The sequence below is a fragment of the Eurosta solidaginis genome, chromosome 1, assembly GCF_040869045.1.
Source record: "Eurosta solidaginis isolate ZX-2024a chromosome 1, ASM4086904v1, whole genome shotgun sequence".
Classification (NCBI taxonomy): domain Eukaryota; kingdom Metazoa; phylum Arthropoda; class Insecta; order Diptera; family Tephritidae; genus Eurosta; species Eurosta solidaginis.
In genome coordinates this window covers 342,342,668-342,473,940 of record NC_090319.1, presented here as the reverse complement: position 1 = coordinate 342,473,940, position 131,273 = coordinate 342,342,668, and the positions used below count along the sequence as shown (strand labels likewise).

General features: G+C 36.1%; 1 protein-coding gene across 19 annotated transcripts; it reads left to right on the top strand.

Moving 5' to 3' along the window:
• Nucleotides 1-10,845: 10,845 nt before the first annotated feature.
• Nrx-1 (Neurexin 1) lies at nt 10,846-130,192 on the top strand. Of its 19 annotated transcripts, none has more exons than XM_067762394.1 (22): nt 10,846-10,943; nt 11,780-11,912; nt 23,516-24,139; nt 28,711-29,937; nt 30,045-30,178; nt 34,686-34,830; nt 38,264-38,317; nt 38,411-38,549; nt 38,621-38,770; nt 38,837-39,024; nt 41,163-41,321; nt 41,494-41,646; nt 42,180-42,296; nt 45,340-45,724; nt 48,433-48,803; nt 48,897-49,017; nt 78,835-78,982; nt 82,387-83,144; nt 97,394-97,744; nt 97,980-98,215; nt 110,100-110,400; nt 128,760-130,192. In XM_067762394.1, the coding sequence occupies exons 4-22, from the start codon at nt 29,227-29,229 to the stop codon at nt 129,845-129,847; spliced, it is 5,709 nt and encodes a 1,902-aa protein (XP_067618495.1). In that variant the 5' UTR covers nt 10,846-10,943; nt 11,780-11,912; nt 23,516-24,139; nt 28,711-29,226; the 3' UTR covers nt 129,848-130,192. The 19 variants fall into 19 exon arrangements, 18 of the variants coding, with proteins under 18 accessions (XP_067618495.1, XP_067618496.1, XP_067618497.1 ...); XR_010949063.1 differs by lacking the exons at nt 10,846-10,943; nt 11,780-11,912 and adding exons at nt 19,482-19,768; nt 115,469-116,554 and having other exon boundaries at nt 128,760-128,824; XM_067762395.1 differs by lacking the exon at nt 11,780-11,912.
• The last annotated feature ends 1,081 nt before the right edge of the window (nt 130,193-131,273 follow it).

The following is a 131,273-nucleotide window of genomic DNA, read 5'->3' as shown; positions in this document are numbered from 1 at the left end:
ATATAGAAAGTTATCATGCATAATATGCATATACACATCGTCCCGTTTATTCGTTAACCTCGTATCTACAAGTGAGACATTTTCCGTAAAGCGAACTCGGTTGCCACACCATGTTTTCATTTGGGACCAAAATTCTTCGAAAAAAAGGACCAAAATTTTTGTTTTATTTTATTAGTATAAAATACAAAATTTTAAGGTGTTTCCATATAAAATTTTACTAAAAATAGTGAAGAATTGCCTTTAATTCAAGCTGAACAAACAAATATGTATATGAGCAAGCAACCAAAAATGGTACTATATTTTGACATAGGATAAGTCTATGTCTTTCACCAACCAAACGTTGTGAACCCATTTTTGATCACAAAGCTCTTGGTTCTAGCATTAAGTTGTTGATCGCAATGAAATAAAATGTATAGTGCAGTTAGGTTTTAGCCGAACTAGGTATGTGGAAAACTCAGTACATCATAAATGAACCTAGGCAATTTTGTTAGTGCTATTTTAATAGATGTTTACTTTTTCCCTTAACGTTTAAACTTCATATAAGAGCCTAGATTCAGTAACGCCCGATTCTGGTGTGGTAACAACATTCTTCACCACTGTAACGAAATCATGTGGCAACTTTTACACCCTTTTGGTATTCTACCCGCGACAGTAGCTGGATAATTTTTTACCCAGAAAAGTAGGTGGTTACATCGAAATAACCACACAACAGCTGTTGTTTAGAAAAAAGCAAAACTGAAAATTAAAGAATTGTAAGCGCAAATAAGTAAAGGTAATAGTAAAAAAGTGTTGCCTTCTTGGTATACATATTTCTTTACATTATGTTGTTTCACACAATAAATTACAATATACCTATATAGAAACTTATCATGCATAATATGTATATACACATCGTTCCGTTTATTCGTTAACCTTGTATCTACAGGTGAGACATTTTCGGTAAAGCGAACACGGCTGCCACACCATGTTTTCATTTGGAACCAGAATTCATCGAAAAAGAGGTCCAAATTTTTGTTTTATTTTATTAGTATAAAATACAAAATTTTAGAATGTTTCCATATAAAATTTTACTAAAAATAGTGAAGAATTGCCTTTAATTCAAGTTGAACAAACAAATATATGTGCATGCAACCAAAAATGGTACTATATTTTGACATAGGATAACCCTGCAAAAATTGTTGGATTACGTGTTCCATTTTCTTCATGTTGGAGTACTCTAACAATACTCCTTTGCAATGCGTTTTCGGACCACAATCAGCCGATCATTGCTCGTTTTTTAACGACCGTGATCACGAAACGATGACGATCGAACAGAGTTGCCAAAAGTAAAATATTGCATACAAATAACTGATAATAGAATTTTACTATGGCAACTCTGATAAAATGCAACCGCGCACTGGTTTTATGTATACTTTCTATAGTATGTATAGAGAAATATTAATTTCTTTATTCACGCAAATGCTAAATAACATAAGTGAAAGTACTTTGGAAAGTACTCTCACGTATGTACTCTATGGAATACTCACAAACAAAGCGAGAGTGGGATCACCTACTCCTCTCCTATGGCATCGCAATGTTAATTGGAGCACATTTTTTGTATGAATACAGATTAGTTTTGGAATACTCCTATACTTCCAAAGGAGTATTCCTTACATTATTTATGGAGTACTCGCGTTTTTTGAAGGGAAGTCTATGTCTTTCACCAACCAAACGGTGTGAGCCTAGTTTTGGTCACAAAGCTCTTGGTTCTAGCATTATGTTTTTCATTGCAATGAAATAAAATGTATAGTGCAGTTAGGTTTTAGTAAGAAACGGTTCAAAATTTGCGTTCTGGTTTTGCCGGACTATGTATGTGGAAAACTCAGTAAATCATAAATGAAACTAGGCAATTTTGTTAGTGCTATTTTTATAGATGCTTACTTTTTCCCTTAACGTTTAAACTTAATATTAGAGTATAGATCCAGTAAGTGTGAGTTTTGATCCCAGCCTCAGGGGTTCTACTAGCACCTACGGGAACAATTTTATACAAAACATTTCTTCCGAAATCAAATCTCTTTTGCATTTGCTTCCTTCTGTCTTCCAGTTAAAATATTTCTTGTGCCAAGATACTTAATTTTCAATTATCTTGCGTGGCTTAACACCACAATAGTCCTGGAATTCATTAAACTCATTGAGCTGGGCGAGAAAGATTTAAATATGAACGTGCCAAACGAGAAGTAATGCATAGAATTTCTTTGCATAAGTTTTGAAAGTGTTAGGCTCACGGCAGAGAGCTCGCTATAAGCTATGTTAGACGAGAAGCTATTTTTATTTTCATATATTTTATATATTGTTGTATAACCGATCGAAATATATAGCCGTTATTAATATTATTAGTTGTATTTCGTTGCAAACTATTACAATTAAAACACTAGCTAGCTTACCGAATTGCATGGAAAGCAACAATAAAAAGTAATCGAGTTGAGTTGGCTAAGCGGTTTCAACTGAAACCACTTAGGTAATTGTCGACCTGATTGATAGTGTTGTTTAGTGTTGCATATTCAAAAATAGGGAACTATTGTGAACGAGCGAATGAAATGAACATACGAACGTGCAGATAAACAAAAATAACAAAATAACACCGTGGCGGCAGGGTGACATACATACAAACAAACACACGCATTTCATGTATTTTGTTTTTGTAATTCTCTGATTGAGTGGCAAAAACATACTGCGCTAGAAGTAGAAATGTCAAAGCAGCTAAAAAAAGTAACCATCTGTAGGTTTTGCCATAATGAAACTGTTTAGCTAGTTGAAGCATTTTTTTCAAGCTCGCTTGCAAAAAAAACACCTATTATAAAACAAGAGTTTTTTTGATTAGTCGGTTATTTCATGATCAATTAACGACAATGTGTTTGCCAACACTTTTCTTTTTAATACCTGGCATAAATTATATCCTAAGTGAAATGTTATTGTTCTGGTACATTTTATTGACTGAGCAATTTTTTATGTGGGCGAACGAAAGTGTGGCGAATTTTTGGGCAATATTGTGAATTTTTACCTGAGTGAAAAAGAAGGAAAAGTACCAATCGCGGCTACTGCCTAAACAGGACCAAAATTGAAGAAAAGGGAACAGCGGACCAAAGGGGATTGGAAGGAACCATTTTTGGTCCAAGTGTGGCAACCGTGAAAGCGAAGAAAACTACCTTTCAAATTTCTCCACAGACACTGGTGAGTTTTTCGGTGATGACAGCGTTACCACTTTGGCCGGAATCGCGGATAAAAGAACTGGTAACGATATTCGGTTACATAATGTTCTGGGTACTATTTTACCGGTAGTGCTCAGAATCGAGGTGTAAATATAAAGCTGCCGGGCAACGCAAAAATTTGCTTGATGGTTACCTAGCAACGTGTAGTTGTGTGCGTATCGGGCGATGTCGTGCTCACACGTAGTTGTTGTCGGCTTCGCGTTGATAAAAATCAAAATTTTTAAATTTTTTCGCTTGACAGCTGGTCTATTTGATCGTGGCCGACGTGGTTAACAAGCATTAATGTGTTAGTTTTGTGGGAACGCGCAATGAGCAACTTCGCGGAAGAAAAAGATTTTACGTTGCGGTTGATTGAGACCTACGAATGCTTACCAGTATTGTGGAATATAAAGTGTGAAGCATATTCCAACCGTGATGAAAAAATAAGCAATATGATATTTTTTCATCCACAATTTTTTATTTTCTATCTTTTTTCTTTTTTTCCGCCAAAACAACTGTAGTTACAAACAATAAAAAATGACATGTTTACGTCCGCATGCTACGAATTTTCAATACAAATGGCGCTTGATGCTTTCTGCTTGTGTGGTGGCCGGGCAAGCGACAATCACCCGAAACGCACACAACTACACGTTGCTATGTTAACGATCAAGCAAATTTGTGCGTTGCCCGGCAGCTTAAAGCTGGAGACATTGGTGCTTTATCGGTAACCGTATCGGTAACCTTATAACAGCTGATTCGACCAACCTTATGAGAATCAATGCATTCGATTATTGGTGCCGCTAAGGTCGTAACCGTATCGTAGCCAACCAATTGGGTTTTGGTTTACCGTCGTAACGATAAACAGCTGATTACGTTAGGGATACGGATACAGCGATACGACATACGGCACCAATGACTCCAGCTTTAAGCCTTTCAGCTGTTTATCGTTACGACGGTAAACAAAACCCAATTGGTTGGCCACGATACGGTTACGACCTTAGCGGCACCAATAATCGATTGCATTGATTCTCATAAGGTTGGTCGAATCAGCTGTTATAAGGTTACCGATACGGTTACCGATAAAGCACCAATGTCTCCAGCTTAAGTTTGTGTTTATTTTTACGCGCATATATATAAGCACTTAAACAGTGCATAACTTTATCTATCTGGTAATTCTATACGATATCACGACACTCTTAATACACGTCCAAAAACATCAAGAGAGGTATCAAAAGACCGTTTTACATCCAGGATCGTAAATCCGAGGATGTCAAAAATTTTGGGCAGTTCTTTACTTTAGCTTACAGGATCACGAATCCGTAAGCGAAAATTGATAATGGTATTTCTATTCGGAGATATTTGCAAACAAAACTTTAAATTTTCAAGTGGTCGTTGTAATTTTGATGATTTTGTGGTATCCACAAAAAAAAAAAAAAACATGTAAAGGCGTCTAAGTTGGGGTGTAACCGAACATTATATACTCAGCGTGAACTTCAATTGCACATTTCATTTCAGATAAATTACTTTTCTGCATAACACCGCCCGTTTAAAAAAAAATGTCCCCTTCCTCATACAATAAACTTGATAAGTGATATATCATTGATTCAAAACTATTTTTTGTTAAGTTATACCTTATTATTCTAGTCTACAACCCTTTTAAAAATAAAAATGGGAGTAGTCTTTAACCGATCTCGTCCATTTTTCCAGCTATGGGGAAAATTTGTGTACCCATTTTTATTACGATCCCTTAATTTTTCTTCGAGTTATGGCTCCCGAAACATAGAAAATTGCTTAGTCATAAAAGGGGCGGTGCCACACCCATTTTCAAAAATTTTAGTATTTTCTTATTTAATGTTATAATTCAATTTAGAAAGTAAAATTCTATTGATACAAAGTTCTTTTTCGCTAAGATATAGCTTATTTTATTCGTCCACTACCCTTTTAAAAATCTTTTATATAAAAGTGGGCGTGGTCTTTAATCGATCTCGTCCATTTTTTCTAGAAATATTTTCTGTTATAGGGAAAATTTGTGTATCCATTTTTATTACGATCCCTTAATTTTTCTTCGAGTTATGGCTCCCGAAACATAGAAAATTGCTTAGTCATAAAAGGGGCGGTGCCACACCCATTTTCAAAAATTTTAGTATTTTCTTATTTAATGTTATAATTCAATTTACAAAGAAAATTCTATTGATACAAAGTTCTTTTTCGCTAAGATATAGCTTATTTTATTCGCGCACTACCCTTTTAAAAATCTTTTATATTAAAGTGGGCGTGGTCTTTAATCGATCTCGTCCATTTTTTCTAGAAATATTTTCTGTTATAGGGAAAATTTGTGTACCCATTTTTATTACGATCCCTTAATTTTTCTTCGAGTTATGGCTCCCGAAACATAGAAAATTGCTTAGTCATAAAAGGGGCAGTGTCACCTCCCCCGATATTTTTGGATGAGTTTAAGCAGTTGTGAGCTAAAGTAAAGAATTACCGTCTCGCGTCCCATTCAGGCCACACAAGCTTGGAGTGGTAGCAGGATTCAAGATTGCTCCGTCTCACACCCGCTTCCCTAAGGAAAATCCCTTTCAAAATGAACTTACAGGTAGCGAGCGGCATGCTCAATCCCTTCCAGGACGACGAAAGTGGAAGGGATGTGCCCCCTCTTGCAAGTTCGTCAGCCATCTCATTGCCCGGTATATTCGAGTGTCCAGGCACCCATATCAGACTGAGGGAAGTTTGCTCAGCGATCTCGTTAAGATATTTGCGGCACTTCTCTACTGTCCTGGACTTACATGTGACCGATCCAAGTGCTTTTAGTGCAGCCTGGCTGTCAGAGTAAATACAAATTTGATTATATCAGCCACCTCCGCCTGAACGACGCTGGAATGATCGGGTAGTCTAAATGACAGATTCCACCCTAGTTGAGGTGCAAAGACACCACTACCCACCTTATAGTCCAGTTTGGAGCCGTCAGTATATATCTGCAGTCTATCGCTTAGGTCCGGCGGCTCCTTCAACCAATAATCCCTATCCGGGATAATAACCTTGTACTTCACATTGAAAAATACAGTCGGAGCGCAATAGTCCGACCTCGAATGATTATAGAATGGCTAAGAATAATCTTTGAGGGTTGCATAAAACTGAACAACGTCTCGCAATATTAGAGAACAGCTCCAGTAGTCTTCATATCGAAAGCGGGTCAGTCCGGAACGTAACGGATCTGCATCCGGCGAAGGCCCATCACATCGATAACACTCCCCAAAGCCTTCGGGGAGTGTAATTATCGCTGCAAAAACAATAACAACAACAACAACACCCAGTCATCTGCACCCGCACAGTTTGACATCTGATTTGACATCTTTTCTACTCAAAACCCTAGAGAGATTAGGAGATGTGTGTATAAAATCAAAAATTCAGCACAACATGCTTACGCCAAAGTCAAGTCAGTCGATACAGCACTGCATAGGGTGGTTATGAATATAGATAAGGCCTTAGAACACCAGGAATATGCCCTAGGTGTTTTTCTGGACAATGCCGCAACTTTCAACAATGTCTCGAAAAGAGCAATAATAGACAGTCTCAACTCGATTGAAGTTCATCCAGCTTTAGCATATTGGATCGGCCCCATGTTAAGCTGCAAAATGATCACATCGCAATGGGGTTTGTGCGAGACAACGAAATCTGCAAATAGAGGAACGCCGCAGGGTGGGGTTTTATCACCAATGCTGTGGACGCTGGTTATATATCAATTGCTTAGGTGATTTGACTAAGGACCAGAAAAACTTACGGCATATGCAGATGACGTTTCAGTCATCATAAGCGGCAGATGCCTAACAACAATTAGCTCTCTGATGGATCAGGCACTTCGGGATGTACATGCCTGGGCATTTGGAGTCGGGTTAACTGCCAACGCGGAAAAACCCATCTAGTATTATTTACTAGGAAGTATAAGGTCCCTAATTGGACTAAGCCTAAACTTGGAGGGGTAACCCTGCAAGAAAAATATAGTACAAATTTTCTAGGAGTTATACTAGATAGTAAGTTGTCGTGGAAACTCCATGTGGAAGAGAGAGCGAAGAAATCATCCGCGGAACTGTATGCATGCAAGAGGATGCTAGGATGCACGTGGGGCCTATCACCCAAACTCTCTCATTGGGTATGTACGGCAATTGTCAAACCCATACTTTACTAAGGGGGTCTTGTTTGGTGGACAGCCACACAAAAGAGTACGTATACCAAAAAACTTGAGAGGGTATGCAGAGTATCTATGATTAGCATAACGGGAGCCTTAAAAACTACCCCGAAAGCAGCATTGGATGCCATTCTACACATTCCGCCTGCAGACCTAACGGACAAAAACATCGCGTTAGCAACTGCAGCAAGGCTTAAGGCCTCGGGACAGCTTGAGTGCAGACCTTATGGCCACAGCAGTATAGCGCCATCTAATATCGTGCAAACGGAATATATGATCCCGTGGCTGAGCTTAAAAAGAGATATTGGGGCCACAATTGAGCCGGAGAGTCGATGGCGGGGTGCAGAAATGGCTGAACATACTATACACGTATATACGGACGGTTCCAAATTAATGGAAGGGGTTGGGTCTGCTGTTTACTGTGTCGACCCAGAATTAAGTAGATCATACAGGCTGCCAAATTACTGCAGAATTTTTCAGGCGGAAATTATAGCAGTGAAGAAAGCAGCAGAAATTCTGGAGGAAGCGTGCTTAAGCTGCAGTAGCGTTAATATATATGTATATTGATAGTCAGGCTGCGATATAGGCAATAATATCATGCAGTACTTTATCAAGAAGTGTTCTGGAATGCACAGAAGCATTTGAAAAACTTCGCTTAGGCGCGGGGCTGCAAAATTTCTAAGATCATGTGCAAAGCCTACGATATTAGACTCACAAAGTGGCTCATATCTCTGAAGAGAGAACACTTAAGACATACTGCCTGGACGCTGCCTTCTGGCGTCACATGCCTATAAGTTAGAATTCGTCAGTAACAGCAAGTGCAGGAAGTGTGAGCTACAGGAAGAAACGGTTGAGCACGTTCTGTGTTCGTATCCTGCGCTCGCCTGGTCAAGGCTCCAGCTATTAGGGCGGCAGAGTTGCCAAATCTCGAGGCAACAATGAAGCTGGGTCCTAGAAACTGCTAGTATTTGTCAAGAGGACGGAGTTATTCTATAACGTTTGTCCTGGCACCTGATTGGGGTTCTTCCGTTTGGTCGTCAAATTAATTCTGGTAACACTATCGACACATTCAATCTATGTGTGGTCTTTATTGACCGGCCTGTTCAACCTAACCTAACCTAAGCGTACAATGCTTTCGTATATAATTACCCTTTATCTGCAGAATTTAAATCGTTTTCCACCTGGCCATTCCGGCGGAGTGTTGGGGGCCCTCTTCCTCTGCCTCCATAAGAGGGTTCGGATAAGAATACTTTTTGACCGGAGCATCATCTTTCATCGCATAACATGACCTATCCAGCTTAGCCGCTGTCTTTTAATTCGCTGGACTATGTAGATGTCTGCAAAAAGCTCGTAAAGCTCATCATTAGAGGCCTATAAATATTTCGAAGCAGCTAACAGTGATGTCGTTCATCTTTTCTTCTTCGTTTTCCAATTTGGAGTAAGCAGAACTTACGGCGGCATACGCCAGTAATTTAGCGCTCTTATAGAATATTGTTACAGAGCGGTTAAGCTCTGTGGTTATTATACTTAGTTTACGCCAGCATCAAAATAAAAAATCGCACGATAGGAGGTCAACCTGTATGAAGCCTCGCTAAGTTTGGAATGGCGCGTAGAGGCCCTTCCCAAATCAGACTGAGGTGATGGTGTTACTCAACGTCACAACGTCATTTTGCACAGCCGTAAACGTTATACGGTTAAACCAAATTCAAACATGTCAGCACATAGGCAACTTCTTTGCGTACTGTCTAAGGCGGGTTTAATATCGACTAACAGGTGATTTGAGTCAATTGCAAAGAACAGTTGGATTATAATCGTTTCAATTCCTCGCCGCCGTTTTTGGAAAGCTTCGCAGGCAACGCATCAGCGCTAGTGGCTTTGTTGATTTTTAATATGATTATTGCTACTCTGACTTCATCGCAGTAGGATTGGTCAACATTAATTCCATCACCATGGTTTGGGAGCGCGGGCTCGGGCTTATAATCTTCCCTAGCTATTTCGTCGCTCTCACCAGCATAGGATATCTTCTTTAATTAATCCAAGCACCTTCTGGACATCAGTTACCAGGTAGTCGCTTGCGTTTTTTTAGGCGATTGCCATGGGATGAAACCCCTCTGTTTGTAACCGAATTTTTTTGGTAAAATTTGCAGGAGTTGTTCCTGGTGGCTAGAAGCTCAAGCTCCACTCACGTCTGTGCTTTTTTTTTACTCTTCAACTCGTTCTTGCATTCACAAACTCTACTTGTTGCGTTCGCTTTTAACGTAGTCTTGTAGGCAGCGTCTTTACTTTCGGTTATGGTCGCCGGCAAAAAATGTTTTCCTCAGCGGCCGTACGAAGTGCTTAAGAGATTTGTTCCCACTGCACCTGCTTTCTGTCTGATTAACTTGTGCTCTCAGAGAGCAGTTTGTGAGAGTCGAGTTTCATTATGAAGGCTGAACTCTCAGGTCGGCGAGACGTTCCTCCACACGGGGAAACTACAGCAATTGGCGACGAAGTCTGTCTCCCACCACGGCAACAAAACCTAAACAGTGCTTAGTTGCATAAACATACTGTAACTTATTTGAAAACTTCTGCTAACGTTCGAATACCTAAACTCTTGAGTAAATCACTCCAATATTCTGCATTGCAAAATGGTCTTTATTAGACTACTTTGGGAGTAGTACAATTATACTTCACAACAACACTTATACTTCACTTCGCAACTGATAGCATGTTTAAATCAAACTGATCCGTTATCAGCTGGCGATGCTTTTATACTCTCCGTTTCCTCGTTAATCCATTTCTCCTAAAGTCTAGTAATTTCCCGAACAGTTGTAGCTCATGCTTGGTTAGTTACCAGCTATATAAGTACACGTATATTTGTAGTTTATAGCCATATGAGTGTGTATGGCTGAGTAGCTACTTCGGCTGATGACTACATCTGTGTGTGTAAGATAGCTCTTCTACATAAGTGTTTCTAGCTTTATTGTGTCCACGTACATAAGAGTGGCTGGTTCATGTTTTTGTTGTTGCGTGATTATTTACTAACAGCTTAGTGATGAATACACTCCAGTAAATGCCACAACTTTTAGTAATATTTCTCATTTGCTTCATCCATGGCATCTCTTGGGTGGCGATGATGTTGTTGTTGTTGTTGTTGAAGCGAGAAAGACACTCCCCGTGTTAGGGAGTATTATCGATAGTGATGGTCCTTTTCCGGATGGGAAAATAGGTGAAAAGAGTGAAAACGGGAGGGGGGGGGGGAAATTGAAGCAATTGAAGAGGAAGAAGGGGAAAGTAAAAATGTAACAGGGTACATCTAGAAATATTTAAGTACAGGATGGTATTGATGAATTAAATTCTTCAGCTGTCAAATTCATTTAAAAGCTCAGTAATAATCGACATGCGCACTTAATGTTAAAAAAAAACAACTAATATGTACAGAGACAAGTGAATCTTTTTTTCGTATAAAATCGCTACAATTATTAAGGACCTCTCAATAATTAAATAAAATTAAAAATTGTGAAATCAAGCAAAAAATCGTTACAACAAACGTTAGTACTTTTGAAAAGCTAAAGTGATTCAAAATATTAAGTTCGAATTCCTTTCCCAATTTGTATAAAAAATTTATTTGGCAAAGGAGTAAAGGAAAAAGCTTTTGCTTTGCAAAATGCGAGTATGTGCTATGTGTGCTGATTTTTTCCTGTGTGGTTTTTGTTGAAATTCCAGATGCAAAGGAATTACAGAAATGCAGCGAAAGGATCTTAAGTAATTTAAACAGAACAACACCTGACAAAAAATTTGAAATACCTACCTTTGTATGTTGGTGTTAAAGTTATAGTGCATGTGAAAAAGCCATATTTTTCGACAAGTCTAACAGTTAGAAAAATTAATAATGTTATATATAACTTGTATTATGCATTATACTTAAATGTTGTATATACCTGTAGTAAAATTATGAACCATTTCCAAAAAATTATATTATTTTAGTTAGACATCTCGTATTTAATTTTGGATCGATTACAAAAGCAGTAGTTAAAGACATTTCAAAGAATCGGTAATCGATAATCGCTTGGGAAAAATTAGACCTATGCAGTTTGGAACCAGTTGCGAGCTAGCCAAAACGAAGTTACCTTATAATATATTCAAACAGAAAAATAAATTGAGGCAATTTTGATTTAAATTGAGTGGTGTTCATACAACTCAATTTAGCTTACACAATAGTAATTTGATAGCTGGTTGGCTCACACTACAGCAATAACATACCTTTGTTCAGATTGTCAAAATATGCGTCTTGGTATTAGACGAATGGAATGGAATGAAAACTTAAAACTTTGAAATTTTTGTGTGTTGTAAGAAAATGTGTTTAATATTTTGCTTTCATTTTTAGTTTACCATCTTCTTTTGACAATCCCTACTGCAGGGAAATGAAAAATATAAAATCAGCTGATGAGATGAGCGAACCATATAGTTGAGACATGCGTAACTGACGTTTAAATCTACTCAACAACACACCTTAAAAGGTTGTATTTGCAGTTTGAAACAATTTATTGCGCAATTTTTTTTTAAATTGGCAATTTATTGTTACAATTTATTATATGATAAATTGCGTAATAAATTGCCCAAATGGTATAAATTTCCTGTTTGGTGTGTGTTTGTACATAGTATAAGAACTGTCTGCCATTGAACCAGTTGACAATGAGTTGCGTAGTTATGCCATGTAAAAGTAGACAGTTGAACATATTGTTTGGGTATTGAGAGAGAACTAGTTGTGTCATAAAATGATACAGCACAACGATCTGAGCTAGTTAAATCTTCTGCATGGTACTTTCGTCCTTCGGCCATTTTTGGCCATTACGTCTGTAAGTGAGATGTGCAGAATCATCTTATGACTTGTCAATATTTTACCAGCCAGTAAGATTGTTTTTGCAGATTACAAGAGACTGCGAGCACCCTAAATATGTTTTGTTATTCGTTTAAATTTGTTAATGGGGATTTTGCTTAAGGGGACCAAATCACAGTGGTCGGTTTCTTAGGCCAAAAGTAAAAAAATCAAAGTGAAATGTTTGTGACCAAATGTGTATCTATTATTAGAACAGCCTTTTATAATGTATATTTTTTTGTTGTATTCGAACTGTACTTGTTGTTGTTGTTGTTGTTGTAGCGAAAGTTTTCTCCCCGAAGGCCTTGGGGAGTGTTATCGATGTGATGGTCCTTTGCCGGATACAGATCCGGTACGCTCCGGTAACACAGCTCGACCATCTCTTTAAGAATAGCTTCAAAATTGAGGTTATGGTATTAGTTGGTTTTTGCAGTGTGAGCAAGTTAAAAATAAAGTGCAAGTTTAAGCTATTTAAAAATACACAAAATATCATTGTATTGAAATAAATAGAAATGAATATTGAAATCAAAGGTATTTACTTCATTTTGAAATAATTTTAGTGTCTCTAGATTTTGTTTTTTTTTTGTTATTTAAAATTTCACCAGTGCCTTTATTAGTGTTTATTTGCACAAATATTTCAATTTCGGCTAAAGTTTTAATTGGGTTCCTCAACGATCCTCACGTTGGGACTTATATCTTATTATTAGTCAAAGTTTTAGGATTCTAAAGTGTTAATATCAGCTGTCACTTTCTGCCACTAACTATGTTTTGCATCAGTTTTCTGATAGCGTCACCCTGATAAATTGTGCTCACATGTAACATACGACATTATTTTATCCAGTCGAAGATATGCAAATGTAAACTTTGTTGTGTGTTTGTTGTTTTGTTATTGTCATGTATGCAAGATCTTTTAATTTCTTTATTTAATCCTATTAAACATTTTATTTGCGATATACACATCTTACCACTTTTCCCCACACATCTACTTAATTTTTGTATGCATGCGGTGAAAGTGGGTGGTTGTGGGTCGGCATAAAGGTATCACCCGCACCAATTTTATGAAAAAATAATTCCCGCATATTGTAAAGCCGTGACCAAAGTTTCACGTTGACATCTCTACTGGAAGTATTTTTGGCCACCAACTCCATATAAGACCGACCACTGTGCAACGCTGCGTATGAGCAACTTTTTTTTGTTTATTTCATGTTGACTAAGGACAAATCATAACTATACTCGCACCCATATCCCACTCAGCATTTAGATCATACAATTTTGAATTTCTCTACATATCAATACCATTTGATTACTCTTTCTGACTAAATAATGAGTTATCAGACAATTGCACAAAATAAATAATCAATTATGAATACTTTTGATGATGAAAAACTAAAAAGGATTTTTCGATCACTTTTTGGAATAATTTTTGAAATCCTTTAATGACTAAATTTTAATATTTCATAAAAACCAACAAAAAGAATAATCAAATATGCTTACCTTTGATGATCAAAAACTGAATATAGTTTTTCAATCATTTTTTGGAATCATATTTGAATCAAATGTGTTTACTTTAGGTGATCAAAAATTTATAATCATTTTTCATTCAGCTTTCTGAATATTTTATGAATATATTTGTTGACTGAATAATGAATTTTATACTTGTTGAAATTTTACTTTTCATTAAAAATTTGATTCTTTTCACATACACATATTTTTTCAATCATGAAGCTAGGTAGGTTGAACTGGCCGGTCCATGAGGACCTCACATAGACTGATTGAGTCCGTAGTGTTACCAGAAGTATGTTTTAACGACCAAACTGAAAAACCCTATCAAAAACCAGGACCTATGTTATAAAATAACTGCGTCCTCTTGGCAAATACTAGAAGCTTCCTAGGACTTAAGCCACTTGCTGCTTCTAGATCTGACAGCTGTATCACTCCTAATAGCTGGAGTCTTAGCCTGGCAAGTGCAGGGCACGAGCACAGAACGTGCTCGATCGTTTCCTCCTCCAACCCGCACTTCCTACACCTGCTATCACTGACCAAGCCTAATTTAAAGGCATGTGACGCCAGAAGGCAGTGTCCAGTCAGAATACCCGTCATGAGTCTATAGTCCTCTCTTTTTAATAATAGAAGCAACTGTGTTAGTCTAAGGTTGTAAGACCTACACATAATCTTCGACACTTTACAGCCCCGCGCTTGAACCCACGCCTTTTCTGCTTGGTCGATCATGTGCACCTCTCGCCTTCGCTTAATCTCGCCCAATCTAATTGGGACGTCTACGGAGCAAGCTTCAAGGGATGCGCCCTTTTTAGCTAATTCGTCCGGTTTTTAATTCCCATCTATTCCCATATGCCCTGGGACCCAATATAGATCATGAAGCTAAGAAAAATATATTATATTAAAAATTTTATTATTTATGCAAAAGATATTCTTCAAGACAAAAATAATGTAATGCTGCTCGTGAACGAAGATTTCCCCAAACATTTCTCCCCTTCAGCTTCCCAGAAAATACATAATGATTGGCAATACATAGGTTGTGAGCTGTTTGAACCCCAGGTAATTGAAACTATCTTGACATACCTGGATACGGCTTCAACATCCCGTATCGAATCCGTATTTTAAGATGCAGACGATAATGCTGATGTTGGATGTTGTAGTCGCAGATGCATATTGGTCAAGTTTGTTTGCGAGTTAGCTGTGGTTCGAATAGCTCACTTTCGCATGCTTTCTTCCCCTGATGAAATAAGATTATTATGTAGTATCCTATTTTGAATGAGATATGAAGAATAAATGCATTATAATGGCATACAAAAATGATTCAAAAATCTCAACCAAAACGATTGAAATATATTCACGAATATGATCAGAAAATGACTGTGAAAAGCAGTCAAATATTACTCTAAAACTATTAAAGCTCAATTTTACAATGATATCAAATATGAATAAAAAGCGTTTCGAAATAGGAATCATAAATGATTATTCAAGAATAATCACATTTATGGTACATTTTTCTCCCGACGATACGTTAATTTTCGAACAGAAAATGCTTTTAAATTTGAACGTTTTTAATCATTTTGGGGTATGATATTTAAATATTTTTGATCAAAATTTTCAAAAAATGCTGGCTGGGATGTACTAAAATATTAAAAATAACAATATAATTATGATGAAATTGTTTGTATGATTTCCTATAAAGAAAACTTGAAAATATGGTTATCTAATGCATTTTTAATGCATTTAACTACACTTCTGCTAATCTTATATCAAGGTGAGAAATTTGAACCAAAATTTTAACCATTCATGCAATTTTTCAATCTTATTATCTACCACACCGTATGCCCTGGGTTTATACCCCGGGCAAAGCAACATCAAAATTTTAGAAGGAAGGTTTTTCAATTAGAAGAAAATTTTTCTAAGCGGGGTCGCCCCTCGGCAGTGTTTGGCAAGCGCTCTGGGTGTATTTCTGCCATGGAAAGCTCTCAGTGAAAACTCATCTGCCATGCAGATGCCGTTCAGAGTCGGCATAAAACATATAGGTCCCGTCCAGCCAATTTGTAGGGTAAATCGAGAGAAGCACGACGCAAATTGGAAGAGAAGCTCGGCCTTAGATCGCTTCGGAAGTTATCGCGCCTTACATGTTTGGCTATAACCGTTTAGACGGTTAAGCGCCAATTAAGTAAGTAAGTAAGTTGGCTAATTTCATTGGGTTTAAATTTTAAGCTTAATTTAACAGTACGTGTAAAATCTCAAAATTGCTTTGCCAAAATATTAAAAAAAAAGAAATAATAATAGAAACATGTAAATATTTCAAGTTTTAAAACAAAACCAAAAAGATTCAAATATCTATTTTTATAGCTTTTTTGATTTCTGCTTTACTAACAAAACCCATAACTTTAAATGTATTGCTGAAAATCTTAAAGATATAAAATTTCATATAAGGTGCTCAAAGTCTCTTGTAATGTTCCGAGATAATTTTGCTGGCTGATGAAATACCATTTGTGTTTATGTTTATTTTGTTGGCTAACGTAAAGTTTATTTTTTAATTGAAAATTAATTAAATAGCAAAAAAGCTAAGTTTTTGTAAATTTTCCAATTTATCTCACATGACATTCACATTGCGCCATAAACTCGAGTTCATGGCCGATTTTAGAGTATACCATTACTGTTTAACGTCTTATAATCGACCGATAACTTTTCGATAACGAATCGATACATTTTTGTTAACATAAATGATCACTTTTCTATAACACGCCGATGGCAAATTGGTAAAACTCCGATAACAAATCTATATGTTTCCGAAAACATATTGCTATCTTTTGATAGCATATCGAGACTTATTCGGTAAGTAATCAGTAATATTTTGAAAAAAGATCGATAACTTTTCGATAATACTCCGATAAGGGATTAATAACAATTCGATTTAAAATCTATAGCATGTCGATAATATTTCGATGATAAATCCAAAACTTTTCAGTAACAAACGAATAACTCGTCGACGAAAAATCAATTTAGTTTAATAATATATATTAATAATTTAATTTAATTTAATTTAACTTTATTTTTTTATTTTGTTTTGTTTTATTTTATTTTGTTTTATCTTATTCAATTTAATTCAATTTTTTTTTTTTTTAATTTTAATTTAATTTTATTTTATTTAGGTTTATTTTTCTTACTTTTTTAGTTTATTTCACTTTATGTTATTTCGTTTTGCTTTATTTTATTTTGTTTTTATTTTTATTTTTATTTTTATTTTATTGTATTGTAGTTTGTTTTGTTTTTTTTTTTTTTTAATTTTATTTTATACTATTTAACTTAATTTTATTTTAATTTAACTTAAATTTATTTAATTTAAATTAATTTTATTTTATTGTATCTAATTTCATTTTGGTTTATATTATTTAGTTTTATTTTAATTTTAATAAATTTATTTTTATTTTTTTATTTTATTTATTCATTCTATACGAAATGAACCACCCTAATGTACTATTTAGCTCCATATGCAGGTTATGAACCTTTCTGAAAGTTAGCCATACACTGCACTCCTTTCATCCACGTTATTGGCATAAGTTATAAGAGGCCATAAGCAGCATACATTGGCACATACATATACATGTGCATGCGTGCATGTAAATGTCAACCGTTCAAAAAGTGCATATGTGTGAGTGCAAATCAAATTTATGTGGAATGTAGTCAAAATTTACTACGAGTTTCAATGACTATGAGTGTATGTAGTTGTATGGATGTGTGTGTCCCTGAATGTGGGTGTACTGCAAGCGCATATTTTACCCCACCAACATCAATGCCTCATATAGACGTCAAAGTAAAGCTCAATTGCCGAACATTTCAGTTCGCTCCCTAACAACTAGCGAATAAATACTAACACGAAGAAAAAATCTTTGCTCGTTTCTGTATTTATATATATATGTATGCATATAGCAGTGTTTGGCAAACTTTAAAGAGAACGACACTTATGGTAACAACCTTTTATTTAAGGAATCCCAAACTCCGAGGGGATTAAAGTGGAGCTTCTCTGCCAATTTGTGTCCTACGTGTCTTTGCCCATTTTTCATAGTTTGCAAAACAAGTGCCACCGGCTTTTTTCATGGTTACCAGCACATTACCTAAGTATTTACCACACTACTTCTTTTATTTCACACTGAAGGCAAACTGGACAAGCACAAGATATATCATATATCGATCCACGAGTGAGAATCTTCACTTCACTTCTAGGTTAGGTTAGGTTGAACTGGCCGGTCAGTAACGACCTCTCATAGACTGAATATGTCCACAGTGTTACTAGAATTTATTTAACGACGAAACGAAAACACCCCTCATTAGGTAATAGGACTTATGTCATAGGATAAATCCGTTCTCTTGGCAAATACTAAGTCTTTCTAGGTCCTAGCTTAATAGCTAAATCGATATCTGGTATCTTTACGGCCCCTAGTAGCTGTAACCTTGACCAGGTGAGCGCAGGACATGAACACAGAACGTGCTCAACCGTTTCTTCCTGCAATTCGCACTTCCTCCGTCTGCTGTTACTGACGAAGCCTAACTTATAAGCATGTGACGTTAAAAGACAGTGACAAGTTAAGTATTCATCGTAAGCCTTAGTCTTGTCTTTTTAGGGATATGAGCCACATTGTGAGTCTAGCGTTGCAGGATTTGCACATGATCTTAGAAAATTTCGCAGTGCCGCGCTTCTGTTCACATCTTTCCTGTTTGATGAATCATATAGAATTCCTGTATTCCTTTAACTTTATTTCCTTTCTCGAAGTCTCTCTTATGTTTCTTTGCATTCCAGGGCACCAGGCATAATTTAATTAGAGATCTCATTGAACTCGCGCAGAGCACGCGATATAGGAGCATTTCGCGCATAGTTGGTAGACGTAAGTTTAATGTAAAATGGATAATAAAAACGTAGAGACCTAGCTGGTATAAGAAAGTTAATAGAGCTCAGCAAGGATGCGCAGTCAATGTCACCATTAATAATGGTTGTAATGATTGTAAATTAATAAGAAGCAAGCGGGAGGTATAGTTAGGAATTGGGTCGAAGAATTGTAGAGATCTAAGACAAAATTAGAGAAAAACCTTGTGTACTCGTTCAATTCTGTCAAATTGTAAACTTATGGTATGGCCTCAAAATGAAGGCCGCATATTCAAGTTTGGAGCGTACAAACGATGAGTAAAGAAATTTCAAGGTATATGGATCTGAAAAATTTATGCTATTACGCCTTAGGAAACCGAGAGAGGCATACACACTACAGGTTATTGAAAGAGAACGAGGAGTCGAAGATGACCCCAAGGTCCTTGATCTCGAAAAAGTTGATCAGAAAGTTATTTTATGACATAAGTGCTGGTACCCAATTAGGGGTTTGCCATCAAACAAATTCCGGGGGCACTATGAACACATTCAATTTATTTAAGCTCTTTGTTGGCTGGCTATTAAAACCTCGACTAACTCGTGTGTGAAGTAACCTCTTTTAAGAAACTCTGCACATAATATTAGCTACACATGCGTATGTAGTTGTGAATAGAACCGATAGAGCTTTCTACGTACGTATGTAACGGTTTGATGTGAACAAAGAAGGGTATATTAGTGTGGATATGTGTGAGTGAGTATTCATATCCCGAACGAAGCAAACGTTCAAGAACTCTACGCAGGAATACTTACACAGGGCAGAAAATTGCAGTCTAGTTTCGTCGCGATTGCAGTGTGGATCGATAATTGAAGAAAATTGGCAAAAAATTAATGGTGTGTGAAAAGATATAATGGAAAAAAATTTAAATTTGATATAATTATAAAAAATCCTAGATAAATATTTAATACTTACGATAGTTGAATATTTAAACAAACAAGTTGAGGAAATATTATTTGTGCGAACTGAAAAATTTGGCAAGCAAAGTTAAATTATAGTATGTGAAAAGCCAATAAAAAATTCAATATACTAAAAAAAAAAATGTGTTCAACGGAGCACTTGAACCTTAGAAACAGCAGTAAGCACACTGGGGGATATAAAAAAATTTGATTCTAATGGGAGTTTGTGTGTGCGTGACATTGCGGAACATTTTTTTCCCTAATTACTAGAATATCGAATTTATCGATTTTTAATTTGCCTTCGTTTTCTTTCTTTTAGAGCAAAAAATAATAAATTTATATTAAGGACATTGAAATCATAAAAAAATTATTGCTAGAAAAAAATTGATACCTCACAAATTTTTTTCACAAAATTTTTAGTATGTACATGTTCATAGATTTAGGGACCGAAAAGATTGCGTAGCAAAATGTGACATTGAGCGGTAAGGGCAGGCAGTTGAGCTTTCTTCTACACACACAGATATACCTTCATCTCTGCGACCCTCAAAGCCTTTGCCTTCATTACATTACTCGCTAGCTACTGTCGTTTAACCTAAAAACAACAAACAGTAGTGGTACTTGAGTGGTCATAACCGTGGCCACTGTGTTTGTGGCAGCTGTGCATTAAAGTAATAGATGCAGTGGAAGTGGTAGATGAGAGAAAATATAATATGAAAATAATATGTAAAAGAGATATTTTAGCTAATGATATGGAAAAAACCAGGGGCGGAAACTATTGTTCCCTTTATAATATAATTCCTTGCAAAACTATTAATTGTGGACTTTTAATGTATTTGGATCACGATACAAATTATTTTCGGATTTTTATTACCTGAGTCCGATAGAACTAGTTAAACTCTTTTATTTTTAAAAGTCCGGAAATAAAAGTTAAACTTTTATTTAAAAAAAAAGTTTAATTCGGATAAGCCGTTTCTTTGTTATCAAGCTGGACTTTTATTTTGGTATTAAAGTCCGGATTTAACTTTTATTTCTGGACTTTTATTTTTAAAAGTCTGAGTTTAGCTAGTTCTATCGGACTCAAAAAATAAATATACAGATTCTACTTTTATATGTGGACTTTTATGGAAAAGTTCGAAAAATAAAAAGGATGCATGATTCGACATATTGCTATATATTACCTGAGAACTCAAACCTTTTTCACCTAGGACAATTTTTTGACCCGGACTTTTTCGACTCCGAAAAAAACATAAAATTATTTTCCGTCCCTGGAAAAACAGTTTTTAAAGTGATTTATGAGGTTTTACTTTTTTTTTTGTTTTTTTTTTTTTTTATTTAAATGAAAAAATGAATGAAAGCTAATTAAGTCGCAAATCCCAAAACGTCAAAGGGACTTATTGAGGGCTTGGCGTTTAGTTGTGTACTTAAATTTTGATTGATCTCTACATAAATTTATCAACTAATAGATTAATGTCTAGTTTTGATTACTTAAAAACAGGAAGACTACAGATATACACTTGAGCCAAAACAAAGTTTTGGTTTCTGTTTGTCAAAATTATTATTTAAAAAGTTTTCCGTTTCGCTTTTCCAAGATACGTTGGTTTCGTTATTAAAAATGATATCGATATAGTTCCTATATCAGCTTCCTTTTGAAATCAGTGCTATTTTTAGTTCAATCCTTCAAAGTTATTTTGGTTCCGTTCAGGTTGTATTTTTTTTTTGGTTCTTAGTAACGATTTAGCTTTCGTTCAGTTTTTTTTACGTTTTTTGAATTTATTTCGGTTTCGGCCATTGTAAAGGTTTACAAGTAGGATATGTAGCGGCACGCACATACACAGCCACGCTCACCTGATAAAATGCTTGTTCTTGTTGGTTTTTTTTTTTGTGGATGCTATTTGGCACTGTTGTACTTCTTAGGTCCAAGAAAAGTGTAGTAGCTGCTAACGAAAATTTCGTCAAATGTTTATTGTAAAATTACAAAGAAATAGCCTTATTTACTTTCGAACGAGCCCTTAGTTACATCTCTCTTTAAAATCCATGTGTTTTGGACAATTTTAATTAACAAATTGTGATACTTTACTACCGGGGACGAATGCTAAAACACGACCAACACGTTTTTGCCTCGCTTCCAATAATTCGAATACTTTTTCGTATTTGGACTATTGATAACAGGACAAAACGCGTGTTTTCATTTCTCTTTCCACATTTTTGGACGGGTTATTGTAGTCGACCTTGGATTCAAACCGTTTTTCGTGAAGAACTCTTCAACGAGTAGAAAAACTTAGCACCCGTGTTTTTATTCTTAATACAGGAGTAACTACGCGTCCTCAGATACCCCAATTCAAGACTTTTGTATAATTTTCTGTAGGACTCATATAGGTGCACTATATTTTCATACTAAATTCGTTCAAAAAAATTTACCATCACAGCAACCCGTATCTGATATTCCGCTCCTTTTTTTGTTTTCCTGCGTCGCTTTCCACGATAGCAACCCCGGTAATTTTGACATTTCGTTCAGTGTCAAAGGCACGTTCCACGCAGATTCCACAGTGTTTAAGAAAGAGAAAATAATTGTTTCCTTCTCACACATATCATACTTGTAAACCTGTACTATGGTTTCGGCTTTCAAAATGACAATATTTATTCATTATGATTACAGAATGGGTAAAATCGGATGGCTGTGGGGCGCACTTAAAATTGCCTTATTATATACGGGGTTCATTACCTTGGGATATTGTTTTATGAGTAGCTATTCTGTAACTTATATGGTGAATGGAGCTAATGGTTATTTTAAACTTGAAAAATTTTGCTGAGTTAATTTTGGAATGAAATTTCAGGAGCCCTATTCTATTTAAAAACAATTTTTTAATCATCCATTTTTCTAGCAAATGTGTAATAATGGGCGCATTTGGAAAACACAACTGTTGATTAGCCTTCAAACGCACCTTGTAGTATTTTTTAACCATTCAACGATTGGGATTTCACGTCAAATTAATGAGTATACAATCTTTTTGGTACATTCACTCAGCGTGTTCAATTGGCTGTCTGACAATTCTTTGAAATTTTTATGTTTATGAAAACTATTTTTCCACATAACCTTATAGTAAAGTGTGAAAAATAATTTAAGAACTCCTTTTTCTTAAAATTAAAGGATAACTTGTTCATAAGACAATATTTCTTTCACTCAGCTGACGTAAAATTGTGTGGTAGACAGACACGCGAAGCAATAGTTTAGCACTACAGATTTAATGACTACTTTCGAGCTGGTGCTGGAATTCTTAATGCGATATTTATGTCTGCACTAATTCGGAAATAATGCGATTCGCAGCAGGACATACACCAAACTAACATACGAGCAATGGTCGTCTGTACAGAAAATGCAAAATAAATAACGAATACAAAATTGTTGCATACTTCAAGGCGGAAATTTATCTTTTTCTTCTCTGGGATCTTCCACGTTCTTTGTACAGATTCAATCCTAGTAAAATTTTTGCGCAAATAATTTCCTATAGCATTTTAACTATCTAGCTATCTCTAAGTTCCTATTTTATGCGAACTTTCCAAAAAGGAATTTGTAAAATTTTGTTGTATAAACCTTTTTCACTTACTCTTAAACCACTAGGGCAAAATATTGTAAATTTCAAATGATCAAAGCAATGAATTTCGACCGCAGAACTCAAAACATTCATTGCGAGTTGGAGTTATTGCTGCCCTAAAATGGCTGTTGCATGATTTTAAATAAAGGGAAAGACATTTTTTTTTTAATTTTAATAAAAACGTTTTAAGTGTTCTTAGAGTTCTATCAAATACGTACAAACCCTTTCATAAGTAAAACCATCATTAATTATATATAAAAATGTCTGCGCCTAAATGTATGCATTTAAAATTTTTTTGTACAACACATATTCTCTCTTGCTTTCTGTTTACAGAAAATATTGGAAAATATAATAAGATTTGCTTTTTGGCTCAACACAAAAAACAAAACTTTGTGCGGCAGTGCTGTGAAAGGGGAATAACAGAAAATAAAAAATAATAAAAAATGCTTCAAAGTATTAAAAAAGACAGTGAATAAATAAAAAAAAACTACTTGTAAGCCAACTTAACCAAAAAGTAATACTAGACTAACCAAATAACTCCGTAACACCGACCAACCGTCCGCTTCTATTTCGAAAATTAGTTGAAAAGCAAAAAGTGCAATAAAAACTTAGCATACTTAATGGCGCAGCTGTCCGCTTCAATTCACCTTCGCTTTAACACACACAAATAACTTATTAAGAAAAAAAGGAAATCGGTAAAAAAAGTGAGTTAGATGTAGCGAATAGAAAAATGAGATGAGTAGAGCGGGAGTGAGAGCTTTTTTTTGCTCTCAATCAGAATATTAAACAGTTGTGAAAGCTTGAAGAAAGCTTTTTTTGTGAACAATAAACAAAAAATAAACACTCGTCGGCAACTCAAACAAACGGCATAGTAAAAAAAAAAAAAACAACAACAAAACAACGAACAACACACAGTGAAGGAATTCGTGTACAATGGAGAGTTGAGAAAAGCAGAGCGTAAATAAAATTCAATGAAAAGCTATACAAACAAACATATACGATTATATGCACATGTATATAAGTGACAGTTATAGTAATACGCGACATTCAATATCTACATATAAACATACTTACAAAGAAATGGCTTTACACAAAAATACACGTGCACAAATCGACGTCAGCACGAGTAAATGCATATGATGAATTTCATATCAAAATCGATATGCATTGAACCCGACCACCTCAGATTTTTATGAAATTTTGCATACAGGTACACTTTACCTATACAAACACAACCTCATTTTCAGAAATTGCATTTTTGAAAATTGTGGCCGTGGCAAGGTTCAAAGTTGTGAAAAATGCGATCGGTTCAGCCATTCCGTAGTTATCACAGCTCAAAAATACCTATTACCATCATTTTTCACTCATTTTTCACAAATTTGGCACCTTGCCACGCCCACAATTTTTCAAAAATGCAATTTCTAAAAAAGAGGGGGCGTTTGTTAGGGAAAGTGTACCTCTATGCAAAATTTCATCAAAATCTGAGGGGTCGGGATGAAAATGTACCTTTTTTATAGGTTTTGATATGAAATTCATCATATTAGGGTGGCGCAGTAGTAATTTTTGGCATAGTAAAGAATGACAGCAAAAGCAGACAAAACAAAATTAAAAAATATTTTATTTTAAACCTTAAATTTGTATGCAATTTTTTTACGTCGACGGCGTTTTCGTTCTGCCTTTACTATTTAACATATCCCAATCTGTTCGACTTTGCCGACACTCAAAATATGGTTATTTTTAGAACAATGCACTAAAAGATCCTTGAAGCTCTTTGGCTACTTCTTGATCAAAGAATAGACGGCAGGCATCGCTGTACCCGAATTTGGTAGCTAAAGATTGGGAAGGCCCAAATGCATAGGGGGAGAAAAGGTTTGTAGTAACTAGGTATCTTCTGGAATTTCCAATAGACATCAGTTTTCACGAAGAAGGAATGTATGTCATGCGTTATTATGAGAAGCCAAAAATATCCCAAGAGTTCAATAAAAAATAAATGCAAGTCACGATATACAGTGGCTCATTTCTTATTTCGTGTAGCTACAGAACAAAATTGTTAAGCTATATAGAAAGGAAACTAATGACGGTGTCAAAAAAATTCAAATGCACAATTTTAATAAAAATATGCTTTTATTTGAACAAATACTTAATTTTCATGTGTTTACATGTTTGTGCTAATTATTTAATTAAAACTGAAGTTATCTCAAAAACACCGTGCACCGTCCCTTGCCTTAGAAAACATTACTTTGTTATTTAGTTTATTACCTTGTACGACCTCCGTAAATAACACCTTCAAGATAATTTCCCATAGATGCAATTAATTTTTGAGCGGCTTCGCGTGGTATCTTATCCCATTCTTCGACAATACGAGTTTTTAAATCCCTAAACTTGCTAATCTGCCTTTGCCGTGTAGCCGAGTACAAAATGGACTACAAACTTTCAATCACATTTAAGGCGAGAGATTGTGGAAGTGAATTCATTAGGTGTGGTATCTTCAACGGCGTTTAATTTACGGCTTGAAAAGCTTTTAAATTTTCTTCTTCTAAATATGGGCGGAGCAACGCTGATTTGACAAAATTTTTATTAAATGAAGCATAATTGCGAAAAAAGTTTCAAGCGCCAACTACTGCAAGTGATGAATTCTTGTAGATATTCGTTATGTTTGCTCTTATTACGTTTTTCGCGATTACCCTTAAAACTTTTATTTTGCTTCAACCCACTCACTAAGTTTCATCACTTTGTCAGTCTTTCGATGTGATTTATCGATATTCGATTTTCGATATCGAAAATGTAGGTATGCTTATTGTTTAATTTCGCTCAATACAAATCTATTTTGGATACCAAATTTTGTAAATTTATCTCAATTCTCGCTTAAGTTATGATTTTAAATGGCGGTGGCACATACTCAGTCAAAATATTTTTTATGATAATACTCTACTTATCTAGATTCCTTTTAACCATTGCAAACTACCACTTTGGGTAAGCGGCTTCTTTCAAGATTCCCGCATCTCGAAATACTCGTAACGCTCTTGAGCTTCTCGAAATTCAATTTATTCGCTGCATTGGCACTGTTATATGTAGAGCTTACGATTTCCTCTCTAATGCTTTGAATGCAGCGATTAAATTCGATTTCTTCGCAAATATTTCGCTTGTGTTCGTGAAAAAATCGTTAGATCTTTGTAATACTGCCAAGCATCATCGTCATTAATGAATTGGCGCTAAACCGCCTAAGAGATTTTGGCAGTTGCGTAACTTGTCACGCCAGTTATCTCTTTCTTCCGTTAACAGATGCCAATTCGGAGCACCAAGGGATGACAAGTCTTCCTTCACCTGCCTCTCCCAACTCAGTGGACGTCTCCTACTGTCTCTGTTTCCAAACTGCGGGGTCACCTCAAATACTTTTTTGACCGGAGCCTCTTCTACCACTCGTTTAACATGACCTAGCCAGCAAAGCCTTTGGGTTTTTATTCGCTGCACTATCGTCATATCTGCGTAAATCTCGTACAGCCCATCATCATACTACCTTCAATACTCGCCGTCAGCATCACGGTCAGGACCATACATTTTCCAGTGAATTTATCTCATCTCATCTTCTCTCGACACCGCCCATTATTCCGAGGCATACATCAGAACAGCTATGATGAGCGATTTGTGGATCGTGATTTTTATTGATCGAGGGAGACTACTCAGTTCAAAGTAGCACTTTTTGGTAAGAGTTATTTTCCGTTTGATTTCTAAGCTGACATTTTTTTTGCTGCTAATGCTGGTTCCCAAATAGACGAAATCATTTTCAGTCTCGAATTTATATACGTCAACAGTGACGTGGCTGCCAAGGAGCGAATGCGCCGATTCTTTCTTGGAGGACAAGCAAGTACTACTTTTTCAGAATTACCAGCTTACGCCAGTAGTTATACGCCCATATAACAGATTCTACCATCGCGGTTTAGATCTGCTGCTAGAATTATATTCTATGGCATTATGTTGAAGAAATCGCACGAAAAGGTGTCGCCTTACCTGGAGCCTCGTTTAGTTTCTAAGGCAATTTTGTAGACGACGAAAAGATGGTTATCATGATTTTTCTCCAGGATCTGGCACATCGTGATGATCAGGTCGATAGTAAATTCAGCAGTTCTGAAACCGCATTGATAAGGTCCAATCAGTTTGTTTTAATAGGGGCCTCAGTTTTTCGCACAGTACGCTATCGAGATTCCGATTCTTTCCGAATAATTACTAAAAAACCTCTTTAAATTATACAATGCCCTCGTCTACATGCACCGGTAGCCTATCTCTGGGGTGAATTAAAATACCAAAGGCCGACAGCATCTCAGACCCAGAAACCGGACTATATATTTTCGAAGGATTTTGATGCGATGAATAGAAATCTGCCCTCAAAATTGCTCTATCAGCTCGAGATATCCTAACTCAAAAGTACAAATAACACCGTTTTTACCCATATTTGAGGTTATGTAGCCTTGCAGATGTTTTCTTTCACCAAAATAATAGCTTGGCATCTTTAAGTACAATTCTTCTTCTTTCAAATGGCGTTAATTTTGCTCAAATATCATTTTTTTCGCTGAGATATCGCTTTTAAAATTTTCATGTTTCTAAAATTTCCTACACCTGAAAATCGATTAAGATAACATAGACATGATATATTCGGTTCTAATTTTCTTGAAGTGAGTCTTATTTTTCTTAAAATTTTGTCTCGCATCATAGTGTCCCCAGGGTTAAGTGGGTTAGCCTGCTTGCGGTATGATAGACTACCCCTAGGGGTTAGGGCTGTGTGTGACTTGGTACCCGAGGGTTAGATAGTGTAGGGGTGTGGTGAATTAGCACACTTATGGTGTGAGACAAAATTTTAAGAAAAACAAGACTCAATTTAAGAAAATTAGTAATCGACTATATCATGTCTATGTTATCTTAATCGATTTTCAGATGTATGGAAATTTAGAAACATGCAAATTTCAAGATGCGATATCTCAGCGAAAAAAATGATGTTTGAGCAAACTCAACGCCATTTGAAAGAAGAGGACTTGTACATAAAGATGCCAGCATTTTTTGGTAAAAAAAAAACATCTGCAAGGCTACATAACCTCAAATATGGGTAAAAACGGTGTTCTTTGCACTTTCAGGTTAAGATATCTCGAAAATCAGAGCTGTCAGAGCAATTTTGAGGCCAGATTTCGATTCAGCGCATCATAAACCTTCGGAAATATATAGATTGGTTTCTGGGTCTGGCCTGTGTAATTTAAGCGATTCAAAATGCATTTTTACCGTGCACCCAAATACATATTCATTTATAAAATACTTATACAACCAGATGTACGTGCTAGATTGTAGGATGTAGAAGGGCCTCAAGGTTTTTATACACACACGCACTCATACATTAATACGAATAAACACATAACGTAAACGATAATAGTATATATGAGCTGAGTAGCCGAAATGTAAAAATTTTCACACTCAAAAACCACCAAAAACTTAATACTTGTGTATGAATATATATGTACATATATAAACTTGTGTGTCTGTAGATATATATACAAACTGAACAGTAATACAATCTATCAAGGACGCCAACAGCTAATGCAAATATTATAAATAATGCATAGAAAGCTAAATGCGTTCAACATATGAACTACCACAACCAGATGAGCTAACATATGTGCATTAAGTAAAATTACAAAAAAAGGCATAACTTTCAACAAACAAAAATAAAAAGCGTTGTGTGCTTTTCGGCGTAGTAGCAGATGATGTCTTTTTAATGCCATGCACTTAACGACGTTTAAATCACCAAATAACGTTCTATAGGCACATCATTTTTTGGAACATATCAAAAATTTATATTTTATGTATACACGCATACATTCATAATTATCTACATACATTCACGCACACACACGCATTCAAGTAATGGCTATAGTCTATAGTCTCTACAGTGCAAACGCCTAAAAATATGCAACACCAATCAAGTCAACTCAAGTAGTCAGCATGTCCTGTGCAGCGAACACCATAACGAGTCTTTTCTAAAAAGTAGCAAAGTCAAAAGTATGGCATGCAATTTTAGTGCATATGCAATGAATGCTGTTAGTTATATCACTAACGGTACATCAGTACAATGGAGTTATAGCTGCAAAAGCACCAGCAACAACACCAGCAGCCATATTAGTTGTAATAGTATAAGTATGAATAACAGCAAACGAAGGAATCTGAATAGCAACAACCTAAGCGGCTGCTGCAATAATAGTAGCCAAGAACAACAACAACAAACACTATTAGCTAAACAACAACAACAACAACAACAAAAATTGCCATTACGGCCGTCAACGCCATATACATCCTATTGCGGTGCACGCCTGAAAACGAGTCGAAAGTCAATGCGCTCCACCTCATCCTTGTTGTTGCTATTCTTTCCAACAACATCAACAAATTTACCCGCCTCAGCGTATGCTTTCACCGGTTTGTTGTTGCTTTGTTCAACATTATTATCGCCATGCAACGCTTTCCAATTGGATGGTTCACAAAATTCATTCGCCCAATTTCGTAAATGGTATACGGGTCTCAATGGTTCGTTGGAGTTAGAATTTAAGACTGAACAACCGAATGGTCTGGTGCTGTACACCGATGATGGCGGTACTTATGATTTCTTTGAATTGAAATTGGTTGAAGGTGCATTGCGTTTGCGTTATAATTTGGGTGGTGGTGCGCATATCATAACTGTGGGACGTGAATTACATGATGGACATTGGCATAGAGTGCAGGTGAGTTAACACTGAAACTGAGTGGAGATGTGTCGTTCTTCTTCTATTTTTTATTGGTACATAGGTTTTATACTTACTTTTTGCATTGACATTTTTATTGTTTATAGGTATTACGCAATGATGAACAAACATCGCTGATTGTGGATGGCGTGTCGCAGAGCAGTACAACTAAGGGCAAGGAATTTCAATTTGGAAAATTTGCCACCAACTCTGATGTCTATGTAGGCGGCATGCCAAATTGGTTGGTTATCTACCGAGAAATGCAAAAAAAAAAAAATCTTATATGTTTTCACCAAACAATGTCAGTGCGTACATATTGTATGTGACAATTGGGAAAAAGACACGATTGAAATCGTGCATTACATTTGGTTTGAACAGAGATACTTAGGACTTTATCACAAAAATACTGCTATTATTATTATTATTGTTATTGTCGAGCTGAATGTTGATCAAAACCTTTTCGAGCAAATTAAGAAGGCTAGCTGTTTTAACAGGGTTGCACCATCGAAGTTGTTCTTAGAGGCATTTGCCTAACGCCAGACACATAACATAAGATATCCTTCGATAGGGGTATGAGAGGGGGGCCTTGGAAGTGGTAGAAACATTAATATCTGAACACAGAAGGCTTAAAAATGAAAAAGTTACTCGAAGCATCTGTTGATCGGTCAGACTTATCTACTTTCCGATTCTTGCAATGTCTTAAGCGCAGACGTCTAGGCCACATAGAGTAAATAAAATAAATAAATGTAAGGCGCGATAAACTCCGAAGAGATCTAAGGCCGAGCTTCTCTTCCAATTTGTGTCGTGTACCTATTTCTTTTTTCCTACAAATTGGCGGGATGGCACCTACTTGTTTATGCTGACTCCGAGCGGAATTTGCAAGGCAGATGAGTTTTCACTCAGAGCCTTTCATGGCAGAAATACACTCGAGTTGCTTGCCAAACACTGCCGAGGGGCGACCCCGATTAGAAAAATTTTCTTCTAATTGAAAAAACTTGTTTTTAAAGTCTCTGTTGTTGCTTTTTCCGGGGCGTGAACCCAGGATCTTCGGTGTGGTAGGCGGAGCACGCTAACATCACACCAAAGCCATCATCAAAAAGCCAGTTAATGGTCTTTGTTGATAGTCATGCTGCCTTTAAAGCATGAGAATCGAACTTGAGACAGTCATGCTGCCTTTAAGGCATGATAATCGAACTGGAGAAATTCGGATATCATGCGAAGTTGTAGAGCCTTGCTAATTTTCAAAGGGCAACTCAACGTATCCCTCTCAGTGGGTCGCAAGGCACATCGATTTTGAAAGTGATCATCTCTGGTTTAAATGAGCTTAGACTGAAATGTTGGTCGCTTGGTCTTGAAAACGCATACTGGCAAAGTCTACAGGCCTGCCAAAATAGTACACTCAGAATTGCCACGCAATGACTTCTTGGGACCCTGACCAAAACGAAATGCTGAGCAGACAGTTATTGTTAAATTGTCACAAAAAAAGAAAACTCAAGCAATTAGCTGCTTTATATATTCCCCCTGCTCGAAGGATAAACAAATATCTCCGAAAGCATTATGACCAGACAACTGCTTACGCAGCTATTTGATCCAGACAATAATAAGGATGCCTTAGGCAAAATCTACACAGAATCGGTAAACGCCTTTGCAATGATGCGCCTGGTGAACCCCGTTATTTATATACTCAATCCTACTCTTGCAAAAGAAGAAGAAACACTAACAATGAAGACACGATTCACCCTTGCCCAACTTCGTTCTGGATACTGTAACAGGCTAAACTACTACTTGTCCAGAATCAGCGCAGACATACGTAATGTATGTCCTGCGCGGGATTTGACACAAGCATCCATCTTTTCAATTGTATTGTGGAACCTGCGCCTCTAACAGCAACTTCCCTATGGCCCACCCCTGTTAAAACACTAATTCCTTGGACTGCCGCTAGAGGGCTGAGGTGGCAATTTGTGAGTGATCGCACCCAAATAATGACTGTTAATACAACAACAACCATCACTGGGTTATCTACGGGAATCACGCACTTGATGGGAACAACCGGCATGACAAGATACTGATGGCCATGATTGGATAAAAAGGAACAAGCTTTCATCTCAAACCAAAGAAATCTGCAGTTAGAGTGCTTACGGGTACCGTAACAGGTCACTGTGCTATTGAAGAAGCTGCCAGCATGAGGGAGAAGACGAGTCGCAATATTATTCGGCAAGAAGATCTTTCGCTCCTACTTAGCTTCATAATAGAAATCAATTTCTTTATTAAGGATTAAGTAGAAAGAGTCTGGTTGGGCAAATGCTCCTCCAATCGCCACTCACCGATAGCATTTTTAGTGAACAAAATGGTGCGGACCTCCACATATTTGCCTAAGACATGGAAGCGCATCTGCAGGTGTCAGAAATTTATTATTGTTCAGCATTTTATTTTGCTGTTATATATTGAATCTATAAGTGATAAAGGGGTTCCCGACCAAGGACTGCAATTTAACTGCAACGCTATTTGTCATTTATCATCCAATAGTGGTTATCTCTAGAGCAGAACCTTTCAGCTGGGGTTTTTCGTATTTTCTTACATTCGGAAAGATGTCGAACCTATACCCGGGCATAGAGATTCCTTTCAGATTATTTCGTGCAAAGTATAGTCGCATCAAATGGGGTATTCTGGGCTAGTTAGAAATACGAGAAAAATTCATATCTTTATACCCTGCTGTGCTTGTACACAGGGTATTATAACTTTGATTGGATAACGGTTGGTTGTACAGGTATAAAGGAATCGAGATAGATATAGAATTCCATACATCAAAATCATCAGTATCGAAAAAAAATGTTGATTAAGCCATGTCCGCCCATTCGTTTGTCCGTCCGCTAACACGATAACTTGAGAAAATATAGAGATATCTTCACCAAATTCGGTATACGGGCTTATATCGACCCAGAATAGATTGGTATTGAAAATGAGAGAAATAGGATGAAAGCCACGCCCACTTTTTCGATATCGAAAATTTAGAAAAATGGAAAGTTATATTTGACTGACATTCTACCTCGCAGTGATATGATTGAGCTTAGAACAAAGCTTAAACTAATTCTGAAAATGGGCGTGACCAGCGACACTACAGCGTAGCCTTATAACACTATTAACCACACAACGCAAACAAAAACAGCGTTTCAAGTGCACAGCTGGGTATGTAATGTTCGGTTTCACCCGAACTTAGACTTTCTTACTTGTTATACCTTTCATGAACATGAAATGGTATATTAATTTTGGTCCGATGTTTGTGACGTTGAGAAATATAGAAGATAGACTCACCATTAAGTATACCGAATTGATCAGGGCGACGAACTGAGTTGATATAGCCATGTCCGTCTGTCCGTCCATCTGTCTGTTTGAACGCAAACTAGTCCCTCAAATTTTGAGATATCTCAATGAAATTTGGCATGTATTTTTGTATTATATTAGACATTTGTCGGATCCGGTAGGACGGCACCACTATAACATATATCTCCCATACAACCGATCGTTCAGATAAGACGATTTTGGTCATTCCTGTCGCAATTTAGAAAGTATAATCGTGGAACTCGGTGATATATATTTTAATATATCATAGATGATTTTCTGAAAAAATCACTTTGATCGGAGCTATATATAGTATATATCCCATACAACCGATCGTTCAGATAGAAAGAGTTTTAGCCATTTCTCCCTTAATTTCCAATATAAAAGCATTAAACTTGGTGATATTTATTCTAATATATCATAGAAGATTTCATGAAAAAATCATTTCGATCGGAGCTATATATAATATATATCACATACAACCGATCGTTCAGATAGAAAGATTTTTAGCCATTTCTCCCTTAATTTCCAATATAAAAGCATTAAACTTGGTGATATTTATTCTAATATATCATATAATATAAATCCCATACAACCGATCGTTCAGATAAGAGGGTTTTTTGCCATTTTTTATTTTATATTTATCTTAAAAATCGTTTAGGTATGTACATCTGTTCACTATATATTTCTTATCTTATGCATCCGATTATTTGGAGATTACAAACGGGATAAGATTATTGTTCAGCCCCATTCATGAAAGGTATGAAGGCACAGCCGAAGACAGTCCCGTCCTTACTTGTTTTTTTTAAGTTTGCCCTTTGCTGTTCACGCCCGATTTGCTGTAATCGGCTCATCCTGCAATCACCAACTTCAACTTCCCTATATACTAAAATGCAAACTTATTTCGCAGATAAAAAAGTACGAATTTCTTAAAATATTTTTGGCGGATCAACAGCTAATATTTGAGGTCATTTCTTGGAGTCGAATGTAACTCAGCTAATATTTAGGACCATTTTTTGGAAATGAATTGAAGTTTGGAAGTAATGCCTTTTCCGAAAGTTGCCAAAGTCCGTGTGGGTAAAACTACCAACTGTACCCATATTATCTACCGCGCCTGTTGGTGGCAGTTAAGGGAGCAAAGTGATAGCGATTATAAATATAATCGATTGCCTCTAGAATTATGATTACAAAAATCGTAAGTTCAGTTTTTTATGCAAAGGATTCTATAATCATAAATTTTCAGCTTAAGATTCGCCATGCCCTAAAGCTTTGTACCATATATACTCATGTTTAAATTGTTTGGTGAAAATCATATAGTTATATAGATTTCAATTGACACACATCATTCTTATACTAATGCGTGTGTATGTATTTGTGCATATCAACACATTTTTTATGGGGGTGTGTAGGTACAGCACAAAATTGGCATTATTGGCTTTGCCAAGTGTAATCTTCGAACCGAGATTCCGGGGTGCCATACGCAATTTGGTATACGCCGATCAGCCAGGTGGGCCGACACGCCGTCAAGAAATGAAGCAACCACGTGATATAAAGGTAAATTTGTAAAAAAAATTTATTTAACAAATTTTTTAACCATTTCTAAAAAGGGTTTACTTTGGTTTCAATTTAATATACATACGTTTTAAAGGATATCTAAATCTGTAAATACTCGCATCCGCATTCAAAATTTATGTTGGAATTATTTGCGGGTTAAAAAAAATCGCTTAGCTTAGACCTCAGAGCAACTTAATAATTAATTTTGTATGGAAAGCTATATAGGGTCATTAGGCTAAAAGCAGTTTTGGAAAACTGAGCGATGCCATGCCAAGTAATGTAAAATTTAAATTTGTTATAACCATGGTATAAAAATGATGGTTATTCCATTGTCATTATGAGGTTGTAATATTTGATAAAAAAAACAGGGCTGTGATGTTTTGAGCGGATGGTGCCAAAGGAACTGTGGGGTTGCGCCATTTCACATATGAGAGATACTCGGCCATTGAATATAAAAGTCTATACTATAATATATATATATATATATATATGAATATATATGTATATTGTAACGAATTTTGGGAAATTCCGCTTATTTGAAACCTTCTGCAAACGTTCGAATAAATAACTCCAATATTCAGTAATGCAAAATGGTCTTTATTAGACTACTTTGGGAGTACATCACAATAACTCTTACTTCACAACTAAATGCGAGTTTAAATCAAATTGCTTCGTCATGCCTCAGCTTGCGATGCTTTTATACTCTCAGTTTCCTCATTCACCCATTTATCCTAAGGTCTAGTAATTTCGTGAACTTCATTCTTGGTTACCAGCCATTCCATGTATATTTGTAGTTTGTAGCCATATGCGTGTGTATATGTGAGTACTACTTCTGCTGATGTTTACATGTGTTTATGAGTATCTCTCCGTTGCCTTGTATGTATGTGTGTACATGATGATTGATTTGTTTACGTGTGGCTGCTTAGTATCGGCTTAGTAATGCCAGTATCGCTTAGTGATGCTAGTATTCGTCACAATATATATAATGCTGCTAGTAGGCAATTTTATATGCTTCCGGATCTCATGAGTCTGCCCATATAGCTAGCCCTTTATGTGTTTGGGTGGCAGTTCTCTGGAATTCGAGTCTGTGTTTGAACTTGTATATTTGTATGAAATGGGTCGACCGGTTGTCCCATATATTACTAGAATTGGCCTTTGACGGTTCCGCGTTATTGCTACCACAGCAATCGCGATTCAATGCGCATATTAAAAGAAAAAATTATCAAATGCGAACCCCAAACTCAGCTTCCACCATAGCCGAAGTGAATATGTCTTAAATAGTTTTGAATCGTTTTGCGCTTTCGTTCCTCAACTCTAGTGATACACAATAAATAGGTCAGCTTCGACAAATTCAAAGTACTAATCGGGAATAATACGGACTCTTTTGTGTTCACTACTAGGACGAGATATCTTCTGCTATGATAACCTTGTTTAGCGAGCTGTTCTACTTACGGTAGGAGACCATTGTTGTCTTTATCAAGGTCAGAGCCTGCAATAGGAAGTTTTACACTATCAGAGATATTTTAGTATCAACAAAGGTTTATTGCCAAGGCCAATTGATTTAAAGGCATTTAAATTAATATAGAATTTATTTCACACTTAATAAGCAAGCTCGAAGAGAAGTGACAAGGTCTTAGCTGCTATCGATGGCATTTAGTTAATTTTAATTGGTCTCCAAACTCAGAGATCTGAGCAAGCGCGCTTGATCTCCAGATAACGAGCTCCGGCCAATACTGCCGCCTTGGAAAAATGCCGACATTATGGTTTTCTGTTGATAAACAGTGAATAGGGGTGGTCAGCATATAGAACGGCAGAACTGGAGGAGACTGGTGAAATATGAACCGATGGAGGGTTGATGGTGATTGGAGGAGCGTTGGCCAACATTTCCCCTCGAGGCCGATCAGTAACTGTTGAACCGGTGTATAAATATCCGGTAGAGCAATGACTGATGAGTTCAACAACCGGTGTCTTGGACAATAAGTCGTAAGTTCGTGCTCGATAGCAATGGGGAAAGTGATCTGCTCACTTAAGCTGTTGATGTACAGACCTATGCACTTTATCAAAGAGCTCTAAAGACCTTTTGTAAAATGCTTATCGTTTTACTTCAATGTAAATAGTTGTGTGACCAATTGGCGGAGCGAAGGAGCGACTGGCGCGCCTTGTTGGACAGCCATAACGGTTTAGACGGTTAAGCGCCAATTAAGTAAGTAAGTAAGTAGCTAGCTGCGCGCAGCGAGTTAAACATTTAAATTTTGGTTAAAGGTTGCGTATTGCTCACTTTTCCAATTGCTTGGACCTATATCTTAGCCTTATGCCAAATATTATTGGCCTTGGTCAGAGTGGTAACGATTTTGAAAAAATGTTCCCAGCGGGGGGAGTATGAACTCTATACAAAACTCCAGTAATAATCCGGAAACAGTTCCGGAACTATTCTGAATTCTTATCCGAAATCTTATCCCAATAGTCCCGTAATGATACCTTAAAAAGTCTCATATCAATCTGGAAATTTTACCAAAGTAATTAAAAAGGAATACCACTCTCCGAAAATAGTTCTAAAATGATGCGAAGGTAGTCCCGAAATTATCTCAAAATGTTCCTGAAATGATTGCAAATACAATCCGATACTTGGATGTGTGGATGTCCAGATGCTGCTATTTGTAATCAAATTTTGATGAAATTTGACACACAGACAGAAACTAATCTACAACAATTTGCTGAGTATTTTGCTTTGAAATGGGGCGAGGTTCCCTCGTTCTTGGAAAAGTTGTTTATAAACTCCACGGAAAACTATTTCAAATGATCTTGAAAAAAAGTGTCCGATATCGTCCATAAAATAGTTTCAACATCGTCTTGAAATATTCTCGAAAACAAATCCGATGAGATCCATTGATAAAAACGAAATTGTTCCGAAATAGGCTCGCATCGATTTCAAAAATAGTCTCAAAATGATACCAAAACATTCCCTAAATTATATCCAAAAAAATTTCCAAATGGCCAAGAAATAGTCACGAAATAATCAGGAAATGATGCCATACTAATCCCGAAAACAACCCAGAAACGTTCCTCAAATTATGACAAAGCTAGCAAAAATAGCATCGAAACGAAGAAGATAGCACTAAAATTATTCAGGAAATAAAATCGAAATGATCAGGATGTATTCCCAAAATCTTCCGAGGTCATCCAGAAGTCAATACCAAAGCGTACCCGATGTGGTGCGCATATAAAACCACCATCTAGCCATTTTGTCGTGATCGACTCACAAACAATTATGATGTAACTGTTTCCATGAGGTATGGGATCCGCCAATTCATAATTGCATAACTACCCAGAAGTTATCATTAATTTGAAGTACTGTATGATTATGCATTAAATATATATATTTTTTGTATTAGTTGAGTATATCTAAAATAAACAAATTTTGCCTTTTTTCTAGTGTGGAGATGGCCCGTGTGATAATGGTGAAATGCCCAAAGAAAAAGTACCCAGGGTATGTTATTTAAAAAGAGTAAACTTTTATTTTGGGCTGATTTGAACATTTAGATGCTTACTAAACTTTTTGTGCATACAATTTTTCACGCAGGGTGTACGTGGTGGTAATGCTACGGATGCTTGCGAACGTAGTGATCCTTGTCAACATGGCGGCATTTGTATCTCAACTGATGCAGGACCAATATGCGAGTGTCGCAATCTGGAATACGATGGACAATATTGTGAAAAAGGTAAATACTTCCATCCAAGTTTATATGGCACATATCTATGCTGCATATATGACATTCTGATTACATTTTAGAAAAAGCGCCTTCTGAAGCAACATTTCGCGGTCAACAGTTCCTGTCATATGATCTCGGCCAAACTAGCGCCGAGCCGATTGTGAGCGCTCAGGATGCTATTACGTTATATTTTCGCACGCGTCAACCCAATGGTTTACTATTTTATACAGGTTCGTATACAAATTGCTAAGTAATAAAAAAATTCGCAATGCAAATGATTTTGTTTATTTTATTAGGGCACGGTACCGATTACTTGAACTTGGCGCTACGCGATGGTGGTGTTTCACTTACAATGGGACTGGCTAATGGTAAACAAGAAATGCATATCAAACCATCTAAAGTACGTTTCGATGATCATCAATGGCATAAAGTAACAGTACATCGACGAATTCAGGAAATATCTTCGATAACCAGTTTTTGTAGAGTAAGTTGAAAATAATGTCGTGGAAGTTGTAAATAAGAGGAAACCAGGCATTCCTGAGGGAAATAGTTCTGAGGATATGACATTAACAAAACATTGGCTGAACTTCATTCGTCTTACAAAGATTACTCTCTCTTTACGCTAATGAACTTAGTCTTTCTGATAATGCAAATTACCTAAGAGCCCTAAGAATAAAGGGCTAGCAAAAACATGCAGGAAAAATGTTGAACAAGCCAACTAGTGTGAGGGAGTTCAGACGAAGTGGACTACATCAATAACATGCTTGGTAACTGGAGACATTGCTGGCCACGACATTGGTCAACAAAACAATCAACAAAAGGGCTCAACAACTGCCTGACGTTGAGTTTGGATATAGTTTATATAACGGACTACATCTGCCAGATACAACATATCAGAAAAGTTTAGGAAAATGGTAAACTCGCTCTGGGAGTAGAGATTGGCATTTTAACGGACGAATCTGAAAAGAGCTAACTGGCTCACTGATGGTTCGAAGTTGATGAAGAACGTCTCAGTATATTGGAAAATCCTTCCTGTTGCAGTTGCAAGGAGGATGGTGAGGCGGATTTAGTAAGTTACTTTGTGCTTCATTGTCAGAACTGGGCGAATGTAATATTATCATGTGTTTTCGGAGGATTTATCTAGGGCACATAGATAGCTAGATTGATAAATTTTAGTGGCTGTATCTTGCGTCACCATTATTACATGTGGTACCACAAGTGAGCTTAATGCTGCCTTAGTGAGGTTTCCCCTACCGGGGAAGCTACTCAACCTAACCTAAGATCTACAAGAACAACAAGACGTGACTTGTAAATATTCATCATGGTTTTGCAATGTTTTTAATTACTTCATTCATGAGCCTTAGCATTAAAGTAGAACATCAGCTACTATTTTACTCCGGTAAAATGGAACTAGCCTTAAAATATAAACCTTTTTGAAACTGAAGAAACCCATAAGGCATAACAAAAAGACACAGGAAGAAAAGCAGTGTGGAGGATTCCTGTATCTTATGTCATGCTTTTGGATTGGTTTGACCAAAAGCAACATTGAGACTTCTCTATTACCCTCTTCAACTTTATACAATAGAGGATCCCCTAATATATCATGTCAACTGTTACTTAAATATTATCTTAAAGAAACCTGGCCCATATCCCGATAATCCTACCAGTGAGATAATGACGACAAGACCTCTGCAACCACCTCAAAGGGTAATACTGGAAGTATCCAACGATATTCAACTACTGCGTTTTTGAGTTTCCTGAAAGTATAGAGAGCCGGCGCAAAATAATTCGCAGCACTGCACTCCAAAGCGCTTTGTCGGCTCTTGGTAAATTCTAGTAGTCGCCACTTTAACGCCTTTGTCACACCAAACACCAGTGGTTCCATCTCACACCCCGTAAAAGTAGCTTATTGCGGCCCGAGGTACCGAGGAATTTTTCCAGCCAGAAAGCAACACTAATAAATTGTTTTAATTAACAAAATATTCACGTCATCAGTGGAATACCTAACTGCTGACATAACACGCTGCGCCGTCTCTATAGAAACAATCGAATCAAACCGGTGCAATACGTTTTGGCGAGTTGTTAGATACTTGTAGCAGCATTGCTTTTGTAAGGTTTTTTTGTATGAGTTACAACAAGAACAACACTACATCAAGAGCGATGTAAGAAAAAGACTTAAAGTCGGCTAAGCTTATAGTATGGTCTAGATGTTTTATTTTATTAGAATTGTGTAAGGCATTTCCAAAGCCTCATCCGCTGTTATTGCTATTTAACGTTGAAGCGTGGAGGTTGCGCTTAACCAAAACCTGTGCCTCAAATGAGCTACCAAACTGAGGATCCATCGTCTCTAGCCGACCGCACTAAAGGGAGGGGGGGGGGGGGGGGGAAGGGTCGCTTTACAAAAGGGTTTCTAAAGTTCCTAAGAACAGACCAACGGACAACTGCTAGGAGGCGTCTGCAAGGCGCTTAAAAATGTGCATCTATTGGCAAAACTATGTGGTTATGCAATACATTTACCTCTACCGCACCCTCAACTTCCTTCCGTCTCCGAAAATGGAACGTCTGGTTTTCACTTATTTTAACAAAAAATTTTATTTAACTATACATTTTATGTAATTACAGTTAGTAACTGTTGTGGATGATGTTTACACCGATCACTCACATATAGCTGGCAAATTCACAATGCTCTCATCATCGCGTGTTTACGTAGGTGGCGCTGTTAATCCACGCGCTTTACTTGGTGCACGAGTTCATAATAATTTCGTTGGCTGTTTGCGTAAGGTTGGTAAAGTCTGAAGATATTTAAAGTACTTTATTAGAAATAATTTGATGGATAACCGCATGTTTCTGTCAATTCCGTTCTTGTTAGCCAAATATTGAGAAACTGGCACTTATCTCATTTAAGATTACTTTGAACAATAATATTCTATAAACTCATCTTTTTTTTTTCAAGGTTGAATTCTCGGCTGACACACTGTTACTGAACCTAATCGATTTAGCCAAAAGTGGCTCAAAATTAATTCAAGTTGCTGGTAATGTGGATTATCAATGTCCACTCGGGGATCCACAAGATCCGGTTACATTTACTACACGCGAATCACATTTGGTATATATCGAGTTTTATACATCAGCCATAGCAGGATTGTTGAGTGTAGACCAAAATGTATGTCGGCCCCTGTGTAATATGGTGTTTCAAGAGCAAAACGTCAAATAAAAAAGCGCAACCCTTTCAAGGGATTGCGAGCGCGACTTTAAGCTTATTTAACCCAATTGTCAAACTCATCTACCCATGGCGAAACTTATTTCTTTAGCATGCTATGGGGACCCTAAGTTCTTCATCGAGCTAGGAGGTGGGTGCGGTATGACCTAGAAAGTTCAATGTTATCATTGAAAATTGTTCCCGAGTTGGTCAAGCTTGTACTTTAATGCTTGTTACCGGTATGTAACGGATCTATATTTGGCGAAAGACTATCAATATCGATAGTACTCCCCATAATCTTCGAGAAGTGTCTTTATCGCTACAACAACAGTGCAAAGGGGGTCTACAGTTATGTTGGTCAACACTTACATCTTTGGCGTGAATATTAAATGCTTACACGATTATATTAAATATTTTATTTTCTTGCTTTCATGTTGAAGATCCTACCACCATGGGAAACTGGCAAACAAAGTTCTATTTCGTTTAAATTCCGCACCAAGGAACCCAATGGATTGATAATTATGGCTACTGGTTCGAAACAGCCACGTTCAAAAAATGTAAGTAAATGTAGGAGACGAAGATATATGTAGTCTGAGATTGTTATTCATGACCGTTAATGAATTATGAATGCACCAATAGGAGTTGAAGGGTTATGTTCCTCAGTGTGAAAAAAAAACTTACCGGATCTATATCTAGCAAGGGCAGTTCATATTGTAACGAATTTCGGGGAATTCCGACTATTATGCACCTTCTGCTAACGTCCGAATCGCTAAACTGTTGAATAAATCGCTCCAATGTTCAGCATTGCAAACTGGTATTTATTTAGATTACTTTGGGGTACTTCACAATTATATTTCGCTTCACAATTAATAAATAAAAATAAATGTAAGGCGCGATAACCTCCGAAGAGATCTAAGGCCGAGCTTCTCTTCCAATTTGCGTCGTGCTCCTCTTAATTTTCCCTACAAATTGGCCGGGCGGGACCTACATGTTTTATGCCGACTCCGAACGGCATCTGCAATGCAGATAAGTTTTCACTGAGAGCTTTTTCATGGCAGAAATACACCCGGAGCGCTTGCCAAACACTGCCGAGGGGCGATCCCGCTTAGAAAAAATTTCTTCTAATTTAAAAACCTTATTTCTAAAATTTTGATGTTGCTTTGCCCGGGGTGCGAACCCAGGGCATACGGTGTGGTAGGCGGACCACGCTACCATCACACCACGGTGTTTAAATTAAACTGATTGCTCAGCTTGCGCTGCTTTTATACTCGCTATTGCTTCGTTCGCGTATTTCTCCTAAGGTCTAGAGTTTCACCTTCTAGAACTTTTGTATCTCCTGCTTGGTTACCATCTATATGCATGTATATTCCCCTGCAAAAACGCTCCACGTCATCTGACTAGTAATTTACGGTCATTGTGCTCGGTCACTGTAGTAGTCATATTCATAGTCACATTTGCATGGGCGAGAGGAGATTTTTGACCAAATTTTCCGTTTCGATCCTATTAATGTGATCGTGCCGTGTGGCTGTGTGCGTTTTTGGTCACACGATTTTTGCAGGGTCGTAGTTTAAGCTGGAGACATTGGTGCTTTATCGGTAACCGTATCGGTAACCTTTTAACAGCTGATTCGACCAACCTTATGAGAATCAATGCAATCGATTATTGGTGCCGCTAAGGTCGTAACCGTATCGTAGCCAACCAATTGGGTTTTGGTTTCCGTCGTAACGATAAATAGCTGATTACGTTAGGGATACGGATACAGCGATACGACATACGGCACCAATGACTCCGGCTTTAAGTTTTCTACTGCCATATCCGTGTGCATATGTGAGTAACTGCTTCGGCTGATGACTACATGTGTGTGTGTGGGATGAGATATCTCTTCGTCGCCTTCTACATTAGAGTGGCTGCTTTATTGTTGTTGTGCATTTATTTAGTAGCAGATTAGTGATGCTAATATTCGTCACAATATATTACAATCACGCGAATAGGGAATGGCGATCATAAGTTTCTCACAGCAGAGCAGGTGTGTTGGGGGGAGGGCCTAGAAGTCTCGTTGTAGACATATCAAAACGTTCGCGTGATAGTTGGGCTATACATCAAAGGTCCTAGTTACCCAACTGGATATATGTTCGGCAAAGAAGCAACTTCAATTACCTCCATAAAATATGCGCGAAGTTTCTTTATAGCTAATACAACAACAACAGCATACATCGTACGAGCCAGCTCGTATAAAAAATACACCAACGGGTTCAGTACAAGCGTACTAGGAACTATGACATTAGCACAAGTTCCTAGAATATCTAGACTCAGAGTAGGCAAGATGCAGCTGTCCCTCACTTTTTATTATACTCTTGTAAATAAAAGGTAAAATGCAAAGCGTTTAGTGCTTCTGTGTTAAGAGAAGAAGTACAATTGAGGTATTGGAATTTCGCCCAGAGCAAGATGCATGCTCCAAGTACTAAGATATAGCGTCCCAAAGCTCCCTAATCCTGCGTCACTTGGAACACTATTGGGGACTGCTTTATTAAAACAAAAATGAACAACATCTGTTCTGCGACAGTATTCGATATAAACTAACAGAGTTTGATTTGATTAGGCCTCTAGTAATCTGTAGTCTGCTTGGGCGAAAAAAAAGAAGTCTGTACTGCACAACTATTTAGCGCATTGCGAAATTTAATTAAAAAACCTATTTTCCGGAACCTCTCAAAATGGAAGGATATGAAGCCCGGATAAAAGATCATATACGCATATTGTTCCAACATTACACTACAGTGTAGTGACTACACTCACGCTCTCAATCGGTGTTACTCCATACAGTACAATTATTATATGGTAACGAATTTAGGGAAATGCGCTTATTCCAAACCTTCTGCTAATGTTGGAATCGCTAAACTGTTGAATAAATAATTCCAATATTCAATAATGCAAAATGGTCTTTATTAGACTACTTTAAGAGTAATTCACAATAACACTTATATTTCACAACCAGTAGCGTGCTTAAATCAAAACTGATTACAGATTACTCAGCTTGCGCTGCCTTTATACTCTCCGTTGCTTCATTCGCATATTTCAATTAAAGTCTAGACACTTCGCCTTATAGAACTGCTGTATCTGCTTGGTAATTGAGCTATATATCCATGTGTATGTGTGAGCAACTAACTTCGGCTGATGACAACATGTGTGTGCGTGAGTTATTCTTCGTCACCTTTTATGTACGTTGGTAAATGGATTATATTCATGTACATGAGAGTGGCAGCTTGCTTTGTTGTTGTGCCTTTATTTACTAACAGCTTAGTGGTGCTAAAATTCTCCACAATATGACGGATTATACCATTTAGAAATACTAGTCTTACGCTTACACCTTCAGGATCCTTCCATACCATGAGCAAGAATGTTTACACATCAAACAATATCAATCTGTCTGTTATGGACCGCAGTATCATATCTCTGACGCCAGCATACAACAAGAAATTTACTTGAATTAATTCCCGGACTTCTTATATCTTGACTACAATAATGTTCACTCATCAATCCCAACATTGTATTGCACAATAACTAAAATATTCTATTCAATTGTTTTATTCACTCCTTTTACAGGCCGTTCTATTTGCCATTGAACTATTGAACGGGCATATTTATATACATTTAGATTTGGGTTCGGGTGCGGCTAAGGTGCGAGCCTCACGGCGTCGTGTGGATGATGGTGATTGGCATGATTTAATATTGCGGCGTAACGGACGTGATACAAAGGTAAGCGTCGATGGCGTGTGGAATGAGTTTCGTACACCGGGCGATGGTACAATATTGGAATTAGATGGACATATGTATGTGGGTGGCACAGGTCCAGCGTATAATAATATTGCTTGGCCACCTGCAATTTGGACGGCAACTTTGCGTCAAGGTTTTGTCGGTTGTTTTCGTGACTTGGTACTTAGTGGTAAAGCGATTGATATTGCAGCATTCGCACGTTTGCAGGACTCAGGTAACTTTTTGTTATTGTTGTATTTATTAAGTCGGATCTGTATGTACTATATTAGGGTGGGTCGATATATTAACCGATATCGCGCCATCGATTATTCGATAGGATTTGGACTCAGGAAAAAAGTTCCACTATGCATAACCAAAAAAATAATTTTCGAGTCTGCGAAATTTCATTTTTTTGACTTTTTTCCTAAAAAAATTTTCATTTGATTGTAAAATTTTCATGTAGGGTATACGACCCAAAAATGTCAGCTAAAAACGTTGGCGGTAACAGTTTTTTTTGGACATTTTTGGGTCGGACAGGGTATACATGACAATTTTACAATCAAATGAAGATTTGTTTAGTAGGTCATGAAAAAAACCTTAAAAATCAAACTCGAAAAAAGGCAAAATAATGAAATTTCGCAGGCTCGAAAATTATTTTTTGGGTATGCGTAGTGGAACTTTATTTCCTGAGCCCAAATCACATCGAAAAATCGAAGGCGCGATATCGGTTAACTTTCGTCCATACAAATCGACCCACCCTAATGTACATACATACATATATAAATGTTTGTGCCATATAAATTAATTGGTCCCCAATTATTTATGCTAATATGTGAAAGTGATTTACTTACTTACTTAATTGGCGCTTAACCGTCTAAACGGTTATGGCCGTCCAAAAGTGAAAGTGATTTAGCTATGGTTATAACACGCAAATGAAAAGGGTCCATGACCACGAACTGAACTCATAAAATTTATGCCATTTTCTGTTCTGAAAATTTGTTTGACCCCAATTTCTTTTATAAATTTTTTATTTTTACATTTTATTAGCCTCACGTGGAATATTCATGGAAACTCGATTTATGTAAAAATAGGCAAATGATTAAGCCAGATATTTCCTTACTCCATTAAACCACTTACCAATTTAAACTCAAATATATTTGGAAGATCAGCTTTACTTACGTCCGACCGATAGACAAAGGAAACCCTTGAAATGTGAACTGATTTTTCTGCAGTCTTTAATTTGGACATAGGAAATGATAAAATGATTTGCCTGTTCTACATATATATGTCATATACATATGTACGTGTATTTTAGGCTGAGTTTCCCTTCCAATTTACATCGTGTTCCTTTTAATTTTATCTACAAATTGGCAAGACGGGACGTACATCTTTTACGCCGAATTTGACGTCATCTGCGAAGCCGATGAGTTTTTACTGGGAAGCTTGCCATAGCGGAAATACACTCGGAGTACTTGCCAAATCACTGCCGAGGACGATCCCGCTTAGAAAAGCTTTTTTCTTATTCAAAAAACATGTTTCCTTACCCGGGTATTGAACCCAGGGTCTGCGGTTTTTGGTAGGCGGAGGACGCTACCACCATACCACGGTAAGTTTGAACTGGCCGCTCCGTAAGGACGTCACATAGACTGAATGAGTCCATAGTGTTACCAGCAGTTTGCTTAACGACCAAACTAATAAAACCTATCAGGAACCAGTACCTATATTATAAAATAACTCCGTTATTTAGGCAAATACTAGAAGCTTTCTAGGACCTATGCTACCTGCTGCTTCTAGATCTGATAGCTTTGCAGCTCCTGATAGCTGGAGTCGTAGCCTAATCCAACTCGCACTTGCTACATTTGCTATCACTGACAAGGCCTAATTTAAAAGCATATGACGACAGAAGGCAGTGTTCCGTCAGAATACCCATCATGAGCCAACAGTTCCCTCTTTTCAATGATAAGAGTTCGTGTAAGGACCTGCATATGATCTTCGGCACTTTTCCACACCGCACATGGTCTATAATGTACAGCTCTTACCTTCTTTTAATCATACCCAATCTGATTAGGATATCTACGGCGCAAGCTTTGAGAGATAAGCAATGTTTAGTTGGCTCGTCCGCTTTTTCATTTCTTTCTATCCCCCTATGCTCAGCGACCCAATATCGATGTTTGCTTCTACCTATCCCGATTCTTTCCAGGTATTTACACTCTAACACATTTGCCTTTTTGTCTGCTGGCCTGTCAATGTAAAAGTTGACGCGAAGTAGTCACGGCTATTGCTTCCGCCTGAAAAACACTACCGTGAACTGGCTGCTTGTAGGGTTTGTTGATTTCTGGATCAACGCAGTATACCATAGACACTATTCCTTACATTATTTTGGAGCCATCAGTGTACACGTATCACCTCGTCTGCCATTTGGGCACCCTTGCGCCAACCATCCACCTCCATTGTGGCTCTAAGAGATCCATCGAAGCGCAGGTAGGGAGTTAGGTATTCTATTCGCCAAATATTTGATGACTCTGTACTGTTATACCCGCATGGTCTGCACTCATGCTGCCCCGAGGCATTGAGTCACGTTGCAGTTGTTAAGGCTGTATTCTTCACCACCAGGTGGAATAAGCGGAATGGCATGCAAGGCGTGGGAGTTGCGTTCAGGGCTCTCGTTGAGCTAAGCATTAATAATTTGCATTCCCCCTCTATCTTTTGAGGAAGGTACTTTTTTGTATGGCCGCCTACGATACTTTAATTATCTGCTGTACACAAAAGTATGTTTGCATCTAAACTTGAGTATATGGAACATTGTTGTGCTTAATGTCCACGTTAAACTACGAAATGTTCCAACAACTCGAGTCAACGGCGAAAAATGAAAATATATAATACAATTGAAGCATTTGAAAATTCTGAAATATAACGACACTTATATAACTCAATCTCCTTTAGCATCGGTGAAACCTTCCTGTCATGTACAAGCCAACGTATGCGCTGGAAATCCATGTTTAAATGGTGGCACCTGCATTGAGGGTTGGAATCGACCGATTTGTGATTGCACAGCAACACTTTATGCGGGACCAACATGTGGACGAGAGCTGGCAACTTTGGCATTCAATGGTACACAACATATGACCGTTTGGTTGGGCAATGGACAAGGCACAAAAACACAAACTGAAGAATTGATTATACGTTTCAAGACGTCACGTCCAACTGGCCTCATACTATTGACAAGTGCCGAATCGAATTCACCAGATCGTTTGGAAATTGCTTTGGTGGCAGGACGAGTGCGTGCCAGTGTACGATTGAGTGATCGTGAGAAGGTGAGCTATTGATTTTTGAGTGGTATTTCTTACAAAAAAAACCTAAAATTTATGGAATGTTTTTATTTGCATGTTTTTTTTTTCTTGTTTTAGAATTTACTCGCGGGCCAATCGGTTTTGAACGATAATAATTGGCATACAATACGCTTCTCACGACGTGCCTCCAATTTACGGCTACAAGTTGACGGGGTTCCTCCCGTCAGGGGTATGTTATGTATGTATCACCAGCACTTCTATTTGCCCTACTACGTGTCGTGCCGTGTCGTTTTTTTCATTCTAAAAATAATTGAAAAAAAAAAAACAATACAAATTAGATTTATTGAAAATAGTTAGCATTTAGTTAATAATTCAAGCAAACAGATTAAGGGACAGATATTGGAAATACTTTTGCAAGAAATAGAGAAAAAATAACATTTTTATATTTTTGTTTTTTCTCAGTTTTTGTTTTCAACAATTTTTAATTTTCTTAATATTAATCGCCAATTTTGTCTTTTGTTAATCGAGTGCGTTAGTGGGTCACAGAACAACATACACATCAATACATACATATTTCTATGTTAAAGCGTACATATTTTTATACAAAATTTCAATGAACATATATACATATGTGTAAGCAAATTAATACGGTGGCCATTATACTGCTAAACATACTCGGCATTCCATTTACTTAAATGAATTAATACGAACATAGAGTTTGGTCGTTTTGTCCTGAACTTGTTCAACCAACCGAGTTTCCAAATGAATAAGTGAATGAGTTTTTGATTTTGGTGCGTTTTGTTCTTTTGATTCTTTGTGCTTTCGAAAAAAAAAATTTATGAATAACAAGTAAGAAAGTCTAAGTTCGGGTGAAACCGAGCATTACATACCCAGCTGTACACTTGAAATGTTGTTGTTGTTTGTTTTGTGTGCTTAATAGTGTTACAAGGCTGCGCAATAATACATATACATATGGTTCTAATTTTCATTTAAAAGAAGCAAAAAGGATACAGAGGCTAACACCAATGAGCTTGAGCGGGTAATAATGCCGTTTTCCTTCAGATATGGGAATTTCCCTACTGTTTATTTTAAAATAAAGATATAACAGAACAATAAACATAAACTCACAATGGCCATTGTACTAAAAAGCGTTATTACAAAAAAACAACTTTAACTAGAAATAGCTTATTACCTGCATCTACGCACTTTTACAAATTCTTCTAAATAAAAGAAGACGATTTAACCGATTTAGTCCATTTTTTCCGAAAATATTTCCTGTTAAGAGGCTTACATGTGCACCAAATTTTTCGTCGAGTTATGGCTCTAGAAACGTTGGGAAATGCATTGTAAGAAAGGGGCAGTGCCACGCCCATTTTTCAAGATTTTAATTTTTTTCCAATTTCTTGTTATAACGGCACAAAATACGATTGGTACAAAACTATTTTTCGCTAAGATTTAACTTATTATTTTTGCCTACGACCCTTTTAAAAATCTTTTATATAAAAGTGGGTGTGGTATTTAACCGATCTCGTCTATTTTTTCTAGAAATATTTCCTGCTATAAGGAGAATTTGTGTACCCAATTTTATTACGATCCGTTAATTTTTCTTTGAGTTGTGGCTCCCGAAACACAGAAATTTGCTTAGTCATAAAAGGGGCGGTGCCACGCCCATTTTTTAAATTTGAAGTTTTTCCTATTTACTGTTATAAATGCACTTTGAAAATTAAATACCTTTGATATAAAGCTCTTCCACGACCCTTTTAAAAATCTTTTATATAAAAGTGGGCGTGGTCCTTAACAGATTTCATTAATTTTTCTTAAAAGCTTTCCTTGTAGTAAAGGCAACCTTTCTGCCGAATTTTGTTACGATAGGTTTAACGATTTTTCATTTATGATTAATAATATTTGTAAAATTGATTTTATCACAAGTGGGCGGTGCCACGCACATTTTAAAATTTTTTTTCAAATTTTTATCAAGAGTCTCAATATCAGTCCACACGTCAAATTTCAACATTCTAGATGTATAATTTACTAAATAATCAGGTTTTTTGTGTCTTCCAAAATGTTATATATATAAAAAGTAGGCGTGGTTATCATCCGATTTCGTCATCCGTTGTCAATACCAATCTATTCTGGGTCTAGATAAGCTCGTGTACGAAATTTGGTGAAGATATCTCAATATTTACTCAAGTTATCGTGTTAACGGACAGACGGACGGACGGACATGGCTCAATCAAATTTTTGTTCGATACTGATGATTTTGATATATAGAAGTATATATCTATCTCGATTCCTTTATACCTGTACAACAAACCGTTATCCAGTCAAAGTTATAATACCCGGTGTACAAGTCCAGCTGGGTATAAAAAGAACATTAGATGAAGAACCGAGAAAGTAAATTAAATCACTTTAGGAAACTAAGAATCCTAACTCTATGCAAACGTACGAATATTTGTATATATTTTTTTTGTTCAAAAGTACATACATACATACATACTTATGTATCAATCCATCACCTCAATCACAATGAACTAAGTAGTTGGTGTTGCAAACTATCGATGGAAGAACATGGCTACAATAATAGCGAATGCCAATATTTTAATTATTTATAACAAAAGTGAACTTAATTAAGCTTACTTACAATATTACACTCCCGGAAGGTTTTGGGGAGTGTTATCGATGTTGATGGTCCTTTTTCGGATATTGATCCGGTTCGTTATGTTAACAAACACCATTAAGTTAGAAGCCTGATCATCTCGAGAACGTTGTAATATGATCACATTGAACCTTCAAGCCGTCCCGCCCCACCCGCCCTACTTCCATGAGGATCTTGAGTTCGCCAGAGCCTCGGCTGCTAAAGAAACAGTATTCGACACGGGTAGATGAGGTTGACAAATCGATCGGGTTCATCATCCCTGAGCGCTTTTTTTCATTTTCTCCATTTAGAGGAGCAAAGAAATGTTGCCTTAATAATCTTAGTTATTGGGACATCGGTTACAAAGTTGTCGTTTTCTTTCTTACAGGAGTTTTCTCCGGACTAAAAACCTTATGTCTGCACTCACGCATTTCTGTCTCTGCCTTCCAGTAAAGGCGTCTCACTTCCCTTTTCAACTCGCCGTAGCGTTCACACATTCTTCTTGTTGCACTCGCTTTTAACGTAGCCTTGCAGGCAGCGTATTTTCCTTCGGTTGCTACGCGGCATTCTTCATTGTACGAGTTGTTTTTGCATAGTCGCCGGTAACCAATTTTTTCCTCGGCAACGGTACGAAGTGCTTTAGAAATATGCTGCCACTGCTCCTGTATTCAGCCGCATTGACTTGTGTGACAATCGAGTTGCAAAGTCATTGGCAGTCTATTACGATTGTAGGCTTTCGACGTCTAGCTTTCCTAGTCTTTTTTGTTCTTTGCGCAATTCATTGCATTAAATTTCTATATAATGTATCTTTATGTTGAACAATAATATGGTGGATATTTTGAAAAGTGTGATGGTGCTATTCTTTCAAAATTAATCTTTGTTCGGACAATTTAGATTGTTATCAATATTATCATCCAATGTGCACAATCGCCATCATCGATAGAGCCTAAAATACTATCTGCTGTGAAGGTAATTTAAGTTTATCGATAAAAAACTATATTGTAACGAATTTGCTGCAAATCCTCTTATTTGCAATCCTCTGCTAAGTTCGAATCACTAAACTGTTGAATAAATAACTCCAAGTTGTAATAATGCAAAATGGCCTTTATTAAAGTACTTCACAATAACACTCAAACTGTGCAACGAATAGCTTAATAACCAAACTGATAGCTTAAATAAAACTGATTTTCAATATAATACTGCTATTGCTCGCTAGATATCGTCTTAGTCGTAACTGCTTGACAACTCAAATCAAACTGAATTCCAGCGCCTCTACATCTGCGGCCTCTGGTTTCCTCGTTCGCATCTTCTAGAATCTACTAGCATTGTCCATGAGCTCCCAAACTTCTCAGCTATAACTAAAATTGCACGATTTTATAGCTTCTCTCATACCCCATGTGTGAGCGACACTTCCACAATTATAATTGCCTACATTTAGGAGCATCTCAAATGAGATGTCTGCATATGGTTGTGCCTTGCTTCTCAGCTGCGTGGACCTACATATGAGTAGACGTAATGATTGAATTATTGATGTGAATGTTTGTAGTTTACAGTCTCTCGCGCACACATAGGCGTATAAGTAAATGCATCTGTGTGTGACATCTCTCGGCTGCCTTATATATGTGTATACATGATTTGATTATTGACGTAAATATCGCTTAGCATGGCCTTAGCATCGCCTTAGTGATGGTATAGCTTAGTGATGCTAATATGCGTGACAATATCTGGCGCGATTCACCTCGATGATATTTAGGTCGAGCTTATCTTCCAATTTGCGTTCTGCTCCTTTTTTTAAGTTTTCCTACAAATTAGCGGGACGGGACTTACATGTTTTTGCCGACTCTTGCAAGGCAGATGGATTTTCACTGTGAGGCTTTTCATGGCAAAAATACCATGGTATAAAAAAGGAAGTTCCACTAAAAATTTTTTGACGTATTTGGGGAATTTTGAAGTTTTATAGTCTTTGTTGTTTTGCTAGAAGCGTTGCCATACCATTACTGTTTAAGGCGAAATTGTGGTTTTTCGGGATGGAAATTTCCTTCAGGATGAAAAAACAATGATAATCTGAGACAATAATAATATGCTTTAGCACGATTTATGTGCTTACATATCAATTGAGAATACAGCAAAACATGCAATTGTATTGAAAAATAGTGAATAATTACTCATATATTTATGGGAGCCTGACCCCTAGACAGAAAAAATACACGAAAAATCCTGCTGTTATAGCATGGCCCTATTATCATGCCTCTACAGTGCATATTTCTCGAGGTATGTTGAGAAAAAGTGTACCTCAAAAGTCTGCAGTGAGTGGTAGGTTTTTAATTTGTTACGTTTGTGGGACGTCAATGCTAAAAGGGTACATAATATGTATAGGCGAGGCTTGCCTCCAGGTGACCCCTGTTACAGCGGGCAAAAGAACTCTCCTAACTAGTGGCTAACCTGCAGAGCTTCAGGGCAATCTTCTCCCTAAAAAATGATTTTACAATTCCCTCCTCTAGCGCTACTCTTGAATTATACAATAAATAAAAAAGGGGACTTGTAGCCAATTTATCACCATTCAATTTCATAAAAATTGCGTTCAAGTATGCTAAACTCTTTGGAAATTGCGGTGTCGGTTTATAAGGACCTCGTTTGGGTAATCAATTGACGAACGTGTATATTTTGTCAACATGTTCTGAGGAAACGTAGGGACACTTAAGAAGGCTATATTCCCTTTGTTTAAGTGACTTAAACTATGCACATTTTTCGTTCGTTTGTTTCATTAGCCATTGGGTGTGCTTGTAATTCTCAACTGGTTAGTGAAATATTCTAAAGATATAGTTTAAATTTTTTATCCCAAAGCGGGGTTTTTCGAAGCAAAACAAGGTGGCTCAACCCGCAGCCAATACCTTGGAGCCCCCAGTGCTCACCCCAAAAGAATACATACAGGCGCATAGCGACCTCTCTCTAAACAATAAAACAATATATAGTCCAACTAAATAACAAATAATGTAATAACAAAAAAAAAAAACCGATTCGCCCGCCGAATCACCAAAGCTTAGACACCCTTGCTTTGTATACTTCGATCCATGTTTCTTCCGACAAAGCAATTTTCGGGAGTTCGAAAAACTGATTACAAACCTTTTCTAGGTTGATATTTCGTATTAAAATATTTCCAACGCATGCGGCTCATTTTTTTCTTTTTTATTTGAAATAACTATGGAAATAAATTAGTCGTACCCGTTGATATGAAATCAATCAAAATTAGAAAAATTCTTAACATTTTTCAGTCTGGTAGCTTGTTTTTGGTGAAACTGTCATTGTGCCCGCAAAAGTAAAGTGGCTAACGTCGCACTAAATGGAACTACCTCCATTTTTCGTATCATGAGAAATACACTCGGAGTGGTTGTCAAATTAATTCCGAAGGCCAACTTCGATTAGAAAATTTTCTAATTGAAAAAACTTGTTTATAAATTTTGACGTTATTATGACCGGAAGATGAACCCAGGATCCTCAGTGTGGTAGGCGGATAAAGCTACCACCACACCACGGCGGCCCGCCATCGATAATTATAGAAAAATTTGCGCAAATTATCGTTAGTGTGAATTATCGATATTTTGCAACCACTACAAAAAAAAAAAAAAAAAAAAACACGTATAGCATCACCAAAACACAAAAGTAAAGAAAACCAAAACAAAACTTTATTAAAAGTCAAATATAAATATTGTATTAGTAATGAACAATTAAAAGTTCACCCATCCATTCAAGGTTTTGAGAAGCAAAAAGAGTTAAAATGTGGTATTAAGTCAAAATTAAATGCTCAATAAAAATGTTTAACTCCGTTAAGGTGCTGAGTGCTTATTAAGGGCAGAATATTAAACAACAAACACTCCTTTTGTTGCCTTAGGGTCACACTTAGTTTGCAAATAAAAAATTTTTTTTTTTTTTAATCATAAATAGATATTTTTTAAAAATCAGCTAGAACAAAATTTGACGTCAACCGGATATGTATGGGAGCGTACCCGTCAAGCCACAAAATTTTAATTATATGAAAAGTTGAAAAGAAAAAATCGATTCATTCAGTGGTTGATCAAAAAATATTGCAAAAGCGCGGTATCAACATCATGAGAAAACGCCCAAGAAAATTTTCGTATACAAATTTAACATTTCCTTTATCTCTCTGTTCTCTATGAAGCGGCGTCACTTCCCTGCAAAAGACGAAATTCAGATTAAGCAATGACTTAAATGAAACAGAATACACATAACATGAGAAAAAGGACACTTTTGTTCAAAAATAATTTCAAAATATAATTCCTGGTATTTTACCGACCAGTAGCGCTATTACTAGTTTAGGAACAATTGACAGCGCTAAATTAGCTTAGCAATAAATGCTTCTTTTAATGTTTTCTATAAATTTCTAGGACTCCGAACGGCATATGCAAGGCGAGTGAATTTTCACTGAGTATCTTTTCATGACAGAAATACTTTCGGAATGTTTGCCAAATCACTGCTGAGGGGCGACCCCGCTTAAAAAACTCTTTTACTAATTAAAACAACTTTTTTCTATATTTTTGATCTTGCTTTGACAGGGCGTTGAACCTAAAATCTTCGGTGTGGTAGACGGAACGCGCGACCACCACACTACGGCGGCCGTTTAGGTTAACAATAATTTTAGCAATTCTGTTATTCGCTTATTATTTATTTTTGTCAACCACAAAACTCAACAAAATAAACCCATCTGTTATTGTTGTCGATTTTGACAATTGACAATTTATCGTGTTCTTTATTGATGTGGTACCCATATAATTAAGTATCCATATAATTATTATTTTGAACTTTAATTTGTAATTTTTTTTGTTTGGAAAACGGCATTTGAGTTCGCGGTGTATAATTTGTCGCTGAACGCAACTGCAAATAAAATAATAAAAAAAAAATGTTTAAGTTAAACGGTTTTGTTGAAAACAATACTTACATGAAGTAATAATAATACTAAAAGCTAGAAAATAATTAGGTAGGGCTCAGGTACTAGTCATCGCACTCCTCATCACTCCAGGGCGTTGATCAGACAATTAAATAAAATCGTTGGGCGCGTGAAATTTCTAAAAATGTGAGGAGTAGCATAACCTTATTAGGGTTCAGTTGCTCTTATATATGACTATCAATAGAAATTCTACGCGTTCAACGCTTTTATTTATTTGTCTGATCAACGCCCTAGCCTTTAGTATTATTATTACTTCATGTAAGTATTATTTTCAATAAAACGGTTTAACTTAAAACTATTTTTTTATTATTTTATTTTCAATTTTTTAGTCTTTATTTAATTGCTTATTATTTCTATTCTATTCATTCTATTTAGTTCATTTAGTGACTCATTATTACAAGAACTCTTTCCTGACAAATTGTTACAATCTAAGTCCTCAATACATAATCCTTCCAAAGACTTTCCTCGGCTCTGCGCCACGTATAATTGTCCCTCCTCCAGCTCCAAAATATTTTGATGTCACTTCCACCGGACTGTATGTAATATTTGTTCCAAATATGAGCCAAATCGAACATCATAGGTCGCTTTCTATTCATGTATGTATTATGTGTTCCAAATATGGACCAAATCGGATCACAACTACGATTTTTTTAATATCTCGATCCTTGCGCCACCTATCGGCGATTTTTTTCTTATTTTTGCATTGTCATCGGGTTCTGAACTATACTCCAAGTTCGAAGCTGGTAGCTTATCGGGAAGTTACTTAAGTTTCAATTACAAAAAATGGTGTGGACCTATATTTTTAAAAAATATAAAAAAGGGTAGAAAATGTTCAAATAATATCAAAAATACTTACTTTGCGGAATCCTACACAAAATTTGTAGCGCGTACAAATGATTAGTTGTTTTTTCTCAATTCCTCTTTAACTTTTTCGTAAATTTTGACATTTCATTACCAAAGATATCACGCGTGAAATTTTTCTTGAGCGTTTTTTATGGAATTTTTAATTTCTTGTGATGTGTATACCGCGCTAAAAGCTTCGATATTTTTACAGCTCGGAGACAAAGCAAATATTTGCTAAATTTATAACGCTATTACTGATATTTATATATTTTTTTATTACATGCAAATTTTATCCTTCGTACTATTCAAAAACTAATTTTTTCTTTTAAATAGTATTGGCCTGATTAATTAACATTTTTTCTCCTGAATTTACTTTTCTAAATTTTAAATTATATATTCATTTCTTTGAAGCATACTCGTCTTTATAAATTACACATATTACATCAATACATGCATAAATATTTATATACATATTCACCTACATATTTAATATTTCATTAAGCTAATTATTATTGGAAAGTTTGTTTGTTAAAATTTTCTATTTATACATACATCCTACATTTACGATTGTACCATTTTACAAATATGTTACTTGTATCTAACTTTGTTTGATTTCATTCAATACCATTGGGCATCATAACCAGAGTATGCAAAACTACAACTCATTTGTGCAATGTGTTTAGTACACTTCATGGTACGAAACAAAATAATAAAATCCACTTTGGGATCTTGTTTTGTATCTATGTATAGTGATTGTATATATTGTTTAGTAAATTGCACAAAAACGCATAAAACTTGAAATATACATCGAAATCTGCGAAATAGGCAACGAAATGTAGGGAATAATATATATTAATATATATGGGAATATATAGGGAATAATATATTTCAACAATTCGGAAACGTTTCGATAGCGTTTTGTACATTCGTTGCGCAAGCACTCAGGGCAAATATGTTAACTGACTTGGAACAAAATTTGAGAACTTTTTCGTGATTTCATGAGTTAGCGAAGATTGCTTGGATATTTACAGAAGGTTTTCGGCATTTTTTATGGGTCTTCTTCGGGATTCGTTGAGGATAGTTTCAAAATGATGTCTGTACACTAAAGGGATCAGTAGAGAGTTTTGTAGAAATAATTGCGTACTGTTGAGTCTTTTTGAAAAGACTCTCTCGAACAAATTCAGTAATGAGTCAATGATGTAATTAATACTTTGAGATCAGCTCGGCAATCAGCGTGGTCATCTTGGGGCCATTTCGAAACCACTTTGTTACTTTTTCAGAACAATTTCGGGATAATTTTGGGGTCATTTCGGTATAGTTTTATTGGCTTGTTACCGGTAACAACTGTTTTAGACGAGTTTTCGGTTTCTCATTTGTTTTTAATCGAGTTTTTTGGATTTGCTGTAGAAAATAACCGTTATCAACGAGTTATTTGCAAGTTTCGTGCATGATAGTTACTTGTTATCGAATAGTTAACGATTTATTAAGGATAGCAACTAGTGTCGACGAACTATAATGGAAATAGTTTGTTATCGATAACAAATATAATACATTTTGTTATCGAAGTTTTTTCCGTTTGATATCAGCCTTTTATTGATTTGTTCGATAGATGAGTTATCGCTTTGTTACCTGATGTTTGTATTTGATGAGGGAATGCCATGTTGCTCTACAAAATTGGACATTTCACTTTGATCTTTTAACCCACCTGAAGATTGACTATACTCTTTAGAGACCGCCTGTGTCTATTGAGCCCATGATTGACTCACTTATCTAATAAGTTACAAGTGTTGCGTTCTTTGATCGGATGTATCTCCCTCCCCTCTATATCAAAAACTGTTACTAAATGCTTGGGGAGGGATTTGGCTTATGATGTTTTGTGATGCTATTAAAATGTACAAGATGTTTGTTAAAAAATGGAAATTGATAATTTTACGCCAAACCCTCGGCTAGAGTTTCATATAATTTTTAAACAGGAAAGCTCACTTAATATTTTCCGGTAATTTTAAGCTGATATCTTATATACGGTGCAGAAGCATGGACCATGACAACATCAGATGAGTCGGCTCGGGGAGTGTTCGCGAGAAAAGTGCTTCGACGGCGTCGGCAACGGCGTGTACCTAATAACAGAAAGTTCAACCTTAGTATATTCTAAATAATAGTTCAACTTTAGTGTTATGTTATGGTGACCCTAATGTACGTACTTTAACCCTCATAAGTTCTTTGGGTCAAATTTGTCCCCTTTAGTGGAAAGTATGATAAAACAAAATTTTTAAAAACGCCTATAACCAAAAAAAAAGGACAGAGTCACAAAATATAAAAAATATTGACCCCAAACTTGTAAAGGAAACAAATATTTTCTTCATAAAAAGGGTAAAATTTGACCCGAAGACCTTGTGGGGGTTGAAACTAATATAATAATTACAACTACGCATGTTGCCCAATGGTGTTGATAATCCTTTGTTCTTGTAAATTTTTTAAAATCTTGATGTTGTGTTTTTATTTGCCTCAATAATAAATTAACTTTTTTTACCTGTGATATCAAAATTGATAGTTTGGTTAAAAATTAACTGAAATCATAGAAGTTTTCTGCGATATTAAACAAAAATTAGGAAAAACAAAAATAACTGTGCAATCGCAAAAATTTAACAAAAAATTAATAGTACAATGCAGCAAAATATTTGGGGTGGATAATTCCAACTCAGGCTGAAACATCACTAAATATTTTTGCATACTTAGATCCAATGTTTTGTGGTTGATTTCTACCACATGGGATGTGGATCTAACTTCATGTTGCTCAACTATGACTAAGTGTGTTTAGGGGAGTGGACTTTTCAAGAATCAGTAGTGACTTTGAAACATGTTAGTATATTTGGAAGCTGAAAGCAGAGAGGCAGGAAAGCAAGCTACATGGAAAAAGGCTTGTAAAAAGGAAACAAAAAAAAGAGAGGAAAAACGACAAAGGAATGGGCACGGTAAAAATAGAGAAGGAGGCGCAGAAAGAGATATTAACACACCACACCGAAAGGTAGAGAAAGAATCAGAAAAAAGAAGAGTTAGAGAGAATAACCCTGGTGAAAGGGAAAAAATTATCACCTTTTGAAGATCGAAGATGTGTTGACATTTGAGAGCTACAATAAAAGAAACGGAGTCAAGGTAAGAGTGACAAACAGAGACGGATGCAGACGAGATGGGAGTGAGGAAGGAAGAGGGGAGAGCTGAGGATTGACATGGAGGCAAACTCTGCAAATTATTAAAAAGTGTTTCTACGCCGGAATCCTCTTTCAATTTTTTCGTACACAATGACCGAACTAAATTATGGTGACTCCTAGCGGCATCTGCAAGATGGTGACTTTTCGCTGCGTAGTTTCGCATAGTAGAACACTGAAAGAAAAAAGCTGGTAAAATCAACGGATATTTCTGTCAATTTTTATCTATCGCGAATAGCTGTTGAATCAACTTCGCACATATTTTTGATTCTAGATTGAGTGTTTCAACAGGCAAATTAACAAAAACAGTTATTAATATCAAATTACAAGGCGACCACGCTCAAACCTTTTTTTTTTTTAAATCAAAAAACTGTTCTCTAAAGATTTTGAAGTTACTTTTTCCAGGCTTTTAACCCAGGATTTTTTGTATGGTAGATGTAGCACACTCTCCGGTGGTCGCCTAGCTCTGCTCTGTTAGCTAACAATTAATAATTTCAGCCTATGAATACCATGAAAACTGTTAAAATAACAACTTCCGTCACCACTGTTGTTCCAAAGTGGCTTTGATATGACAGAGATTTCTGTGGCGCGATAGTCATAAGCGCAAAATAGTGAGCGCCGTGAGCGTAAGTTTCCCTCTAAAATTAGTTGATGCATTTGCATTATAACAACAGTTGTTCGCTGTTGTAATGATCAATGGAATCAGTTCTTTTAACAGAAAAATCAATTAGAATGATTGAGAATCTGTAATTTTTACTGAATACTTTTAACTTGAGATCAGTTGTTTTTCTTCTATTGAAATAACTAACAAAATTCGTTTTCTTGACAAAAAGTTCTGTTAAATTAACCATAATGCGATCCATTTTACTGAGTGTCTGGTAACTCAGTAACAACAAACCTTATATGTTGATTTTACTAGCTTCATTTCTTCGGTGAAATACACTCGGGACGCTTGCCAAACCACGGCGGAAAAACTTTTTCGAAAATATTTCTGATATTGCTTTTCTCAGGCCTCGAACTTAGGGCATTGTGTGTGGCAGGGCAGCATACAACCTTCCTATAACATGACAGTAGTTCCAATATGCCAGTGAACAGAAAAATAGCAATGGCAATTTTTTTCAAATTTCGGTATTTTAATTCTGTTTTTTTTAATGATATTTTAAAGAATTAGAGTTCTCTGATTTTTTGTATAGCCCAATAAATTTTAATCTAACAAAGTACAAGTTATAGGTCTCTCAAAATCCGCATTAATGTTTGAGAATTTTTTTACCGATGGGTGTGTAAAATTTTCCTCTATACAAAGTGTGATATTTTTTTTATCGAAAAAAAAAAAATATCAAAAATCAATTCCAATTTTGAGAGATATATAACTTGAACTTTGTTAGACTAATTGATCGGGCTAGAAAACTGCATGCTCAAAATAAATCAATCAAAAAAAATGTCCAATCATTCGTAAAACCTCTAAACGCTTTTGAGAATGGTTTGCACAGATTTAGTCGCAAAATTTATATACGTGTTTTCTAAAAATATCGAAAATAAAAATAAGAAGAATTTGTTCATTTCTGTAGGTATACTAAGGTCCAGTTTTTCAATACGAGTTTAAACTCCAATTAAAGTGTAACTTTGCCTCCTCGCCCGATCAATCTGAGGTGAGAAGCAAAACTTTGTTATCGAAGAAAGTGTCAAGGTTAAATTCTAATCAACTTTACCTGGAGTTTAATAGCCGCTGAAAAACCGGGCCTAAATGTTATACAAAATGGATCGCTTAATTCAAAATATTTATTTGATGTATCGTTCACCTCGAGCTGGAACCATTTTGCCCCACACAATTTAACTGAACTATGTACAGTGCAATTTGAGTGTGTTCAAGAGCATGCTTTCGAAAATCTGAGCATTTGAGGATCGAAAATATGACAATTGTTTGAATCAACAAAAAAATCTATTTATTGCGTTATTTTAATAATTTCTTTGATTTATTGCAATGAGCTTTTTACAAAAATGTACATACCACATTATTTGTTTAAAAACACTACAAGTGAATAAAAATTAAAAATACATTGATGACAAACATTTAGCGAAACATACAAACATACATATATTCCGAATTGCGTGAATTTCTTTGCAGGCTTTTTACCAATTTTTTTTTTTTGTAGGAGTTTTTCGAACACCTTGTTTCAGCTAGGGCTGCACAATCCTGTTAAGTGTTAGGAATTAAAAAATATAAATATTATTTTTGTATGTCGACTGCTGAGTGGAATATCGCCCTATCTGGCTGCTGTTTTGAAAACGCCCTATCCGAGAAAAAGTTTGAATAACGCCCTATTCAGAATTCGTTTCAAAAATGCCCTATTTAAAAATTCAATTTAAGAACGCCCTATCTGATAAATTTTTCAATAACACCCCAGCTTATATCAAAATTTATTGAATTTCAGCTCATATAGGGCGATTTTGAAACAAAATCTGAGATATGGCGTACTTCAACCGATTACTGAGATTAGGCGTTATTTAAAAGTTTTGCGAGATAGGATGTTTTCGAAATTGCAGCCGAGATAGGGTGGTATTCCACTCATCCGTCGAAGTGCTGCTTCACTCCCATGTCCAGCCCCACTTCCGCTCTAACTCCTACTTCCACTTTCTTTCGTGCGATCTTCTGCGAGGCTCAAAATTAATATTAAAGACACATACACATACCCACTTATGCGGGCGTGGCACCGCTCACCTTTCGAAAATTTTATACAGTTGGGATATATAGGGTACATATACCCAATTAACAATGGTTTGATGCAAACATACTTGGGGTTGTGACAAAATGAAATCTATATTGACTGGGGGAATGGCACAAAATTTCCAAAACTTTATAGAGCCAGAAAAATATCGGATGATCACTTGAATCTACCCTGTAAATTTTGTGGGAATCGGTTGAGTACTTTTAATGAACACACACACATCCATTTTGTTTTATAATATGAGAAGGTTTTAAAAAGCCGTCAACGACGTGGTAGTCAAGTGTTTCACCCATTTTGTTGTTGAAATCGTAAGTAGCTGAACTAGAGAGAGCAGCGAAAAGAGCTTTATAACGAAACTCACTGCTACTACCACGAAATGGACAAGCAACATAACATCAAAGCAATTCACGATTAATTGCATATGGGATGAAAAAGTTAAGCATTTGCATGAAAATGCACCAGAGCGTGAGCGATCTTAGAAAATCACATAACAAAATCACCATAACTACAAGACACGACTTAAATAAAAATCACTTAGGCAAAAAAAAAATGTTCAAAAACAATTCGTGAATAGCGAATTAACTGAAACAAATTTGTGCGCAAAGTTAGAAAATGGAAGAAGATTTTACGCATATGGGTCATTATTTTACAAATGGAACAACTTTTGAGATTTCATAATTTTGATTCGGCTCAAACTTTTTTTTATAAGTTGCTCGCACGAAATAAGCAAATACATACCTGTATCAGGATTTCCTCCAAACATTTTTTTTCAGAGATCTGCATGTGCTCAGATTCGATGGATAAGCAAACTTTCCCTTATTAAACATAGTATATCTTTGGTTCCACTCGTCGTATCTTAATAATTTTTGTTTTATTTTGAAGGTACCATATTTACTTTATAACTGCGAATCTGAGCACTTGCAAAAATTTTTTCGAGGAAATCGTGATATATGTGTCGACTTAAATTGCGAAAAAATTCCAACAAAAAAATTTGGTGTCTTTTAAAAAAGTGAAAATTTTTTTTCTACAAATCTGTACGATTTGTAAAATAATGACCCATATATCTATAAATTTCCTTTTATAAACTCGTAAGTACTTCCATTGATACCATTGTTAGATCGGTTAGATCCGAAAATGTTCTTGCAGGGAATATTAGGTGTTCGAAATTGTGCTTTGTGGATTGCATTCCAAAGGCAATATATTTATTAGGTGAGGGACTATTCAAACTGAGATAATTAAATAATAAACGCTTTATTTCGACATGTATGCGTAATTCGAATAGGATTTATTCTAACTTTTTATAAGGCTAATCGGATAATACTATTCGAAAAACTGGCCTAGCTATTCGAATACCTTACGATACTACTCGAATAATGAATTTGCAAAAATCACTATTTAATACCACGATCATCGCTTACATACATATTATTATATACACATACACACATGTATGCATATACATACATACACACTTTCATCGTGGAGTCAGCAGATATATCTTTGCAAAACATTATTCGCATAGCGGTATTGAAATTATAAGAGCGGTATTCGAGTAATAAATATTCGAATATTAAGCGATAATATTTGAATAATGGGCTTGATTCGATTAGAAAGTTACTCTTCGAATTATTTGAAAATAATGGTATTATCCGTTTGTTCGAATAATTTTTATTCGAAAATAGTTTCACTACTAATATTTAGCATTGCATTCTGCAAAATGTTTGACAGGTGTATTTGCAGATGGTATGCAATGTACCCGATCGCGAACTGTCCTAAAAGAATAGATGTTACGGGCGTATTATTTGTATCTTGTTAAACACAAAAAAACTTTTTTATTCAACGAAAAAAAAAAGAAACTATTTTTTGTGTTATTTAGAAATGCTAGTATTTTAAGCCAATTTTCGTGGATTGTGCAGCCCTGGTTTCGGTAAAACTTTAAAAGTTTAAAAATTAAATTAATACATAGTTATTTTCTGTGAAAACCATGGCTGACTAGGAAAAAAAAAAAAAAACACAAGAACGCTGACATGAAATTTATAAAATCTTTAAAAGGTTTGTTGTATTTATAATAAAAAATATTAGGTTGGAGAAAAATAAAAAATCGACACGCAAGATCAGGTGCACATTTTGGTTGTTGCTACTGTTGTGGTAAGCGTTGTTACTAATTCGTATTTTGATATCAACAACAATAGCAATGAAAAAATGTTTTAAAGGCGCCGGGGCTGTAATTTGCACCATTATTTTACTCTATACATAGTAAATATATTCGTGTAATGCGATACTCGTTTAAAGAACACTAAACTGTAATACTAACTTAGTTTCTGTTAATTAAAAAAAAAAAAAAAAATTAAAACTAATCTCACAAGTTGTAGCAATCGCAAACAAACATACAAATATTCGATAATCGCACAAACAGCACCGGAAATGTTCGAATCGTGTGTAGTGAACTTCTCTACTTAAATATTAGTAAAATATTTAATATTTGCAAATATTGTAAATCCTTGGCACCTTTATCACGCAACCAGCGAACACACACATACGAGCAAGTACATTTGCTCACTCACACTAATACCATTACTTTAGCTGAAATTGCACCTGGTTGTGTGTGCATGACGTCACTCTGTCATATTAACGGCACTCTAAAGGCATCACGCATACATAAATATTTCGCATGTTTCATAACCAAAAAAATAGGATTTTGATTAATGTATGTATGTATATTTCATTTGTTTTTATTTTTTGTCAAAATGTTCTAATTTGCATGCGTGATTTTTCACAATTGCAACTCCACACGCAAATCCCAGTTTAATGCATTTGCTCCCAATCTTTCTTTTTTTCTTTTACATTCATCATTTGTTCCTTTTTACTCGACAACTTCATAATTAATATAATTTCCCATCATAATGCATAAAATTATTAAATACGATCGGCTTTAAAAAATATGTTTTATTAATTTTTATAATAAAGGGGTATTCACACTAAAAAGGATGTATGTGAATTTATTAAAAGCATACAATTTCTAATACATGAGGCATTTTGAAGAAATTTGTCTCACAATTTTATAAACCGGCCACTACTCAAGCTAGAAAAAGTAGTCAAAAAACTCAAAAAAATTGGAATTTGTTGCAGTGTACTACTATGGGTGGTATTTAAAAAAGAGCCGACAGAAATGTTTGTTACCTTTTGTTGTTGTTGTTGTTGTAGCGATAAAGTTACTCCCCGAAGGCTTTGGGGAGTATTATCGATGTGATGGTCCTTTGCCGGATACAGATCCGCTACGCACAACACCATTAAGGTGCTAGCCCCACCATCTCGGGAACGATTTATATGGCCACATTAAACCTTCAGGCCGTCCCTCCCTCCCCGCCCTAAGTTTCATGAGGAGCTTGGGTTCGCCAGAGCCTGTTAGTGAAACAGGATTCGCCACGGATAGCTGAGTTTGACAATTGGGTTTGGAGAAGCTGTATATTGCGCTGGCTACCTGAAAGGGTTGCGCTACACAGATCCTTGAATCTGGTATTTTAGTCGCCTCTTACGACAGGCGTACCTACCGCGGGTATATTCTGACCCGCTAACCCGCTGGGGGAGTTTGTCGTATCCAGTTATATGACTGCTTGAATTTCTTATAACTGTGATTAGAAAATATAAGGCGCTTGATTTGAGCGCAATGCTTAGTCGGGTTGTTGTTTGCTGTTGTTGAAGCACTGCTTCTCCCCATTTAATAGGCGCGACCATTCAGAAGTGGTCATCAATATCCTCTAACAGGAGTCCAAAGAAACTTGCAGTTTCAACAGGTGTGGAGCAGAGTGAGATCGGTGAGGCGTTTTTACACATTGCAATTAAAGAGATCGTTGGTGTCATGTGGGGACAATTTGCAAGCTGGACATACATTATGTATGTCGGGATTGATTCTGGATAGGTAAGAGTTTAACCTGTTATAGTATTCAGATCGAAGCTGAGCTAGAGTGATGCTCGTCTCTCTAGGGAGAGTGCGTTCATCTTCTGCAAGTTCTGGATATTTTTCTTTAATAACTGTGTTTGCCGGACAACTCCTGGCATAGAGGTCCGACGCCTGTTTGTGGATATCACTGAGGACCTGTTTGTATTATTTATTTCACACGGCTGTGTTCTCAGGTGCCGTATTTCCTCACAATGCTTGCGGAGATTACTTCTTAAGCTTCTGGGTGGTGTGGCCTTTTAAATAAAATGTCTGCTGGGATGGATGCTCAACTTTCTGCGTATTCAACAGAAACTGTTTATTCAGCTGGGAGATTTCTCTCCCTAATGGGGAGTACTCTCGCCTCATTGTGTAGGTGGTGTTCTGGGGACATAAGAAGACAGTCCGTAGCGGTTCCGAGAGCGGTGCTTGGGCGGAATTGTATTTTCTTCCAGTGAGTAATCTTTAGGCTCGGAAATCATATCGGGGACGCGTAGCATGCATTTGGCCGGTCATTTCCTTTGTAAGTGGTAATGAGCGTTTCTTTGTCTTTACCCCAAGTGCTGCCGGCAAGAGATTTTTTGAGGATTTTACTACGGCACTAGATTTTAGTTATATTTGAGGTTGCATGCCCGCGAAAACCGAACATAATGCCAGCGACGTAGATGTCCAATATGGTCGACATTAGCGGTTTCCATGTCGTAAATAAGGTCGCCGATGATGGTCGGTGGGGAAAAACTGGAGAGCAGAGAGATTTTATTTAGATGCTTATTTATTTATAACAAAGCTTATCAATGTGTGAGCCTGCACCTGTGGCCATTATTCTGCAGTCATCGGCGTAATATACCATGGTGACACCTTCTGGTGGCGAAGGTAACTTTGATATGTATAAGTAAAACAAACTTTGATATGTATAAGTGAAACGTTCATAGAAATGAGATGGTAAAGTTTGAATATCATAACGTGGTTTAACTTTAAATCCTATTGTTTTATATAGCATTTCTCATACCTTCCATACAAATTACGTCGATTGTAAGAATGATACCTAAATTATTATGGTCCTACCGCTTTGTTTTGCCATTTTAAAAGTGTTCTAAAGAAAGATTTCGACGTTGAACGATATTCGCTTGAATTTCGTCTCATAAAAAATTGACTTCTCACCTGATTACTGGGCCTAATTGATTGCTCAAAACTGTAACCTTTCATTCACATGTGCTATTCCTCTTATGCCGAATGCTTCTGCGGAGCAGAATATACCGCTACGCTAGCCATCCAAACAGGATAAAGAATCAAAGCTTACGGGCTGGGTAATGATCCCATAACACATTATGGACATTTTTAGTTGGCTGTCCCAATTTTTGGACGGAAATTCCATAAAAACTTTACGACTGGAGGGTAAAGTGGTTTTCACGGTCAGGTATGCAACCAATTTAAGGTAACTTGAGACCCAAAAAAACGACACATCCCTGCCAAAATCTAACCAAAAATTAGTGGACTCGACGTTCAGGTATTGCCCAGAAGTTAGCGAAAATAATGGATAATATATCATATATTCAGTCTAAATTAATTAGGTATTTTTTAGTCCATTTTAATTAACCTTTTCATGAAAACTCAGAGCACTATGTCACAGGACACCGCTTGAACTAAAAATTACACCTGCCTCTATTTTTTGTCCCAGCGACAATACGATACTTTAAAAAATCTTCAATGTACCTTACCTACCTAATAAAACTTAAAACATTTAAATCCACATGTTGCTGAAATTTTTGCGTTTAAATGATTTTGAAAGTGCCTGGCTCTATTTTATAGAACATCCCTGTATTTCCAATGTTAGATAAATCGATTTGGAAAAAAAATATCTTGCTCTATAGTCAGTTATCTGCTATACCTGGAAAAATTACCTTGCCCAAAAAAGTCTCTGTTTTTGGTGCCTTTTTTTTTTTTAAATGGTAGTATATTACTTGCAAACTTCTTCGCTCAATTCTTTCACTCTAATTACTCTGCTGTGGTTGATTCATCATCTACAAATTATCCGTATGTGCTCCATTCTGGTAACTCAATATATGCTTCACATTTGTTTGATTGTTTTTTACATCTAAAGACCCTAAAAGAATCCTTCAAGTAGGGTCCCAATTTGATCCCAACATGTTTTCTTAAAAAATGTGCGAAATACAATTACCAGCCCCTTACTGATCTATTTAACCTCTCTTTAAAAAATGGCATTTTCCCGTCGGCTTGGAAGGAATCTTTTCTTATCTCACTCCATAGAAAAGGAAGCAAGACGTCTATTGAAAACTATCGTGGAATAGCAAGACTCTCCGCTATCCCTAAGCTTTTCGAAGCAATCGTTACTAATCACCCCACATTTTCTATTTCTACATCAATATATAGTTCTCAGCATGACTTTTGTAGAAGCAAATCAACCACAACCAATTTGCTTGAATTTACAACTCGCGTCTTTAATGGGTTTCATCATACCGACGTTATATACACTGATTTCAGCAAAGCATTGGAAAAAATATGCGACTCATTACTTGTCTATAAACACTAATTGCTTGGCTTTCAACCTGGCCTAACTCGCTGGATCTCTTCCTATCTTTGCGGCAGAACTCAAAGAGTAATTTTTAAAAACATTTGTTCGAATGTCATCGATGTTCTCTCCGGTGTGCCTCAGGGCAGCCATCTCGGTCCGATTTTGTTTTTGCTCTTTACAAATGATATTTCCACAACTATAAAATATTCTAAAATTTTAATGTATGCCGACGACGTAAAACTTTTTAAGTCATACGCGTCGGTTGAAGAACGTTCTGTACTCCAGTCTGATTTAAATTGTTTAGTTACTTGGTGTAATGCGAATTTTATGCCGCTCAACATACAAAAATGTAAATTCATGTGTTTTTTACGTGGGAACGTACAGCCAGCTTCTTACACAATTAATGGCCAAACTCTGGAAAGCGTTGATGTTTTTGTCGACTTGGGAGTTACAATGACTTAAAAACTTAGTTTCAACCCTCATATCAATAAAGCGAGAGGAGTTTTAGCATTTGTGAAAAGATGGGCAAAAGAGTTTAGTGATCCTTACGTTACGAAAACCCTTTTTACATCATTGGTGAGGCCGATATTAGAATATGGATCGATAATTTGGAATCCGCGTTATCAAGTTCGTGTGGATAGGCTAGAGTCAATTCAAAAACAGTTTTTACTTTTCGCCTTGAGAAATCTTCAATGGGACTGCTTGTAAAATCTTCCTCCTTACACTAATCGGTTAAAACTAACAAATCTTCCTACTCTTGCAAGTCCTAGAGAAATGCTAGGTATACTATTTATGGCTAAACTATTAAATGGAACGATTTCAAGCCCATTTCTTTTGAACGAAGTAAACGTGAATGTTCCATGCCGAGTTTCAAGGCATTATAAACCTATAATTCTCAAACAATGCAGAAGCAATTTCCAACTAAACGAACCTTTTCTATGTTTGTGTGAAGATTATAACTCTCACTCGAGAATAATTGATGTTTCGGGCTCGCTATTTGCATTGAAAAAACGGTTCTATATTCTCTTAATAATTAAAAAGTTATATGTATACTTTTAATCTATTGCAGTTATTTGTGAATTTATATTCCTCAGCTGATGAGTTTCTCTATAGCTGAGCAGTTTTAGATCACGGCGTTTAAGAAGCCACTGCCTCTCAAAGACTGGGTAACAATAAAAATTATAAATTATAAATAAAACATGAAAAAGAATTAGAATTAGATTTATGACATAGTGAAAAAGGTTCTAAATTTTTTTAAAATCACAATTTATGAAATAATTTATTTGTAAAATTCTTATAAAATTTGGGCATATGTATATTAAAAATATCAACATTAACTCACGTATGCACTGTAGTCATATAAAGATAAAAAGAGATACAAAATTTGTGAATACCCCTATAATGCTGAAAGAATACACACATCACATCATATCATATTCAAATCATCGCATACAAGTAATTTCGCTTTCGATCCCTCATCACAAAATTTCTTTACAAATCGCTTTAGCTGTTTTTCATACTTCATAAATTAATAACTAATAAATCGCCTTATTTCCAGAAAGAAGATTTCGAAGACTATAGAATAATCTCGTAAAATCTGCACATACATATGTATATTTATATTATGATTATTTCAGTTTTTTTTATTGTAGAACTTCATATCGTCGGCTTAGAGTGCAAACCTGCTAACTGACAAATACAATTTTATATAGCACGCAAAAAAAAAAACTATTTGAATTTTCATTGAAAGCATAGCAAGTGAACTCTTCATAAAGTTGATTTACTTTGTGTGTGATCAATATTTGATTTTACGGTTATGCTAGATTTGTGCATTAGCTCTTGCTCTATCAAACTGCATCAAAAAGTCAAATTTGAAAAAGATGGTACTTAACAGGTTTGTACTCTAAGTCGACGATATATGGCAAACGCTCTGTTTACAAATATACGAAAGCAACTGAAACAAGCACGCAATTGCCTCTCCACGATGGAAACCATGCAAATCAAACGATTTTTTATATATCCTTAAGAAGTGTAGCTCACATTTGTAGCACTGCTATACTTCATGTCAAGGCCTACAGTACGTTAAGCTCTACAAGTAGGATTGTAGTTCTCCTCGCTTTCCACGAAGTGTCCTCGATCCTCTCAAAGGCTAAAAAGTTATTCGCGAAATTAAAACACTCCTATTTTTTTGGTTGGCAGCTTCTAAAACTACTGCGCACTGAAAGAAAAAAGCTGATAAAACTAACCGGATTACGAGTCAATTCAACCGACATTTCTATAAATTTTTAACCATCGCCAATAGCTATTGAATCAATTTCGCAAGAGTTGTTGATTCTGAATTAAGTGTTTAAACCGTTAGATTAACAAAAGTAAGTTAATCAAATGTAAGCCACAGCTCTGTTAAATAAACCCGTTTAAAAATAACAATTAGGTCCAAATAAAAAACTTCATTCTAAAGACTTTGATGTTTTTCCAAGCCAGAATTTTCGGTGTGGGCGTAGCATGCTCTCATCAAACCACGCCACCAATAAAAACTCTTAAAATAATATAGTGCTGTTGATATGACAGAGATTTCTGTGGCACAATAGTCATCAGAACAAAGTAGTAAGCGCCTTGAGCGTACGTTTATCTTTAAAATTAGCTGACACATTTGCATAATATTGACAGTTGTTCGCTGTTGTAATGACCAAAGTAATTAGTTCTTTTAACAGAAAATTCAGTTAGATTGATTTAGAATCTGTAATTTTTACAGAATATTGTTAACTGGAGAAAACTGAAAAATGAGTAAAAATCAGTTCTTTTTTCTGCTGACATAACTAAAAAAAATTGTTTTTTCACAAAAAACTAAAATTAACCATAATGCTGCCAATTTTACTGAATTTTTGTTAAACACAACAAGCCTGATTTGTTGATTTTACTAGGAAAAGAATTTCATAGTTCTGCTCGCTTAATTTGTTTTTGCTTCCCAATTGAAAGTTTTTTCTAGGCGTGCATAAAAAATTTAGAAGCGAAAGAAAAAAGGCACTAATGTTTTCATGATTTCCAAATATATTATGTGTTCAAAAAATATGGAGGACCGAATAAGAGACTATTAGAATTCCATAATATTTATTTATTCGGCAGCTTATGAATTGCATAATATTTTCCAATATTAAGGTGGTTTTGTTTTGAAAAATCAATACATACATGAAAAAAATGTATGAGGAATTGAATTGTTTTCAAAATTCAAATTAAATGATTATTCGAATTGTGTTCTGTTTTACCACAAATAACTACCGTATACTTAAAAAAAACTTACTAACTAATATATTTTCTGTTAGTGCTGTGGTGATAAAGTCTACAAATACAATCCAAATTATAAATTTATAAATGATTAATAACAATATGATTGTAAATAGATGAGCTTTATTTAAAACTTCTAGAAAAAGTCATAGCTCGTCATTCAAAATAAATTTTAAATTTTGATTGGTTAAATATTGTTCAATATTCGAGTGCGTGTGTTGATCAAAAAACAGTATTTAGTTTATTTCATTTAATTTATTTCTTTACCTTTTTCTCAAAGAATATTTTATTTAAGACAATTTGTTTTTTTTTTTTTTTTTTTTAATGCACCTTTAGCCCATATGCAGAAATAATATATTTGTACGTCCCCAACTTGGCGCACTCTTTATGTAATACCAAATATATTTTTTAAGCCTACTTTTTTGGTTTGACTTTATTTTATTTCTTCTTCTTAATCTTACTTTATTTCCTCTTTTTCAATTGACTTTATTTGACATTTTGTTTCGTATTTTTTGGTTTAATTATCTTATGCTTATCATATAATCTCATGCCATGCGCATATTAAAAAGAAATACGTTTTTGTCATAGATATACTTTGTAATATTATTTGAGGCTAACTGAACAATTTGAACGCAATTTGGCAGCTATGCGTTGGACTTCATTTGAGGACTCCATGCTTTGCACGAAATTCTGGCTTAGGTCTACTTAGCTGAAGCATACGAAAACTGAAACCAAATAGGATATCTGTTGCGCCTTGAATTCGAGGATACGATTAAAGCCCATTCATCAAAACACGCATTTTTACTTAATCCATATTGAACGGAGCATGCGTACTACAGCACAGCACCTAATGAAAATTTCGAAACTTCCAACATTAAGTTTATACTGTGGCGCATATTGGCAGTTTCGAAACGTCACTGCGCCGCTAGTAAATAAATGCTGCACAACCACAACAGCGATGCAAGCAGAAGAGACAACAAATAGCTACGCATAAATGAACACAGCAGCTATGAGTAATATTGCCTAACTCACACATAGTATAGACAGTAATAAAGTTCGCAGATGATATTACTTACATCTATACATAGAAAACAAAAGCGAATATGAAATGCAGTTTTTGTGAGAAGTAAATAAGCAACTATTCAAGAAGGCTGTACGTTAGAAGGCGAGACCCTAAGAGAAATATGAGAAGCTATATGAGCTAAGGAATAGTCAATCAGTTTGATTTTAACACGCTATACGTGAAGTACGTGAATACATAAATTTGTGAAGATCTACTGCCATAGTAGTGCTGTAGAAAAAGAGAATTTTTTATACAGAATATTTCAGTGTATTCATTCAACAGTTCAATGATTCGAACGATAACAGAAGGCGCAGAGTAATCGAGAATTTTAGAGACTCGCAAACAATATATAATTAAAAATGCTCCTGTTTATCCCCGCTAGGTTCTTGGTTTAACTGAAAGAGCTTGAACGCAATTTTGGAGTCCAAATGAACTTTTACAACACTGACACTCGAATACCAAATTTCGAACTCTAACCAAGCTTGTGCTAAAATATGTGATACAATGGGCTTTTTCAGCGAACACCATTTTTGTTAATACGTTGCAAACATGTTTCCGTCAGTTGAGTGATAGAAAATTTGTTCTAAGACGGCGTGTTGAGGCAACTACCAAATGAAACAATTTGCTTTAAATTTTAAAGAAAAGGACATTTTAAATTGTTTCATACTTCGCCGTGATACTATGAGGAAACATTTTATTCAACAACAATTTAAAATTTCAAAGAACTGTCAGACAGCCGACTAAATACGTTGTGCAAATGTAGCGAAACAACTTTATGCTCAGTAATTTGACATAAAATCCCAACCGTTGGTTTAAAAATAGCAAACGGTGGGTTAAAAATAGCAAACGCACGGTGGGGTATTTGAAAAAACTAGCTGGCCAAAACTAAAAAAGGGAGTTATTTCTGTTAAAAAAATAGATGCCTCACTTCATTGTTATGAAGGGAAATATTTGACAGTAAATTCACGGTGTTCCGCGCATAATTACTATGGATCGAGCCCCGGTTTCGGGGGGACCCCGGGTCTTTTTTTTGGCATTACATGAGATATGTATGTCAATATGGGTATAAAACGAAGGTATTTTACTCCGCATTTCTATTGATACTTTTAAGTAGGGTTGCCACTTAGAGTTGCCACCTCACCTTCTTTTTTATATTTCTATGTATATCCACTACCATCTCGGAAACGGCTTAACCGATTTGAGTCAAATTTGGTACATCGATATAGTATTACATTTTAAGACTTTTCAACTGTGTTGCCACTGAGGATGTTTTCACAATTTTGCCACCTTTTGCCTTAGGGGTATCAGTCTCTTAAAAATGTATCACCACTAAAAAATCACGGGTACGCGCAGCCGTTTTTGCTACTAAACTTTGAAACAAACACAAGCTTATATATTGCCAAAAAATTACTGATATGATATGCCATCAAAAAAAATATATATGTATCTTTTTGTTTGCAAGGTTTTTAAAAAATATAATATTGAAAAGTAGTAGGATTACATGTAGAATAAATCAGTTAAAACATGCGGAATAAAAAATCTAACATATGGATTAAAAACACATTTACACATTGTTCTAAAAGAAAATGTAACTAGATTTGATTAGGGCTAAACAACTGAACAAGTGTTTAGGTTAGGTTATATTGATTTTTAATCAAAAACTACATCGAACTGCGCACAATTTTTATATGACTCTAGATGCGCGCAGTTAGCTCCGTTGACGTTGCAGATGGGTTTTGGGGTATGTATACTATTCAGTGGGCAGCTAGGAACGCCAGGGAGTATATTTAAAAATATTTGGAATATTTTGAAAAATCGACTTTGGCCAGCTATATTGATGAAATACCCCACCGTGCAACGGTGCGTTCAGATAGTTATCACTTAACACTCAACGGTTGTTTTGTTGAAAGCGCCCAATGACTTTCCTAATTCTAAACCTTCCTTCAAGCTTGATATTAGTAAAAGGCAAAATGAGTGACCAGTCTTGAAATTGAAAATAAATTGTTTGCTGTGTGCATGCGTACCGGCAAGTGATTTTTATGAAAGGACGTATTTTCTTTCTTTCATTTTTATTTTACTGAAATATATCAATTTTATTTAAAAAGAAAATTTAAACTGCACAATTTTAGTGACCGAAATAAACAAAAAATTATGACTCACCAGAATTGCTTGAAATTTTTTTTATATATATTAAATATTTATACATACTTATACCATGGTTCAACTATATGGTTGGCTCATCTTTACAATAACAAAATTTGTCTGTTCAAATTATCAAAATCTGTTTATTGGTGTTGGTGCAAATGATATGGAATGGAAACATAAAATTTAGCAGTTTTTGTATGTTTAAGAAAATGTTGCCAATGTTTTGGTTTCATTTTGAGTTTGCCATCTCCTTTTGACAATCCCATCGACCATGCAATGAAATAAATAAAATCAGCTGATGAGATGAGCCAACCATATAATTGAGCCATGTACTTATACATTACGTGAAGTTTTTATAGACACAAATACGGCCATATATATTTATAATATATATCAATTGTATATGTATGTCTTAGGGTGGGCCGATTTGCATGGACGAAAGTTAACCGATATAGCGGCATTGATTTTTCGATAGGATTTGGGCTCAGGAAAAACAGTTCCCTTACGCATACCCAAAAAAATAATTCTCGAGCCCGCGAAATTTCATTTTTTTTACTTTTTTTCGACTTTGATTTTTAAGATTTTTTTCATGACCTACTAAAAAAATTTCATTTGATTGTAAAATTTTCATGTATAAAAAAATTTTTTCAAAATTTTTTTCAAAAAACTGGTATCGCCAACGTTTTTAGCTGACATTTTTTGGTCGGACAGGGTAGATATCAGAGTACATACTTTTACTAGTACCAAATAAGTACAAGTACTCAAGTACTTCAAATCTAAGTACAAAGTATAAGTACTACAGTACTTGTACTTCGAATTCGAATGTACAAGTAGTTATACTTACGAAATACTTGCAAGTACACGAAAGTACTTTTTCTGGTAAAATATGTCAGTTTGATTCATAAATGGAAAATCAAAATATGAGTAAAATTCATATTAGAAAGCAACAAGAAGTAAAACAACATATTAAATAAGTATAAATTGTACAACAGCTAACAATATTAACCCTAGAAAGATAACGTTATTTTTTTACCCTAAAGGACCCTATAGATATAAAGAAAACTTACATTTTTTTTTTTAGATCATTTTTTTGATATATATTCACTTATTTTAAATGTTTTATAAAGAAAAATATTGTTTTTTTAATATATTAAAAATTAAGTTTGACTTGTCTTCGACTTGCCCTTACAAAAATCAGTGTTTTTCGAAGGATTGCGGTTTATAGCAAAAAAATTAAAATAAAATACATCTTTTTGTACTTCAATTGAATGAATTAACTGTTTTAAACTATACTGAAAAAAATATTAGCTAAAATTACCATTTTAGTAAAAATTACATATAAAATTTGTAGTCACGTAAAAGATAACGACATGTCTTTTAGACGTATTTTTAAAAAACAATCTTATATATTTCAGCAAACAAAAAAGTTACTACTCAAAAACTCCCCCCCACAGACAAGCTGTTATGGCAGCTGAGAAAACTGAGAATAAGAATGTTCTCTCTTTACGATTGTGGGAGACTGAGAGTAAAATTCAAACGACGTACGCCTCAGGGTTAAAGTAGTTTTGAGTTTGCCTTCATTAGTACTAGCTTTTCAAACGAAAAGTCCGTAATTGATTGCCTTCTAGGACTATAAACAATGCCTGCTACGGAAAATAGATGGTCGGAGGAAGATGAGGGTGTATTCATTTTGAGTGATATGTCCTTCAAAAGAGGATAACTCTGAAGTATATTGAAATCTGTTGATGTATCATTAAAATACCTGTAAAATTCTTCTTCAACAATTTTGTCAAAGTTAGGTGATCGAAGGGTGCTGGTTACCGTTCAATACTTATCAAAGTACTTACAAGTACTTTACTTGTACTTCAACAATTCAAGTACAAGTACTTCGATATTTATACTTGTACTCATTTTTCGATGTACTGAGGTACTGATACTTGTACTTGTACTGGTACCTTTTCTTTACAGGTATGGTAGATATACATATGAACATTTTTTTAGTAGGTCATGAAAAAAACCTTAAAAATAAGAGTCGACAAAAATTAAAAAAAAAAATGAAATTTTGCAGGCTCGAAAAATATCGTTTTGGGTATGCGTAGTGGAACTTTTTTTCCCGAGCCCAAATCCTATCGAGAAATCGATGGCGCCATAACGGTTAATAAATCGACCCAGTCTAGTATGTATGTATATCTGCAGCTATACTTTTATACGTAATTATTTATGAGACTATCATCTACTCTATACTACTATGCAACTAACTTGTATGCCTCTCACAAAATCAAAGCAAAAAAAAATCAAAATATACATTAAAGCAATAATTAATCGTAAAATATTACATATATACTACATATTTACTTACTTCCATACATACATACATATACACGCTTCTCGTAATTCAAAATTATTGTAATGTGTTGTAATTTTAAGAAGACAATTTATTAGTAGATCGTAAAATCCTAACTGCCTTGAAACACACATACATATGTATATACAATTTATATATTGTATGTATATATAACAAATGTATATATGTACTATGTTGTAATTGCTTATTATAACATAATAGCAGGCATATACATACATACACATAACTAACCAACTAACAAGTAAATTACATAAGTATGCTGTAGCTGAAATTAATTATGTATGTACCTTAGGTGTACAATGTGCATGTGTGTTTTAGTATTTTTTTTATCTAGCTTAATTTGATATATTCTGACAGCGGAGACTATACTTGGTCGTCATAGCACCATAGAAATACGTTCCATTCATTTGGGTGGAATGTTTCATGCTGAAGAGGAAATACAGATGACATCGACAATGCCTAATTTCATCGGACAATTACAGGGATTCATTTTTAATGGACAAAGGTAATATTTAATTTTGGGTATATTTCATTTCATATTTATTTAGCATCAATTTCCTTACGTACCTGATTTTTACTTGAGGACTTCTAAATTCAAATTAGATTTTTTGTAAACTCAAATACGACATGGATATTGGGCGCACGGATAATGTTTAAGAAGTTATTAATAGTGCAACGAATTTTGGGCAATTCCGCTTAATCCAAACCTACTGCTAACGTTCGAATCGCTACAACTACTACTGAACTATTGAATTAATAACTCCAATATTCAATAATGCAAAATAGTCTTTTTAGACTACTTTGAGAGTACTTCACAATAACACTTATACTTCACAACCAATAGCGTGCTTAAATCAAAACTGATGCCTCAGCTTGGGCTGCTTTTATACTCTCGGTTTCCTTGTTCACCCATTTCTCCTAAGGTCTAGTAATCTCGCTAACTTCATGCTTGGTTACCAGCCATATACATGTATATTTGTAGTTTGTAGCCATATGCGTGTGTATATGTGAGTACTACTTCCCCTGATGATTACATGTGTTTATGAGTATCTCTCCGTTGCCTTGTAGGTTAGGTTAGGAAAATGATGATTGATTTGTTTACGTACACAAGTGTGGCAGCTTGCTTTATTGTTGTTGTGCCTTTATTTAATACCCGCTTAGTGATGTTAGCATCACTTAGTGATGCTGATATTCATCACAACAGTCCTTCAGCCAAGCAGTATAATCTCAAGATTGCTCCTGCTTATGTGTCACATCTCCACGTCCTGAATGGTATTCCGAGCTATTAGTAAATTCAAGAAAAACGACCGGCATAGGTATGTACAAGCTTTGTAAGAGCCCCTAAAACTTCATCATGTCACATTTCTTCTAATTGTAATCAACCAGGAGTAGTTATATCTTCAAATGTTTCCCACGCAAACCCGTAGTTTATTCCCAATGCTTACTTTGCATTAACCATAATGGCGTCCTGTAGCCCTTCTTCATCCGATGCGGATACACCTCAGAACATACCAAAACCTTTGTTGATTTGGTGTATTTCGTGCGTTCGAAACTTGTAGCGACTGCAGAAGTAAAATATCTAAGGGAACGTACCCAAATTACGTGACCCCTTTAGGCGGGAGGGGGGTTTCTTTAGTTATTACACCTGGTCACAGAGAGGAGGGGAGGGATTGAGACTTTGTCACGTAGTCAATAATCTCTAGAAAATCTTGCAATTTTTTTGTGGAATTTATTCCGCGTCACAAATTTCCATGAAAAAATCATCAGAAAAACGTGCACGGTAATGCAGTGGACGACGGGTCTCTCGTGCGACCTCTGCAGGTCCTCTCCAGGAGACCAAAAGAGATCTTACGTATCGTGGAGCAAAGCGCGCAGTGGATACATCGAGGCTGTCGACTAGGAAAAAATAATTACGTCTGAGGAAAATCTTGATGCCACTGCTCCCATAATCTGCAATGTATCCCAGTGGCTTGATGCTGGAAGCGTTATCGTTAAAGTTGAATTATATGAAAAGAAATAAAAAATAAAAATATATATATATAGTACCGGTGGTCACCGAGGAGGGGGAGAGGAATAAAAAGTTGTAGAAAATGGGTCACGTAGTTTGGGTACGTTCCCTAAAGTTATCCCCTTAACTCTTAGAGTGCGCCAAAGCCTACGGCATAACTTGTCCATTTTTCCTGGGAGGCCTGCCTCTATGCTCAAAACGGCAACCAAAATACCACCGCCTCCATAGCTCATCTTCTTTTTCACTTTGTGGTGGGTGCTTTGTACCAGCGATTTGTTTGGGTCTATCAACATCCACTCAGCTCCTGTTTCCATTTGCTACCTCCGCCACCCCTTTACAATTTGTGTTAGTGGTAGTCTTTGTTTTCGTCGTCTTCTTTGCCTCCGTCTCCAATTTATTATTTTCTTTATTTTTGTACTCGATATAGTTTGTATATACGTCTTAATATCAGTCTTATCCAAGAATTCGTCTCCTCCTTTGTTGTATATTTGACGAAAGAAAGACGATACTCTTGGCCTTCATCTTCACCATGTATTATATTGCTCTTGGTCTAGCTTTTAGTCTTAGTATTGGCCTTGGCCTTGCTCTTAGTCTTGGTCGTGGTGTTGGTAGTGGCCTTGGCTTTATAATTGTCTTTGGTTTGGTCTAGGTCTTGGTCTTGGTTTTGCTCTAGGTCTTGGCCGTGGTATTGGTCATGGTCTTGGTCTAGGTCTAGGTATTTGTCTTGGTCTGGGCGTTGGTCTTGGTCTTGGTCATGGACTTGGTCTTGGTCTTGGTATTTGTCTTGGTATCGGCGTCGGCCTTGGTCTTGGTTTTGGTATCTGTCGTGATCTTGGCCTTGGTCTTGGTATTTGTCTTGGTCTTGGCCTTGTTCTTGGTGTTGGTATTGATTCTTAATCTTAGGCATATTTTATTTGTCTATATGTATAGCTCCTGAAGTGCCAGGGAATTTCAAATTGTTTGACACTTGGTATACCCTAAAATGGGGAGAATCTCTCTCTTTGCACTTTCGAGCTGAAGTCACTTCATTCATTAGCAAAACGTGGTCAGGCAGACGAAGTAGCTGGATTTTAACTCCCTAAAATATGTAGATGTCTGTGAAAACAACACGCTGTCCGTCACTTGAGCTCTGCGGTGCTAATTAGCTGGTGGAAGTTGTTGCAAAGCCACATCATTCAATATTGTTATTATTAAGGCTTTTGCGGCATTAAGCAGCTCGGTTACCATTAGTGGCTTGTAGAGCTTGGCTCTTGTTGGTCGAGAGAGGACTTTATTTCTCATCGGCCAACTCAATAAAAAGTAGCAATCGTAGCGTTTAGCACAGTCTTCTCGTTGTGTTCGATCTCAATTTGGCTCTGTCGGTAGGTCTCTTCCCTTCTGGTGGTTTTTCATAGTCGTCGGAAACTATTTATTCATTGGTGATACGGAGTGGCGTAAAGATATGCATACTTTATATACATATTAATTGGCATTCTCAAATAGCAGATGTGAAAGCTGAAATTATTGGTTTACTGTCCCGATTGCCGCATTTAAACACCTACATTTCCTTTTATTTAAAGAAGATATACAGCTCTTAGGCTGGCGCTGATCTTGGCTGTAAGGGATAGTGATTCGTCCTTGTATTAGGCCCTTAAATTGTAATACTTCTAAAATAAAGGGAAGCATGTAGTTCGTATAGTGAGTTGCGCGTTTTTCGTTCGTGAGATACCTAAAGGATCTTTCTATGCCAGGACCTTGCTCTGAATTTGACTTTGAGAAGTCCTTTTTTAAACCATAATCGATGTAATTTCTAAGCCGATGGTATACCAGATAATTCTATTTATAGAATAAGGTCATAAGTTTAACAGTTCAAATAATCTTTCACACATACACACGCAAATACTTTCCCGTATAAATTTTAGATACATCGATATTGTAAAAAATTTGGGACCCGAATTATCGGCTTTGCCAAGCGCTACATTTAAGTTGACAGCTCGCTTTGTAAATTCACCACCCGGCAATCCCTACCATGCAGCTACCTTTCGCTCCAAACACTCGTACGTCGGCCTACCAATGCTCAAAGCATACTCAAGCGTTTCAGTTGATTTCCGTTTTAAAACTGTCGAGCCGAATGGCCTACTACTCTACAATGGTGGACGTCGTAATGATTTCATTGCTTTGGAATTGGTTAATGGTCATATACATTACACTTTCGATATTGGTGATGGACCGGTGACAATGCGTGATAAATCACGTATACATATGAATGATAATCGATGGCATCAAGTGAGCATTCGGCGGCCGGGTCCCAAAACGCATACACTCACTGTGGATGATTCATTTGAAATTGTGACATTAACTGGCAATAGCATGCATTTGGAACTTGCGGGCATACTTTATATTGGTGGCGTTTTCAAGGATATGTATGCAAAATTACCAGCATCTATTTCATCACGTTCCGGTTTTGAGGGTTGTCTTGCATCTCTGGATTTGGGAGATACATCACCTACGCTGACTAGTGATGCTGTAGTGCCGAGTTCTTTGGTGGTGTCGGGTTGTGAAGGTCCAACTAAATGTAGTCAGAATGCATGCGCCAATCGTGGTCTTTGTGTACAACAATGGAACGCTTATGTTTGTGAATGTGATATGACGTCGTATACCGGTCCGACTTGTTACGATGGTGAGTAGATTATCAACAATTACATATTAGCTTATGATATAAGGAATCTATAAATATTTTTGTTAGTCCGAAGGGGCATTTAATATTATACTGGGCGGGGCTATTGAGAGTCGTCAAGGGAGGTAGGAGTTCATTAACCAACTTCTGTGCAACATAAATCTCGCAGCAAGGCGAGGTTGGACCCCAATTGGGAGAGGAGTGTACAGATGCATGTCACAAGGGCTTCTATGTGTCTCAGAGTTGTGACAGTAAACGAGCTTATGGTGGCCATCGAAGCCAGTGGTTGCCCATTTTTAACTATACAGATGACCTGGGAATCCTGGTCAGCTGTGAACTTCTGGTTAACGGGCGCGATATTCTGCATTTGTATCAGGACACGATGAATATGCGAATCGTGGCATGAGGACTGACTGGTAAATCTTAGGAAAACTGGAGTAGTTCTTTTTGCGAGGGGATATTGAATGCCGAAATATCACCATATCCCGTTTCGAAAACGTTTTATCTCAGAAAACTTTCGAATAACGATCTATTTCTGAATTTGTTTCAAACTGCCATATATCAGAACTCGGTTGAAGAGTGGCCGATCTCAGAACTTTTTTGAAAAACTATCTCAGCTTGAATTCAATATATTTTGACATCAGCTGAGGCGTTTATGAGGTATGGCGTTCTTCAGCCGAGTTCTGAGATTTTTGAAAAATATTCTCAGGTAGGACGTTTTGTTGTTTTTGTTGTTGTTGCAGCATTTTAAATGTGGTGACACTAAAATTACAGCCCTTGGTTGAGAAAAAGCCCGAGCCGATCCAGTACATAGAGACGGCTGCCGTTGAAAGCGTATAGGGAGATAGGGCGCTTTCGAACTGACAACCGAGATAGATAAGGTCGCAGCTTTTAGCCCTACTTAGATTGTCAGAATAACGCTGGTGATATTTGATACGGCTAAAAATATAGGCATTGTACTGGAGAGGGGCTGCATTTCAAACTTAATAGTAAGGATAGTTCTAGGAAAGCCTTGGTTCCCTAGCACTGCTATAAGGAAGCCATTGGCAAGTTTTGAGGTGTTGTGTACTCGCTGTCTTTATTTTTCGAACTTTTTCCGTAAAGTCCACATATAACAGTAAAATCTGTATTTTTATTTTTTGAGTCCGATAAAACTAGTTAAAATCGGACTTTTAAAAATAAAAGTCCGGAAATAAAAGTTAAACCCGGCCTTTTATTTTTAAGGCCAAAATTAAAGTCCGGCTTGATAACAAAGAAACGGCTTATCCGAATTTAAAAAAAAAATGTATTTAAAACGAAACCGCTTATCTGAATTAAAAAAAAAACTTTATTTAAAAAAAGTTTTTTATTTCGGATAAGCCGTTTCTTTGTAATCAAGTCCGGCTTTAACTTTATTTCCGGACTTTTATTTTTAAAAGTCAGAGTTTAACTAGTTTTATCGGACTCAGGTATTAAAAATCCGAAAAAAATTTTTATCTTGATCCAAATATAGTAAAAGTCCAAAATTAATAGTTTTGCAAGGAATTATATTATAAAAGGAATAACAGTTTCTGCCCCTGGTTAAAAGCGATCCCCATTCTTTCAGCGTTCAGGCCAAGCAATGAGTGACCTGTGATTGAGGTTGTGATCATAAAGATTTCTTCCCTTGATCTATTAAGTAGCTCCTCTGTTCTTTTATTATCGTAATTTGGCCAAGTGTTCTTGGTTACCTTGCAGGTGTCTCAGGAGTACGAGTCGGAGATCGCTAGGTTATTGAATCTGCTTTGTATGTTTCTTTTTATTGATATAAGTGGACGATGCATCTATGTATATCACCTCGACAGCCTCGATCACTCTAGTGTTCGAAGCGGGAGCTGCCGCGATTGAGAATGCGATGGAAGGGATAATATCCAGCGCTACTACAAACATAACTAACATACTTGGCGCGATTTACCTCAAAGAAGATTTAGGCCCAGCTTCTCGTTCAATTTGCTTTCCATGGCAGAAATGAACTCGGAGTATTTGCCCAACCACTGCCGAGGTTCGGGTCTAATTGAAAAAAACTAATTTTTTAAATTTTTGATGCACCTTCGGCGTGGTAGACGGAGCACGTTACCACCACTATCACTCGAACAGACAAGCGCCAGGCTCTGAGCCGTTATGTGATACAAAGTGGCCTGGAAGTGTAACGGATATTGGCAGTAATTTTTATACTCAGTTGAGCAGAGCTCACAGAGTATATTAAGTTTGATTGGATAACGGTTGGTTGTATATATATAAAGGAATCGAGATAGATATAGACTTCCATATATCAAAATAATCAGGATCGAAAAAAAATTTGATTGAGCCATGTCCGTCCGTCCGTCCGTCCGTCCGTTAACACGATAACTTGAGTAAATTTTGAGGTATCTTGATGAAATTTGGTATGTAGGTTCCTGAGCACTCATCTCAGATCGCTATTTAAAATGAACGATATCGGACTATAACCACGCCCACTTTTTCGATATCGAAAATTTCGAAAAACCGAAAAAGTGCGATAACTCATTACAAAAGACAGATAAAGCGACGAAACTTGGTAGATGGGTTGACGTTATGACGCAGAATAGAAAATTAGTAAGATTTTGGACAATGGGCGTGGCACCGCCCACTTTTACAAGAAGGTAATTTAAAAGTTTTGCAAGCTGTAATTTGGCAGTCGTTGAAGATATCATGATGAAATTTGGCAGGAACGTTACTACTATTACTCTATATGTGCTAAATAAAAATTAGCAAAATTGGATGAAGAACACGCCCACTTTTTAAAAAAAAATTTTTTTAAATTCAAATTTTAACAAAAAATTTAATATCTTTACTGTATATAAGTAAATTAAGTCAAAATTCAACTCCAGTAATGATATGATGCAACAAAATACAAAAATAAAAGAAAATTTCAAAATGGGCGTGGCTCCGCCCATTTTCATTTAGTTTGTCTAGAATACTTTTATTGCCATAAGTTGAACAAAAATTTACCAATCCTTCTCAAATTTGGTAGGAGCATAGATTCTATGACGGTAACTGTTCTCTGTGAAAATGGGCGAAATCGGTGGAAGCCACGCCCAGTTTTTATACACAGTCCACCGTCTGTCCTTCCGCTCGGCCATTAACACAATAACTTGAGCAAAATCCGATATATCTTTACTAAACTTAGCCCACGTACTTACCTGAGCTCACTTTTTCTTGGTATAAAAAATGGGAGAAATCTGACCATAACCACGACCACTTTATCGATATCGAAAATTACGAAAAATGAAAAAAATGCCATAATTCTATACCAAATACGAAAAAAGGGATGAAACATGGTAACTGGATTGGTTTATTGACGCAAAATATAACTTTGGAAAAAACTTTGTAAAATGGGTGTGACACCTACCATATTAAGTAGAAGAAAATGAAAAAGTTCTACAAGGCGAAATCAACAGCCCTTGGAATCTTGGCAGGAATACTGTTAGTGGTATTGCATATATAAATAAATTAGCAGTACCCGACAGATGATTTTCTGGATCACCTGGTCCACATTTTGGTCGATATCGCGAGAACGCCTTCACATATACATCTAAGGGCCACTCGCTTTTAAAACCCTCATTAATACCTTTAATTTGATATCCATATCGTACAAAAACATACCAGAGTCACCCCTGTCCCACCCTAATGGCGATATCTCGAAAAGGCGTCCACCTATAGACCTAATGCCCCCTCCCTCTTAAAATGCTCAGTAACACCTTTCGTTTGATACCCATATCGTACAAACATTTGTCATGTAGTAGTTTTCGCACTTACCTTACCACATACCTATTCACGTATAAAATAAAGTAACACTGAATTCATGGATGGCTACGCATGTAAGCGTGGATAATATTAGTTTGCGTTTTTAATTAACGTTTAAAAGAATTCACAGAGTTTAATGAATAATATTTTAATCAAATATATGTTTATTGAAAATGTATGATCGTTGATTGCTGAAAGTTCAACTGTTCTTCACGGCGGCTACTACACGACTCTCCTTTCGTTTTTGTACATCAACGACAGTTGTAGCGTATGTAGGGTTGTCTTAAGTTTAGATCAGGTTCGTATTGCAATGGCATTTTTAGTGTTGGATAGAGGTTACGTGACAGCTCGGCCTTTCCTGACTAGATATCGGCCTCGATGTCTTCGTCGCTTGAATCGTCGATATCTAATTCTGGGCAAGTGCTACACCACGGTTTGATTTTATCGACGGTGTATACTGAACAGAATTTCTTTGACGTGACTTGATAACCAGGTATATCTTCGATGAGGTATCTATCGTTGCCCAAAACTTTTCGAATAATATAGGGGCCACGATACTTCGGCTCCAGTTTTCGTGATTCGCCTACAGACGATGGTTCGTTCTCAATGACGACGAGATCGTTTTCGACGTATATTTTCGGTGTTGCATGTTTTCGATCAAATCTCTGCTTCCACTTTTCATGTTCGTTGTTTATATTAATTGCGGCTTGTTCGTGCTTATCGGTGATTGTCGTTGTTGGTTTTGTTTCTATATCATCCTGAATTGCGGCTATAATTTGATTCTGGATAACATCTCGAAGGTTGAAGTCAAATACAAGTTGATTCGGGGTAAAACCCGTTGTTGAATTTTTCTGGGAATTTACGGACCATTGCAGGTTTCGGAGCGTTAAATCCCAGTCTTTAGGCTCTTCTGTTGTTGTTCGTATAAATGAAAGTATAAGCTGGTTGGCGCGCTCCACCTGACCGTTTGCTCTTGGAGTGCGCACTGCGGTTTTTATATGTTGTATGTTGTTATTGTCGCAATAAGACTCAAATGCTTTGGACGTGAACGCCGTACCCCTATCAGATACGATCTGCGATGGAAGTCCAAAGTAACTAGTCATTTCGTTGAGTGTTTTAAGTACGTGAATCGTTTTTGTATCTCGAACAGCTTTAACTATGAGAAATTTACTAAATGAATCGGAAATCGCGAGTACGTAGCAATTTCCACGTTTACTTTTCACAAATGGACCCATGTGGTCGATATGTATTCGATAAAAAGGAATAGGTTTAACTTCGCTGTAATGGAGACTACCTTCGGTTTTTCCTGAGCGTTGTTTCTTATAGCAGCAATCGACACATGCGGAAATATATTGCTTTACATATTTTCGCATTTGCGGAAACCAATACGCCTGCTTAAGGCGCTCTAACGTTTTTCTACTGCTTGGTGCCCTACTTTGTCATGACAGTATTGTAATATAAGCCACCGTACAGCTTTTGGCACTACAAACTTAAGTCCGTCTGGCTGTTTTCGGTAAAGTCGATGATTTTGAAGTTGATATTCTAGTTTAATTTGATTCGCTTCAGCAGCTTTATTTGTACCGTTCAACACAGATATAATGTTGTGCAATTTTTCATCCTGTAATTGCATCGTTAGCAACCAATCCTCCACGTTTGCGGTTACTTTCAGTACTAACCCGGCTGGTTCAATTTCCCTACTGGGTTCGTTTGGCATGCGGCTAAGCGCATCAACATGTTGAAGTCGAGAACCCTGACGATGAACACATTCGAAATCGTATTCAAGTAGCTTAAGCCACCATCGAGCAATTTTTGGCTTAAGCTCCTTGTTTTCTTTAACGTGTGCAATAGCAGAGCAATCTGTTACTACACGGAAACGCTTACCTAATAGGTATATTCGGAATCGCTCTAAAGTTTCTACAACAGCTAGAACTTCGAGTTCATAGCTGTGACATTTACTTTCGCTAGCGGTACAATGACGACTATAATAAAAAACTGGTTTCCAATTTTTCCCGTCTGACGACTGCAATAACACGCCTGCAAGCCCTACGCTGCTTGCATCTGTATGAACTTCATGTTGAGAATTAATGTCGTATAATGCGAGGATAGGCTCAGCTGCTAATATTTTAATGAGCGTCGTGAACGCGTTTTGTGGGTTTTCCCCCCAGACAAAATTGTAAACATTTTCTTTGTGCAAAAGTTTTGTTAAAGGTTTAGCGATTAGGGAATAGTTTTCAACAAACTTACGGAAGAATCCTGTAAGGCCAAGGAATCTTCTTACTTCTGTTATATTTTTGGGTTTCGGAAAATTTAATATAGCGTTAATTTTTGTCTTACCCGGTGTGATTCCATTTTCATCTATAACATGTCCCAAATGCTCGATTTTCTTTTCTAAAAATTTGCATTTGTCGATGCGTAACGTGAGATTTGCTTCTCTTAACAAAATAAAAAATTTTCGCAATCGATTTAGTCCTTCTTCAACCGTTTTGCTCGGTATTATCACGTCATCTAAATACACAAGCACTTCGTTTGCTGGCATTTTCGACACTATATTGTTCATTATGCACTGAAACACAGCTGGCGCATTGACGAGACCAAAGGGCATTCTATTAAATTCATAATGTCCCTCTGTAGTAACAAACGCGGTAAATTTTTTTGAATTTTCTTCAATTTCGATCTGGTGGTACCCCATTCTTAAATCGAGGGTTGTGAAATATGTATTACCGGCTAACTGAGCAAACTGCTCTTCCATGTTCGGCATGGGAAACGGTTGTTTAATGGTTATTTTATTTAAACATCTATAATCAATGCATAACCGATGATCACCACTCTTCTTGTCAACGAGCACGACCGGTGAAGAGTATGGCGATTCACTTTGACGTATAATATCGTTTTCGAGTAATTCCGAGATTATTTTCGTAATTATAGGTCTTTTCGCGAACCGCACGCGATACGGTTTGAGACATATAGGTACGTCAGTATTCAATTTAATACTCATTTTGGCAATAGCACATTTTCCTATTTCGGAAACATTATTCGCGAATACATCGCCGTAATTTTTTATCAGTTTATCAAGCGTTTTACGTTCATTTTCGTTTAAATCGCCGCACGCGTTAATCAATTGTATACGTTCAATTGTACATTTGTCACCTTCGACAACTAATCGTTTATCAGCGCGACATAAAACATCTTTACCCAAAAGCACATTTTCTTTAATTAAATTATCGTCAACTATTAGTAAGTCAGAAACAATTTTATTGTTGTCGATCACAAGAGGAACTCTTACTTTTCCCGAGCAAACGTATTCACCACCCGCAAAACCGTGTAGTTTGGTGTTATATTCTTCACACACTCCTACTTCTTCGGCGAATGATTTTTTTATTAGAGTACATGTACTACCCGGATCCACGATGGATTTCGTTTCCTGTCCGTTTACTAAAATAATTTTTATGATATTTTCAGATTTTTCACACCGCATTGTATTTTCTAAAATTTTATTTATATCTTTTGCCTTTGATGGACACTTATCGGTGGTATGCGACGTACGATTGCAATTAGCACAACGTGGCTTTTTCTGCGGCTCTGGACAATTAGTAGAATAATGCCCGAATTTTGCACAATTATAGCACTTTACATTTTCCAATGCTACCTTTACACGCGGCGTTGTCTTTTGTTTGTTTTCGTTTATATTCGATTCACGCGTATTCGTATTATTTCGCGCCAGTTGCACAAAGTTTTTCGTTTTCTTTTCAATTGTCTTCGGTTCATTATAAATGCAATAGCTTACTATATCACGGAGTAAGTCTTGACAACACTTATATTCGTTAGATATTTTTCTCTTTAAATCGATATCGTTAATCCCATTAACAATATGGCGCACAATACAGGGCTCCGGTAGTCCACCTTTTGTACCGAGCGCCAACATTCGATAATAATATTCCGTCGGTGTCTCCGCGTTTTGACGTTTCGTTTGAGACATTTTTAAATGCACGTCGGCTTCGTTGTCGATATGCGGAAAATCTAATAAAAACTTGTTCACAAATTGTGGCCACGAAACAAAAACGCATTGTTGCGCGTCGATCCACAATTTGGCTGAACCACGCATTTTTTGTTGTAATGCAAAAAGTAAAACACTTTCATTCCATTGGTACGTTTCTTTTAATAGTTCTACACGTTTAACAAATTGTCGCGAATTCAACGATTTATCTGAAGTCGGATCAAAAATTGGCAACAGCTCAATTATGTCACGAATATGACTTTGATAAGGCTAATTATTATATAAACCGGGAGTGTAATGCCCATAAGCATATGGCACATTTTGTGGTGGCACAGCATTACGCACGTTGCTGTATGACACTGGCACACTGGTATATATTGCATTATTTCGTATATTTTGATTTGGCACAGCACTTGTTGCATAACCCGTATTTGCCGATTCCCATTGCGAAGGAATGGCTTGTGAGGTACGTGGTGGTATATAATTTGACGCGGTAGTGTACACTGCTGGTACAGGAGTCGACGATATTATACCAGGCATGCTTAACCAACGAAACGATATCATTTCGTTACGATAATCAACGTTAATAAACGAAACGAAGTCATTTCGTTTCGTTTATTAACGTTAAGATCGTCAAATTAACGAAATGATTTCGTTTCGTTTTCTGCCATATCAAAACGAAAGCAAATCGTTTATGTTGATTATTAATTTCAAACTATGCTGGCAAAGCTGATTGATGGCGGAGTCATTAAAGGTGAAAGCATTAGCCAAGCTGATTGCAACTTTTCTCATGAATTTTGACAGTACAAACATTTCTCAGAGTATTTTTGACATTACCACCAACGAATTACACAAACAAATTACATAGAGTTTGTGTGTGTATGTGCGCTCGTTGTTGCCACCTTACGGCTTCACCATGGCTATAGCATTGCCAGCACAATTCAAACATAAAGTATCACGTTTTTGTTAACGTTTTTAACGTTAACGAAAGCTTTTCGTTTCGGTTAAAAACGAGATACAATTTATCTTGATAATTTCTTTATCGATAATATTTCGAAGTGCTTCAACGGAAACGGTGGAAATTTTTTGATAAACGATTAGCTTAACGTTAAGGTGCATCCCTGTATTATACGCTCCAAATTTCTTGACACGGCGTTCGGTCTTGGAGTTGATAATTGCAAATGCAATTCCGCTATTGTCCTTTCTAAATTAGAAACGCGCTGTATTACCGAGAAATCGTTTTGCATTAACGTTTCTTCATCGCTTTCATTATTTTCACCATTCATATGCTGCATTAAACGTCCTAACAATTCGTTTTTCCGTCCGGACGTAGACAAACCAAATTTTTTACATTCGTTTTTCAATTCTTGCACCTTCATTTTTCGTAAAGACATTTTGCACTTTTGTTTTGATTATTATAATACGTAAAATCAACCCCTTTCAATCGTGGTAGCTAATGCACTTATTAAACAGAGTGAACACTATTACTCTGATAATCAATTTCCCTTTTTAGTTTTGTTTCGTTTGTTTTTCTTATTCGCACAAAATCTAATTAGAATTTTGTCTTTCATATGAGAATGTAAAAGAGATCGCAAGCTTTTACTTCAGTTTTATCGTTTGCTTTTAACTTCGTTCGCACAAAAGCACTATTATGTTCTGTCTAACTTATTTTAACTTGTTGAGAGTGTAAAAGAGATCGCAAGCTTTTACTTTACTTTCGTCGTTTGCTTTAAGTTCATTCGTACAAAAGCACTATTTTGTTTTCTCTAACTTATTTTAGCGTGTGGTATAACGTGTGGTAAGGTCGTCTTTTTTCTTTACATGCATTTATTTATTATGCACGAATATGCGTGTAGTGAAAATTTGTTTAAATTAACCGATTTAACTTTGACCAAATTCGTTTTGTAGCTTAAACGCTGCTACTTCCAAAAGTTCGGATACATACCGACGTTATTTCAAATCGCGCACAACAAAACTGCATTCGCGATGGACAAAGCGTATGCCCACAACAGCATAAATATACGATTTGAAACGTTTTTTTTGCAAGTCTCACATGCAAACGTTCATGGGAGTCTCAATCACAAATACATATGTATATACGTACATATGTATATTCGTTTTAAAGCATTTCGCACATGCTTAACGTTTGTACATATAATCTTATATATGCAATTATCGGACTTTTCACTACAGCACTTCACTTCACTTATACGAAAAGCATTTTTTCTTATTTTCTTAAACGTTTGCGTTTGAAGGGGAGTTCGATCCCTACTTCTGAATAATTGTCATGTAGTAGTTTTCGCACTTACCTTACCACATACCTATTCACGTATTAAAATAAAGTAACACTGAATTCATGGATGGCTACGCATGTAAGCGTGGATAATATTAGTTTGCGTTTTTAATTAACGTTTAAAAGAATTCACAGAGTTTAATGAATAATATTTTAGTCAAATATATGTTTATTGAAAATGTATGATCGTTGATTGCTGAAGGTTCAACTTTTCTTCACGGCGGCTACTACACGACTCTCCTTTCGTTTTTGTACATCAACGACAGTTGTAGCGTATGTAGGGTTGTCTTAAGTTTAGATCAGGGTCGTATTACAATGGCATTTTTAGTGTTGGATAGAGGTTACGTGACACATTCTAGAGTCACCCCTGGCCCACCCTAAAGGCGATATCTCGAAAAGGCGTCCACCTATAGACCTAGTGTCCACTCCCTCTTAAAATGCTCAGTAACACCTTTCGTTTGATACCCATATCGTACAAACATTCTAGAGTCACCCCTGGCCCACCCTAATGGCGATATCTTGAAAAGGCGTCCACCTATAGACCTAATGCCCACTCCCTCTTAAAATGCTCAGTAACAGCTTTCGTTTGATACCCATATCGTACAAACATTCTAGAGTCACACCTGGCCCACCCTAATGGCGATATCTCGAAAAGGCGTCCACCTATAGAACTAAGGATTACTCCCTTTTAAAGTACTCATTACCACCTTTCATTTGATACCCATATCGTACAAACACATTCTAGAGTCACCCTGGCCCACCCTAATGGCGATATCTCGAAAAGGCGTCCACCTATAGACCTAATGCCCACTCCCTCTTAAAATGCTCAGTAACACCTTTCGTTTGATACCCATACCGTACAAACATTCTAGAGTCACCCTTGGTCCAGCTTTATGGCGATATCTCGAAAAGGCGTCCACCTACAGAACTAAGGATTACTCCCTTTTAAAATACTCATTACCACCTTTCATTTGATACCCATATCGTACAAACACATTCTAGAGTCACCCTGGCCCACCCCAATGGCGATATCTCGAAAAGGCGTCCACCTATAGACCTAATGCCCACTCCCTCTTAAAATGCTCAGTAACACCTTTCGTTTGATACCCATATCGTACAAACATTCTAGAGTCACCCTTGGTCCACCTTTATGGCGATATCTCGAAAAGGCGTCCACCTGTAGAACTAAGGATTACTCCCTTTTAAAATACTCATTACCACCTTTCATTTGATACCCATATCGTACAAACACATTCTAGAGTCACCCCTGGCCCACCCTAATGGCGATATCTCGAAAAGGCGTCCACCTATAGACCTAATGCCCACTCCCTCTTAAAATGCTCAGTAACACCTTTCGTTTGATGCACATATCGTACAAACACATTCTAGAGTCACCCCTGGCCCACCCTAATGACGATATCTCGAAAAGGCGTCCACCTATAGACCTCATGCCCACTCCCTCTTAAAATGCTCAGTAACACCTTTCGTTTGATACCCATACCGTACAAACATTCTAGAGTCACCCCTGGCCCACCCTAATGGCGATATCTCGAAAAGGCGTCCACCTATAGACCTAATGCCCACTCCCTCTTAAAATGCTCAGTAACACCTTTCATTTGATTCCCATATCGTACAAACACATTCTAGAGACACCCCTGGTCCACCTTTATGGCGATATCTCGAAACGGCGTCCACCTATGGAACTAAGGATCACTCCTTTTCAAAATACTCATTAACAGCTTTCATTTGATACCCATATCGTACAAACACATTATAGAATCACCCCTGGTCCACCTTAATGGGGACATCTCGAAAAGGCGTCCACCGATAGACCTAAGGCCCACTCCCTCTTAAAATGCTCAGTAACACCTTTCGTTTGATACCCATATCGTACAAACAAATTCTAGAGTCAGCCCTGGTCTACCTTTATGGCGATATCCCTAAATGGCGTTCATCCATAGAACTATGGCCTACTCTCTCTTAAAATACTCTTTAATACCTTTCATTTGATACACATGTTATATAACCACATTCCAGGGTTAACCCAGATTGATTTTCCTTATTTTGTCTCCATAGCTCTCAACTGAGTATGTTATGTTCGGTTACACCCGAACTTAGCCTTCCTTACTTGTCCAAATTTAATCCGGTATGCTCCGGTGCTAGAACATTCTGCTACTAGCCCATTACCTCGAGAATGAGTTTTTGGGGTCCGTGTATTTTAGTTGTCTCTTATGACAGAAAAGTCTTCCGGAGGAATATTTTTAGCGATTGAATATAATTATTTTAAAATTGGAATCATATGGATTACGCAGTATAAGTAGTGATATACTGGACAACTGTTATACAGTTCTCTCCACCTAAATGAGTACATTTGAACTGAATGTGGCGGACCATGAAGAAATAGGAGTTCCACTGACCACCTGTAGTCTGCTATTGTACAGAGGGTCTTCGAGTCAATAAATAAACCAAACACTGAGCACACTCTTCTTATTTACGGTAGCAGGATTCTTCGGGAAAGTAGTGAATGACAAGCCGGCCGCTCATTTCTACTTGCCAATTGTGGTTCACTTTCCAGAGTACACGCGATACGCCTCAGTTTTCCTGCTGCGGTTGGATGGAGGATGATGAGCTAGAATTTTCGATTCAGTTCATGCTTGCTGTTCAACTTTTACCAGGCGAAAGTATTTGGGCCTCGTCTTCCCAAAATTTCCGAAGGATCTATCTTAGATATAGATCAGGGCCGCATTAACAAGTAGGCAGAATAGGCAGTTGCCTGGGGCCCCCGATTTTAAGAGGCCCCCGAAATTTGGAAAAGATTTCTAAAATTTCTGGGAAGCACATTCGAATACGACGAATGCAGTTTACGATTCATTTGATATCATATTAGAGACCCTGTAAATCATTGCTGATGATGAATCACAAAATACTGATACTCGTTATGAGGCGACGTGTATCGCGAATAAAATGCAAAAATTCGAATTTTGTTTCATGTTGGTTTTATGGAACTCTGTTTTGACTGCTATACGTTCAGTGAGTAAGTCATTGCAAAGTGAAAAGGCAGATTTGCAATGGTGTGCTTTTTTGTACGGATCGTTAGAAGATAGTTTAGTTCCATTCCGTTAAAAGTTCAATGATTTCGAGGAAAAAACAAAACAGTTATTACCTGGTATAGGTTATACAGAAATCGTAAAACGTACTCGTCGTAGAAAAAGTAACCTAATGACGAAAATGCTTCAGAAGTAGAATTTTCGCCTCGCGATTATTTTAGGACAAAAGATTTCCACGAAATTATTGACAATCTTCACAGTGAAATCAAACGACGTGCGAAAGTGTATATGAAACTTTCAGAGAGATTTACATTTTTCATCAACTTTTCTCTAAGTGATGGAGGCCTCCACGAAGCTATAAATAACTTAGTTCACTTTTATTCTAGAGATTTGGAAGAATTTTTCATTGAAATGAAACAATTCCATAGTTACGTGAACTCCAGATACACCGATGCACAAAAAACTCATAGTCATTTGAATAGGATTTTAATGGAAGATCAATTAGCCGATGTATTTCCTAACGCAGACATAGCTCTTCGGATTTTTTTAACATTAATGATCACAAATTGTTCTGCCGAACGATCCTTCTCGCAATTAAAAACAATCAAAGCTGCCGAAAGAGCTACAACGCGACAAGAGCGACTCGAGATGTTAGGTATACTTTGCATTGAGCCAGATTTATTGAACAAAATCGATATTGATGATATAATTGATGCATTTACGAAAACAGATGTAGAAAACGACATGTTTAAAATGTAGATAGTAATTTTATTGATATTAATACATTGTGACTATAAAATTTTAATGAAAGATATAAGTTTGTACTTTTTAATCGAAAAAAGAAAGAAACGGACGTGAAAAAGGGCCCCCAAATTGATGGTTGCCTAGGGCCCCGTTGATGGTTAACTCGGCCCTGATCGGGATCACTCACACTTGAATTTATATTGTGGCTACGCAGCAGTTCTCTAAGTGCTTAAAGTTTACAGATATTTTATGTGGTATTAGTAGGGACCATTAAGTAGTTCAAGCAAGCTTCTTCCACCCCGATACTTACCACTTAATTCAACTTAACCCAATGAAGATTTTTTTTATATTTTAAAAAACCAATATTCTAATATTCGCTTAATCTTTTTAGAATCAATTGCCTATGAGTTTGGAAATAACAAAGGCATTATTCAATATGCCTTCCCCGAAAATATGCAAGCCGATACCGAAGAAGATAATATTGCATTGGGTTTCATAACAACAAAATCCGATGCCGTTATATTGCGTGTGGAAAGTGCAACAACACAAGATTATATGGAACTGGAAATTGTTGAAGGCAATATATTTATGGTGTATAATATTGGCACAAGAGATTTGCCTTTAGGTGAAATCGGCACAAAAGTTAATGACAATACATATCATGTGGTGCGTTTTAGTCGTAAAGGCGGTAATGCAACGCTACAACTCGATGACTATAATGTGCAAACTCTCAACCCACAAGGCATGTTAAAAATAGCTCTTAAACCAGGGTTTTCAATGCGTGTTGAAACTCCAGTTCAATTTGATTAGAGTTTAATCTTGCCACTTTGTTCGATAACATAAAATTTTGTTGCCCATCTCAGCTTAAGCGGCCGAACTTTAGTCAACTTTAACTGGGAGTTTTAACTCGCTTTGAAAAACCGGACTTTAAATGAATACACAAATAACTTAACTAATTTTATAAATTTCGTCTTTAGGACATCAGTCAACGGTTTTCAATACCATGTCTAGCATTCAAGTGGGTGGAAAATTTAGTCGTGGTGGTCGTACCCGTATTGAACGTCCATTTGCTGGTGTTATTGCCGGTTTATCGTTGAATAAGTTACGCATACTCGATTTGGCGGTTGAACGTGATCCACACATAACCATAAGAGGAGATGTTCAACTGGTAACTGGAGTATTAGATAGAAATGATCTGCAAAGAATGCAGCAGGTTAGGGAATTTATTTTAAACAATCAAACTTGCAAATCAAATTTTCAAGTCTAAAATATTCTCTCGTAAATAAGTCTTGCAAAAAAAAAAAAAAAAAAAATAATAATAATATCAGTCAATCAGTTTCGCTCTCTTTTTATTCAGTTATATGAGTGAGTAATTTATGAGCCATTAAGTAAACACGGATTCGGAAACACAAAATACAAAGGCGCATAGTCATAGTCAAAACAAAATAGGTTATAAATTTCGTTGCAGTTTTTTTGTCAGATATCTAGAGATGGGATTCTATCGGGTATTTACCATTTTTATGGGTAAATACCAGGAAAATACCCGGAATATTCCTTTTATGTACCTTTTTTTGGGTTTTTAAAAATAATTTAAATCAAGGCTGCTTGGAATGACAGTTCGGAAATTATATTGATACGTCATTTGAAATTAAGAAATTTTCGTTTTGATGTTAAACAAGCAACCCAGCAAACATTCGAAGTCAACAATTAGTCCGTACTCATTTAGGAGCGTGAAGTAAATATGATATAACTCCTAGCAGGCGCATAAGCAGCTCATATTTTACCGCTAATATGAGTTCTATACAGGCCTCTTTCCTACACAGGCCTTATTGGCGTCATAACCTATTTTGAGTTCTATTATGACACAATTCAGGGCTTTTAGGAAGAATTATTGGCAAATATCCGAAGCGGAAAATATAGGAAAACAATTTTTGTAATAAAACTCCCCAAAATTATCCTCTTAATAGAAATGAAATAAGTTTCAATTTAATTGAAATTTCATTTAGAATAAATTGTCACAGAAAAGTTTCTGAATTTTTATTCCGGGGCTGCTTAGTTTGCCAATTTTAATATTTTTCGTTTGTTCATAATTTCATCAAATTTCAGTCATAAGAGACTCTTAGGTGATGAAGCTGGCCCCCAAATATGCTCATGGCGCTCATAATTTAAGAATCCAAAATGAGTGGTAAATTAAGGAATCAGAAAAATTATCATTTGAAAGCCTTTTATGACTCCGATATGATGGCATGCCAAATATTTATATTTGTCAAAGTAAGTTTGGAAAAAGTAGTGATATTTTATTAGGATAATTTTTCATAAAAAAAAAGAATTACTTTTGTACATTATTGCTACCCTTGCTGTGCAAAATTTTGTATTGGCATCGACGTTTCTCCACAGTCATCTACATCTTAAAAATCTAAGTGTTTTGAATATTGTTTAATGTGACCGCAAAACTGTCACGATGTGTCTAACTTGATATGCCATCAACAAGCGCTGCCGACGGTGTGCCCTACTTTTTTGGTTTCTTCCCAAATATTTCGTTATAGATTTTGTTATTTAATGCCAATGTGTCATTTGTCATTTACGATTTTTACATATCTCTATTAATTTTCGTATATGCAATTGAAATGTCTAATAAATACGCCAAATAAGTGTCGTATAATAAGAGTTCATTAGAGTTATAATGACCCTGGAAAGAGTTCTAGAAGAGGCTAAATATGAGCTGTTTAAAAATTTGAGAATAGGCTCATACAGAACGACCATCGCAAGAAGGTCATTTAAACTGGCCTCCCAAATGAGCTCATAACGACTGTAAACGCCCCGATTTATATATTTTTTTCTGGCTCCTTTTTGACTTAAAATGTTTGCATGCATTATTGTGTAGAGATTTTTGGAAAACGCTGGATTACAGATGAAAACTAATTCAACCGATAGCAATGAAGAACTTCCCAACAATTTAGTACATTTTGGATTGAATTTGTGTGTTTCTTTCCCATATTTTCTAAAAGATAATTTATACCCCTCTTTTCGGTAAATATTTGGGTATTTACCCATTCTTACCATATATAACCAGTTTACCGGGTATTTACCATTTGGGTATTTACCCCTTTCCCATCTCTACAGATATCTTATGGGAAATTATGACTATGCGCCAAAGTAGATATTTCTACGTATCGCACACCTATGTTGAAGTTAAAACGTGTGCCGCTTGTAGCGCGGTATCCACATCATAAGAAAACGCTCAAGAAAACAGACGTATGTATTTCTTGTGTGAAAAAAGTAACATCAATATTGGGCCTGATTACATTCACGACGACGGCTACAAAGCGTCATCTGTCAAACTGTTTTTACACATGTTCTTATGAGGGTCGCTATTTACGGCGCACCAGAGCAGCACGATAATAAGTCACGAATACCGCTGTCCCCAGATTAAACCTAATTCTATTTTTGGTATGCGATGAACGTTATTTTAGCTAAATTCATATTTTTTTCTAAATCTTTAGCAACTGTTTGCTTTAATTTATGTTTGTGGCTGCCACGCTTAAAGTAATCAAATAGGCAATGCTTGGCTAAGGTTGTCGTCAAGCTTTGCCTTATTGTCATTGTGGTCTTACTTTATTGTCATTGTGGTCTGTAGCCGCCATGTACAATATATTCAGGCCTATTATGCCGCGTCATTTCCCTGCAAGACTCGAAAGTTACATTCAGCAATGCATCATAAAAAAATTTGCTCAAATTAACTCATTCGAATTGAAAATGCACTTATGTTGAAGAGAATGCACTAAACCAGCGAAAAATACCATTTGTGCTCGGATAGGTTTGCAAATTCCATTAAAAAAACTCATAAACACAAGTGACTGTTATTACTGGCATCTAACCGACTGTGTTCTTACAGGGTCGTTGCTCAAGAAATAATGAGACGCACATATATTTTTTGGCGTGACCAGTGCTTCCCTTGGGCCCTATTCAGTATCTGTGAGTTTTAAAATGTACACTTTTTCTTCATATAATTTGTATGAAAGAAAAATGTACATTTCAAAACTCATAATTACTGAATAGGGCCTCTGTTCATGCTTGCTAAAAAATCTTTAGTAAAATCGTATGAATTTTCTTAAGAGGCGGATACTACTAGACAAACGGAAGTTTTTTGAGCATAATTTGAACCTTTTTTTTTTTTATGGACCTTTAGTTTTTCTTTTGATGTGAATACTAAAGGGCCCTACGCAGTTTAAGAAATATTTTTATATATGTACATAAATTTTTTTTTTTTTTTTCGAAATAGAAGCAGCCAAGAAATTTTTACATTTGAGGACTCAAAATTAACATAGAATATTGAATTTCAATTGATTTTATTAAATGTTTAACTCTGTCGGTTTGTTTGCACAATAAATTATTTCTTAGCAAAACCACAGTTGCCGGGTGTATTTGTTCCTAAAAATCCTCAGACAAAAGTAGTAGATATTTCTTAAGAACTGCGTACTGCAAAAGAAAATTTGACGAACGAAATTTTTCCTAAGCAATCCCTTGAGTTAAATTTTTTATGGATGTTTTGCTTTCCTTTAGAACTGTATACGACTCCTTAAGCTGTAACTCACAGATCATAGATATTGGCTTTCGAAGTTCAAAATTGGGTCCATGCTTATATAGTTTTTATTACTATACTAGAAGACCCGGCAGACGTCCTCCTGCCCTAAATTTGGCCTATCTGGGTACATTTTAATAAGCTTTTCCGGTCTGACTCTGCTCTCCCCTGTTCACTTTTTCCTAATCCTTTTACTCACTCCTCCCTCCGTCTTTTTCGCTTCATCCATCTCCATCTTCGTCTCATTCTATCTCTTTCTCAATCTCCTTCTCTCTTCTCTCAATTCCTTCTCATTCTTCTGCATCCCTTATTGCCTGTCCCAGAAGGTGGTATGTATTTTATTCCAGCCCCAATCCCAGTCCCACTCCGAGCCTCAGTTCCAGTCCCACTCCGAGTCTCAGCCCCAGTCCTAGTCCTAATCCCAGTCCCAGTCCGCCTCTGGATAATATATTACTCTGTACTAAAGCACTCATCAACAGCTTTCATTTGATATCCATTTTGTATAAACACTGTCTAGGCATTCACTGACCCACGTTTTGGCCTATATCTCGAGACCCTAGTCACCCAGTGTTATGAAAATTACCCTATACTAAAGCACTCATTAACAGCTTTGATTTGTTATCCATATTCTATAAACACATTCTAGGGGTACTTGGGTCCACGTTTCGGCCTATATCTCGACCCCTGTACGTCGATCGCAACCAAACCTATATAGTAACCACCGCGTGAGGTTTTCGCAACTTGTGTGAAAGTTTGAACAAAATCGACAGACACATCTCTTCAAACACCGGCGACCAACTAACACACATTTTAGCCCTTCTTTTTATATATATAGATTTTTATTTTTCACACTTTAATGTAATATTAAAATGAAATGCAGATTTTTGTTGGTTTTGAAATTCGGCTTAAAAATTGCACATGGAACAATTAAAGACCCTCCTGAATTAAAAAACATGTCATAGTACCTCTAAATAGCGGGCCCCCTCAGAAACCCCCACCCTCTCGGCGGGGCTGGTGATGTGCTATACTTGATATCATTCGCTATAATATTTTTTATTGATAAGCACGTTGTTTAATTAAACACCAACAAGTTACACTTAAGTATATTCATACCAACTGAAAAGAGGTGCACCACTGCGTATACGTAACATTTTATTATTACGTATAAACAAGTAAAGAAATTGCAATAAAATAATATTGCGACTATAAACTGAGATATAACCTACCCTATATTTCAAGTTAGATCAAACTACACACGGGCTGCAAACCAAATTCAAAATCGGTTCGGTAGTTTAGGAGTCCATTGGCCTCAATTGTGTGACACGTGTTTTTTATATATTAAGATAATTTTTTCGCGTTTTTGGGCCGGGTGTTTTAGTACGAATTTAAACTTTAGTTAAAGTTGAGTAGAGCTTAAACTTGCCACTTTCTTCGATAACATAAAATGTTGCTGCTAATATCAGTTTAAGCGGCCTAAGCGGCCGGAGTGGCAGGATTAAAATCTAGTCAACTTTAACTGAAGTTTAAGCTCGCGTTGAAAACCCGGGTCTTAAAGACCTAAAGAATAGATCTTCAAAAAAATTTAAAGGGACAACTTACAAAGATACGGAAAATATTGTAGATCTGGTAAAACGACACATTTATTCCCATTTGTTAGATGCGCTGAACCCGAATCCGCTACCAGTATTGCGCAAACGGGCCGTGGTTCGACTCCAATCTCAAAATACCATAAAAGCCAAATATCGTTTCTTTATTTTGAGATTAAGGCCGAGCCAGGACCGTTCTAGACCGAGCAGCTTCATCCATTCTGATACCGGACTTGTATTCAGTGTATCAAAGTACTTATAACGGTGCACCACCAACCATGCATAATCCAAAAATGTGAAGTTCATAAGTGATAAAAAAAACTCAGGGATCTATGGAATGATGTCTTCAAAAAATTTTCCATACTTACTGAAAAATTTTATCGAAGATATGAACTAGAAAAGTGTATAAAAGGAAATAGCACAGAATATCACTAAGATTAATATCAAACATTTCAACAGAGGCCTGGTAGCCAAGCATTTAACAATGGTACAAAAACGATGACCTCAATGCTAAAAATTTTATAAAAACGAACACACAGCAATGGCTCATAAATTATTATCATATAAGACATATTCTGTATATTTGTAAAATTTTCATACTAATAACATTGTGGATTGTTTCGATGTAAAATTGTAAAATATTGCATTCGCATTCTTTCTTGTAATTATTTTTAAGTTAATATAAATCAGAAGCTCTCATAAAAGTAAGTCTAATCCAGTATTTCTAAGTATTGGGTAATCAGTTAAGTACATGAAAAGCTCCAAGTTTTCAATTCAAGTCAAGTCTATGCTAAATAAAAGTAACGGGCGCTTTAGTGCCGATTTCAGCTGAAAACGTAAAAGGGCAGCACTGGTAGCACCATAATGCTACGCATTTTAAGGCCTCTTGATTATTTTTTGCTTTCTTTATCGTTCGAATCACTGAACTGTCGAATAAATATACTCAAATACGCAGTATACAAAATGCGCTTCATTTACAGCGCTAGGTAATATGGTAGTAGAGCTTCCCAATTAAATATACTTATTCGCGCACTTAACCTACAACTTCAAACTCAATCATCATCACTTTGACTGAGGCGCACGTAATTACAGTTGCTCGTAATTATTTCTTATAATTATGCCTGCTTATTCCTTTGTCTTTTAGTGGGGTGTCGATAGCTGCGTTTTTTATTACGTACAAATAAATACATCTGCACTTAAACTTTGTATAGACTGCTAAGGGCACAGCTTTATCATCACTAATGAAATAGGTATTAATAAAACCAGTACTTCACAGTTTTATTATGTAGTTTTTATTGACTTTTCTAATGTCTTACCATCCCTAATTAAAAAACGTAAGTAATGTAGTTCTATTGTTTTCACATGTGCGGGGCAAGTGTTGCCAAATGTTTTATTGGGCTATGCGCAAGTGTCGATGAGCTTTTTTAGTAGCATGTATAGATTAGTGCGAATTTTTACGTTCTTATTCCAATACTTTTTAGTTAATGCGCTAGAAATCATCTTGTCAGCTGCCCTCTTATGTCCCATACGAAAAACGTGTTCCAACTATTTGCACAACTTGTCTTCAAATTAGGGCACAGGGTTGCATTTCACCGAACGGTCGCATTTTTTCAATTTAAATAGCCTATATTTGGTATTTAAATATAGTTTAAATGTAGCGAGGTGAAAGTGAGTTTTCGAAGGTAATTGCCAATCCTAAATAGATGAACTGAAATCGGAACTTAACCTTACATAGTATAGATTTGCTCTCAAAATTTTTCTAGTACATGAAAAGTTAAGGGCTTCATTCTGTATTGCGAACGAAAGCTCAGTGGAACGATTCGCCTCCGAACGATTTCGTCTAGCAATGGTATTCTCTATCATTTTCGTTCGGCCTTTACGTTTTTTACTTTATGTCAAACAGGAAGGCGAAAGCAATTCTCAAATGATATGTTGCCATCGTTTAACAAGTGTAAATACACTAGCGATTCATCTCTGAAGCGAAACGAACGTTCTTTTCGTAATAAAGATTGAGGCCCTTAGTTTCATTCCTGAATTTTTTCATACCACAACTGACGCTGAAGTAATAAAACATGTCTTTTCTCGTCGATATCTATTTGCTAATAATAACGTTGGAACAACGCAAATATTTTGATGAGGCACCCTAATGTAATACGTATACAATAAAATTACATTGCTTTAAATAAAATCGGAAATAAGTGTTTTAAGAAAAGCAATAAAGATAATTATTTTATGAGAGTTGTTTGGTTTTTCACTAAGCCTATTTAATATTTTGCTACTTTTGACGCTATTGCACTTATATACAACAAAAAACCTAACACCTATTGATAAGTAACTATTTGGTTTCAACATATTTAAATTTGGTTTTGCAATTAGTATTTTTGTTTAGTTTATTTCAACTTGCATTTGTAATAAATGTCAATATTTTGTTTCGGATATATCGTTCAAAAGTGACGACTAACTTCCAATGGGGCTAAAGTCTTGAAACTTGGAACTGCACCACAGAGCCCGAGGATAAAGCAATATGTGGCGAAAAAAAAAACACTCTTACAAATTTTGGCGTCCAGTTTTAAGTAACTTCCCGATAAAGGAGAGACCTCACAATTTAAACATAACTTAGAGTATTTAGGACACAATATTCCACTAAATGTGGCAGATGTCGAGAAATTTAGAGATTTTTAAAAACTATATTTCGAATAAGGGCAATCATTGAGCAAGAAACTTGAAATATTACACTTGAATAAGGGCACCGAGACAATGCAACAAAAGAAGAAAAATTTTCCGAAAGATGTCGCATGGTTCGAGGTATCTAAAAAGACTAAGAGGGCTTTAAAAATGTAATATTTAAGATAAGATTTCTTCTTTGTGGAGAAAAGATCGAGATATCATAAAAAAATCCATTTAACTCTGGAACAATATTCTATAAAAGCGTGAGTACCTAGCAGTACAAAGTCCTATTTTGGAATCAGACCTAAATTGCCAAATTGGTACTAGTTTGATAATAACTAGATTTTCTCCAGTTATAAAATTGACAGTTTAACATATATTTGAGAAATAAGCTATCTACAAACAAGTAAGGAAGGCTAAGTTCGGGTGTAACCGAACATTACATATTCAGCTGAGAGCTTTGGAGACAAAATAAGCGAAAATCACCATGTAGGAAAATGAACCTGGGGTAACCCTGGAAGGTGTTTGTATGACATTGGTATCAAATGGAAGGTAGAAAGAAGAGTATTTTAAAAGGTGGACGCCATTTCGCGATATCGCCATAAAGGTGGAACATTGGTGGCTCTAGAATGTGCTCTTACGATATGGGAATCAAATGAAAAGCGTTAATGAGTATTTTTAAATGGAGTGGGCCTTAGTTCTATGGGTGGACGCCTTTTCGAGATATCGCCATAAAGGTGGACCAGGGGTGACTCTATAATGTGTTTGTACGATATGTTGATATCGGTTGGTATTAATGAGGGTTTTAAAAGGGAGTGATCCTTAGTTGTACATGTGAAGGCGTTTTCGAGATATCGACCAAAATGTGGACCAGGGTGACCCAGAACAGCATCTGTCGGGTATCGCTAATTAATTTATATATGTAATACCACGAACAGTATTCCTGCCAAGATTCCAAGGGCTTTTGATTTGGCCCTGCAGAACTTTTTCAATTTATTCTACTTTATATGGGAGGTGTCACACCCATTTTACAAAGTTTTTTCTAAAATTATATTTTGCGTTAATAAACTAATCGAATTACAATGTTTCATCCCTTTTTTGATATTTGATATAGAGTTATGGAATTTTTTTCATTTCTCGTAATTTTCGATATCGAAAAAGTGGGTGAGGTCATAGTCGGATTTCGGCAATTTTTGTGCCAAGATAAAGTGAGTTCAGATAAGTACGTGAACTAAGTTTAGTAAAGATATATTGATTTTTGCTCAAGTTATCATGTTAAGGGCCGAGCAGAAGGACAGACGGTCGACTATGTATAAAAACTGCGCGTGGCTGCAACTGATTTCGCCCATTTTCACAGGAAATATGTAATTATCGTCATAGAATCTATGCTCCTACCGAATTTCACAAGGATTGGTTAATTTTTGTTCGACTTCTGGCATTAAACGTATTCTAGACAAATTAAATGAAAAAGGGCGGAGCCACGCACATTTTGAAATTTTCTTTTATTTTTGTATTTTGTAGTGGAGTTGAATGTTGACATAATTTACTTATATACTGCAAAGATATTAAATTTTTTGTTAAAATTTGACTTTTAAAATTTTTTTATTTTAAGTGGGAGTGTTCTTCATCCGATTTAGCTATTTTTTATTTAGCATATATATAGTAATAGTAGTAACGTTCATGCCAAATTTCATCGTGTTATCTTCAAGGACTGCCAAATTACGGCTTGCAAAACTTTTAAATTACCTTCTTTCAAAAGTAGGCGGTGCCACGCCCATTGTCGAAAACTTTACTAATTTTCTATTCTACGTCATAAGGTCAACCCACCTACCAAGTTGCATCGCTTTATTCGTCTTTGGTAATGAATTATCGCACTTTTTGGATTTTTCGAAATTTTCGATATCGAAAAAGTGGGCGTGGTTATAGTCCGATCTCGTTCATTTTAAATAGCGATCTGAGATGAGTTAGCTCTGCTCAGCTGAGTATAAAAAACTGGTCGCATCGACTATGAGTATGCGCTCTCTTCCCACACCTTCCCACTGGTTCGGAACTATCGAAAAAGGGGATAATATAGTACTAGAAGCAACATGTAGCATTTTCGTTCGCTTCGGAGCCAGAAAAATAGTACCAACGAAAGAATTAGATCTAAACTGTGTGAAAATCGGTATATTCATAGTGCGGAACTATAGAAAAGGCAATGAAATGGGGACAATTTTAACTGTCTCTGACATAAAGGGTGGCCTAGTAGTGGTTCAGATTGCACTAGAAGTGCATCAGCTTTGAGCTAGAGATTTTCCCTAAAGGGTAAATAAGCACGAAAATTCATACAGAGCATTCGTGATCTTGCGAGCGATTTTTATGTAACTTCTCATTGAGTTCGACACCTTGGTTCAGTGCACCCACACACGGCCACAAAAGAGACAAAACTTCCGCTAGTTGGTGAGCAATTTATTGACAATCCATATCTCTTTTCCAGCGAAGTTTGCAATAAAGATGGGTTTAAAGTACTTTTTCACCTAGGCTCAGTAACTGAGTTTCGGATAAGCTGTTTACAAAAGACCATGAACACAGCCGTATGAAGCAAAAAAGCACAAGCAGGTCCTCAGTGATATCTACAAACAGGTGTTGGAGCTTTATGTTAGGAATTGCCCGGCGAATCCAGTAGGTACTTAAAGAAAAATACGCAGAGCTAGCAGAAGAGAAACGCACTCTCCCTAGGGAGACGCGCATCACTCTAGCTCAACTTCGATCTGGGTACTGTAACAAGTTAAAGTCTTACCTAACCAGATTCATCCCCGACATACAAAATGTAGGTCCTGCTTGCAATGTGTCCCCAGATGACACCAACCATCTCTTCAATTCTAATGTGGAACCAACGCCTCTAACACTCCTCCATCATGGTCCACCCCTGTTGAAACAGCAAGTTTCCTTGGACTTCCGTTAGAGGACATTGATGATAATTTTTTGTGATTGGTCGCACCTATTGGATGGGGGAAGCACTGCTACAACAACAATAAGAACAACATAAAAACACTTACGAGGTATAACCGTTTTCTTCTGGTCGGTCATGATTTTTTTTTGAAGCTTTTGCGCAATATTCGGTTTTTAAATCAATCCCAAAACAAAACGAAGTAAAAAAAGGAACAAAATAAAGTATTGAAATTTGTTTTTTGTTTGAGAAAAAAAAAATGCATGCAAGGCGAATTCAGTACCAGGTGTTTTTATCCCAACAGCTGATTGCTTCTTCTTGATTAATTTCCATACGACGCCGTCTACAACAAAATGTCAGTTAATCGAATTTATACACATTTTCTTTTGACTTAACATTCTTCTGCACGGCGAATTGGTTGAATTCGATTTGCCATCACGTTGTATAGATTCCAAAGCGAATCGATTCTAGGTGGTGGCAGAGCGAATTCAACCAATTTGCCGTGAAGAAGAATATCAACTCAAAAGAAAATTTTAATTGATTTCGATTAACTGACATCAAGGCCAATCCATACCAGGTGGTGGCAAAGCGAGTTTAACCAATTCGCCGTACAGAAGAATGTCAAGTCAAAAGAAAATTTTCATTGATTTCGATTAACTGACATGTTGCAGTACAATGCGTTGTATGGAAAATTATCAAGAAGAAGCAATCAGCTGTTGGGATGACAACACCTGGTACTGAATTCGCCTTGATAAACTGGCCTTGTATATATGTATGTGTGCAGTTGAGAAATAAGAATTTTTTTTTTCATTGTGGAAAAACGTTAATAATATCAGAAACAGTTAAACCTTGTAGGTGTTTATGTCATGCAAAATACTATATTGGACCAGATTGGTAAAATTCATCGACATTATATCTGTGTTTAATTCATTTATATTAGAGAAGTGCTTAAAATCTTTTTATTTTCTTTTTGTTATTATTTAATGCACATCCATACATTTCTTAATCACCTCAAAATAAGCACTTACCAAACCGAGCACATTTTTAACTATCACAACCCTTTACAGTTTCTACATAATATCAATACATATTGCATGCAACTCATTATAATTATACATTTAACATTCTTAATTACCATTAACATTATACAATATTACATAAATACTTACTAATTACATAAGCACTAATCGCATTGCTTGTCTATAAACATACATACGTAATATACATACATTCATAATTACAAAAGTATTCTTATAACTGTTCTTTAAGATAAGGATTAATTTGCATTTTCGTTTCTTGTTTCATTTACATTTCATAAAACTCGAACAATCAGACTCCGGCCAGTGGCTATCCCGGTGCTATAGATGATTTGATCTTCTCTGGCGCTGGTTCAGGTTGCCGTGGTGACGATGAAGATGAATGTACGCCACCATTCGAATCAGGAAGTGGTGATGATCTTATAACACCAGTTTATGTGCCACCAACAAAACAAACAACAACAGCACAAAATGTAAATACAGATAAAACTAACGGTACAGAACGTGCTTGCGATGATGAAGATTGTTTGCATGGTTCTGGTGATTTTGGTGAAACCACTGAGCAATTTACCTCAACGAGCACAGCAAAGGGTGCAGGTAAGTTTCAAGTTCTTTTAACATTAATTTTTTGTTAAAGCAATAGTAAAATTCTATAATTAGGCTATAAAGATTTGTATGTACTTATTGGTTGGTAGTTAGTATTTACAGTCATTTCATTGGCATTTCACACACAATAATTATATTGCACTTTCTTTTTAAATATACAAACAAATTAGATTTGATTTGAGAAATTAAAGTTTGAAATAGAGCTCGAGTGGTTTTTGCAGTAGCCTTTAAACGAAACTAAAATTATTCAAACACAAATTTAATGGAACAACGCAGATCTGCGCCCATGTAGGAGTATATTTTAATTTTTTATCACGTTTATGATGTATATGGATGTCTATATCTATCTCGATTCTTTTATGCCATTACGTAGTATCATAATTCAATTAATGTTTTGATATCCATGTGTGCGAGTACACGAATCAGAGTAGTATGATAGACCTACTGAGCTATCACAAAATATATCGGGGAATTCAGAATTTTGTGTGAATGGTCTAACATCATTGCGTTTACAAACTATACTACACCAGTTACACAATACACCAAAAAAATATTTGGCTATGCAAATACGTCATTGCAAATACACTCAGAGAAAAAATCAAACGAATCAAGTTCAAAAATGCTAAGTACGTTTTTTCTTTACTCGTTACCGATGGTCTTGTTTTTGCAGTTATTCCAAGCACACCGTTCGTATTCTTTTACCAGTTTGACATTGATGTGTGAACCTTCTGTGCTCTTTTTAAGCATAATAAAAAATATTAATAACAAAAAAAATTATTAAAATCAAAAGATGAAAAAACGCATAATATGCATTTTTACACGTATTTCTCTTATTGAGAAGTTATTCTTATTTGAAGACGTTATCTGCATATATGTTTGACGGTGATCGAAATCGCGCCACACGATCGTAACCGCAACATTATAGCCGCTGGGCCACTACAACTGCTTGATAGCTTGTGCCAAATGTTGTATTTAACATTGTAGTGCACACGAATTGTGCTGTTTCTTTTTTCTTGAACTTTATTTAAAAACATTGTTCTTAATTTAAGAACATCATTCTCATTAATAGAATATTTGTTCATATTTTAAGAACAGCCGTTCTCTTTTCAAGAAAATGGTTGTCAGTTTAAGAACAAGGTTGTTGTTTTAAGAACAGGTCGTTCGTTTTTCAAAAAGTAAGAACATGAAAAGCTTGAATTGAGTCCGGTGGTGCTGGATTTTAGAACGCCATTTTTCTCTGAGTGTACTCAACCGCAAAAACTGTAGCATATATTTTCTCAACATTGAATAGCAAACCAGCAACTGAATCCAAAACAAATTGTTCAAAGAAGAAATTGAAAATTAAAGAAAGTTCTTCACGTTCCATAGCTCATCTGCTATTGCAGCGTTTTCAATATCAAATGCACAAGACTCTGAAATGCCTTTATACATGTATTAGATAAAAATTAATTTCAGCATTAAAAAAAATTGAAATTCTTTATTTTTAGATTTTCTGCGACTAGCCTAGTCTTTGCTTATGGAGTTAATGGTTTTAGATTTTTTACACTGCAAGTATTGAAGCTAATAAAATCAAGATCAGAATCAGATTTGTTGTTCCTGCATTAACAGACATTCGTAAAATTAATCGCATTATAGTTAATTAAACCAATTTTTTTTTTTTTCAAGAAAACAAATTTGTTAAGCTATTTCAAGAGAAATGGAGAAGGGAACTGGAGCTGGGATGTACTTAACACATCTACAGTTAAGCCAATCATTCCGACTTCCTGACGCATGCAGTGTATTCTCAGCCGAGCTCTATGCCATAGACATTTCTCCCTTTGCTGGGTCCCTGGGGAAGGGAACGAACACGCGGATGAGATGGCTAGGAAAGGTTCCGACTTAGACATAAGTGAGGTGGAAAGGTCCGTCCGACCGCCGCTGAGTTATCTCCTAGGGAGAATCGACGAATATGAGAACAGGGCAACGGACTTGTTATGGACCATTAGGGTTGACTGCGAAGTCTCAAAGTCTTTATAGCCATACTTGGATAGGAAAGGCACCAATTTTCTTCTCAAACTGAACAAATCTGCGGTGAGGGTACTTAGGGGTGCCATCACAGGTCATTGTTCTATCGCACCAATGCTCCGATGGTGGTGAATACCAACAAGCTCCCTCTGCAGAAGCTGTCAGGATGAGGAGGAAGTGTAGTTCTTCGACATCTTGGCTGAGGTTGGGAAGGTGGACGTCTCGCTTCTTCTTGGGTTCATCAGGGAAAGCAAGTGGTTCGTTGAGGACCGCTAGGAGGTAATGGAGCTAAACGAATTTTCCACCATCCTGTACTTACTGAGGGCACTCACAATGGACACAAATGTATCCGAGCGGAAGTGTACGTAACACCCACGCACGCCCTCTTAACCTAACCCAAACATTTGAAGAGAAGAAAATTGTTGGTCTGAACTTAATATTACTTTGTGCGAGATTCTACATCAATCGTACTGACTTTTCTGTTAAAAAAAATTGATTTAATTGGTTATTTCAACATCGAAATGTCAATATTATCCAAATGCATCAGCTACTTTTACTGAGAAACTTACGCTTATGGCGCTAACTACTTTGTTTTCATGACTAACGTGCCACAGAAATCTCCGTTATATCAACAGCAATTGTTATTCTAATATTGACGGAAAACTGTTACTTTAGCAGTTTTCATTGGTATTCTTAGGCAGTTTGACAACAGTAACAGGGTGACAACCGTGATGTGAGGGTAGCGTGCTACCCCTACCACACCAAAAATCCTGTGATCAAGGCCTGGCAAAAAGCTACATCAAACTGTTCAGAAACAGAGCTAACACTTGATGGACTTTTTTTTGTTGATTTGACTACTGATCCATTTTAATAGCAATATTTTTTAGGTTGAAAAAGTCCTGGTAAAAAATTGTCCTAAATGAAAATTTATGGGATCCCGGGGATACCCATGAAAAAACATGCATATTTTTTATTTTCCGGACTGCTTTCAAAAAGTCCATGGAAGGACGAATAAATGTAAAATGCGCACTTTTATTTCATATGTGTCAAAATTAAAGTTAAATCCGCACTTTTACTTCAAAAAAAAAAAAAACGTCTGTAAAAGTCTGGCCTTATAACTATGGAACGGCTCATCCAAATGAAACGTATTTTTACCAATGGATTCTTCTAAATATCTAGATTTGAAGTCTTTATGGTAATCAAAGAGTTTTTGTTACTTATACCAGAAATGTATCATAGAAAAAAATTCAAAATTAAAAGTCCGAAAATAATTTTTTTCTGAAAGACTTTTATTTTAAAAGGTATAAAAGTTTAGGTCCCTGATTGAAACACTAAATTTAGAATCAACAATTGGTGCGTAGTTGAATCGACAGCTATTTGGGATGGATAAAAATTGACAGAAATATCGGTTGAATTAACACGTAATTCGGCTGATTTTATAAGCTTTTTTCTTCCAGTGTAATCTTTTTTGGTTTTATTGTAAAACCTGAAATGTCCTTAAGTTTCGATTTATAGATTTCTTTAACTTTTTGGGGTTTTTCAGATTTTACACTTATTGTTTAGTTAAGTATAAATTTAAATAAAAGAAAATTAGAGAACAGATTACTAAACAGGAGGGGGGGAACGTCTAGGTCAAAAAAGTTGCTAAAAGCGATGAATGGTTTAAGATTAAGTCTCAAATTTATGACTGTGTCTGATATTATTATTTTAATAGTTTTTTTTTGGAGTCTGGTCCTGGCCAACAACTTGTACTAGGTGAGAGTTTATGGGATCCCAGGGATACCCATAGAATTTTCATGACAATTCATACATACTTTGTATTCTTCGGACTTATTTAAAAAAAAATCCACAAATAAAAGTAAAATCCAGATTTTTGATAAAACCCAAAAAAAAAGGTAAATTCAGACTTTTATTTTTTAAGGACAAATAAAAGTTCGGTCCTATAACTATGAAACGGCTCATCCAAATGAAACGAATTTGAACCTATATGGTCATTGGAAAGTTGTTTTCATTTATACCATGTTATAGAAGAACTAAAACCAACTCTCATAGTACTTACTATACCTACTTATGTATACTGTTTTTTCCCATAAAGTTTAATCTACCGCTTTCTGATGAAACAAGGATTCTGCAATAAATTATTTTCCTTTGGATGAGCCGTTCCATAGTTAAAGGGCCGGACTTTTATTCTGATATATCTCAAGGTATTTAGTTTGCTACGTGTTGCAGGACGCCAACATCAATGACATGCCAATGTTAAATGAGCATATAGTTTGTATAGACGAGGGTTGCTTCTGCTACAACAGGCGTAAGAATTTGCATGCCTAGTGGTTGGCCTACAAAGCTGCAAGGATATTTTTCAGTAGATAATTGAGCAAAACACTGGCATAAACCTTATCCATTAGCAGATATATTTAATATACGATACTTTTTCTTTTGTACTGAGCCGTTTTATGCAAAAATGACATATACCAACTCTGTCATTTTTGTACACAACTTCTTTTATCAAAAAAAAAAAGAAGATGTTTGGGTTTAACTATATAGACTTTGTTATTTCATCTAGATTTGTTATTATTACGACCTCAGTGCTCTTGCATAGCGATTTTATTGTTGTAATTAGAAATGCATACTTATTCAGTATGCTAAATCACTAGTTTCAGAGTAGGTGTCACACACATGATAAGGCTTCATCCTGTGAGCTCATGAAATGATAGATTAATGCATAAAAAAAAGAAAAAAAAAACTTAGCAACCATTCTCATATCGTCAAACATAAACGCTATCTTCTCAAGCATACAATACCGCACAATCAGACGAAAGTTAATCGATTAATTAATCTAAGATTATATAATACGTTCAGACAACATTACAATCAGCCAAACAGTCGAACAGCTAATCAATAAATCAATCAATCAATCAAACATCCTACATTCACCACAACCACTGCTGTTCGCCCATGGAAGCTCGTTACTCGTTTCTTGTTACTACTCGCTGTTCAAACAACTTAAAATCTTCATAACATGATTCTGAGTTGGAATTCCTACTATCTCTTTCAGAAAATGAACTCTTCATATTTCTGACATTGATCGTGCAATGGATGATTTGCATTTGAAATTTTGCATAGATGGCAATCTAAATAATAAAAAAATGAGTGAAAATGTGAGGCGAACGTGGTGTGACAACGCTAAGATACAACAACATCTAGTATAATGCATTGATATGCGATAATGATTCCGAAAAATTAAAATTAATTCAAAAACAAATAGCAAATTAACAAATAAGTTCAGACAGTTCACAACACGACCATTTGCACGATCACGATCAACAACAACAAAAACAACACAATGCAAAATTACAACAAATAATACAAGCACCACTACAACAATAACAACAGCAACAATAACAACAACCATCACGTTGGTCCTATAACTGCTACGTCGAATTGATAAAAATACGTTATCGCTATCAAGAAACAACAACAACGAAGGCTAACAACAAATAAGCGCTACTCAAGTTACCTACAATAATTAAAATTGATCAACGTTGTAATAAACAAACTAAAAAATTTACAAAACACGTGAACAAAGCATGCCCACCTCAATTACAAATTGTTTCGATACAACATAAATACATGAATGCTTCTTTATATTAGGCCGTACCAAATTAAAGTGCGGCATGCACTACCAGTATGAAGTAAATTTGCAGTGTAGTTTCAAAGAATAAGATTTTATATTTCTAAGCAACTGTATTGAGCTGATTCCGATTTTTGTAGCGGATTTTACTATCTTTTAAAGATGCGATTTGTCGTTACTTTAACGCTAACGATATGATGAACAACAACGTTAACAACAATGAAATATTCTTTTATTATTTAACGACAACAGCTAATAGAAGGTTCGTTAAAAATAGCGGTTAAATATGGTTAATGAATACCAAAATCGTATAAGTTATCGATTCACTAATTTGGGGATTACGATTGTCGTTAAGAGAGCTAATGCCGTTAACAAACATAAAATTATTGCTTGCTATTTAGCGAAAATAGATTATGATACATTAACGAATACCGATACAATTTTACTGAACACGGAATATGTTATAATTATCAATTCCAGAATTAAGTGTTGGCGAATATCGTTGAAAAAGTTAGTAAATTCCACTATTGGTAAACTCATTCCGATAATTTTCGAAATAACGTATAAAGTGAGAAAACGAAAAGCAATTAAGTGACCAGATTATAAATGACGCCGTGGCACTTTGCGTCGCAGTCCCCGTCATTTACATTCACCCCTATATAATACCACAAATTTCGCAAAGGCGATCAGGTTTACTGTCACTCACTGAGGTGAATGAATGCTCTTATAACATAAGCATAAAAGTTCTGGTTCACACGAGAAAACCAGACTCGTTGCGTTACACATAATATGCACCAAAATCTTCAATCACATGTTTTTTTTGAACAAATCGGGACTACTTCGAAACTTATCCGATTTGGTTGAAAGTTTACAAGTATCCCTTGATCTTTTTATGGAGTAAGTAAGCGACTAGCGTACCTGGCAGACTTTGTTCTGAAAATTAGTTTGCCTACATTAAAAAAAGTGAGCTTTGGTTTCCCTTTTCACTCTCTATCCCATTCTATCTACCTTCTACTAGTTCTCCTTCTTATTCTTGGTCATCCTTTATTCCATTTATTTCCCTCCTACTTCCGTTCCCATTCCATATGGAATGTGTATACCAAATATTGAGAATCTGCTCCCTAAAAATAGGGGCCTGGCATGGATCACTTTTAAATTATTAGCTACAGATTAATATATGAGGTACATAATATATATATATTTTACTTATATATAAATAATTTGAGCCAAACATACTCGGATTTTTGGCAAGATGAAATCTATATTGAGTGGGATCATGGCTCCGCCAACTTTTCCAAAATTTGTTGTGACTCCAATCCAGAGATCGTCATTTCATTGAAACTTGGTGCTTGAGTAGCCTTTTTAGTAGGTAAATCATTGGGATATTCGATTATTTCTTTCAGGGATCAACCTTCCCCAAATATCTTATCAATGGCGGTGTTTGAAATTTCGTACTTATGTAGCCTTTCGAAAAGGTTAATATTGAAAACCTTTTTCTCCGAAAAACCTGACATATTCTAAAAGATTACCAAGTCTTATGATCAAAGCGACTTTCTTGATAATATTGTTGTGTTGATTTCATAGCTTGATTAGAAGGTTCGATCTAAGGTATAAGGATAAAGAAGGGTAAAGAGAGAAAGCGGCATAGAAAGGGTAGTGGGAAAGGAAGTGGATTTGGAAGAAAAGAGTAGGAGTGGACGGTATATATGTACTTCACGAAATTCTTTAATAAAATGCAGATAAACCCAAAACGGGGCAGAACACATAAGTATCCGCCGGGTAATAGCTTGTATATAATAAAAATCTGATCCTCATAAACTTAAGTTAATGGGAGAAACATAAATATCAAAGTTCAATACTATTGAGACTGCCGGTTTTTTTTAAATACTAAAACTATCACCAGGTGGGGCTATCGATAATTTTATAACAATAATAACTAGAATTAAATGCAATAATTTCAGAATTATCGAAAATTTAATGAACTTAAATATCTCTCTACAGGGCCCCTAATCCAAATATGTAAAAATAGTGCTCCGAAAAAAGTTGCATAAATACTTCATACCGGTTTGTGTAAAGAGAACTTCAAAGTTATATGTTTACCAATGTAAATAAACATATTGTACATACTTAAACATCTATAAAATTAACATTGTTAGTTAAATGTGCCAGTGCAAATTGTTAAGTTCTATAGGTATGTGTTAGGATGCATATGTGACCCGGCCTATGAAAAGGTGGCTTATGACTCAAAAAAGAAATTGCGAGAAACAGCTGTTAAAGATAAACAATGCATTTCTTCAGTGTCTTAGTAGTCATAGTTTTTTTTAGTCATAAGCCACCTTTCCATAGGCCGGGTCAATACATGTAAGTTACGCTGCTGTAGTTGGAGCATGATATTTAAATAATTTTTTGGATGCATACACTGAAAGAAATGAAGCGAAGAAATCAACAAATCAGGTTTGTTGTTCCTAAATTAAGAGATATTCAGTAATATTGAGCGCATTATGGTTAATTCAACCAAGCTTTTTGCCAAGAAAACCAAAGAGTTTGGTTAATTCAGCAGAAGAAAAAGTATTGGTTCCAAGTTAACAATATTCTGAAAAAATGACAGGCTCTCAATCAATCTAACTAATTTTTTTGTTAAATGAACTGATTTAATTGATAATTTCAACAGCAAACAACTGTCAATGTTATGCAAATGCATCAGCTAGGTTAGGTTAGGTTGAACTGGTCGGAGTTTGTTTAACGACCAAACTGAAAACCCCTATCAAAAACCAGGACCTATGTTATGAAATTCGTCCTTTTGGTCAATCCTAGAAGCTTTCTAGGACCGATGCAACATCCTGCTTCTAAGTCTGACAACGTAATAGCTGGAGTCTTTCACAAAATGTACTCAATAGTTTCCTCCTCCGTGCGGGTTGCACTTCCTACATCTGCTATCACTGACCAAGCATAATTTAATGGTATGTGATGCCAGAAGGCAGTGTCCAGTCGGAATATCCGTCATGAGTCTTCAGTCCTCTCTTTTAAATGACAGGAGTAACTTTGTTAGTCTGAGGCTGTAAAACCTACACATGATCATCGACACTTTGCAGCCACGCGTTTGGGACCACGCCTTTCCCGCTTGGTCAATCATGTGCACCTCTCATCTGCACTTAATCTCGACCAATCTGATTGGGACGTCTACGGAGGAAGTTTCGAAGGATGCACCCTTTTTAGATAGTTCACCTGTTTTTTCATTCTCATCTATTCCCACATGCCCTGGAACCAAATATAGGTGTATGCTTCTCCCGGCCCCGATTATTTCCAGGGATTGCTTAACCTCTTAACACACTTTAAGATGCTGTATTCTGCGAGATTATAGCCTTAATTGCTGCTTGGCTGTCAATATAAAAATGGGGATGGCTGCAGTTTAAGCTATTTTCTTCAAGCTGCAAAATGCCTCAGTGACCTGGCAGCTTGTAGGATCTGTTTATTTCCGGATCAGCAGAGTATACCATAGACCCCACTCCTTCTACTACTTTGGAACCATCAGTGTACACGTCTATCGCTTCTCCCGCTATTTCGGCACCCTTGGGCCAACCATCCACTTCCACTGTGGCTCAGAACCCTTCGAGCCACAGATACGGATTCAGGTAGCCTGTAACTGATAACGCTATATTACTATGGCCGTATCGTCTGCGCATAAGCTACACCGCAGCACTGAACCTTACTGCAGTTGCATCAGCTAATTTGAAAGACAAAGTTACGCTTACGGCACTTATTACTATGCTCTTATGACTATCGTGCCACATAAATCTCTGTCATATCAACAACCATTGTTATTTCAATGTTGACGGAAATCTGTTATTTTAGCCGATTTCATTAGTATTCTTAGGCTGACATTAACAGTTGTTACTTATTAGAGCAGAGCTAGGCGGCCACCGTGGTGTGATGGTAGCGTGAAACGCCTACCTGCTAAAGGGTTCAAGGCCTTTTTAAAATAGCTGTTGCTTACATTTAATGAACTTTTTTTGTGGATTTGACTGTTTGAAATGCTCAATTCAAAATCAACAGTTTGTGCACAGTTATTTCAACAGTTATTTGCGACGGATACAGATATAATCGACCATTAATGCGGTTGATTTTACCAGCTTTTTTCTTTCAGTGTATGTACTTCAAAAACTTTTTCTGGAATGTAAATATGAAAACAAATTTTTAGTAAAATTGCACATATTTAATTATAAAACACATATCTTAATATATTCTATTTATAATTTCAACTTGATCTTCTCTATTTAAATATGGATTTATCTATGTATGTTCTTAAAGTTTCTTAAGATTTTTTTTGAATGCACACATTCACATATACATACATATCTAGTATACATATGTTACGGTAAATGAACATTAGACCAACGTATTTGAAAAAAAAGTATTTCCGTTTTTTTTTTGTTCATGAACTTTTAGAAAAAGTATCCCGGATCAAAGTATCGTTGCTAGTACTCATACTCAGTAAAAGGTTTCGAGTATACTCGAACCAAGTGAGTACTTCGCAGCTTTTACCAGAAGTAAAGAAACTTTTTATATCTTATCTTAATGAGATATTATGTTTTAAATTGTGTAGAAAACAAGTAAGGAAAATCAAATTCGGGCTATTTTTATCAATAAATATTTAGGGATAAAATTTCAACGTACATACAGAAACAGGTTTAAATGACATTTATAGCATTTTTCAGAGCTCAAGAAAAAAATATCAAAAAATAATTGATAATAAATTAATGCATAAACCTTGCAAGTTTTTTTATTCCACTTTTTCATTCAACACATTACGTTTTAAAATATATTGAAATTCGTGTCCCATTCCACCGTTATCAAAATGTCGTTTTGAAGGGAGTGGAAATATGGAGTTTGCAGCCTTTACCGCATAGTTGACGATATCTAAAGTTCAGATAAGCTCGTGCATCAGATTTAGTGAAGATACCTAAATTTTTGCACATACTATCGTGTCAGTGAACCAGTATTGTCACTTCCAAAATTAATTTGGTTGTAGATTTAAGAAAAATACTGTGGGATCTCTAAAAACTTATGGCAGAAATTTAAAAATAAATTTTCTTTCCAATTAAGTCATTACTTTCTTTTTAACCCAAAAATTTCAAACAAGGTTGCCATTATTTTTTTGTGTGATCTTCATTAAAAAAGATTGACCTTCAAATAATATGGGGTGACTACAAAAATATTATGAAATGCGTGTTGGAAAAAATAGCAATAAAGCTCAACTTTGACTTACTTGACATAAACTGTGTTAAGGGCCCATTACTGATACTTAGCATAGACTTGACTTGGCTTGGCGTAAACTTGGCAACTTAGCCACGATTATACTCCACTTAGCGCATGCAATCTGGCATCATAATCAATAAATATCAATTTGCATGACAAAATGTCAAAAAGAAATGGAAACAAACAAATGGCATCTCAAAATGCAAACGTCACTTAGAACTTATATAGAAAATCAAAATTCAACAGACTTCTAAGTCAAGTTAAGTGTTGCTGCTAAGTTTTGAGTGATCAGTAACATGCAATGTTCATTTAACAGAAATCTAAGTGATAGTTCTCAAGTCAAGTCAAGTCTATGCTAAGCATCAGTAATGGGCCCATTAGTTGTCAGAAATACAGTTTGTCAAATGTTGAAAAGCGCTGCCACCTCGACAAAATTGTGTTTTGGAAATTTTTAGTTTTAATGGGGGAATTTTATTTAAATATATGCATTGGAAAGGTAAATATTACGAAATTACCATATTAGAAAGTAACGCAATATCTTTATCCTCCTTTAAGAAGAGAAGTGATTCTTAAACTCTGACCTCTTTACTTGGAAAACCATCCAGCATGCTACTGGTATGAAGTTTGCCCATAGACAAATCAATGACTAGAGGCTTAGAACCACAGCGAACCATACTCAATAAAGAGGAGTTCGCTCTTCGCAACTTTACTGTGCTGGACATTATTCTGTAAGACTCGCCGCAACTTCTAAAAGGAATAACTCTCTGTTAGCGTTACAGTGAGGAACTGAGGAACTGCTTCGTCGTTTATTTTCTTGTCAACAATTAAGCAGCAAGCGTTTTCTCCTTTTAAAATCTATGAGTAAACCGAAGCTTCTTTGTTACCTAAATTTATTTTATCAATCACTTCGTGATAGCAGTGCTCATTGCTGCGGTAGGGTTGAAGGCTCTATTCAAATACCGCGCGATGCGCGTGTTCAAGCCGCTAAGCTACATAGTAGGGCGCTCTGGGGTTCGGCTAAGCCCTCATTCTAGTCATAAGATGGCTACCCTAGCAAAGGCACAATGTACATATTTTCCTGTAGATGCAGTTCTTGTATGTTCTTGGACAGGTGTTGGGTTCAATACCTGACCGGAACAGCTTGTGCAACGTCCAAAAATAGAGCAAAGAATCGAAAGAGAAATAGAAATTCAAAAGACATTAAAAAATCTGAGATTTTTGTACAGAGTTTTCAAAACGATTGGGGACAGCTTTTTTAATTTCACATTTTTCAAGGAAAAAGAAATATTTTTTTTTGTTTTTTTTTCTTATTAGGCAAAGTGACCGGTAAAATATCGATAAAAATAAAATAAATGTAAGGCGCGATAACCTCCGAAGAGATTTTAGGCCGAGCTTCTCTTCCAATTTGCGTCGTGCTCCTCTTGATTTTCCCTACAAATTGGATGGACAGGACCTACATGTTTTATGCCGACTCCGAACGGCATCTGCAAAGCAGATGAGTTTTCACTGAGCTTTTCAAGGCAGAAATACACTCGGAGCGCTTGCCAAACACTGCCGAGGGGCGACCCCGCTTAGAAAAATTTTCTTCTAATTGAAAAACCTTATTTCTAAAATTTTGATGTTGCTTTGCCCTGGGTGTGAAACCATGATTCAATCACAAGAGGTTTACTCGACAGACACATTTTTTGACAATTGCAGCCATTTTGCTCCCAAATCGAATTGACATCCATTAACTGTGTTGTTTCTTTGCGAATTTTCGAAAAATTTTAGTGGTAGAAATAGGAAGCAGTTTACAAATAACCGATAAGTACTGAACTGCATAATTCCTTAGAACATTTTTTTTTTAGTTTTATAGTGAATTTATTAACTATGCCTCGATCTATAAGGATGGCTGAACATTGAACACAGGTAATTTTATGAAAAGTGAGGACACCAAGAAATCGTGCACTTTCATAAACCTGTAAATATACGAAACCTAAATCAATTCAAAATTCATCGTTCAACGTCAAAACCTCGACTATTAAATTGGTTCACATAAAAATGTCGTTAGTATATAATGGAGATGCCATAACGAAATGTACTCATTGGGCATGTTAACTGATTCAGGTAAAAGTCTAGAACAGGAGTCTACTGCTAATACGCGTCCAAAAATATCGAGAGGGGTGACCTCGACAACAATAATCCGAAGGCGGGAAAGAAAAATTGTATCTCTGCCGGAGATATTTGAAGTTGAAGTTGGCAATTTTCATGTGGTTGTTATAATGTTTTTGTGCACTGAAAAAGATTTTGTGTACAAAGGGATTTTGCACGCATTTAATTTTGATCCCACCTCATTGGTAGACCGGCCAGGGCAATTTTTTATAAGCTCGGCTGAAGGCCGCCAACGCAACCAGTGGTAATTTTTCGGGTTTTCGGCAATATCTTTTGAACGAGTAAAATTTTTATTTCTGCCTTCGAATTATTGTTATCGAGGTCGATATGCGTCTTTTGACACTTCTCTCGATATTTCGGGCGCGTATTCGGATATATTCGGACTTCGTGAGGTAGTATCAAATGAACGTATTCCGAATATTCTAAATTTACGGCTTATTCGGAACGCTTGAATAATTAAAGGAAGAGCTTTTCGAAATTTCAGAATAAAAAGGTGAATACTCACTGTATAGCAGGACCGCACAAAAGCTTAAAGCTGCAGACACTGGTGCTTTATGGGTAACCGTATCGGTAACCTTATAACAGCTGATTCGACCAACCTTATGGGAATCAATGCAATCGATTATTGGTGGCGCTAAGGTCGTAACCGTATCGTACCCAACCAATTGGTTTTTGGTTTACCGTCGTAACGATAAACAGCTGATTACGTTAGGGATACGACTACAGTGATTCGACATACGGCACCAATGACTCCCGCTTAATTCTTCTGTCAAAGTCAAGGTAGGAATATAAAGTTCTAAGAAAATAAGTCATTTTCTTTTATTTTTGTTTTTGTCAGTTCATTGCGGCTGCTGAGTAGCGTATTACCCCATGTCAGCTGCCTGTTCAAAATCGTATTTTTCAAACATTTCCCAATTCAGGATTTGTCACAAAACCGCCCTATATTACAGTTAGATTGAAGAACGCTTCATCTCAGAATGCTTTTCATTAACTCCCTCTTATGACAAAATCCATTGAACTTGTGCTCATATAGGTGGTTTTTGAAATAGTGCATTTTTGAATAAAATTCTAACGTACGGCATTCTTCAAACAATTTCTGGAAGAATGACCAAACCAACATAACTTTATTAATTCATGAAATATTTAGGAAGAAATGAATTATTTCCCCAAAAACTTTTGGCATTTACAAATTTATTATCACTACTAATATACTACCAAAGATACTTTTCTACTACAATTTTCATTGAAGGGGATTGAATTATTCCCCGTTTTCCTTACTCCGTAAAAGCAACCCGTCCAGATTTCTCAATTTGGGAGTGTCAAAGGTTTGCCATCATTGGAGAACAAACCTCCACTAATTGAATCATGGTGTGAACCCAGGGCATACGGTGTGATAGGCGGAGCACACTACCATCATACCACGGTGGCCGCCATATAATAAAATATCGATACACTGAGGAAATATGGAAGTTTGTTGGGCATTTTTCCCTTTTTCTTAAGGTGTGCCAATACTAAACATTGATAGCTTTTTTTTATAATATTTCACGGAAAGTTTTTTTTTTTCAAATGGTTCGGTCTAATGAACAAGAACAAAGTCTAGTGTTAATCTGCGATAAGCTTACATATCTGTTAATCTGCTTTTGTTTTGCAAAAAAAAAAAAAAAAATACTATAAAATGAAATACGATTAGAAACAAATTTAAATAAAGTTATGATGAAGCTGGAACACGTGCATGTTTCAACAATTTCTTTGCTTTTGGATAAGGACTTCACACTCAAAGGTAAACCAAGTCATCCCCACCCGTCAGTAGGGACCTTGCCTTCCCGTTGCTGCCGGCGTTGTACTATGCCAATTTGAAAAATTCGAAGCGCAATATCTATCATTATGAGAAAAATGAAAAATTAGTAAAAAAAATTAAAAGTGTGTAAAGAAGAATATTTTTAGATATATGACTGTAAAGCAATTTCAAGTTTTTTCTGGGTATAAGATTATGTTCGGCTATGGGAGAGGAGAGGGCAGTTCAATTGGATACTCATTCTTTGTACCTTATAGCTCAGCCACGTTACAGTCAACGATTGGCTAGAAATACCTTGCTAGTGTCAGCTTGGTGTCAGCCAAGGGTTTGTTAGCAGAATCAGGGAGCAAGTGTCCAGCGTTATCCCAAAGTCCCCGTTTTGTTTGCAAGAGCTTCATCGGAACAAGCAATCAGCGTAAGAGTTCCCAAGGATTTCCTTATTACCTAGTGTCTCGATAATTTTTATCAAGAAGTGGTTGGGTGCTACCCCCCGGGAGGTCAAGCAGTCCCTCACCGGTGAAGGGGCGGATGGCGTCCCACCTACCGCGTCCTTAACAACGATGACATACGTCTGGAAGACGCAGCAATAATTACACATCATACATTTTCGGCTGGCTCCGAGCTTCTATTGCAATACTCAATTATTTTTCCCACGAAGTCAATCGGGTACAATTCCAATATTGCGCTTACTGGCAGTGTAGTTGTCGTACGAAGGATCCTTTTTATTCAAACCACCGCAGACAGCTGCACCAATTGGATGAATGAACACCTCAAGCGTTTGCCTATTGCCTGTATACAGCAGTACAAGGCAACCGAAGCCTTCCCAACCCTGCCTTCCACATTAATGGTGATTTCTTTTCTGACTAATATGAGTGGTACATTTTAAATTCTATTTTTCCATGCAAAATTTATAACTTTTACTGTGTGCATGGACGAGCTTTTGTAATGACGGCATATTTGATGGCAAAATGTTCATGTGGAAAATAAAACACTATAAGTTCCATGACAACTTATTGTCAAGAATAATCCCAATGGACATAGCCCTCCATGTAAGCACCAGTGTTACTCCCTCCCATCGAGGGTGTTCTAAATTTAGAAATCTTTGGCCTCCTCGTAAAAGAACCAGCTGAGTTTTGGGTTGACAGCTTATGCTCATGGATCAGACCAGCTGCTCACGACACTTAGGTAACCTGCAAAAAGATCCCTCAGTGTGCTCAGAAATTTCCCACTCACACGGATTTCTAGGACGGAAGCAAAAGCTACTAATTTCCAGCCCATTTTACCTGGGCTATGCTACAGAAGGGCCGAAAAAGTTTAATCACCTGATACTATCATCCGAGCATGTGCTCTAATTGAATACGACTTTCAGCTAGCCACGTGTTTCCTTCAACAGGCTATAAAATATTAATTTTCAATAATTTTTTGTTAAATTGGAAGTATTATCACCTTTTAACTGAATCCGAACAAAATATGCTTGTTTGCGACTTTATTCAAAATTTTTTTGTAGTTAAAAACAATGCGAACAAACAGCATTTTTATTATATTACAATTTTAACTTGGGCCGAGCACGTCCGGTATCGGCCGATGAAAATCATGAACCATTTCGTTCCCAATCACGGTCCTAGTACCTTCTCATCTTTCTCCGAGCCGTCGCTTACCCCACATCGCCACTCAGCAGTCTTGTGATGAATTCTACCAGAGTCGATTTGACTTCCAGGACAAGTAGTGCCCTTACCATGGCCGCTGGTTATATGTATATTGTTGAAGGCACGATGTCAAGAAAGGCTCCAAAATCAAGAGTATTTGGACCAAAAATTGTTCATTTGAAGAGATTGCATCATAAGCAGACAAGCTACATATTTTTACGTTTTGCGAAGTAATTGCACTCTTTCGAACGTATTTTATTCATTCATTGTATTTAGAAAAAAAAAAAATAAAACGTAGGCGTGGTCTGTTTTGCTATTTGATATCAATTGTATTAATTTTTTTCTTTTCGAGCTTATATAACAGGTATTATAAGGGTTAGAAACTCAGCTCGTCACAAATACATCCATACACTCTGATGTACTGATTGCGAATGGGCTATCAGGTTTGGTCCAGTTTTGAAATTCGGAAGACAATATCTATATTTTTGCAGCTGACTTCGAAAGCCGCTGAAATCGTTTTTACTTTTAGATCCATCTGCATATGTACCAAAGTTCTAGCATAATTGCCATATCCATATCCATATTGTAACGAATTTAGGGAAAATGCGCTTATTTCAACCTTCTGCTAACGTTCGAATCGCTAAACTGTTGAATAAATCACTCAAATATTCTGTATTACAAAATGGCCTTTATTAGACTACTTTGGGAGTAATACAATTCTACTTAACAATTAAACTTCACTTCGCAACTGATAGCGTGTTTAAATCAAACTGATTACTGACTGCTCAGCTTGCGCTGCTTTTATACTCTCCGTTGCTTCATTCGCATATTTCTAAACGTTTCGCCTTCTAGAACTGCTGTATCTCTTGGTAATTGAGCTACATATATGCGTGTGCATGTGTGAGTAAGAACTTTGCTGATGACTATATCTGTGTGTGCGAGATAGCTCTCTGTCGCCTTCTATGTATGTGTATAAATGATAATTTATGTGTTCATGTACACCAATGTGGTTCGATTTAATGCTTTTGTTGTTGCGTGATTGTTCACTAACAGCCTAGTGATGTCAACATTCGCCACAATATAAAACAGCTGATCCAACCAACCGTATGCAAATCAATCGAAATTAACAAAAAATTGTTTTTGCAGGTCTAGTACCTGCAACATGTAGGTGAATTCTTTTAATGCAATGCAACAACGGTTATAGATACACTTATTAGACTGGCTCGATTTATTAACCGATATCGCGCCATCGATTTTTCGATAGGATTTGGGCTCATGACCTACTAAAAAATTTTCATTTGATTGTAAAATTTTCATGTATACCCTGTCCGACCCAAAAATGTCCGCTAAAAACGTTGGCTATAACAGTTTTTTGAAAAAGAAACGTTTTTAGCGGAGATTTTTGGGTCGGGCAGGGTATACATGAAAATTTTACAATCAAATGAAAATTTCTTTAGTAGGTCATGAAAAAAACCTGAAAAATCAAAGTCGAAAAAAAGTAAAAAAAAATGAAATTTCGCACGCTCAAAATTTATTTTTTTGGGTATGCGTACTGGAACTTTTTTACCTGAGCCCAAATGCTATCGAAAAATCGATGGCGCGATAACGGTCAACTTTCGTCCATACAAATCGTCCCACCCTAATACTTATAGGTATTGAAATTTTCACAGACACGCTACGCTCAATTGTGTTCTTATAATCCACAGACACTATTTTTTTAGGTTAACTATACAGCTGGAATCGAATTAAGTATTTATACCTAAAAAAAAAGTATCTAACCTTCTAAATGAAATAATCTTATTCTATCCATATCCATATTGTAACGATTATATTAAAATGTATAAAACTGGATTCATCTTCATTGCAGAAAGCAACAATGAAGTGGTACCTTCCACAACTGATCTTACTCACCGACGCACAGACACATCCTCGACCACAGAGCAACAGCGTTCAAGTACCACAATCTCAAGCAGTAAAATGACACGAACTGAAAGTCAAACGTATGCACCACGTGAAACCACAGTACCATTTAGTGCAACCACGGCTATAATAACACAGCAACGGCAAGCTTCGCCACCCACTTCTGTATATACAACGTCTACGCAGCGAGCATCAACATCAACTATGACAACAACAACAAGTCAAGCAACATCACCACCCGAGATACATTCAACTGCTACAGAACATCCAACTACACCATATGATATTGTTCATGTATTTAGCGGTGGTGGAGAACGTGGTGCTGGTGGCGAACAACATCATGGCGGTGGCGAAGAAGATGATAAATCAAATATGATTTTCAATGGTGAACATGCACATATACCCGAAGAACGTCCATCGCCGCATTTACCAATACCACATGAACCACCGCCATATTATCAATTACCACCACAACAACCGCCAACTTACGGTAATAACTATCGTTCCAAAGGTAAAGGTGGACGTGTTAATTCGATCGAGGATGAGCGCACAGCTATGATAATTGGTATTGTGGCTGGTATATTAATAGCTGTAATATTAGTCATATTGCTGGTGTTATGGCTCAAATCGACCGGTGATCGTAATTATAAGACAGAAGGTGGTAAGACCACCTATGGACATAATCCCAATGCTGCATTATTGGGTAATAGTAGTACAAACGGTTCCTATCATCAGCAACGACATACCGATACACATCATCAGAATTTGAGTAATGGACATAATACAGGTAGTGGTGGCGGCGGCGCCGGCGGCGGAGGTGGTGGTGGTAGTGGTGTCAGTGGTGGTGGTGGTGGGGGTGGTAGAAGCGGTAGTGGCAGCATGCTTGGTTCTGCTGGTGTAAATAGTGGCGGTTATGGTTGTATTAGTTCTGGTATGGCTAATACTGGCGCTGATGGGCGTCCGCAAATGGCAGGGCTGGTGCAACCTAAACCAAAGAAGCGAGATTCCAAGGATGTTAAGGAGTGGTATGTATAAATTTGGTTTATATTTTTCCTGATTGGAGTGAAGAATGATCGTATAGGTGGCAAGAGGGTGTTGAAATTACTAAGTATTTTATTAATTAATTCAAATTAGCAATAATAAATTTATGAAAAGTAAATAGTCAAAAAGCACACACAAAATGAAGCAGTGAACAAAACTAGCAGACATAAACAATTAAGTAAACAACAAATATGTACTTAAATTAATTTTTAATAATTATACTATATACACGTTTACTTTTTAATACATACATACTAGAGCGGGTCAAATTGTATGGATGAATTTTTTTCCATCAGGAGTATAGCAAAAAAGTAATCTACAGATAATTCTAAGAAACATTGCTGAAGACACCATAGCTCTAAGTCCGGTTTCGCGGGGCCCACTTTTGCAAAATATATATTTTGCATTTGAATGTAGGGTTTGGCCAAAAAAACTTCATAGCTTCTGAAAGAATTATAGGAAAAATATCATATTGGGCTTACTTTAAAGGTATTTTACGAACATTTTAGAATCTGTATTAATATCTATAGTGTTCTTGAATTTTAGTAGAGATATCAGGCTTAAATTATGGGAAATTAGCCTAAAATGAACCCTTAAATATTATATTATCATTTTTAACGAATTTCTTATGGAATTTTTTTTTTCTTTACAGCTAAGTTCAGAATATTTCCAATAACTTCCATTCAGACAGTTTTTCTTTTTTTCGATTTCGTTTTAGGAAAAAAAAATGTTTGTTTTTACTTGAAAATATAGGTTTTTTTGAAAATTTTTTCTACTGAAACGAATTGGAAAAAAAGAAAAACTGTCTGGATGAAAGTTATTGTAAACATTCTGAACTATTTAAGCTGTAAAGAAAAAAAAAAAAAAATGTCTATAAGAAATTTGTTTAAAATGATAATATAATATTTAAAGGTTCATTTTAGGCTAATTTCCCATAATTTAAGCCTGATATCTCTACTAAAATTCAAGAACACTATAGATATTAATACAGATTCTGAAATGTTCGTAAAATACCTTTAAAGTAAGCCCAATATGATATTTTTCCTATAATTCTATCAGAAGCTATGAAGTTTTTTTGGCCAAACCCTACATTCAAATGCAAAATATATATTTTGCAAAAGTGGGCCCCTCGAAACCGGACTTAGAGCTATGGTGTCTTCAGCAATGTTTCTTAGAATCATCTGTAGATTATGTTTATCCTATACTCCTGATGGGCAAAAATTTGACCCGCTCTAATACACACATACGTACAAATGCATATTTAAGTGTACAGTAATATATGGTATTTACTAGATAATGAAAGCAAAAAATCATAACGGTAGTTACCTGAGCTTGTTTGATGTAATTGCATTACATTTAATTCTAGCTACGCTTCCACTAGATTAAAACTGCATTACGAGTAATACTATGTACAAACACA

What these genes read in the sequence shown, in the direction of transcription:
- Nrx-1 (XM_067762395.1), top strand. Translation starts at nt 29,227, where the DNA reads ATGGCATGCAATTTTAGTGCATATGCAATGAATGCTGTTAGTTATATC. An exon ending in CTACACGCGAATCACATTTG is followed by an intron (nt 41,647 to 42,179) that starts GTATATATCGAG and finishes TTCATGTTGAAG; the next exon opens with ATCCTACCACCATGGGAAAC. An exon ending in TTCATTTTTAATGGACAAAG is followed by an intron (nt 78,983 to 82,386) that starts GTAATATTTAAT and finishes TATAAATTTTAG; the next exon opens with ATACATCGATATTGTAAAAA.